At 40.2% G+C, this 121,896-nt stretch overlaps 6 protein-coding genes and 1 long non-coding RNA gene across 12 annotated transcripts; 4 read left to right on the top strand and 3 right to left on the bottom strand.

Moving 5' to 3' along the window:
* Window positions 1–594: 594 nt before the first annotated feature.
* On the bottom strand, window positions 595–23,075 carry dnmt3bb.1 (DNA (cytosine-5-)-methyltransferase 3 beta, duplicate b.1). 2 transcript variants are annotated; one of them, XM_086068386.1, is made up of 22 exons: window positions 22,945–23,075; window positions 18,133–18,235; window positions 12,768–12,912; window positions 12,328–12,410; window positions 12,105–12,224; window positions 10,262–10,402; window positions 10,038–10,196; window positions 9,859–9,966; window positions 8,492–8,633; window positions 8,283–8,405; window positions 7,816–7,860; window positions 7,667–7,746; window positions 7,300–7,412; window positions 6,663–6,846; window positions 5,595–5,679; window positions 5,388–5,533; window positions 5,203–5,293; window positions 3,483–3,631; window positions 3,049–3,134; window positions 2,889–2,958; window positions 2,665–2,783; window positions 595–2,542 (listed from the first exon to the last, which is right to left on the bottom strand). In XM_086068386.1, exons 1-22 carry the CDS (start codon window positions 22,950–22,952, stop codon window positions 2,401–2,403), a joined length of 2,442 nt encoding a protein of 813 aa, XP_085924512.1. In that variant the 5' UTR covers window positions 22,953–23,075; the 3' UTR covers window positions 595–2,400. The 2 variants fall into 2 exon arrangements, with proteins under 2 accessions (XP_085924512.1, XP_085924513.1); XM_086068387.1 differs by having other exon boundaries at window positions 3,483–3,628.
* A 1,542-nt stretch (window positions 23,076–24,617) lies between these two features.
* On the top strand, window positions 24,618–31,639 carry commd7 (COMM domain containing 7). Of its 3 annotated transcripts, none has more exons than XM_086069891.1 (10): window positions 24,618–24,784; window positions 24,918–24,971; window positions 26,305–26,407; window positions 28,702–28,758; window positions 28,826–28,863; window positions 28,963–29,053; window positions 29,479–29,528; window positions 29,633–29,681; window positions 29,799–29,879; window positions 31,515–31,639. In XM_086069891.1, exons 1-9 carry the CDS (start codon window positions 24,704–24,706, stop codon window positions 29,873–29,875), a joined length of 600 nt encoding a protein of 199 aa, XP_085926017.1. In that variant the 5' UTR covers window positions 24,618–24,703; the 3' UTR covers window positions 29,876–29,879; window positions 31,515–31,639. The 3 variants fall into 3 exon arrangements, with proteins under 3 accessions (XP_085926017.1, XP_085926016.1, XP_085926015.1); XM_086069890.1 differs by lacking the exon at window positions 31,515–31,639 and adding an exon at window positions 29,958–30,025; XM_086069889.1 differs by lacking the exon at window positions 31,515–31,639 and having other exon boundaries at window positions 29,799–30,025.
* On the bottom strand, window positions 29,793–31,526 carry LOC147179917 (uncharacterized). The gene is made up of 2 exons (XR_015094208.1): window positions 31,257–31,526; window positions 29,793–30,696 (listed from the first exon to the last, which is right to left on the bottom strand). It is a non-coding gene; the product is annotated as an uncharacterized LOC147179917 (long non-coding RNA).
* LOC147179915 (nucleolar protein 4-like) lies at window positions 31,516–79,787 on the top strand. 3 transcript variants are annotated; one of them, XM_086069884.1, is made up of 9 exons: window positions 31,516–31,650; window positions 33,023–33,121; window positions 51,997–52,150; window positions 71,634–72,055; window positions 72,683–72,874; window positions 72,954–73,142; window positions 74,319–74,432; window positions 74,711–74,942; window positions 75,099–79,787. In XM_086069884.1, exons 2-9 carry the CDS (start codon window positions 33,074–33,076, stop codon window positions 75,320–75,322), a joined length of 1,575 nt encoding a protein of 524 aa, XP_085926010.1. In that variant the 5' UTR covers window positions 31,516–31,650; window positions 33,023–33,073; the 3' UTR covers window positions 75,323–79,787. The 3 variants fall into 3 exon arrangements, with proteins under 3 accessions (XP_085926010.1, XP_085926009.1, XP_085926011.1); XM_086069883.1 differs by having other exon boundaries at window positions 31,529–31,674; XM_086069885.1 differs by lacking the exons at window positions 31,516–31,650; window positions 33,023–33,121 and adding an exon at window positions 36,968–37,191.
* Window positions 79,788–82,649: 2,862 nt separating this feature from the next.
* On the top strand, window positions 82,650–94,942 carry srms (src-related kinase lacking C-terminal regulatory tyrosine and N-terminal myristylation sites). Its single transcript, XM_086069887.1, has 8 exons — window positions 82,650–83,388; window positions 84,501–84,622; window positions 85,685–85,851; window positions 87,290–87,437; window positions 88,679–88,837; window positions 90,054–90,235; window positions 91,392–91,548; window positions 92,827–94,942. Exons 1-8 carry the CDS (start codon window positions 83,015–83,017, stop codon window positions 93,024–93,026), a joined length of 1,509 nt encoding a protein of 502 aa, XP_085926013.1. The 5' UTR covers window positions 82,650–83,014; the 3' UTR covers window positions 93,027–94,942.
* A 1,633-nt stretch (window positions 94,943–96,575) lies between these two features.
* ptk6b (PTK6 protein tyrosine kinase 6b) lies at window positions 96,576–102,199 on the top strand. Its single transcript, XM_086069888.1, has 8 exons — window positions 96,576–96,946; window positions 97,340–97,458; window positions 97,557–97,726; window positions 98,837–98,996; window positions 99,113–99,274; window positions 100,224–100,405; window positions 101,449–101,602; window positions 101,682–102,199. The coding sequence occupies exons 1-8, from the start codon at window positions 96,591–96,593 to the stop codon at window positions 101,936–101,938; spliced, it is 1,560 nt and encodes a 519-aa protein (XP_085926014.1). The 5' UTR covers window positions 96,576–96,590; the 3' UTR covers window positions 101,939–102,199.
* A 4,289-nt stretch (window positions 102,200–106,488) lies between these two features.
* Window positions 106,489–113,047, bottom strand: urp2 (urotensin II-related peptide). The gene is made up of 5 exons (XM_086069727.1): window positions 112,927–113,047; window positions 111,074–111,382; window positions 108,549–108,583; window positions 108,110–108,254; window positions 106,489–106,838 (listed from the first exon to the last, which is right to left on the bottom strand). The coding sequence occupies exons 1-5, from the start codon at window positions 113,024–113,026 to the stop codon at window positions 106,807–106,809; spliced, it is 621 nt and encodes a 206-aa protein (XP_085925853.1). The 5' UTR covers window positions 113,027–113,047; the 3' UTR covers window positions 106,489–106,806.
* Window positions 113,048–121,896: the final 8,849 nt, after the last annotated feature.

The raw sequence follows: 121,896 nt of genomic DNA, 5'->3' as shown, positions 1-121,896 counted from the left end.
TACAATTAGATATAAAACAGTTGATAACAAAAAATATAGGGAGTCGTAGAGTTTGAGTGGTTTAGTACATTTCCTTCACAGTAGTACTGAGATTCAGGGTTTGAATCCTTCCTGTGTGGCGTTGGCATATTCTCCCTGTGTTTTCTCCAAATACTTCTGCTCTTTCCCCACATTCCCAAAACATGAATGTTAGTTTCAAAGACTCTAATTGTCCTTAGGTGTGAATGTAAGTGTGACTGGTAATTTGTCTGCAAATGCCTTGCGACTGGCTGGGGACCAACCCTGCCTTTCACCATGGCTGGATTTGCCATTAGACAAACACGGGTAATTGCCTGGGGTCATGAGATTACCAGGGGACACCTAACTTTTCATGAAAACTTTTATTTTTTAAAGCAATTATTTCTTTAGTATTTTGTTTACATGCTTAAATGACTAGCTATGCCCCTGGCTTTTACCCAAAGTTAGGCAAATATAGAATCCAGCCCACCCATGACACAAATGAGGCTAAGTGATGCAGAAAACGTATGTTACGTTTGGCTAGGACTTATTCACCAATCTATTTAAAATGAGAAAAGGACGAGACTCAGTTTTAAATCAGCTTGAGCTGCCTTTTATTAAGTACAAATACAAACAAAAACAGTGCTTTGACTAACAGTTTAAACGAATCACTGTATTTAAAAAAAAGTATAAAAAATTAGCTAACTTGTTTCGATAACTTGCTTATAAAATGAAAAACCCTTATCAACTGTGGTTTTGTTTTATGAAATGATCAGAAAAGCTACAAGACACGGTAACTATAGATTAATATGCTCTAAAATTGGTGTCAGTATTAAAACAAAAACACTCACACTCCACTAGAGCAGGTTGAAACATAACAACAGAAACAATCTTATAAGTGAAACATATAAACAGTTCTCTTTTGGTCCCTAAAAGGCATAAGAAAAAAACAAAACATACACAATTGAAAACTTGAATACTTTTGTGTTTTCATTGTAAAAACAATGTTCCACACGTTCCAGTGATTAAACACAACAGAAACACGAGAGATGTCTTTGAGGTAATATAAGTTTGATTTTGGTGGTAGCCACAAAAAACAATTAAAAACAAAACAAAAAGAAAAGAAAAACGGAAAACCTTATGATACTTGGAACTATGAAACTGAGAGTACTGCAGTACTAAAAGATTAAGCACGGCAACATCGTCAGTGCTTGTTGGCACAGAATACTGCATGTTTTTGTCAACAACGTTACAGTAAACAGATCTGCTTCAAGATACTTCCCAAACAGTCAGGAATCCTCCAAAAATAATGAGAAAAAAAAGACACCCAATGTTTTGTTTGCATTGTCTTATTTTCAAGTATTGTTATCATGTATGGACTTTTCAGGGAGACGGGCTAACTGTTTAACACAATAAACATATAATAAAATAAAACACGTCCATATTTAAACTTTTAACTTTTTTGTGGGTGTGGGGGGGGGGGGGGGGTGGTAAGCTTGTCTCCTCTAAGCAAAGAACAAAAAGTAAATCAAAGAAGCACAGCCCCAAAAAAAGGAGAAAAAAAAAAGATTAGCTTTGAGCCAACTGTCTTCCGTTGCTACGAAAGCTTCCTACACGCAGTTCTTCTCGCAAAAAACTCTTTCCATATTCTCACTATCAACTATAAAAAGTGAAACAAAGGCATACTGGCCAAAGAAAAAGGGACGGTGACCAACATGGTACATCCAGACTAAAAAGGACATTGAAAGACTATTTAGCTTATAAAATTTCCTGGTGTCTAATTGCTGGTGATGATGAATGTGCTGCGATAGGTCGTGCCCATCTGCTTGCTGGGTGTTCTCAATTTCTTGGTTATGACTGTTTGTTTAAGGCACAGTCTAGTAGCGGAATGAAATATAATTTTGCTGGTCACCGGTTGCGTCTATCTATGTTACAGTATTTCCCGGTAATGGGTGACATCTATGTGCTGGTGAGGGCACTGTCTATTTGCTGTATAGTGTACACTTGGATCAATGTGTTGTGACGGGTGGTGTCTACTTGCTGGTATTTAGTAGCAGTTTACAGTATTTGCTAGCGACAAGTTTTCGCTTGTTGTTGGTGAGGGCTTTGTCTATTTCTTGGTTGTCTTAATCAGGATGATGTTATAATGCACTGTGTGTCTATGTGCTGTGATTGGTTGTGGTGGTTTGCTGGTGACAAGTGGTGTCTGTCTATTGACTAGTGGCAGTGACATCTATTTGCTTCAATCCACCAAATATATGTCTTATTTGCTGGTTTGAAGTGGTGACAGGTCGTGTCTATTTCCTGGTGAGAGGTGGTATATGCTGGGTCTGGCCTTGATGTGATGATGACCATTTGCTGGAGTATTTTTTTGTGTTTGTGTGTGTTGGTTAAGGGTGCTGTCTAATCGCAGGCAAAGAAGTCCTTAAGGGGTGCGAAAAGATGCCTGATGACAGGGACACTCCAGGACCGGCCTAGGAGTTTCTGCCGAGCACCTCGACCCATGTTGGACACATCTGTGTAGTGGACTGGGAAGCCGAAGATCCTGAAAGAGGTTTTGTCAAGGATAGAAACTTAAATTGTGCTTCCCTGAAAGCGCAAAGACTGCGAAGATTAGTATGCAAGGATGTAAATAAAGCTAACATCTAATAGTGTGTGTGTGTTTACCTCTCCAGCTCAGTACACCATAAGATGTCCTCTTTTCCATTCATCAAGACTGGGAAGTGTTGGTCCTTCCCCTGTTTGATGGAGTTGGAGCGCGTGGTGATGGTGCGCACCTTCCCAAACTGAAAAAGTAGACGACATAATGTTTGATAAAAAAAAAAAAAAGGAAAAGAAGAAAAAAATGTCTTTTTTTTTTTTAAGGGTCCAAAACCACTTGATTCACTCACCTTTGCAACTCGTCCATGTTCCAGACAGTCCTGGAGCTCCAGCTTGTCCATCCCAGAAGCACACAGTGGTCTGGAATGGAAAACACTCATGTCATTGTTTATATTTTATTGCAGTATATATTTAGCCCATAGGGGGGGTGTTTGGAACCTTGTTTCGCACCTGTTCATTCCCGGCAGGTTACCCCAAAAGTATCGAGCCCGGTGGGCCGCAGAGACCTCGATGGCATCAATCATTACGGGGTTACACTGCAACAAATGCACACATTATCGTTCTAACGAACGTCTCTAGATGATTATTTGGTTTGAACGACACAACGTGTTGGCAATGGTGACTAGTGGTGTCTTTTAGCTGGGTTTAGGCTTTATTTGTAGCTAACGTGGTATCAATATATTTGTAATAGTCCGTGTATTTGCTGCTGGTGGTGGTGGTGTCCATTTCATGGTGACAGGACAGAAGACTTTTTGGGGAAAGAAAAAAATTTGCCTCGAAAGGAGTGTTTACCAGTGCTGGCAATGTGTTAACTAAACTAAACTATATGACAAAATGTCAACAGTGGAAAAAAGTATATGTTTGGAGGCCAGCTAAGCTCTCACCTCAAGATATCGTGAGATGTCCCGCTTGTCGTTGACACCCATGGCGACCACGTTCTCGAACATCCAGAAGAATGGACGGTTCTCTCCTTCTTTGGGTTTGGCCTCGCTTAGCAGACGGTAAAATTCAAAGAACAGCCTCCCTGTACCTTCTGGAGCGACAAAACCCTCATGAAAACCCAGCTCAATGCCACTACGCTGTCTATGCACTATATTGTTAAGACATTTCATTTAATGTAAAGTGAATGCTCTTAAAAATTGACAATATTATTTTCTATGCAGCGCCACTAGTATAAATATTAGAGCTGTCAAACGATGACATTTTAAAATCAGATTAATCACATCTTAGAATTTTGATTAATCACGATTAATCGCTTAATAAAAGGGCTTTTTTATCCACATTTTTTCCCCCGCCAAATTTGAAGAGCACCGGTTATTTGTTAATTATTTTTAAGATTTAATGTTATGAGGAGGTCTTCAACATTTTTTGATCCACTGCAAACGCTCATCCTCCTCTTTTTTCTAATCAGTTAATTACTTGCATAATTTAAAATGGAAAAAAATGACCCCGATATTTTGACATGAACAAATATTCTAAATGTGATCCACAAACATTCATTAAATGCTTTACTTTAATGCATGACATTTTAAAGTTTATTGCTCAAACCCAACCTGTGTTACCTTACACATAGCCATCCGCTGCCACGCTAAAGGCTAATCTATGGTCAAAATTAATAGTGCGATTGATCTGCGTTAATTCATGATTAATGCGATACATTTTTGTGATTAATTAATCAATTAACGCTTTAACTTTGACAGCACTAATAAATATGTTATTTTGTTTAATATTGTGTTAGGGGAATATGAGTTAAGTAGCAAAATCCAGCCGTTTTTATCCATCTCAGGGGGCGGCCATTTTGCCACTTGCTGTCGACTGAAGATGACATCAGGTCAGCTGTGATTGGTCGCTGCCTGAGTAACTTTGGTGTCATCTTCAGTCAACAGCAAGTGGCAAAATGGCTGCCCCATGAGACGGATAAAAACGGCTAGCTTTTGCTTCATAACTCATATTCCACAGATGTAATATTAATCAGAATGTCATGTTTTATATTATTGTCATGAAATGTTTACAGTTTTCAGTTAAAATTTACAGGTCAGCATTTTCACTTTTTTGGGGTGTAAATGGGGCTATCTGTTAAATCACCTGACAGAGTCAAAATAAAACCAAAAATATGTCTTTGCTTTTAACCCTAATAGTCTACTTTGCTGTTACAATGTGTCCGTATACGCTAACATTTTATTTATTACTGAATGTAACGTGTCAAGATCCGGTCCTCGAGGGCCTGAGCATTATTTGTTATTTAGGCTGGTGGCATGCTAGCTAATGCTACAGACTAATTTAACAACTGAATACATTTGTTTATGTAACATGTACATTCTGTTTGTGTTTTTCTTTGTTGTTACAAACTACAGTAAATACAGTTAATAAATGCAATAGGAATACCAATATGTGTTCTTTTGAGCCACTGAAGACATACAACCACCTTTTAGGAAGATCCTTTGCTTTGCCGCCCTTTTGTGGCATCTATAAACTATTACAAATCTATTTTAGAGGCATGTCAATTGTTCGTGGATTTTTGCTGTTTGTGTCATGTTTATGCTCTACAGCAGGGGTTCGCTGTACCTCGAATCCACAATATTGGCATCAGATTTCTTGACTTACCAAAGAGGCCTTTCCTGGCTGGGTTAACAATAGACAAGTCGTTACATGGACTTCCTCCTATCACCAGATCAAATGGCCCCCATTCCTGAATCTGAGGAAAAGTAGCAGCAGCACCGTGTCAAAAAGATGTTGGAACAATTTTAAAGAAGTCCCAACATTGCGACTGTCAACATTTTGACCCTCACGTTTTTCCTGGTGATGTTCCGGACGTCGTGGACATATTCGATTTTTCCTTCATGTCGAACCACGCCGACAGAGATGGAATCCTCGCACACCTCGGACGCCACATACTGGTCCACCTTAAAACCCAGATCTCTCAGGACCAGGTAACCTGCGAGCACAAACACACAACTGATGTAAACACTTGACGATGTTTTCTTTGTAGCACTTACCGGTGGCGATGCCGTCAAACAGCGAGAGGACTCGGACTGGCCGCCTCTGCTCTGCTGGGACTGCCGGGTAAATCTTTGGTGTCTCCTGGACGGACAGTCAGCAAGTTAATAAATCACCCTACTTATAAATGGAAAATTTTATATGGAAACTTGATACATTTTCCATTTTAATGAATGGAAATCCCACTCATTCTTTCTAGCCTTTCAAAAATTATTTTTTTGTTTAATTAAAATGTTTGTTTTTTTTATAAATAAAAAAGCTCCCTATAATATTGTACTTTATAAAAACACACAGTAATCACATAATAAATAGAATGTACTGTAAACGAACGATTTTGACACGTTTTCTTCGATTCTGTGGACATTGTGCTGCTCCTTGCGGTGTGCACATCTTAGCCAGCTGGGGCAGTATAATACCGACATATTGATGGATATAGACTCCTCGGTAAGTCGCAGTAATTTTAGATCATTTGTAGATGATCAGGAAAATATGCCTGAGTATTGTTATATTATCTGTCTACAAGTCTTGCTTCATTTGTGTTCAAATATCCGTTACTTAACTCATTCACTCCCAGCCATTTTCACTGAAGCAACCCCCTTCACTCCCAGCTGTTTTACTGGATTTTGACTGATTTTGCAACACCCACAGAATATTGTATACTTTGCAACATGGCCCTGGTTGATCTCTTATACTCTGCTGACACCTGCAGGCCATTTTTTGCAATAACTACCATTTATTCAAGCATTATCCTCAGCTCTGAGGCTGCATCAAAGCCTTCTGTATGCTCTAGCATAAAAAAACATAAATACGTCTTTGGGAGCATGGAAATATTTAAAATAGAACATTTTTATACGTTTTGGGGAGCAAATGAGTTAAAGAGTTACAGTATAATACTGCAACATCAATGCTGTACATTAGCCCTTCTTTGGCATCTTGCATTACTTGTCAGCATTAATGCTTAATGGATTTTCCTAAGACAAAAAATATGAAGTTATTTGAAATACATGCGCAATTGTCTTTATGTTCAGTACAGTTTATATGCCGGTACAAGACGTAATTCAACTCACAAACTCCTGTCCGTTGTCGTTGCCAAAGAACTCCTGCAGTTTGACGCTCCAGTCGTGGCGCCGCTTGAGGACGCCGTACGTCAGCAGCGGCTGGCACATGTAGCAGCGCCAAGGGTCCAGGAAGCGCGCATTGTTCGATGCACCGTGATGAACCAGGATGTCGAGACAGTCCACACAGAAACACCTGCACAGTGTATGCACGTGTGGGCATTTGTATTGTTCTGTTTGCATGTGGATACAAAAAGTCTACACACCCCTGCTAAAATACAATTTTTGTTGTGACATATATAAAAAAATAATTTCCCAAACTTTTTCCACAATTGAGAAAAAGTAAGGAAAAGTAAACAACAGAGATAATGTGGTTGTGTGCACCTCTAATGACGGGAATGTGGCTGCATTCAGAATAAACCAATTGTTTTGTACATTGAGGGTGTTTTTGTTTTATTTGTTACTTCCCGTTTATTTAAATAACGTTACCTTTGCCTTGTGTTAGCTGTACAAAAAGAATAAATTAAAATGGTGGATAAAATTGTCGGGCTAATTAATTGGTCGAGCCCTAATTGCTACTTTGTGTGTATATGTATGTCGGCCTATGTGTGCCTGTACATATTGTTGTGTGCGTGTGTGCATGTGTAACCTGCAGCAATTGGCATTGCCGCACAGCAGAACCTCTCGGCCGCCGCTGCAGACGGTGCAGTAGGACTGGTAGCCGTCATCGTCATACATGTAGGACGTCTCCAAGTACACATCCTAGACAGGAGTAGACTACTATGTTAGCTTCGCTTGCTAGCAAGCTAGCATCCGGTTACGACCAGCTTTTTGTAAACAAAGGACATTGATTGGCATCGTGTTCAACTGACTGTAGCACATTTGAGTTCATCAATGCTGCTTGACAATGGGAACTGAGTGAGGATGTAAACTACTACAGTATGGTAGCTTCCCATGCTAGTCTGACTGCTATCGTGCGTTTTGTGCGGTCGCTGTTGCATTTGTTAAATTCTTACCTTGCATGTTTGGCACAGGCCTCCTTCAAAAAGCGGGTGGAAGGTTGCTGCTCTCATCTTGCCACACGAGAGACAGAACTCTGACGCACACACACAACCGCTCAATGAGCACCCAACCATACAGTATAGAAAGTGTGTAAACGGTTTACCTTCTATACTTCTTTTATTCTTCAGGACTTCATTAACCATTTGTTCTGAAAGAAGCACAAACACGATGATTAGACTGTCAAATGCGTAGCTGCACCAGGGTTATAATAGTTTTTATTTTAAGTTCAGTTAGTTTTCATAGCAAGTTTGTTAGTTTTTATTTGTTTATATTCCCCCCCCAAAATGCTTTGTTTTATAATTAGCTAGTCCCTCTATGATTATGTTAACTAGGTCTGAATTTCCATCACGTCTATTTTTTTAATCAGCAAGCCAGCGATCCGTCTCCCTGGGAAGCAATTTAGCTCACGTAACACCTTCAGACTACAATTAAAATCATTATACAAGCCATTTTTTCAGTTTTTCAATTAATCTGCCTTCATCAAATTATCAAAAAGCTTAATTTACTGCAATAAGAGCTTCAAACACCTGTAAGTATGTATGATGGTGAAAAGGTATAATTTAACCTTACCTCTGCTGTACGACTCCTCAGGCCCAACCTTGTTCTTGGACACGTTCAGTCTGGGCTGCTTAGCACGGGGAGGATACTCTGGCAGTGACACGTCCAAGACCTGCATGCCCAGCGCGGCACTGTCTGCGCACACACACACACACACACACACACACACAGTCAAGACACCAGCACGTTATGGAATATGTAGCCAATTAGTATCTGCTCACCGGCGCCGTGTGTGGGTTTGAGTCCATCTTGGCCTTTGGGCAGGAAGCCTCCTTGTGCCCAGTCCATTAAGGGCTTAATTTGCTCGTCGGGGTTGTCCGACTCACAGGGGGGGAAATTCTTCTCGGCCCGGATGCTGGCCATCTGGATTGTAAGGAAACGACACAGTACAAATACAATCATCTCAACAATTTGCTGCTAGTAACTCTACTAGTGCTACCACACTACTTAGCAAGTTAGCACGCCGCTCCGTTCGCTACTCTTCTTGAAAAACTGCGAACAATGTTTTGTAAATATGCCACAAAGTATGATTTTCCAAACACTTGAACATAATTTTAAACTCATCTTAAAACATTACCCTACAAAAACACGATAATGTGGCAGTGAAAACAATGACAAACAGAAAGTCTGTGCTCAACAGAGAAGCAGAAAGCGAGTTTGACTTTCCGTTCACTACCACAGCTTCTGCTATGACCTTCCATGCGTATCCATTTTTTAGGTTGTCCAAATCAAAAGGGTGTGCCGTGTCATATATTATCCACCTCTATTATAAATCTCTCCTCGTCCATGTTCGCTGCAGTGAATTAAGCGTTAAGCATTATGACCGGCGAGTATTTTATTCTCAAAAGTAACCAGATTATTTTATTTTAAAACTGCATCGGTCTTCCTGTCTCGCTCAATGTGTTCTGTGCTAGTTTGCTTGTTTCTACCAAGTACTGTCTCAAATGTTCTCCCATTTTGATACTGTAAATGTAAAGGATTGTATGCCAAGAAACGTTTCTTGGGACGAGTAATATGGCGGCCTCGCGGTTTTGAAAAGTCTTGTCTTATCGGGCATCCAGTAATATATACAGATCAGTGGAGTTAGCTCGTTGTCGCTAAGAAGCAGCTTGGCTCCACTTTTACTTTTTTCCTATTGTTGAAGCAAGTAAGTGACTTTTAAGACACTAGTATTGCTTGTGAAATGTAGATATTGTGTGAACTAAATGGTACTTAGTGTTTGTTTACCTTAAATGGTAATTGCTAGTGCACTAATGCTAATCAGGCATGCTAACCATTTAGCATAGGCTAATTGTGTTTGTGTTTATTCTATATATATATATATATATGTATGTAGCCATTCAATTCAATTCACGTTGAACCTTAGTAGACTAACAAAAAAAATAAAAAAAATATATATATATAATGATAATAATAATAATAATAATTTTTTAAATTACAATTATAGGGGGGTTTATGCGATAGAATAATCAATAGTGACAGAACTAATTAACCTGCATTTTTTAAAATGTGTGATGAAGATGGCGTACCAAAAGAAAGAACACACAAAAACGGGCAGATTCCTGTATAGAGATGGGAGGCTGTTTACCTCCAGAGCTTGGAAGATGGCCCTGCGATAGGACACCAATTTAGTGTAAGATGCCTGATTGAAGAACTTGGCAAAGGCAGTGATGGAATCCAGCTTGTCGGCGGAGACCTGCCACGACACAAAGATGGTCAATCGGCTCATGTCAGGCCCCATGCAGGCTCGTAGCTTGTGCTCCTCACCTCAGAGAACTTCCCATCCCCGAACCACTGCAGCCACCTCATGCCGTGGTTGGCCTGCCGTTTCCCGGTAGCACGCCAGGTCACCACCATGCCGGGCCACCAGGAGAAGCCCTTGATCTTCCCCCACACCAGCTCACCAACGCTGAAGCCCTTGTTGTCCTGCAGAGGTGGCAAAACGACTCACAGGCTTGTTCAGGTCAAAGTAGACGTACTGATTCAATTACGTTGTATTCAATGTGGGCGTCGCAACTGGACGCGGCGGTGCCGCTGCTTCGGGCTGAGTCTTTGGAGTCGTGCTCCAGCAACTCCAGACGCGGCACCTCAGGGACGCCCTGGGACGAGACCGCCTGAGAAGATCTGCCACACTGACGAAGGAAGATAGGAGTGAGAAGTTGGACTCACAAGACCATCAAACACTCCAACACCAACAACCGCGCATATAGACCCAAATGAACTGAATTATTGTAGAACAAGCTTGTGCAAAATATGTTCATACACGGCTGGCACTGTTCTTTAATCTGGCCCAAGTTGATTTTAATACATTTATTTACGTAACCCCTTCAGACCCATAAATGGTTCCAGTGGATAGGACATATTTGCCTGTTAAACCAATAAAACGCATCATTTGGATGATGTCAACACTTCTGGGTCATGATTGGATCCTAGCTAACCAATCACAATCGCAAGTTGATTTGCATGATGTTCATATTAAAAATGTTACATTTAAGCTTGGTAAGTTTACAACACCATCCATCCATCCATCCATTTTCTGTACCGCTTGTCCTCACAAGGGTCGCGGGGGTTGCTGGAGCCTATCCCAGCTGGCTTCGGGCAGTAGGCGGGGTACACCCTGTACTGGTTGCCAGCCAATCGCAGGGCAAAAGTTTACAACACGTTACAGCCATATTATCCTGGCGTCCACTTGACATGAGATAACCCCATGTTGTTCTTATGTGGGAAAAGTATGATTAGGGCCACGTAAATTTGCCACTTTATAAAGTAGCGAATTAGCGAGAGAGAGAAACTCGAGTTTATGAAGTGGCAAATTTGCCACTTAATAAAGTGGCAAATTTGCGAAGAAAAAGCTTACGAGAAATACACATAGCATACTATTCGACTGTTTGTGCCAATACTTTTCGGTCAGGTTTCCAAATAGATAGTAATTGCTTTCGTATAGATTAACCATATCATGTTAAGCATTCGCTCTTTGAACCGTTGTGTACGGCCACTGGCCAGCGACAAAGACACCTCACTCTGCAAAGGTCCACAACCTGGCGATCAAGCATTTACGTTAATTTGTTAAAATGTATATTTACTTGTACATTTATCTTTCCAGAATTATTATTTACACATTCATATATTTTGGTATTTTTTTGTACCAGTATCTAAGTGTCGAATCTGCTGCTCTCCGTCATTCACTTGCATTTACCTAAAGTATGCTAGCATCTGATTGGTTAGTGTTAGTCAGCTGATTCATTCAGGAAGTGTTGTCGCTCTAGCTGCCGTGTAGGACGAGTAAAGTTTAAATTTAAGAATTAATCTGTGTCCATCCTGCCTTTTCATTTTATAAAGTGTCCCATTAACCACCAACGAATCTTCACATGATTAGACTATCGCTACGCTACGTGTATTTCTTGCAAGTTTCTGCGTTTTTTTGTCGCAAATCTGCCACTTTATAAAGTCGCAAATTTGCGAAGTTTTTTTCTCTGAATAATGCCCTGCTCTCTAAAAATATATATATTTATACATGGCCCCCAATACACCATTGTAGAAAAAAATCAAAATCAGTAATAAATAAATAAATAATTGGCAAACAGAAAAAATGCCGGTCTAAAGGGGTTAAATTGTTGTATTTGTAGATAATACAATGAAAAAGACATGTAAAATGAAAAATGTTATGTATACACTAAGCGACTATACACACATACATACACACACGTATGCTCTCATTGGCTGATACTGTAAATCCACACGTAGACATTTTTTATTCTTAAATGTTATTGCTCTTTTGATTTCCACATCGCAGCAGTAATAGCCGATTCTATCTACAATATTTTGTATTTTCACCATGGTGGCGACGGGATCGTGTTTGCGTGTCTGTCTGCGAGGTTTGGCCTGCGGCGTCGCACCGGCCTGGAAGATGGTTCGGGTGCGCGGGCTGTCTCTCAAAGTCTTTTGAGTGCTGTTCTGAACACACACACACACACACACACACACACACACACACTGGTTAAAATGGATCCAGCATTAGTTAACGCAGATTTGAGCCGTCCGCTTACGCCCGCCGTACTTTACTATACGGGTCCCAGGTACCATTCTCGCCATTGGACCTCTTCCTGGTTTTGTCCGTTCTTTCCAGACACACGTTATCGTCTGGAAATGGAGGAAATGAAAGAATAAAACACGACTTACATTTAATTTGGATACATTATCAAATATAAATGATAAAATAATTAAAAAATCATTGCAAAATCAATGCATATAAAGTATAATTAAATTACAGTTACTGGTACATTAAAACAGAGTTCATTATTAAAAGTATATCAAACTGAAAGTAAAATAAATACATTTAATAATACAGTGTAATAATTTTTTTAATCAATAAAACGTGAATTAAATAATGTCACTAAAAATTGATTTCCACAACATGCATTTAATTAAATAATATATTAAAAATGATCATATGTAAATACATACAAAATAAATACATGAACATATATTTGATCCTACCCCGAGGTGACGAGGCACCCCCGTTCTGTTTGGGGCTGAAGGGGGACGGAGGCTCGGCACCTGCCAGCGGGCTGCTCTCACTCGTCAGCTCCACGCCGCTGTCGTTCTCCAACAGGCCTTTGGGCGGTGGTGGGCTCACCTCCGCCTTGGGTGCAGCAAAAAATACACACGTATCAAAAAATAGTCGATATTTTAAAGATATATGTTTTTAGAATTTAACGTGAACTGCAGAAAGAATAGTCAGCAGCATTGTATATAGTAAAATGAATTACACATGAATCAATACACGATATTGGGATAAACATGCGATGCTGTTGAATATTGTGATATTGATATTATTGCGCTATTTAAAATGTACCTAAAATAAATGACATTTTGATCGTCTAATGAAAGAATGCATTTTTTCATAAATAAGCAGGCTGAATGTATTATTAGCTAATTAATTGCAATAACTCACCATTTTTTTATTTTATTTAATTAATGTATTTATTTTTATAAATATATTTTATTCAATACCCATACTGCAAAGGCCATTAATGAGATGATGATGTTTGAGATTTTCAAAAAAATTATGTGAATCATTATTGTAACTAACATTTATCGCTGCATATGCCGACTATCCTTGCTACTGTTCACAATCACAATTGTTTATACAGTGTAAGAACCGCATGTATTGTTATCCATCACTTGTTTTATTAGTTTTTCATTATATACTTTCGACATGAAGTTGTTACGGTATAATTGGTAGGGGTAAAATAGTCAAGGCATAAACAAGTTTTAGCTTGAAGAATGGCACGGTAGGGAAAAGCTGCGAGTCAGGAATGCGATCTGCGGAAGCAGAGCAGAACTATTTTTGTTTGGCTGCACGTGTGATCACCCTCTTGATCATCAGAAGGTCGAGTGCTACACTAAAGTGGATACATTTTTGGTGTGTTTGATGTATGAAAAAGCGTGTAGGAGACATTCTTTAGGAACACCTCAGGGAATATTTGAGCAGACACTTTCAAATCTGCTTGGGACAGCTCGACAGTAGCACAGGTGCTCGGTTGATATTTTGTTATATAATAAACATGTCAATTGTTAGCATTGTATCCGCTGTAATTACAAATACTAGCTGACTACAGGGCAAGGTAAAGTAAAAAAAAATCGATATTATCGATCTGCCTTGGCTCAGGCTGCTATCTTGCCATGTGTTAGCTTAGCACACCAATTGTTAGCATATGATCAATTCCCAATCAAAATTGTATCTGCCATCAAGACACAACATGAAACTTCTATTTCCTTCGTTCACTGATATCCACCCAAAAAAAGGAGGTAATTTGACGGAAGCTGTCACCAAACATCTGCAGACATGTCAGACGACAACACTATTTGCGACAAAGGCCACACTGTAGAGATAGACCGATTATTAGTAGTCAAGGACGCCGATAACCGATATTTGGAGCCGATATTCATTTTCACTAAAAGGGAACATTTTGGCATCAAAATTTGTAAAAATACAAACTCCAGACAACTTTTAGGGTTCGTAAAATATTGGAGAGTTAAAAAAAATAAAATCTTAGTCAATAGACATCTTTGTTTGAAAAAATCTTAACAAAAAGTTCTGGGATAAGAATTAAAATTTTACTTATCTTAGTTTTAATTTCAAACAAAAACAGAAGGTGCAAAGAGTTCCCAGGGTCAGCAGCATCTCAGAAAATTTAAAACAATTTGAATTTAAATTTGTTCCCTGAAGTTAACAAGTTTTTTTTTTTTATGAATCTATTATTGATTCTTCAAAATGGCCGATGCTGATATTCGTCAAAATGCTGAACATCGGCACCAATAATCGGTCTATCCCTACCGCACTGCAAGTGAGACGCAGGAGTCTGAACTTGTGGAGCGCCGTGTCTGAAGGTTTTCCAAGACGGTCATGTGATTAAATACTTGCAGCTTAGGAGCTCTTGTCGAGGAATCAATCAAGGTAGCTGAAAATATGCTAATTGCAAATGGTAACATGCAGGGGCACAGGTGGGATTTTGGAACATGTTTTATTTATATTGGAAATGGATCATTAAATGTCGGCCAGTAAGCACATCGCTTTAAGTTCTGGCTTCCCAAGTGAAATCTAAGGACATGCAGCTCAAAAGGTGACCTTCGTATCTCTCTGTTATATCTAAGTTAGCATCAATGCATGGGTAGCAATGAGCACATGGAAAAAAATTGTATACACTACAAACTATAATTCCGAGTTTCTTGCCAAAACACTAAATAAAATCACATTCTTGTGCGCACCAAACATTCAGTCGTAGGAGGAAGTTGAAGCTGGAATTGCCAGCAAGCATGCCGGGCGAGCGGCATTGTGTAAATAGTTGCAAAGGGTTACGTTTTTATTGTTAATGTTAGATGTGACTTCCCTTGTAGCAGTAGCAGTCTTGTGTTCATCCACCCATTTTATTGAATTATTGTTCAATTACCGTTTAATTTAATTTAGCACTCTCTAACTAAGTGTAGATATTTGTATACATTTTTGGTCAGAAACCACCGACCATTGTAATCACAAGTTGAAGTGAAGCCCCCCTTCACCGAAAATGCCTTTGAGCTCAAATCTTGGCATTATGTGCTCGCACCTATGGCTTTCGCTGTATATTTAACGACAATATGCATTAAGTTCTTCTGTGGCGAAAGTGCCATCTGCGCCCATGGTAACACATCTTGTGACTGCAAATGGAGGGACACTCCCGGATGTACATTGTATACTGTTCATTACTCACTAAATGTTAGGGATATTCAACATTTCAGGATGGACCTAAAATGCACTACAACCTTTAATTGTACCTGCATGAATCAACACATTCATAAGAATTGATGTTGTAAGCGGAAAACAAACAGGAGCAGATGGTGAAAGGAAGGAAGCAGACCCCGACTGACACCCCCTCCCGATAGTGATTTATGAGCGTGAAAAAGAGGAACAAGCGCTAAACGGCTACCACAATATTTTACTGTGTGATGTTTTGCAGTGAAAGGATCCAAGGTGAGTGAGGAGACATTAGCGAGACAGCCTTTCAACTACGCACCTCATAAGACAACACAGCAACTGTTAGCATGTTAGCATTTCAACGATTGTTTGTCATTAGAAATAGATTATTACTGTATATCAAATGGCCATCTTTTTGAGATGTAAAATCCGTGGCGCTTTCAATACTCAGGTTGCTAGCTTGCTACATTGTATGTTAGCATAGCAAATGTTAGCATTTCACTGAGCCTCATTTGAAGCAGTAACTTAATCCAGGGAAAAATGTAAATCTTATCGGTCTTAGTATTTTTGTCATTCAAGTTGTTTTCTTGCTGTAATTTTAAACTACCGATACACACAGCGCTGCTAACTATTCTTGCTACTATTCATATTCATAGGAGGGTTGATACAGTGGTCCCCAACTACCAGTCTGCGGCCTGGTACCGGTCTGCGGGCCATTAGTTACCGAGCGGCAATAGGTGACGTAACAGCTGGGTGATTATAATTGCAAGTCGTGATGTAGCAGCTGTGGGAATATTTACTTAAACAGATGCGGCGGAATTGTGCATGACAGCAGCCAATCGGAATTCAGCTTTTTCCTTCTGCACTTTGGTTTGCAAGTTGAGGAAGCAAATGCAAAGTATTAGTGATAGCAAGAAGTAAACAATGAGCAAACGTGCAGCTAAACGTGCATCGGATGGGCATTCATGACTTGGCGTTATTTTCCAAAGAGGAAGTTATTTTGACAAGGGAAGTTCCTCACCACTGCTTGTATGGCGGTATCGCCAAATCAGCATGGAGTAAATGACACCATTGTGCAAGGTGTGGTTTCAAAAATAGGCAGCACAACAATCCTGTTGAATTATTTGAACCACCAAAATAATGAAGCAGAAAGCATAGAAATGTGAGTGGAGTTAGCACAGCCTGGCACGTAGCATTAGAAGTTTAGCTGCTACCAACTAGCCATGCAGCTACCGGACCAAAGCAATCAATCTTTTGATCATGCACGGTTGCAAGTAGCATTGATGTGAACGCCACATGCAGGACTATGACACAAATATTGTAATGTGTATACTTTAAGGTATGTGTTAGTTTCGGGGGGTAAGGAAAGACCCAAATGCTGGAAACAGGGAGGCGAGGCAGGCTTGCAGGAGGTTGAAAAAAAAAAGGGATTTTATTTCCCAAGGAACAAACGAAGAGGCAAACAAGGGACGTGGAAAAACTACTGCTAACCAAAAGACCAGATACAAAGTCCAACAAAACTCACTAGAATAACCAGGTCAAGGACAGAACGAATGGCAGACTCAGAAACTCAAACAAACACGTACGAGCAAACAATGAACCAACAAGAACTGAACAAATGTCAAGAGACTAAGGCCCCGTCCACACGAAAGCCAGTTTCAATGTATCCTCACAAGTTTCTTACCGTCTTGGAGCTTGAAACTGATCACTTTTGAAACCGGGCTCCAGAGTGGAAAGATTTCAAAACGCGCCCCGACACCTGATGACGACGCATTGTCGCAGATTGATGACGTATGCGCCAATTCTCGGTGACTGCGCGCAAACGGTCAGCAACAATGGCGAATAGCCATGTCGTAGTCGTTTTGCGCAGCCTCCTTAGCTTGCTTATGCAGCAAAATATTTTGCTTCTTTATTCCCACGTTCAACAAGCGGCGTTGTACTTGAATCACCCGCCATTGTCACTTCTCCTGTGTTCGTCTTTTTCCTGTTGTTTTGATACATGCAAAGCCATGTTTGCACTGTAGATTGCAATAAAGTTAGGGAAAAAGAGTGTTCGTCTCCTTCGCTAATTCTTCTTCTACGCTTTCCGTCAACTCCCTGTGGCTGCGCTACAGCGCCACTCCAGACTTGGCGTATACATTACAGCCGTTAAACGTCCTCAGCGTCTTCTTTTGGACACACGCAAGTCTTGAAATGCGTACGACATTTGTTTGAGGGACGAAGCCGGCTTTGCTTCTGTCTGGACGGGGCCTAAATACACTAACACTGATTGACAAGATGAGACACACCTGGGCAAGACACAAGTGGCAGGGGGGCACTGATTGGTCGAGACACGAGGAAGGTCAGGCAAACAGGCGGATCACATAAAGCTTGACGAGACAAGGGACGGACACAGGGACAACAGAAACAAAACCGATGACACAGACAAAAGACAAACCAAACCCAAACCACAACAGTGTGTTTATTATTCCTATTAATATTTATTGTGTTATTTTATATTGTTTTACATTTGTTGTACTGTTGAGTAAAAAAAAAAAAAGAAAAGAAAAGGAAAAAGCACAGCCCTCTTACCCCCCGCATAAACTTGTCCGTGGGGACAACTGCTTGGTGGTCAGGTGGCAGACTTACCATGGTGGCCATGTTGTTGTTGGTCTCCATGGCGATGGCAGAGTATTGATCAGAGGGCATTGCTGTTGCCGTAGCCGATGGTGGTGACGACCCCTTCTCAAACCTGTCAATCAAGCAATTTGAGTCATTTATTTTTGTCTTTACTTCATAAACTATATTTTTTTTTTTACTTCAAGGTGGAATTAAGTATATTTATTTTCACTTCTCTTTTTCTGGCAAAGAAACACAATAAAACACCAGCAAATCATTGCTGCTTCATCTTGTTTAACAAACGTAATCTTTAAATATAAATCTTTCAATATAAAAAATACTATTCTCATCATATTTCGCATATTACGAATGGGCATTTTAGTCATGTTTATATTTAACTGTGGAAAAACCACGCTAGTTTTAGTGGCTGTGGTTTGTCCTTTTAGCATTAGTAAAAGTGACCCAATGACTTGGAAGAAATACAAAAAACAAGTACTGACAAGTCAAAATGAACACGAACACGCCACCGTGTGTTCGAGCCACATTCTTCTTTGCATTGTATGAGGATTAATTGCGTTCAGCCTTCATGCACATGAGCAGCGTGTGTCAACACTTGACTGTATGTGTGTGAGTGTGCATTTGTGTGTGTGTGTTCTTGTTTTTGTTGCACAGTGGGGCCAACATTTCAGGATTTCACAGAGTTGTGGGGCCCACCCGTCCATGTGGGGCCATTTTGCTGAGACCCACAAGTTTAGACCTCTTTTTGAGAGTCAAGACATGGTTTTAGAGTTTAGGTTTGAATTGGATTATGGTTGAGGTTAGGGTAAGGAATAGGGGTAGGCAATCATTTTTGATGGTTGGGGTTAGGTGAAGGGGCTAGGAAATGCATTATGTCAATGAGATGGCCCCACAAAGATTGTAAAACAAACATGTGTGTGTGTGTGTGTGCGTGCCATTGGATCTCCGGAGCCCTCAGCTCCATTGAAAACACCCATCGCAAACACACACTACAAGAGGGAAAGATTCACTAGCGATGAAACTCGATGGACTCTGTTATTCGCTGAAAATCTCCTCTATTCACTGTTCTGTGCTTTTCTTTTGTACTTAGGAGCCATCTTGTGGAATTTGTCATATTGTGGGTTTTTTTTCACCTGCATTTGACACGCCGTTTTGTTGTGACGTCATTTTGCGTTATTTAGGCTAGCATGCTAGCTAATACTATTGATGTGTCTCATGTGAAGGTGGTTCATGACTTGTGTACATGTTAATGCTATGCGTGATGTTGATGTTTTTTATGGCAGGATAATACCTCTCTTTCTTCCAGACCGAATACGAGTATAAGTACTTACATTTCAGTACTCGCTGAATACGGAGTAGTTATACTTCATAATGCTGTTACTTGAAATTGTGAGGAATGTGTTTTATTTAAAGGGGAAGTCAACTTTAAACATTACTTGACAATAATATGTTAAACGTGACATTCTGATTAATATTACATTTGTGGTATATGAGTTATGGAGCAAAACACAGCCATTTTTATTCATCTCAGGGGGCGGCCATTTTTCCACTTGCTGTCGACTGAAGTTGACATCACAGTTACTCAGGTCTCAATCACAGCTCACCTGTTTTCTGAAGATGAGCTGCGATTGGATGTTACCTGAGACCTGAGCAACTGTGACGTCATTTTCAGTCAACAGCAAGTGGCAAAATGGCCGCCTTGATATTGATAAAAACTGCTGTATTTTACTGCTTAACTCATATTCCATCAACGCCATATTAACCAAAATACCAAATTAACACAAGTGGGGCTGCATAGAACATATTATTGTCGAGAAATTTTTTTTGGGGGGTGGGGGGGGATTACTTCCTCTTTAATCAAATACTGTTCAAATGCACATTTCTTGAACAAAATAATTTTTGGAGTAACAACTAGGGTTGTGCATCTCTCCAACTAAAGACGATTCAATAAGTAACTCAAAGCATAATTTGCCCTGAGCTGATAAACTGCTGTCATCCATGTTTACATTTAAGTTAGCGTAAATGTACAGATGTGCAGTATTGATGCGTTTTAAACTGTCGGAGGGGCCGAGGAAGTTTGGAGGACAGAACTAGAGGGGCCCATCAAGGGTTGAGGGCATCAAGAAAAGGGGGGGTCCGTATCAAAGCCTGCTGGCTGGAGATTATGGAGTGGATTGTTCACTTCCTAAACGTGTGTGTGTGTGTCAGGGGGCCCTCGGGTTCTCGCTGGGGGCCACATTCATTCATTGTCAGCCGTGTACTTTGGGATCACTTTATGCTCGGTCAACTCCACAAATTGGCAGACATTCATCAGGCAGGAGTGTCACGTGACTCTGCTAAGTAAGAACCTACTTCCTTCCTTTGTGTCACATGGGGGAGAAGCCCCACCCCCTTTTCAAAATCTCAAAGCTCCTTTTTTTTACACAGTTGACAAAAAAAAAGTTGAAGTGTATTTGTATTTGGCCATGAGTCCACAGATCCGCTACGCCACTGGTTGTCAAAACTTTTAGTGTCACCATTTTTTTTTTTTAATATTCTCTAAGTACCAACAAAATGACCACCGTTTATATAGTATTAGTAGTATACATACAGTAGTGGGCCTAATTCTCCTCTCTAACACAAACTGCCCTTCTGTCGTCCCTCACTACATCCATCAACCTTCTCTTAGGTCTTCCTCTCGTTCTCTTTCTGAATGTGTTCAAACCATCTAAATTGGCTCTCCCTAACTTCTTCCGCAAAACATCTGACCTTGGCTGTCCCTCTGATGAGCTCATTTCTAATCTTACCCATCCCAGGGACTCAACCTCAACATCTTTATTTCCACTACCTCCATCTCTGCTTCCTGTCATTTCTTCAGTCATGGTCAACTTCCCCCTTTCATCCTAGCAGAGACTCTTGTGTCACATAACACCCCTGACACCTTCCTCCACCCGTTCCAACCTGCTTGGATCTGTTTCTTCACCTCTTTACCACACTCACCGTTGCTCTGGACTGTTGACCCCAAATACTTAAAAGTCCTCCCTCCTTCCTCTCTATCTCTTCTCCCCCCTCTCTTTCGCACACATACATTGTCTCACTTCTGCGCATGCCTGGACCTGCCTGCAGATCACTAATGTTATCTGCAAACCTCATGGGGATTCTAGCCGAACCTCATGTGTCAGCCTATCCACAACTATTACAAAGAGAAAGGGGCTCAGAGCTGATCCCTGATGGAGTCCCACCTCCAAATTCAACTTCTCAAATTCAAATTCAACACCCACAGAACTGCCTTCGTACATGTCCTGTATTAGGCCACGCTAAGTCTTCAATAACACGACAAAGTCTGAAAATGTGTTGCTAATTCCCTAGACAGGTTGGAAAATTTGCTCAATATAGCTAAAATTTCACAAAGTTGGCAACACTTCACTTGGTTGCCCCTGTTTTGCTGTCGTCATCATGGTAACAAAAGCCATACTTGCATTAGCGTGGGACAGAACCATTCTCCCCAAAACGAACAATTACAGGATGTTAAGTGTCCTGTAATTCTTTATTCTTTGTTGATTTGACCAACAATACAGTGTAGGGCAGCTTATATTACGAAAATGAAATTGGGGGTAAATAGCTTCAAAAGTCCAAAACATAAAAACACCAGAAGTCCTATCATTATTAAATATACCATTAAGAAGTAATAATGGTGTTTTTGCCATTCATGACTTCACGGACCCCCCAAGTTTTGCTTCCCCCACATTTTCAGATTAATTTATACTTATACCAAGCACGCTTTGAGGCACTTTTCTTAGCATTAACATGCATCAACTTCCACAGAAATAATAAACACATTCTACTTTACAGTTAATCTGAAAATAAATGCTCCTTGATTTGTGAAAACATCAATGATCCTTAATAAATCAACATTTGAAAAGTCACACAAATGAACTTATCATCATAAAATGAGCTTTCAAACTGAATGACTCGGTTTGTCTAATGCAGTCCTGTAGGATGATAATGTTAGATGCCAGAAGGGGGGGGCCCCGTACTCAGATCATAGGGGGGGATGGATAGAATAAAGTGCAATTGCACATCCACTACAGTAAGTGGCAGTGGTGCTCTCATTGTTAGAAAGTGGCAAGGAGTATTAGCTTCTCTGCAGTGGCAGACTTACACAATATTTTTTAGACAATAATACTATTTAAAGTTGCAGTGGAGAGTTGGGGGTGCGCAAAATATTTTCTTCTTCCTGATGGGGCGTCACAAATAATAGAGACGCAGTCGTCTAATGCCAACTGTCTCACACTCTTTTCCAATGAAGACTTGATATTTGTGGTTTTGAAGTGCATACATTGGGTCAAGAGAGAGAGAGATATATCACCATAACACTTATTTTGCAACAAATAAGAACCATGTCTTAGAATCTGTGACTTTGTGAATCTTGTACTGTCCTCATTTCTTCTTATTATTATTATTACTACGTGAACATAACTAAATCAGATAGTCTACGAAGTAAACCAACTGGACCCGGGACCCATCTAGTTTCTGTTTCAAACGTGGCCACTCGAGCACATAAGTTTGCTCACCCGTGTTCTACTGCGGACAATTCAGCCACATACAGCACAGCACAATCATCGTGAAAAAGCTTCCCCAGGTTGCACCGTCAAGTTTTCGGACAAACACTCAATTCATTCCGTCGGCAGGCCAGAAAAGTTTCGACGCATACACGTGTGTGCCCCGCAGCTGCTGTAATGCATGCGACACGCCACACTGTCGTAACGCGTCAATTACAGTACAGCAGACAGGTGGACATTAACATGTGTAGGCTTATTTGAAGGGGGGGGGGGGTAAACTTACATAAGCATCCAGGAAGAAGACTTGCTTTTTTTCCCGCCGTGCAATTGCTCCACAAGTGGACGTTGTTGTGCACGAGTTGATCACGCACTGGGAACGAACGTGCTGCTGCAGATCCGCACGGTCTCGCTTTGAATAAACCCCCGCCCCCACTTCTCTGCAGCCTCCTCTATGGCAGGCGGGGCATCCTCTCTCCTCTCTTGCTGGAAAAGCCAGCCCGCAGGTGAACCTCTGGCCTCAGGTTACACCAGGTGTGGCATAACTTTTGTGCTTAAGCGGACAGATGGGACAGGAAGTAGATGAAGTTAAAAAAACAAAAGGACTTAAAATATGTACGGTATGTATAATAACAAATGATCAGATTATAATGTGTAACACACATGTGTGCATACAATATTATTATTATATATTATATAATGCCCAGTAGTTTCCCCCATAAACGCACATATACCTGTACATTTAATCACGGTGTTACAGGTAATGCTGTAGTGCTGTTTTAGTGTAGTGGCGCACGGGGCACCAGTGAGTCCCCAGAGATGTCTAAAAATGTATTGTTGATATTTCTTTACTACCTTATTGAATTGTTGTTATTATATGAATCAATCAAAATTATCAATATGACCAGTGTGTTCATACAGAGGATGAATCAATAATTGCTATTGATAGCACATTAAATTAAAGGTAATTTGAGAAAAGTGCGTCAAAAACTGGTAGACCCATCCATCAGGACCCAAGAAGCAGCTGACAGCCTGCCATTTTAAAAAGTATGGTTACCCCTGTGCCATTTGATATTATACAATGTGTGTGAGTTTTCATAGATTAATTTCTTAAAAGAGCGAAAAGGGGTGTTCCGAATATCCTTTTTGAATGTTTTTTTATATCTTTTGTTTTAGTGATTAATTACTGTAATGAATTGTTGCAGTCATATCTCCAAAACTAAGCACAATATTGTTGTTAAGTCATAGTTTCGCAGATTTTGTTATTTATATGTATATCTTTTGGAGTAAAATAAACCTAATTCCCCCCCACAAACTACTGACAACTCCGCTTGAAATGAATGTATTTATTTGAAAAGGGGCACTTCACTGCCAGCCAATTTTGAATATTTAAAAATGTTCATTACCCACACGATATTGTGTTATATATATATATACAACCAGTGAAGTTGTTTCCAAGTTTGAAATTTACCAATTTACAGTGGAGCATAATGAGATGCTCCCCCACCCGTCCCTGTTGGGAAAAAAAAATTCAATTGACAACAACTATACTTGTCAGCGAATGTGCACAAAGACAAGCTAATTTTCATCGACAGGCCCTTGGGCAAATGTAAAATCCAGCCTTAAATGAGAGTCATTAAAATCACACATCAATTTACAACAATGCTGTATGTATACAATAATATTAAAAAAATACGTTTCTTGTAGCCGACAAATTTATCTCACTTAATGAGAGCAAATTTGGCCCGACTTCAATCACTGTTTGATTTATTTTCTCTTGTTTGTTGTTGAAGACATTTATCTCCAATTCAAGTCACAAATTACGAATTCGACGTTGTCATTTGGTCCTTTATTTTTTTTCCGTTCCAGAGCTTTGCATCGTTAAGATTGTGTTGACCCATCGAATATGTCAACCACGTTGACGTACGATAAAAGCGCAAAATACAGTCTATGTGGGCAGTGGCTAACCCGGAAGTGAACCAGAAAAGCTTCTTCAGTCTTTTCCGGGTTTGCGACGAAGTTTTAAAATAAAGTGTCTTGAAAAGATGCCGCTTCACTTCACTAAAGATGCTTTACCACATTCTGTCAGCGGCGACTTCCACAACCTCAACAAATTCAACGACCAGGTAAACGCGCTTGTAATTTTAGCAGACGTCTGGGTCCTTTAGCTAAAGCTAGCGGATGATGTCAAATCACAAGACTCCTTCCAAAGCTTGTCAAATGTTGATCGATTTGTCACAAACGTTTGTTGATTTACAGCAATTTCTTCGACTGGTGGAAATTCTCTTCCAGTTTTTGTTAGAGCCTAAAGAGGTAATTACGCACGCACCTACACACCCGATTTTCTGTATTGATAGTTGTTAAATACTGAGGACATTTTGTTACACTTACACGAATAATATTCAGTATGTACAAGTGTATTATAAGATTTATTATACACCTTTCAAGGAATCCAAGGATGCTGAGAAAGGGCTAGCGCATTTAGCGGCAGCGGCATGTGTCGTGGCTCAGCACGTCACTTCCGCTTATGCCGCGGCATCTGCCTCTGCCTTTCCCTCGGGAGATGCCGCGACTCCATTCAACTTGGTGCCGCTGCCATTACTCATTCCACGGCATCGCGTGTTTATAAACTAATTATTTTTTCGTTCGTATGTGTTAACGAGCTGCGTGTTTTTTTGTGTTTTGTCAATTTACTAAACACTTTCTTATTTTCACAGACTTGCACTGGGTGGGTTGACTGTGTGCTCCCTAGCGCAAGTCCGTGAAAATAAAAAAAGTGTTTAGTAAATAGAAAAAAACCAAGCAGTTCGTAAACACATAAGAACGAAAAATTAATCCGTTTATAAACGCAAACGCGGTTGCTGATGTCGTGGCATAAGCGAAAGTGACGTAACTGATGCTGCGGCGTAAGCGGAAGTGACGTCGCTGATGCCACGGCACATGCTGCTGCCGCTAAATCGCTAACCCTTACTGGAGGATGGTTGTGGTTCTCAAACACCTTACTTCAAAGTACTACCTAAAAAAAAATACACAAGTCTCCCAAGTACCACCATAATGACCAACAATGTGTGACGTAAGAGGCTTAAGCATTCATCAAAACGAGGCAGGGGTTAAATCCACACATACGTCACATTGACCCGGAAGCTATTGAGCTAAAATGCCTATTTTTTTAAATGTATGAAAATGTATCAAAACTATTGAGAGGTGCGAAATGGAAAAAACAAGAGGCGGGCGCAGTACTATGATCCCACACTGATTTTGAGTAAATAGGTCACATGATCTGGAAGCTATTGAGCTAGAATGCTAATTTTTACGTATAAAAATTCCTAGAAAATATTGAGAGAAAAAATAAAGTGCTTCACAATAAAAAAATGATCAAAATGATATCAGGATTAATTATATTACTCAAAGAATCCAAAACCTACAGTGTGTGAAATATCTATTGATATGCATAATATTTAAAACTAGAAGGGGAATTAAAGCCATTAAAATTATAAAAGATGTTCATCCCATCAACAAATGTGTTCACTTATTTCGATGTGTTACAGTCAAGTTTTGTACATATGTGGATAATAGTTATAGAATATTTGTACAATATTATTAATACTCGTGTAGTAGATAATTGTGTATGTGTGCATGCGTCTAGACAGAGATGTTGATGCAGCAGCTGAGCGACTTTGCAAGTGAGCACAGGATGAGTGCGGGCCCGCTCAAGAACCTCATGAAGAGTGTCATCTTCGTGCCACAGGGTGACCTTGACACACACACACACACACACACACACACACACACACACACACACACACACACACACACACACACACACACACACACACACACACACACACACACACACACACACACACACACACACACACACACACACACACACACACACAATAAATAAGCAGAACCAGGTTCAAAGGTCAAACACAATTCATCCCGAGATGATGCTAGCCATCCAACAAAAGAGTGAAAATAAAAAACAAACATTTAAAACAATTACAGAAACACTTTTTAAAGGGTAACTCAACACTAAATCAACATTTTTTTTAGCTGATAAACTGTATAAACTGGTGTCTACTAATGCTGTACATGTCATAGTCATTATTTTTACATTTTAGTGCATGTTTGTTGAAAGCGTGAATTTGAGGTAAAAATCGTCTTGTTTGATACCATCTTAAGGTTAAACACTGAGATAAACACAGTTTGGCTGTTTGTCTTCTCATTACACTAGAAGTGGCCGACAACGTCACTTGTGGACTATGACGTAGTCGCCCCCGCCACCCACCGGCTCAGTCTCGTACGCTCCTCCTTAAACGCCTTTTTAGCAGTTGCTGCTGTCAATCACAGCCAGACCACGCTCATCCCTCTTCCCATTCGCAACACCCCCTTTGAGCGCCGATTTCAAATCTTAGTGAGCCAGGGGTGGAGCAAGAGTCTGATTTCCTGTTAAGTTCCCATATTCTTTAAAAAAATTCAACTTTTCCCACCAAAACTCAAGACTGTTCTCATTACATATACAACTTTTTATCTTATAATTAAAATAATAATAATATTAATTATATTGTTCTAATTTAAACTATCCACCTTTTTTTCTTGAAAATATACTGTACAGCTTTATTCTTGCAATGGAATGACTTGAATATACATTTTTTCAAAGAGCTGTATACATTGAGTTGAGTAATATTCAAACGTAAATGTCAAAAATATAACTATTCTAATAATGTTTTGAGTTTCTTCTTAAACTTCTTTCCCGAAAAAAATACACAATACTCATAACGCTCGACTTTAATCTAAAAACATACACAACTTTTTATCTCGAAAATATACTTTTTTTTTTTTTTATCTTTAAAAATGGTGTTATGACTTCAGTCTTGAAAATTCAAATATTTTTATTTTGAAAATATTTGACTGATCCTAAAGCCTGGTACACACATAAAGACAATTGGGCTGTTTTTGTCCCGATTTTGCCCCAAGGATGTCAAATGCCAGACAATCTTATGTCTTATAAGATTGTCTTATAAGATTATCTTTATGTGTGAGCTGTGTTAATTAAGAGTGGATTTGTTTTGTAATTGGATCCAAAACCAGTCGGGGGGGCCGACAATCTTAAATAATGAACGTGTTCAATATTTACGATGAAAATGACTCCGCAGACTGTGATGTAAACGGAATGTAGCTGTTTGTGCCATTTTTCAAAATGTCCATGTTCTTAATTCAAAAATAAGTGCAGGTCTCAGCAGGGCTTCAATGCATTTGACTCACCAATTGTTTGCTCAGGCGATGAGGTCAGGAACCGGGTTATAGATGTTGGGTAGTTTGAGGAGTTGATTCATGAACAAAAAGAATCCTTTCATCTTGAAATATTGCAGAATCTCATAAATAATGCTAATAACGCTCGAAAAACCTTAACAAGCCGAGAGGCCTGCCTATAGCTTGTTTCCCCTCTCACACACACACATACACACATGACCAGAGCTAAGGCAGCCATCTTGCTTTTTAAGCAATTATTTGAAAACATTTATTTCCTTGCAGACATTAACACTTTACACTGCTCCCGTCGCCTGTCCCCTTCGGAAACATTCGGCAATCATTGGCGCACACCCGGAATTGCCCGGCGGGTCATCTTCGTGTTTGTGAAGTCACGTGTCATCACGCAAGAGCTTTTCTACGGAGGACTGGATTCTTGACCAGCGGTGGAAGAAAATCTTTATATGTGTGGGGAGCTATGATGAGATTATGTGAGCACCCCACACACAATATGTTAAATGCCGATTTATTTATTTATTTTTTATCTTTATGTTTGGGGTCTAAATAAAAAAAATCCTTGTGTGTGTGTGTACCCTTAATTTTCCTAATATTATGACTTTAATCTAGAAAATATACTACTTTACTCTCGGAAAGTTACATTTAAAAAAATAAAATATTTTCAGTGTGGCCTTAATATTCATTAGCAATATCTTAACTTGAATGTAACACAAACATAAAATTATGTTATGGTAATAAAAAAATTAAAAAGCGTGTCTTGTCTCCTATTCAGGTGCGATAAAGAGGAACCTGATGGCTGAGCAGCTGAAAGAAGATCTGCAGACTTTAGGTACGTATGAAATAATGCTGTAATCCATTTCATTGTGCATTTTTTTTATTTTCTTATGCTGCTGCAGGACTTCACGAGGACAAGGCTACTCACTTCTCGCAACAGGTCTCAAATGTTTCTCCTCTTCTCAAAGACGTACTGGATTGTCACATATTCCTTCCTCCATTTTGGGCCCTGCGCCTTAACGCCTGTCGTACCATACAGTGGGCAGAACATCGTGCGACGCTGTGCAGACTGGCCGCGCGGCAGACGCTGACTGTCAACCGCCTGGTGGACATGGAATGGAAGTTTGGCGGTGAGAATAATCGGAATAATAATAGAGATGTTAATTATAGTATAAACGTTTAAAAAAAATAGTGTGTATATTAAATTAATTATATAAGTAATGTAAAAATAAATACAATGGACCACCACACAGATTCGCATATTTGCTGATTTGTATTTTTTCCTCCCAATTTTTTTATTTTTTTTTGCTGTCAATCAGGATCTCGACCGTGTTTTTCTCACGTCTGTTTGACACGTCTTCCATAAGGGTAGAAAAAAAATAGAGGAAGTTGAAAGTACAGTGACAAAATCAAAGACATGCAGTGTGATGGATGATTTAATGCCTGTTGTACAATATATTTTACATTATTTTCTTTGACTTGACGTGTTTTCTTTCTTTTCATCAATCAAATTTCAGTTAAAGTGTTTCACTGTTTAACATCTGTGACTCCACAGTGACTGTCGGCACCAGCGAGATCCGCCAGATGAGCAACATCTTTGTACAGGTACGTTTTTATTGGAACGTTTTGAGCTCAAAATAACATACGGTAGTTTTATTTAAGCATTGTGCTTGTATCTCAAATGGTTTCTTTGTCTTCCTCGTGTGCAGCTCAAGCTCGTTGTCCAGAAGGGACATTCCACGGAAAACCTCTACATGGGTGAGGAATTGTGCCTGTTGGGGAAGTTAAAAAAACATGTGGCCGGTACGGGGGAGTGCATCGTAGATAGTTCAAATGTTGTTGATGTTTGATTACTTTTTTCTTTGGACATTTCAGAGCTGACACTCCCCCAGTTTTACAACTTCCTGCACGAGATGGAGAGAGCCAAAGCCAGCATGGACTCGTTTAGCTGAGTGGGTGTGTTTGCGTGTTTGCAGTCTTTCGTCTTTTTCTGTTATGTATCTATGTCTTATGGTTTTTTTTTTTTTTTTTTAGCTCAGCTTCCACTTTGTAAAAGCCATGACACATTTCAATCTAATAATAAAGATGCGCCACAAAGACAATGACCATCCATCCATCCATTCGTTATCTGGACCGCTTATCCTCACTAGGGTCACGGGTTTGCTGGAGCAGGCCAAATCGCATGGCACAAATAGACAAACCAACCACTTACACTCATACACAGTAAATTCTGTGGAGTACATTTTTAAAGTGGGACTAAATAGACTCAGTTTTAGAGTAATATTTACACTTGGGAGAGAGTAAAATAAAGAAGGGGGGGGGTGAATAAAAGTCACACAAGGGTTGAAGAAACGAACTCATGACCTTCACCTTGGGAGGCAGCCAATCTACTCCCTGAGACATTCTGCGCGTGCAAATTAATGAGCACTAAGGTTTTCCCCTCCCGTTAAGAGAAGTCAACAAAGTGCACGTGCTTGTCCAGTCGTGGCAACGAGCTGCACGGTGCAGGATCAGGACCAGGACAGGGGCCGGACCTTCCGGCAGTGGTGCCGCGGAGTGCGGCAAGGCGAAGACGGTGACGCGTGTCATGTACGACAACATCGTGCACGCTCTGTTGCACAGCGATCAAAAACGAGCATAAGAACGGCAAGTTCAAGGTGTGGATTAAGTCCAAAGGCTTCCAGGTCATGACGACGGTGGGGCTGGAAGCGCCGATGTCAAATTAGTCCTGTTCGTGCCCGTCACGACGACAGTGGCTCGGCTTCCTCTTCCACTGCAAAGTAATAGTAAAAATAGTATCAAATTATGTGAAACATGACCTTTTATGGTTATACAAATATTTGTCATTGTCTAAAGAAAGGTAGTTTATTTTATTTAATTTATTTATTTTTTCAATAAACTTCCCCCACCACCACCATTGTTTTGAAATTGTGGATGATGAACTCATCTTTTGCATCATTTTATTCACAAATAATTCTATATTTTGAAAAAGCTTTTATTAATTTGTTTTGTTTAATTCATCTATTTATTTAGCTTCCCCAATACTGGTTCTCCAGGGCCAGAATCCTTGTTTCCGTCCACCAGCACACCTGATTCAGGATTTTCAGGCTTCCGAAGAGCTTGCTGATGAGCTGATTCTATGAGTCAGGTGTTTTGGAGAACGGAAACATCAAAAATCTGCAGGACTCCGGCGCTTGAGGACCAGGATTGGGGAAGCCTGATACATGATGTCAAAACTCATCTTTTGCTCTGCAAATAATGTGAAAAACAGAATCTAAAAAGCAGAAGTCAACATATAATAAACTATAATGAAAACTCCAAAATGATTATAACCTTGATCCCATGGTGTTACTGTGGCAAAGATCAGACAAGTTCGTCCCTACGTAGTTTCAAGCACGTCAAAAGACGCCATTTCTTGGGTGAAGCAAGCATTAAGTCACGTCTTTTAGAAGTTTTTGCAAGTCTCCCATCTCTGGCAAAAACATAAATTTACAGTACTTAGTGTAAACTATTATGTTTTCAATGCTACAAAATGTTTTGCTATGTCTTGCTAGTTGCTACATGGCAGCTAAATGAAGGTTGCGTGTCCAGTGTGCAGATGTGGTGTCCCTGAAGCGAGCGGCAATGGTGGAAGATTTCTATGACATAATCTATGCCATGCATGTGAAGACAGTCAGACTAACCAAGCAAAGCTCCCTGGCACGTTGGCCAGAAGACCGATGACGCTGTAAGTGTTCCTTCCCACTTGGGGGTAAGTATAAAACAGATAAATGCATATAACAGAGATGCTTAATTTAATATAACAGCAACATAAATACTATTTAGCGTTAGCATTGAGCTAGCGGAATGTGGTTGTTTAAAAGTGTATTTAGCTTCATTTTATGTTTAGTTTTAGGGTAAACTTCAACTGGGGGTGACAATAAACACCTAGAAGTTTATTTTGTGATTTTGTGTTTGGCTCTTCGCCAAAGTGATGCTTATTGACATTTCCGAGCTTACATCACAAGTTAAAACGGCGGTCAACTTGGTGAAATGAAGCTCTCTAGCATTGGATTTTTGGATTGTTGTAATTTGATTTGTGATGCTTATTTTGATTTAAAAAATTAGATGACATTTGACTACTGTAACAATCTGCTTGATTTGTATGCTAGTCACAGACTACAGTCAAAAGCAATGCAATACACAAATGTTTGTTTTCACCATATAAAGGAAGCATTTGCATTGCATTGCATTACGGAGATGTCAGAACTGGCCAGATGCATCTCAAGTGTGCACTTGAAAGTAGAACAAATACAAAAAAACGCTCATATTTAGAAAAATTCTCAAGTTGGGCCACTCAAATCTCAAGGCATCACTGTACTCTTGTTTTTAAAAAAGCTACAAGCAAGGATTCCATTTAAAGGAGATGTATTTATTTTCTCCCAATTTTTTTTTTTTTAAATGGCCATTAGGAAGTAAAGATGGAGCATTTTTTAAACATTCAATGGGTATTTGGAGAATTTAATAATTTAAATGCATTATATTTATACACAGTGAACATAGAAACATTTTGTTTTGTCAAATGTAGACATTCATGCAAATTGAAGAGATGGTGCAATCAATATTTTGAACCAAAGGTGGTCCTGTGTCATGGAAATGTTCCACTGCTCACCCTGCCCTTGTTAATCACATATAAAAATAAAATATTTCACTTTTGTACTAAACACTTCTTTTTTTTTGTTTAACACAGAAGACAAAGGTACTGACACTGCCCTCTGCTGGCCACACTGGGTTACCACAAAAAATATGTATTTTTCCTTATTTGGTCTCAATGCAACATTTTCCCTCCATCAATTTTTAATACCACATATCCGCAAGGGTAAGGGATGGCCTTGAGCCTAAACCAACTCAATTTTAGGTAAGAGTTATACCCTGGACTGGTCGCTGGTCAATATCAGGGCTAGACAAATACTCAGCCGAGGTTCAAACCCCAAACCTCCAAACCTGTCAGACAGATGTGCTAAGTACACTAACATCATGATGCCCTGCCTTCAATTTTTTATTATTATTTTGAAATTATTAATTGTTTGTATTTGGACATTTTTAATTTTTTAATGCAGATAGCGGAGACGTAGGCCTTCCTGCCCCGAGAGGCCGTTACGCGCTTCCTGATGGGCTGTGGCAGAAGAGGATGCACGCCATTGCACACTGCTCTGAAGGTAAAGAGTAACACACGCACACACACACACACACAGAGTCAAGATCAAGAATACATAAAGTAGTTCATAAAATAGATGCCATAGTAATAGATGGTTCTTGGATACTGCGGGTAGATGAATAGAATAGAAAGATGCACAAATGAAGAACAGGAGATAGATTTATATGTTCAACCTTGAAATCATCACTTTTCGCATTCAATGATCCACAGAGATGACCCTTTTTAATATTTGACATATTTTTCAATATGCTTTGTGTCCTCTTCCCTTACAACGCAATTTGCCTTCCCATTCTCCCATCCTACACAGCCGCCCCTCCCACAAATGGTGCACAGCCAGCCCCTCATTAAGCAATCCACCTTATTAACAGCTTCACACAAAGAACACTGGCCAGGAAGCATGCCCGTATTTAGAAGGGGAGGGGTGGGGTTAAGTCACACAAACAGGACCACCGCAAACATGACACAACTCTGCGCGTGTGTGTGTGTGGACCCCAGCAGGGGCGTGAGGCAATTAACGAGATTACACACGCACGCACACACAATTTCGACGGTGACATGACTGCTAAAGTTCAATGGTGAATTATTAAATGCAATTAATCAGCATGGAACAGGACCAATTTAATAACCGTGTATGTGTGGGAGGGGGGTGGCTGTATGTTTTGTATGCTAGCAAGGAAAAATGCATAAGATGTGTGTGTATGTAGTCATTCCTTCACATGTCGGAGTTCACTTTTTGCGGTCTCGCTGTATCCAAAGCATGTACAGTCATGTGAGCACACGGTAACTCGCTTCTATGATCATTGAAAAGCATATAGGCCGATACAAACATTGCAACCAAGACCACCTAGTGAGCTTTGTTAGTAGCATAATGTTAGCATTTGGAGCTAAGAAGACCCTAGCATTATTTGAGAGATAATCCAAGTACTGGTCTCATCGTTGAGGAGGCAAAGGTGGGGATTCTTGACACATTTGAATTCTACAGCCTTCATGTTTGTGTTATGGTGTTAGCATTTTAAGCTAGCGTCCGTTTTGCATTGTTTTACAAATCCAATAATACAAGTACATTTACCTTAACAGGCAATGTTGCTGACTGAATCAAATAGCTTCTGTATTTGGAGGCTGGGTGTTTGTAGCATAGAGTTAGCATTTTGTGCTAACAGCAATGCAGCATATTTACTGAAACAGGAAAGCACAATATGAAAGTTTGATGATCATTTTGAGTAGTCTCCATTAACTAATTTACTGCCATTGACGGCTATTGACGTAAAAAAATTCATTTGAACTATTTCTATTAGTTTAAATTTTTTTCCACTTTTGTTAACAAGAGTATGAAAACCTAGAAATGTTTTTTTATTGTTCATTTAGAACAGATATAAAATGTATGATTAATCGTGAGTTAACTATTGAAATCATGCGATTAATTACAATAAGAAATTGTAATCGCCTGACACGATTAAAAGAAAAGAAAAGATTATTAAAAATTAGGAGCGTCAGGCGATTACATTTTTTTATCTTACTTAATTGCATGACTTCACGAGTTAACTCACGATTAATCACAAATTTTATATCTGTTTTAAATGTATAATAAAAAAAATCTAGGTTTTCATACTCTTGTTAACAAAAGTGGGAAATATGTTAAACTAATAGAAATAGTTAAAATGAATATTTGACATCTGTAACGTCAATGGCAGTGAATGAGTTAAAAAGGGGGTACGTTCAAAATTGTTTCTGTAACCATGGAAACCAAGCCTGCAAGGTCTGCCACTCAACTGCCTATGTGTAGATAATGGGTAATGTAACTGACTGCTTCCAATTAAGTCCTACATCTGAGAGTCAAGTTGATTAGCGAGACACACACATTCATATGCACGTTCAACACACTCATATGCAGCACACTACAGCATAGGCAGACACATATTTACACTTTGCTACATTATTGCTATATATTGTACGAATAGGCACACACACACTCAAAACACATACACACGTATAGTGTGTATGCAGACTGGCCGGACAATTCTTTAGGTATGGCAACTAATAAGATCCAATACAAAAGATAATCATGGTAACTTCTGACTAGGGCTGGTCCACGTGGCTTTGGAATCAAATTCCCCATTCATTTTCTTTCCCAAAATCTGATTTCATATATATATATATATTTTTCCCCCTTCATTAAAAAAAAGCGAATTATATTTTTTCAGAACTTGGAGAAAGTGGACCTTTAAACACAACCCTTAATGTATTTACAAATATTTGACAATTTGCCATCATTAAATTAACAATATTGAGACAACAAAACTGTCACTAAACATAAGAAATAAAAGGCGTGAATCATGAAACGGTGTTGCCTACACTTACATTTGCTGTTGTTTACAACTAGACAGTGATCCATTTGTTTTGGTTTGGTAAGAAACGATTTGGGATGTGCGCACAGCTTCATCATTTAGAGCACATCCTAAGCCGTCTTCCTCATCCCTCCCTGCATCCCAATTCAATAAGGGGAGGAAATGAGCTGCTATGCTTCCTGTGTGTGTATGAGTATGTGTGTGTGCACGCGCACGCAAGCTTGGTCTGTTGCACAATGGAAAGATTTGAGAACAAGTGTTCTGAATTACAACCATGGTGATAGGATAGGACGAATTAAACGTGTATCTTAGGGCACCACTGTACTGTGTTTCTAAAGTCTTATTGAGCCAATGCATTACAATATGCAACCACCTGAAAAATATTGGACAAATTGTAACAATGCACTAACAACAAAAATGTCCCAAATAGTTTATGGCACAGATTCAAATAGATAAAGTAGCATTTTTGTAATATATATATTTTTTTAATGAATAAAAAAATCGTGGATCATTTAAATAAATTGGATTGGAATTCACTGGCCTACTAATTGTCCACCAAATCTGGAGACGATCCGAATATGGATTGATTTGTGAAGCCAGTGTCAAACTCAAATCATTTGAAGCCAACAGAAGACAGTCACTCACGAGCAGCCATGAACTTCCTTACGTGGCCGACAGGTGGCAGCGTTGTCCTGTAATGAGTGGTAATGAGTGGCACACGCGACATCACACGTGGATGTCCCTCGACAGTAATGAAAACACTGCCACATAATGAAATACAATCGTAATTATTAGGTAATTTTTGAAGTCACGCGCTTTTAATTATTAATTGCCGTGTAAAAAGAAGCTCAGAACGATTAAAAAAATAATAATAATTGTTTTCTTACTGTGCTTTATGCTGTGTTTTCACTGAAGTGCACTGTTTGCATTAATGTGGCCACAAACAAAATGGAGCGACTTTTGCAACCCCTTCAGCATATATATTTTTTGCAAAAATGTGACTCATGACTTATTTCACTTATTGGTTTATGTACATTAAAAACAAATCCCCAAGAGGAATAACCTATTTTCACATTATCTGTAAAGAAAACAAAACCGTATTTCTGTTATGTTTGTTTTGTGGGAGCTGATGCTGAGGAAAAACATGCTCGCAAACAAGTTTCATATATGTTTAGTATCAGGAGAAGTAAACAAAATCCCAGAAAGTAATAATAATAATAATAATAATAATAATAATAGACAGAAACTGGTTTCAAATTACGTCACTGTCATTTTTGTTTGTATAAGCAAATAGAAAAAAATGGTTAAAATGTGGGAAATCAGATTTTTGTGAAACGGGTAAGAAAATGGATGGATGGATGTTTTTTTATATTTTTTTTTATTAAAGATCTGCTTTATTTTAAGCCTGCATGGCCCAGCCCTAGAAAAATACAGTCGCCCTTTCTCCTTCTCGCTCGCTTGCGGTGTCGTCACCCCTTTGACCACGCCCCCATCCCGCGACAGCTCCGCCGAGTCTTGGGGGTCGTGCGCGCGCGCCGCTGCATCCTCCCTCCTCGCTCAGGCAGCACGTTCACGAGTAGATCAGAGACGTAATAACAATCATAATAATGCATAATCACAATTACTGTTATTGTTAATATTAAATACTGGAGAAATTGAAGAGGGCGCGTGAGGAACAAGACGACGAACGTCCGCCTTCTCCTTTCTTCGTTGTAACGGAGTGAAGGTAAGCGCTACTCTTCATCTTCCTTACCTTCGCGCTCATCATCGTCACCTGTAATGTTGCCTTCACTTGTTTGGTTCGATCACGCGGCGACGTTTTTTTATTATTATTATGTTGTGTGCATATGTGTGTGCGCGCGTGCATGCGCGCCCGTGCGTCACCCACATCCCAGCTGACGGTCACTGCGGCTCCTTATTGTGCACCATCACTGCTACACATTGTTATGTGTGTGTGTATGCGTGCGCGCGCGCGTGCGGCGGTGCCTGGTGCACATTGACCACCGTCCACGTGCACGTGGCGCGGGACAATTGTCAACTCGACCTGTCCATCTGTTGTATAGCTGGCTAGCCATGTCATCTATTTATGTGTTCTAGCTCTATATGAGTATGAGTATGTACTGTAGGCTACTGATTGCGTGGATCAGTGTTAAATGTCTATCTGTCTATCTGTCTATCTATCTATCTATCTATCTATCTATCTATCTATCTATCTATCTATCTATCTATCTATCTATCTATCTATCTATCTATCTATCTATCATGACCCCCAAATTTCACTCAATAGTCCTCCAGGAAAGTTGAAAAAAAACTGCGCTACTGATACTAGTTTTGACTGATCAACTTGAAATTCAACGGATATGTTTATCATAGCATAAAAGTCTGAAAAACCCATGCCCCGAATCGTAGGGAAAGTCGGCCATTTTGGGGGAATTCTATGACTCGTACGTTTGTCCGACATTTCTCCAAATGAGCCCCTTTGCAAAGCAGAAATCCTTGACAGATGGGTGATGCTAATTAGCCTAACTTGCCTGACTTTGCTGTCTGATGTTAAAGCATCCGGTCAGAGTTTGATGATCATTTCAAGGATTGGCCACAAAAAAAAAGAAAAGGATGTGAGGGCCTATTCATTACTTGCTACAAGCTTCAATTATTATTGTGTTGTTCACGTTGCTGTGTCGAGTCTGCGACAGCAAGGAGGAGTTGCAGAGGTGATTTTGTTTTTGTGTTGCGAGTGAGCGTCTGGGTGGGCCTCGTTGAGATAAGGAGCATAAAGTTCAGGGTTCAAGGATTTAATGGGCCCTTCAGCAGTATTTCATGGGGTCATCAGTGCTTTAAGGGGAATGCCATGGAAAATTGACTTTTTTAATACAATGGTCCCTTGAGATGCAAGTTGAATTTTTTTCTGTGACCATGCTCGTAACTTTTAACACTAGTATCACAAATCATTTTCCCCCATTGAAATAAATGGAGATGCCATTAATCCGTCTGAGCCCCCCCCCCCCCCCCCCATAAAATATGTGGGTTTCTGCTTTTAGCAAGGAAAACGGTGCTCTTAATATTGCACTTATAAATGCATAGATTAAAAGAGTAAATAACAATTACATAGAAATTGAATAGTTTGTGCATCATGATTTAATGCTGCAATTCAATTTGTTGTGCAGCTTCCTCTCGTATGGCCGCCTTGACCGCCGGGAAGCAGCAGTGATAGTAGCTATAATAAAGGGTGACACACACAAAAAGGGAACTTTTTAACAATCCAATAAAACCAAGAGTGATGGAAGATTTATTTTTTTATTCATAGTAATTGAAACCTTAAAACAAGCCATTTAAGAAAAAATATTGGAATTTTTATTTTATTTTAATTACGTCCTGTAGATGACATCCTTCTGTACGAATCCACTGAAATGTGCGGTTGAGATTCCTCGTTGACCACTTGGATAGCTGGGATTCCATCATTGTTTGATTGTAAATGGCATGTTTTAAGGTTTCAATTACTATGAACAAATATTTGTCTTCCATCACGCTTAGTTTTGTTTGATTGTTAAAAAGTTCCCGTTTTTTTGTGTCACCCTGTACTTCTCTGACTCAGTAAGATGATGTAATTTTCAAATTATTTGTTTTCGAACATTTTTTTTTAGCTCTTATTTAGTAAGGATAAGCGGTTCATATCGTGGATGGATAGATAATTTTTATTCACAATTCATTTGAACTTAATCATTATTTAAGCACTGTACTTGTTGCTTGACTTTCAGCTTAGTCTACAATTTCTTTATTTCCCCATACTGATTCTTGAACTGCGTTTAAAGTTGCAGTGACTTAGAATATACTTTTTGGAAATAAAGCCTAGCTATTGATGAACACTTGGGTCAAGTGTATTTTAATGTTGGTGATGATGGTGGTACTTTAGAGGTAACAGGTTTTTAGATGTTACTTGATGTAAAACAACACTGCAGAACAACTGTTAGCCTGTTAGCATGTAAGCGATCCTCTTATCTGACCACAGGGAGAATCAAAAAAGCTTTCTTTACTCATGTTGCTGTCAAGTTAGCATGTTAGCGTTGTAGCATTTCTCGTTGTAAACAGTAAGCAACCATAGAGCAAAATGTAGAATCTGTCTCAGTCTGCCTCAGCTACTTTCTCCACTCAAGTTGTTATTTTGCTGTATGCTAGCATGTTAGCATTTGGGCCACTCTCTTTCACAGTTGTACCTGACTACAGAACACAAAATTCATCCTTATCCATTTCCTGTATTCAGGATATATGTTAGCATAAACTGGCCACAGGGATTTTTCAATTTAGCAATTGACAATTCCGAACTGACGTCACAAGTCAAAATGGCTGTCAACTCGGTGAAAGCTCTCCTCTCATTGAAAAGCATTGGACTTTGTATCGTTGTAATTTGATTAATGAGGATTATTTTGATTGTGAAATGTGATAAAATGTCGTTTGACTACTATAACAGTCTGCCTGTTTTGTATGCTAGTCACAAGCAAAAGCAATACAATATGCCGATTGTTGTCAATGTGTAAAGGAAGCATTTGTATTGCAGAACTTGCAGAAATGAAATGATGAAGAGATGTCAATACTGTTCGTTTACTGTGCTATAAACCTGACAAAGGTGCCGCTCAAATACATTTGCTCATGAATGACTATGAAATTAAATATTTTTGTCTCTTCATGCGGCAAGACTTTATTGCAAGTCTTGCTCACCTTGTAGAACCATTTTAACTTTGTCCTCAATGCAATGGAATTTCTTCCAATCCAGTGTTATTGCAGCGCCTTTGTTTGTTCTGAAGTGAACTTGCAGCTCTCAGGAGTCAAAGTGTGACAAACGTGTGCCGAGTCCAACCCTCCCAAGCGCTCACGTGTTTTATCTCCTTTGTTCAACACCAAAACTCTTTAAAATCAAACATTAACGCTTTTGTTAACAGCACAACAAGTCAATCAATTACTGTATCTCCATAAATCAAGTTGGCATTGTTGTGGAGAAATATTTCAAATGTTGAAGGATGAGTCAGGGTCTGGTTAATGTGGTCTGAAAATAATACGTGCTAATTTTTCCCCCCTTACAATGTTTTCTGATTTTGATGACTATTTTCTCCCCTTCACTTATTGAAAAAGCAAGTAACATTATTCAAAGCCAGTTTTGTTGTTGTTTTTTCTCGATTCTGGGATTTGCTTTATTTCTCCTGACACCAGACAAGCTTTGAAACAGTTGTTGCAAAATGATCACGACGTGAATACACTTCAGTTGTATTAACGTGCAAGTTCAGTACATTTGGCTTTAATCTTTAAGAACTGTTTGTTTTTAAACGTGTAGGTACAACTTTTATTTACAATTTATTTGTACTCTTATCCATTTCCCCTAAGCCAAGTATACACTTAAAAAAAAAATCTATTTGAGTGCGATGTTAATGTTTATTTTGTGTTGTGTTGATTGTGTTAAATATGTTTGGTAGAGATTTCAATATAAACATTTAGTGTAAAAATGTAGCGGAAAGTGTTTTAAATGCTACAAGATGTTTTGATACATGTGAACATGTTAAGTGTTATATAAACGGATGGCTGTCATGCACAACATTGACAGCTTTACGAGGAACGTTCACTTTGTTTTGTCTTGTACAGCACTTAGCCTGTCCAACCTCAAAACCCTTTAAGTGACTCGGACCACGCTTCACTTTGGGTTTCTCACTATACTTTCACATTGTGCTGGAACACGTTTGCTGTGCAACAGGGAACTTTTTCTATACTCCCTCTCTGTATTAATGTTTATTGGGAAAGTCAGTCAGACCGAAAAAAAGGCTTGAGAGGGGACAAAGAAAATACAGAATAGAGGAAAAACAACAGAGAGCAGTGTTATAAAAAAAAAGAAGAAGCAAGAGGCATCAATAATGTGACATAGTATAGTTGGATTGTATCTGTATTGTTTTCAGAAAACATGGTCCAGGAATGTGACACGCGAGCCCAAAGCTGAACTTGTGCAAAACCATTTAAAAATGCTGTATGCATTAAATCAAACCTTTCCTGCAGTGTGCAAGGAATAAATAAAGATAGTTCACTCATAACTGCTTTTTTCGCTGGAGATTGTTGAATGCTGTGATCTAATCAAGAAGTTACATGTTGGTGCGGTTGTTAAAAAAAAATGGCGTCAAGTGATCGCTGTACGAAATGCCTGCAGCTGAACTGCGCAGCTTTTTAAAAAATAGTGCGTGCAACTAGCGCAGTGCTTCTCAAATGGGGGAGATGTATTTACAACAATGTTATAGAGAAATTATACAATCGCATTGGGGGTGATATTTTATTCTTTCTGGAGGGGGGTGGGGCGGCGTAACAAAAAATAATTGAGAAGCACCGAACTTGCGTGAAAAGATGCATCCATCTTTTTTATTATATGGTCGCTTCCAATTAAGCTGGACATCACACTCTATCTGTAAACTACCCGGTCGCCGCAAAATAAACAAAAACGTTTATTAAACATGTTACCATTGAACTTTAAAGGGAAATAATTGAACTTTTGGTTTTGGTTTCTAAAGTAGGATAATATCACGCTTTTTATTTTATTTATCGTTGCAGATACCTGGTGGTCTCAAAAACAAATATAACAGATTTTTTTCTGCCAATGTACTGTCTTATTATGGACAGCGTGGAACTCGATTAAGTGGATTTTTGTGGAATTTCATTACGACAGTTTATTGGTTTTTGAATCTGTTCTTGTTTGCATGGGGGAGCACAATACTCAGAAACATGTAATTTATCCTAGCATTATACATGCAATATTGGAAACAGTCAAACCTGGTGATTGATTTTATAGAGTAAAAAATATTGAGTCTCAAACTGGCTCATTATCCACAACTCGGGGCGGACCACCTTTTTTTAGATCTACATATGTTCTGGGATGGCAGTGCTTCCACCCTGTGAGAAATAGGATGGGACAGGAGAAGACAGCAGCAGTGAGCCAGGCAGTGTTACATCTGTTGAGGATGGGCCACGAAAAGTAGCAAATAGGACAGGACAGAGAAGGATGTGACAGGACAGGAAGTCTCAATCCCTTTCACCCCAGGCAAAAAGAACCATGGTGGCCTTTAAATAATTGACATGAAATAAATAATCAGCAAGCCTGCTAGCAGGGAGTCACATCAGGATGATTCCCGAATCCCGATGCCTCTTTGTAATATCTACGAGTGTTTCCATTTTTGTTGTTGATGTGGACCGATATCATCCATCTGTGAGGGCCCTTTACGAGCCACCAGCAGCTCGGGGCCCTATGTAGGGCATTTCAGTAGTCCAGTGTATAAAGCAGCACTGTTTTGTTATTGATATGGGCTAATGTCAGTCATCTCGTCAATTGTGGTGGCTCTGAGGACAGGATGGTAGTGGTAAGACAGGTAGTTCTCCGCCCTTTGAGGAAGGGACTTAATGAGTGGCAAATAGGACAGGACAGTATAGAATGGGTAGTGAGCCAGGCAATGGTGGGAATGGCCACGAATTTGAGTCGAAAATGGAGGACAGTCTAAGGGTAGCGCAGTCGATGTTATCTATGTGGCTAGCAGCTAGCGGCGGCTGTTTGACTCGAGCTCGGTGGGCCATTGAACTTTGTCAGGTGTAATCCAATCCTATGCTGGAAAGGCTTAATAGTGGTCAGGCCGATTTGCGACTGACTGGATTAAGGCGGACTGAGCGTGTTGGCCACTCGGCTAATCTCTGACATGCAAAACGCGGCGACAAACCTAGCGTCCGTGAGTGTGACGCCAAATGTTTTATGGAGGCTCTCCTGTTGATTCAGCGACTTATAGCACGCCACTCCTTGACGGTCGAGTTAATCAGTAGCTGAAGGCAGCAAGTACAGAGGACATTTTGAGGACCGAACGCCCCAAAAGTTGGAGTGAAATATTGGCAAAGCGTCATCAACGTCATCATCTCACGCCAGCTGTCAGCGCGCCTCACTTGATCACATTTCAGCCCATCCACACCGTTGTTGTTGTTGTTTACACAAGGAATGTGATTGGCTAAAAAGGTGCACTTGTATGCGTTTTCATGCGGACAGAGTAGCGTTACCGCAATCAGGTAACAATATTGTTCTGTATCGTGTCATTGTCTTTTATGCTACAGTATCAATACAACTGGATCAAATATTTTCAAAAATGAACACTGACAATTTGTTTCTGCTTCTCTTCCAATGCAGCTAGTTGACTTTGCCATTACAATTTGCCTGTATTCCCGAACATTTATTATTGTGTGTAAATCTCAAAAAGTGCTAGTGTTACATATTTGTGTGCCTACGTCAGTTTGTGCTAGCTAGGCTAGTATGCTAGCTAATACTGTTGATGAGAATCATGTACAGGCGGTTTGTGTCGAAAATGTAACTACTAAATACAGGAAAAAAGTATGTTTGCATCTGTTTCCATTTGGCAGCAATTAGCATTAGAATATAGCTAACTTTCATCATTATTCACAAATCTGAATCTGAATTGAAACACGGGGTCTTGTTCACGAGTGAGGGCAGGATGGAGTGGGAGATCGACAGGCGGATTGGTGCTGCGTCTGCAGTGATGCGGACTCAGGGTCGAGCCGCTACTCCTCCGCGTTGAGAGGAGCCAGCTCAGGTGGCTCGGGCATCTGGTTCGGATGCCTCCTGGACGCCTCCCTGGAGAAGTGTTCCGGGCATGTCCCACCGGCGAGAGGCCCCGGGGACGACCCAGGACACGCTGGAGAGATTATGTCTTTCGGCTGGCCCGGGAACGCCTTGGGATCCCGCCGGAGGAGCTGGTTGAAGTGCCCCCACGACCCGACCTCGGATAAGCGGTAGAAGATGGATGGATGGATGGATAAATTAAAATACTGGGGAAAATAGCTTTTTTTGCAACATGGCCCTGGTTGATCTCGTATCCTCTGCTGCCACCTGCTGGCCGTTTTTTGTAATAACTACCATTGCTTTAAGCGACCTGGGTGTCTTGTAGCATCTATATGTTGTGACAAACCCTTTTTGGGGGATGGGTGTAATTTTTTTGCAGATTTTCGGTATTTGCGGCATAGTTCGGCCCCTGTTGTGAACACCTGCTATTCACAGGGATTCACTGTACAGCGTTGATATAAATGGAAAAAGTATTGATGCCACGATTTATCATCGCCTACATTTCGTTGTGAATGGGATCAAATATGAATATTGTGATGCAATGTATCCCTACCGCATTCACTATATGAAAAGTCGATGCAGCATTATAGTTTACGCCATAAAAAACTGGATCAAATATTGATATTGTGATGTATCGAATATGATACGAATACTATATATTGAGACAATAGGTTAAAAAATTGATATCGCAGTATATCATTTTCGCTTAAAGCTGCTCTTATATTGCACTATAGTTTGAATCTGCTCTGTGTAACAATTTGACCCAAAATATCTTTACAATAACCTTTTTATTTGACCATTTATGACTGAAACATCTTCTAATGAGTAGATTAACACCTTAGCTGTTCACAATGGGTACTCCTGCAAGCCTCTGGCCAATAGTTTTCAGACTGGATTTGGGTTTGAATTTCCCACGCTCTTATCTGCGGATGTGACGTCATGTGCGTGTCGTATACGTCAAGGGAAAATGCAGTTTTATTTTGTGGCCACAGGTGGCAGTAGTGATTCAAAATTACAATTTCTGCTAAATTACAATAGTGTTATACTGTAACTATCAAATATTGATATTGTGATGTAGCTGTAATGTTTCAAAGATTGCACGCACGCACACACACACACACAGACCATCAGTCAACTGCACAATTCTTTCTCATGGTTTTCTCAGCGATCAATAGTCTTCAGTGCATCTCCCTTGACCGCAACCCCTCGTAACCTCTGCAGTGTGTGTGCGTGTGTGTCTTGTAGTCAATTGTGTAGCCAATTAGCAGCCTGAAGCAAGGCACATTTAGGAAAAGACACAATAACAACAATATAGGGACCGGAAGTTCACCAGCTTGTGGATGTCAACCTTTAAAGTAAATGCAAAATCTTTATAATAATACAATATAATCAAGGGCCACATTCGATTTTTAACACAGACAAATGAGCGAGGTCATTTGTAGAGGAACTTAAAAAAAAATGTATATACATTTTTATATTTTAACATTAAAAAATATTCCCATGATGAGTGATTTCAAACGGTAGACACAACCTGTTTTTCATTGATGGAAGTTACTTTTATTGGATGAATTTTATACAGAATAAAAAAAAAAGAGCTTTCTTTCAAGGTGTCAGCATATCCCAACTGGCCGACTACACATCCGCTGGATCAGGCATTTTCAAATTTACAGTGTGCTTGATCTTTTTTTATGGATTTCAGTGACATTCACAAGTTTCTAGTGAAGTACTTGTGTAAAGGATTTCTAGCCAGCCCGGAATGTCAGCGAATCACGCCTCTGGTGTTAGCCTGTTCCATCCCAGGATATGCGGTTCGGTGTGTCAGAAGTCTGGACGGGAGAATCCGCATCGATAAAAAGTGCACAAGTCCAAACATGTAAAAAACAAAAAGCACAAATGGGAAAATATAGCAAATAGCACTGAATCATCTTGGTTGTAATTGCTGGTTGCCAAGGTAACATGACGACTCCATGACAAAGAGGCTGTATGTGCTGCTTGGAGGCCAGGATGCTGGGAGTTGTCAGGATGAGAGGATGCAGGCATGGGGGAAGGGGAAGGGAGGTAAAAGGGGGTGGGGTGGTAATGGTAAAGGGGAGTGGGGGTGGGATGGGAGTGCTGATGTTGATGCCAGCTTGAGGGTCCAGCAGCTCTGCACCATGGCAACAAAGACGGACACACTACCCCCCCCCCCCCATAAGATCATAAACATTCATTCATAAATTGGCACAAACACTTTCAACCCTCTCAATAAATATCCATATATCAGCGATTCAGCATTTATCGTAGTTCTGCTATTGTTGGATCACATCGTTACTGTATGTGCTATGCTGATATTGTGCTGTATCGTATTGTTATGACTTACTGCTGCAGTTTTGGTACAGCTGCACTCTAAAAAGAGAATTGTTGAACCGATTTAAGATTACAATTTGTATTGTTGATCAACGTAAAAAAAAAATGCTTCAATTGGTAACACACGACTGAATCAAGTTAATCCAAAGGGAATATATGAAGTTTAATTAATTATGAGTTCATTAAACTTAATATATCCACTTGAATTAAGTTAATCCAAAGGTAATCCAATGTGGATATATTAAGTTTAATGAACTCATAATTAATTAACTCATTCACTGCCATTTAATTCATAAAAAAAAATTTTTTAGGGGCAACAGGCGATTACATTTTTTAATCGTTACGATTCTTTTTTTTAATCGTAATAAAGTTTTAATTGTAATCAATTGCATGACTTCAGTAGTTAACTCACAATTAATCACAAATTTTATATATAGGTTTTCATACTCTTATTAATAGAAATAGTTAAAATGAATTTTTGACGTTTATAGCCGTCAATGGCAGTGAATGAGTTGTTAAATTTTATATATTCACTTTGGATTAACTTAATTCAATCGTGTGTTACCAATTGAAGCAATTTTTTTTAAGTTGGTCAACAATTTGTCATTTTAAATTGATTCAATAATTCTCCTTTTAGAGTGTAGATCAATAATACAATATGTTGAAACACGGAATTCTGGCTAATATTGCGTTTGTGGAATGTGAACAAAGCAGCAAAATCCATCTCAGGGTTCGGCCATTTTGCCACTAGCTGTCGACTGAAAATGACATCACAGTTACCGTATACAGAGCTGCGGGAACGACCAACCGTGACTTGCCTGTTTTCTGAGTTTGGTCATGTGACATTCGCAAGCTGAGCCTTGATTGGTCGTTACCTAAACCCTGGTTAACTCTGATGTCATTTTCAGTCTGCAAAATGGCCGCCCCCTTAGCTGGATAAGATCGGCTGGATATTTCTGCTTAAGTCATATTCCACAAATGCATTATTAATCAGAAGACTATATTATTGTAAAGAAGGCTATTTAAAAAAAAAAAGTTGAACTATTGTATTGATACAACCTGATCGGATTTTGATGCTGTGACATATTTTTGTTATATACGCTACAGCATAAAAACATCCATCCATCTAACCATGAACCACTAATCCTAACTGGATCAAATATAGACATAGTGCTAATGCGAAAGTATTGCTGCAATGGGACAAATATCAAATCCAAATGTATCAATATCACTTATGCTGCAATGTTGCTCCATGTGGTTCAAACATCAATTTTGTAATTTGTTGTTGTCGCTTGCACTACAAGTGTCAACGCAAGTGGACTTGTATCAAAATCAATATTTGATCCAGATGTCTTAATGTTGTAGAATAGGTGATCACGATCCAATTTACACACATGATCGATATTAGATCCATTTGTATCGGTGCTGCAGTGTAAATGATAACGATGCATCACAATGTCAACATTTGATCCAGCTGTATAAATACTCAAGCACGAGCAATAAACAATACACGATGACGTTTTGGATGTTTTGCCCCGTTTTGGTGGGGATGTCATGTTGAGTAGATGAGCACTCGGAGACAAAGATCCTTCCGTTTGTCCGCAAGCTAACTTGATTAGCTTTGCTTTGTCCATCCGGCTGCTGCTCTGCTACGGACACACATGCGCTCATACACACACACGCCTTGCAATATCTGCTATAGTATGTTTGTGTGTGCTGTAGAACACTCTTCAATACACAGAATCTGTGTGTGAGTCCGTGCATGTGAGCGTGTGCACTGATAGGCCGGCCCCCCCGGTGTAGAGAGCAAATGGATGCTAATGTGGTGAATTGTCTGAAAAGCTTTGCACTGAATCCCTTTTGCCGGCCAATCACAGCACAGGACAGAAGCGCTTCTATGAATTTCAGTGATACAATTAAGCATTTCAGCCAAAATGTTAATGTTGTGCTGCTAACGTGTTAGGCCGAGAAATCCAGTGGGGCCTTGAGGTACAAGTTTAGTTTGTCACGACTCAAAAATGCTCATATCCAAAATCATTTCCCATTGACATGAACAAAAATACCAATAATTTGTTTTAGTCCCCCCCCCCCCCCAAAAAAAGTCATGTGTATTATAATGAGGAAAAATATTATATTGTGCTTTATAAAAATATAGGTAGTGACATTAAAAAAAAAAATATATATATATATATATATATATATAAAAAAAAATTTGTCTGCATTAACTCATTCACTGCCATTGACAGCTACAGACATAAAACAAATATTTGAACTATTTCTTATTAGTTTAACATGTTTTTATGTATGTATGAAAGTATGAAAAGCTAGATTTTTTTTGTACATTTAGTACAGATATAAAATTTGTGATTAATCGTCAGTTAACTCGTGAAGTCACGCGATTAATTACGATTACAAATTTTTATTGCCCGATGTCCCTAATTTTTAATAATCTTTTTCTTTTTAATATATATTTAATTTCTTTAAATAATCTTTATATATATATAAAAGGAAAGGATTATTAAAAATTAGGGGCGTCAGGCGATTACAATTTTTAATCGTAATTAATTGCATGACTTTACTAGTTAACTCACAATTAATCACAGATTTTATATCTATTCTAATACAATAAATAAAAAAATCTAGGTTTTCATACTCTTGTTAACAAAAGTAGGAAAACAATTTGAACTAATAGAAATAGTTCAAATTAATTTTTGACGTCTATAGCCGTCAATGGCAGTGAATGAGTTAATAAATGTGGCCATTCTGCTGTCATGTGTGTGACATTCTCACATTAAGTCTGTTGTTCTTCCAGGCTTCACGTTTAGGCAATAACTGAGACCTTACAAATAGGTAGGATAGGATATTTATTGTGTCTAAGGTTAGCTCTGTTAGAAAGCATATAAAAGTAGATGAGGCTTTTTCGCTTCCCTTCTCAGAGATACCGAGACAAATGTACTGTGTCACGTGTGTGACTCACAAACACACAAGAGAGAATGTCTCACACATGATGGGAGAATGGCAATGACCATTCTGCTGGCCACCTGACAACTGTATAAGACAGATATACTGTTATTTGAGACCCCTCAAGTCCCCTCAGCTTAACCGTACGGCCCTTAAATGAGTTGTTCTTTGCAGAGGATAAAGAATATATGACAGAGTACTGTTATATTGTCTGCCTACATGTGTGCTGCAATGTTTATGTTCAGTCTGTTCATTAAAAGGTAATAGCACTGCCAAATAGTGGCTATTTAGCGTTAGCATCTAGCGGACTGTGAAGCTCAATTATATGGGTGTTAAATACACGAAGTGTAAATATTTTGTTTTGTTAAGTCTGACAGTAAACCTCAACTGGGAGTGGCAATAAACATCCATCCATCCATCCATTTTCTGTACCGCTTGTCCTCACAAGGGTCGTGGGGGTTGCTGGAGCCTATCCCAGCTGGCTTCGGGCAGTAGGCGGGGTGGCAATAAACAGTTTTAGTCTTTTTATTTTTTTTTTAAGAATTGTTCACTACTTGCCTCAATGCTGCTTATTAACTCTTTGACTGCCAGACGTTTTCAGAAAAGGGATGCCGCCAGTGCCAGCCGATTTAAGCATTTTGACTGATCTTTCAAGGTCCACAGAAAATGTTCTGTTTGGACTATGGAAACACACGTACTACCAAATGAAAGATTGGACTTTCATCTTTCATCAGAAAGTTTGTTTCTACCTTATTCCGTTCTTTAGTAATCAACAATAGAAAATGGTTAGTTTGACCCAATTTCGCCTGTTTTGGACCAAAATATGGAGAAATCAAGCTTTTAGTGAAACGATATTATTTCATGCATTCTAGTGAATTTTACACTTCTTTTTGTCCATGAATGATGCCACAAACACCTAAATAGTGCTTTACTTCTATAAAACACTACCACCAAGAATGAAAAAGTGTTTTTTGATAGCAAAATACGTTTATTTACATTCAACAGTGTAACAATTTGACAACAATTTGGCAAACTATTTACAAATGTGTGCAACTGTGGTGCTATTTACAAATATGTGGATGTTTCAACGACAGTTTTTCTTTTTGTAACACTCTCCTGCGTGCAAAGAGACGCAACAGCATTTGCACAACAGATTGCCTCTTCGCGTGCGCCACTTTCTTGCAGGCCGTTTTTTTCCGGGGAATAGCAAGTATATACTGCAGTGTGTCATCAAGTCTAATATCAGGATCATGCTACGGTTTCGTTACGTCTCGCTTCCCCGTGTCCTTCAGTTGCTATACCGGGTGGTAAGAGATGTTCTGATCCATTTTATCCACTCCATTCATGGTGGCATCGTAGTCCAGAAACAGTGTCTTCTCCGTGATCAGACTTTACCCGCTCCTCCGATGAATATGCATTGGACTCGGGGTACTCTTCATTGTCCGATCGAATGTCCGCTTGTGCAGCTCCGCGTTTTCCGGCGTTAGCAGCGCTAGCCGGTGAGGCCTTATGACGAGAGAATAACGGCCGCGTCAATGCTTCCAACTCCGGCGTCAACCTCGGGAGTGACCATCATCATCATCATCAATGTGCATTGGTCGATGCTTTTCGACTACTCTCCATCGTCCGATCGAATGTCCGCTTGTGCAGAAGTACCCGGCCGGCTATTGTGCGCGTTTTCCGGCCTTAGCAGCGCTAGCAGCGCTAGCCGCGCTTAGCCGGTGAGGCTTACTACGTGATCGTAAACACGTCCAGGCTTCCAACTTTGGCGTCAAACTCGGAGTCATCATCATCATCATCATCAATCTGCATTGGTCGATGCCAACTCTCCATCGCCCGATCGAATGTCCGCTTGTGCAGAAGTACCCGGCCGGCTATTGTGCGCGTTTTCCGGCCTTAGCAGCGCTAGCCGCGCTAGCCGCGCTTAGCCGGTGAGGCTTACTACGTGATAGTAACAGTCGCGCCAAAGCTTCCAACTTTGGCGTAGAGCTCGGAGTCATCATCATCGTTGACATCAATGCGCTTTTTAGTATTGATTGATGCTTTCCGTCTTTGAAAAAAATGCTCAAGCTGAGCTGCTTGTAACCGGTTGCTTGGTCAAGCCATTGTGGCTTGGATCAGCCATTGTCTCCTCAACACTCTAGCTCCGCCTCACGTCTTCTACTGACGCCCACGGTGGGCGGCCCATCCAACCTTGTGCAAAGAGAGTCATCGCTGCCCTCTAGGGGCCAAAACGAGTCTTTGACTAATCATATCTGCCTGATACTTTCAGCACAGCTGCCCAAGGCTTTCCTGCACCCGTTTTTGGAAAAAAAAAAAAAAAAACATAGGGGACGTCTTTTAACGTCCTCAGCGCCCTTCCCTAGGTTTATGCTAAACGTTTTATAACGTTTATGGCAGTCAAAGAGTTAAGCAAAAATTGGCTAAACGACGACTTGTAACTTGAGAAATCCGTAATTTGTTCACTTGTGTCACAAGGCATCACTGTATATAGAAGTTATAGAAGTAGTTAACTTCCTCAAAGACAAACTACATGTGCGGCTTTACGACTCATTGTAACCACTTCCTGTTTTGTGCGCGTGGGCCCAGGATGACGTGTCAGTGAGCAGAGAGGACGAGGCCGACATGAGCGAGCCCTCGTGGCTGGCAGCCGACCCGGGAGCCACGACGCAGCTTAGCCTGGCCGGCCGAACGGAGACCATGCGCCACAGTCCGAACATCGCCGGCAACAGGGAGGACGACGGTAGGAGTCGACGTTCACGCTGCTTTGAATACACCCGGGTGCCGTTAATTCAGGCCTAGCTAGTTGGCTGCCTAAACAGGCGGCTGCAGACATCAAACCAGGAGATTTTGTGCTCATGATGATATCAAGAGCAGTGACTCTTAACTCATTCACTCCCAGCCATTTTCACTGAAGCAACCCCCTTCACTCCCTGGCTGTTTTACTGGATTTTGACTGATTTTGCAAGGCCCACAGAATGTTCTGTTCAATTGCTATAAAAACATGGAACCTTCCAAAATAAAGACCTTTCATCAGAAAAAAAACAACTGTTTACCTTTTGCAGCAATTCACATTAGAATTTAGCTCAGTCTCATCATTATTCACAAATCAGTTTAAAACTGTGGGGGAAATAGCTTGTTGCGACATAGCCCTGGTTGATCTCTTATACTCTGCTGCCACCTGCTGGCCGTTTTTGTAATAACTTCCATTGCTTCAACTGGTCTCTTCAGTTCAGAGGCTGCAGCGTAAAAAAAAAACACGTAAGAAAAACATACAAATACGTTTTTGAGACCATGGCAGTATTAAAATAAAACGTTTTTATATGTTTTTGGGAGCAAATTAGTTAATATGTAAATTAGCTCTTAATTTGGTCATTTAATATTGAATATATGTGGATTTGGGGAAAATAATAAAGAGTAGCGTATTTCCTGACTGATATGAACATTTTGAAGTTGGAATGGTTTGAATTGGTTAAGAAATATTTTCGGAGGTAAAAATATTGGATAAAAAGTCTACACACCCCTGTTGAAATACCAAATGTTTTGAATGAAGTAGAAATAAACACCTGAGAGGCTGAGACCCTCATGTAATTGGGCATGCAACCGTGTTCAGAATTAACCACTCATATTGAAACTCAGGTTAAATGGGAGTCAGTCCACAGCTGTCACCTTTTAAAGTGTTTTATTTTTTTTATTTATTTTTTTAATTTTATTTTTATTTATTTTTTATTTTTTTATTTTTTATAAAGTGCTTCTGATTAAACCCAAACAAACTTCAGCTATTCGAGTACCGGTAGGCTTTTTCTGTCATTTGTAATGAAGCCTGAAGTTTTTGTGCTTAATGCTGACTGTTATTTTGAGCTGTTTATAGCTGTTGTTTTGCTGATGATCAGTGCTGTTTGTTCCAAATGATGGCCAACAAGTTCAACCTTCTTTTCACAGTTTTGCATAAACATTTGAAAGTTCCCAAATGCATGTGGGAAAATCTATTATTTCCTGTAACACTGAATCAAAAAAACAAAAACAATCAAATAGAAAAGCTTATAGAAAAATGGTAATTAGTCTTTTTATGAGTTAGCGTCCTCACACTTAGGTGCATTATTTTGAATTTCAAACAAATAAATAGCTAACTTCAAACAACAGCTTGAGTGTTGTGGGAGGAGCTTAGTGGTGCCTGTGAATATTTAATGATCTCGTTTGTCACTATTTGTCAACAACTTTTCACGCATTCAATATTAATGACTGCTGACATTATTATTTGCACACATCATTAGCACCATTTAGCAACAAATCTGCTCATGTCTTCTACACACTTTGTTTGCTTGGATTTAGTCTGCTAACTTCCTGTAGGCGTACGTACCTGTCAGCTACCTCTGGAGTCTCACAGGCCAAAAAGGCCCGACAGTACTCCTTCTTCAGCTTGACGGCATCCCTTACCTGCGGGTTCGAGTATTGCCGCCACAACAGGCACCAACCACCTTATGGCCACAGCTCTGATCAGCCGCCTCAACAAATTGGAGGCGCGAAACATAGCCCACTCTGACTCAATTGTCCCCGCCTCCCCCGGGACAAGGAAGAAGTTCTGCCGGAAATGGGTGTTGAAACTCTTTCTGACAGGGGATTCTGCCAGACGTTCCCAGCAAACCCTCGCAATGCGTTGGGGTCTGCCAGGTCGGACCAGCATCTTACCCCGCCATCGGAGCCAACACACCACCAGGTGGTGATGAGTTGACAGCTCCGCCCCTCTCTTAACCCGAATGTCCAACACATGCGGCCGCAACTCCGATGACACGACTACAAAGGCGAATATCAAACTGCGGCCTAGGGTGTCCTGGTGCCAAGTGCACAAATGGACACCCTTGTGTTTGAACAATGGACAGTCCGGGGCAAGCACAGAAGTCCAATAACAGAACACCGCTCGGGTTCTGGTTTGGGGGCCGTTCCTCCTAATCACGCCCGTTCAGGTCTCACTGTCATTGCCCACGCGAGCATTAAATTCCCCCAGCAGAACAAAGGAAGTCCCCAGAGGGAGCGCTTTACAGCACCCCCTCCTAGGACTCCAGAAAGGGTGAGTACTCTGAGCTGCTGTTCTGTGCATAAGCACAAACAACAGTCAGGACCCGTCCCCCCCACCCGAAGGCGGTGGGAGGCTACCCTCTCGTCCACTGGGGTAAACCTCAACGTACAGGCACTTAGCCGGGGGGTAATAAGTATGCCCATACCTACTCTGCGCCTCTCACCGTGGGCAACTTCAGAGTGGAAGAGAGTCCAACCCCTCTCGAGAGGATTGGTACCAGAACCCAAGCTGTGTGTGGAGGCGAGTCCGACTATATCTAGTCCGAAATTCTCGGCCCCGCACACCACTTTGGGCTCCTGCCTGTCACGGTTGGAGTTGGAGGACCCAAATGCAGGGAGGCAGGAGAACCAACAAAGATGTGAAAAGACCAAAAATCAAAGTAACAACAAAACACCAGTGGTGACAGCGACAATGATCCAACCCAGACAGAGGGGAGACCGAAGACTATATACACACACACTAACGACACAACAAGACACACCTGGGGCAAGACACAGGTGGCTGAGGGCACGGATTGGTTGACACGAGTAAGGGCAGGATTACACTCAACAAGACCAAGGGAGACACACAACCAAAAACAGAAACCAAACATGACCGAAAACTGGAACTGGTGGCGGGCGCAGCACGTGCGCCGCCGCAAACTGGAACTGGTGGCGGGCGCAGCACGTGCGCCGCCGGAAACGGGAACTGGTACTTGCCTCTTGCTCTGCTGGGTCCGTTTCTAGTTTGATCATTCTGTCACGGTTGGGGTTGGAGGATCCAAATGCATGAAGGCAGGAGAACCACGGGAGGGAAGCATGTACTACTGAACACAATTTATTTAACAAAAAACACTAACAGGGGAACTGCGTAAAACTCTAAATAAACAAACCCAACAAAGTTCTGAAAAGACCAAAAATCAAAGTAACAATAAAACACAAGAGTGGTGACAGCGACAATGATCCAACCCAGACAGAGGGGAGACAGGAGACTACATACACACACACTAACGACACAACAAGACACACCTGGGGCAAGACACAGGTGGCTGAGGGCACACAACCAAAAACACACAACCAAAAACAGAAACCAAACATGACACTTCCATGCCAGAGAGGTGACATTCCATGTTCCCAAAGCTAGCTTCAGTAGCCGGGGGTCGAACCGCCAAGGTTCCCGCCTTTGGCTGCCGCCCAGCTCACTGCGCCCCCGACTCCTTTGGCCCCTCCCACAGGTGGTGAGCCCATGGGAAGACTTTCAATACCGTCATAAAAAAAACAAAAAACGTCAAAAATACTTAATTAATATTAGTAATAGTTAACTAATATTACTTTAACAGTTTAAATTTACAGCCACATTACCGCTCAGACGGAGCGAGAAAATGACCAGTCGGCACAGCTCGGTTAAGCGGTCCCCTAAAAAGAAAAGAAAAAATACAATTTGGCAGCAAATGTCGATGAGGCCTGTATGCAAAATCTGCATGAGGACTGTAAGGGTGTGAGATGGAATATACTTCGTATCTCCGGGACTTATCTGAGAAACAATATCCCCCGCTTACTGCTGCAAAGAGATGAGTGTGTCGTCGAGTCCACAATTGATTTACCAGGTACTATTAACTCCATATGGCCACAAAGCGCTTTTATTTATACCAAAAAAATCAGTAAGTGATTTCGTTTTTCGTCCATGGACACACATCAACCCAAGACCGCGGCGCGCAGGGGAGTAGGCTAACACTCGGGTGGGGGCCGCGTGCGTATGTCGCGTAGATGTCGAGTGTGCGCCCACAGCGGGGTCCCCCGGTCCGGTCCAGTAAACCGAGAAACAGTTTGTAAGTGTGTAGGACCGCTAGAAGTTTGTGCGGGTTCGCGGGGAACAGTTTATACTACGGTTTTGCTATCTGAGCTTGGCTCAAAAGGAGCGCATGCACGTCAGCTGCACATTTCAGCCAAATACGTGCTGTCATGGAGTGACAGGCGTTCAAATGCGCTCCGTCACACAAAAGATTGTTATAAATGCAACCGGAGCGCACAGTGAACAGATCTGTGAGCATTAACTTCTAAAACGCTATTACGGTATACCCTACTATACAGTATGTATTGAATGTGGTTATGGTATGATGGGGAACATATACAGGTAGAGATGGAAGAAACAACGGGGATATAGAAACATGGAGAACATTGAAGAAAAATCCTCCAACCGACAAGTTGGTGAAGCTCCATGATGTGGAACATTGAAAAGACAAGTTTCAGTTTCATTTCATCCTTTCCCAGAATCAGTTTTCCATGCGGAACCACAAATGTTCCGCTCCGAATTGATGTCCGTTTGGCATCCGGCGCTCCTGACCGGCAGATGTTTCATGCGGAGTAATCCGGATCACGACTTCCATTACCAGGGAGATTCAAATGTGGAATTGGAGCAGCGGCCGCGATTGGACAGCGGGACGGTGGATCCTCTTAATCCTCGGCTCTCATTGACCTGCAGCATCTTCTCACGCTGACGACATACAGCGGTGCCTTGAGATATGAGTGCAATTCCTTTCGCGACCTTGCGCGTAACTCAAAACGCACGTATCACATTTCCCATTGATGTGAATGGAAATGCTGTTAATCTGTTCCAGGCTCCACAAAAATGCAACGATAAATGTTTGTTTTCTGATAAGTCAAATAGAAGTCCGTAATATTTTAAATCTCGTAATTCTATCATTTAATAGATTGTAAAGACTGAAAGAGTTTATGCATCGTGATTATTCATTGTGGCCCCTTCTGGCGAGTAAAATATGGCCACTAGGCGGCGGTATAATGCACTCATACGAAGATGAGTTTCTCAGCCATTTAGCTGCAGTCATTTTTGGCAGATTGGTTGAATGATTAATTGTACAGTAGATTATAAAATACAAAAATACAGATTTTTTTTAGCTGACATTAATAAAATTGTGTGTTTCTATTATTAGATAGTTGGTTAATCAACCCTAACTATATAACTATAAGTGACAAAAAATACTATTACCATTAACTAGATTTTATTTTTATATTTCTCTCTCCAAGCTCCCGTACAGACGACCTGGTCCATCTGTCCATTTAAAAATCAAATGCTGGCCCCGTTGTCGACATTTTCACTACCATCCCAACCAGATCAACTAAAACTCAACCACATCTGTCATACGAGCTCCACGAGCACTAAATGTCATTGACAAAACCTTTGGGCGAAATTATTGGGACACCTGCGGTCTTCTCTGCTTGCAATGCCAGTCCGCTGACCTCATATTGACTTCCTGTGGACATTCTTCTTCATTGCATATAATAAGTGTGAGTGCATATGCGTGTGTGCTGCAGTGCAGGGAAGTGGACAGCGCCGTCAAAGACCTCCTCCCCCCTGCCACTTCCATACAGCGGTGGGATTGAGGAGAGGATGAGGATGAGGAGGGTCAGGATGAAGGGCGTCCATTAAAAAGGGAAAAGTGGATAGGATGGGTTTGGGGGTGCTTTTGTTTCAGGCAGCACGTGTTTGATGAAATCCTTTGAAACTTGAAGAAGCACAACGTAAATGTGGGCTAAGATAAGAAATGTGTGGAATTGAGTGTACCACTTTACTGCGACCAGCGGAGGCGCTGTTGATTCACTCTTCACTAGATTGTTAATGGACAACGTGAAATTAAGCTAGGCTAAGCTAAAATAAGTTATGCTACATCCAGTGTTGTCTAATTATACTATGGATTTTTTAATTGTTTAGCTCCTTGAGTTGCTTTTTAAAGTATTAAAGGTTCTATATAAATATTTTTTTATTTTATCTTATTTTATTTTATACATTCCTCATGGTAAGACACAATAACACACACAGTTACATGGGAATGCACCTTCCAGCATGCACTACGACTTCACACTTAAATTACTTTTAGAGGCAGTTTCCCTTCCTCGCTAGGTGCTGCTGTTTTGATTAGCAAGGGGTTGTCAGCATTCATTTTGTGATAGGAAAATGGGAGGTACTTTTAACTATGTGCAAAGGTTGCGGTAATAAATGTAACTCAAGTTAGATTTGAGTCAGTTTATGTTTTTTGTTCTGGGGACGCAAAAAAACAGTCAGTACTGTGGGCAGTCTAAGGCACACCTGTGCACTAATCATGGTGTCTCATCAGCATCTTGATATAGCACACTTGTGAGGTGGGATGAATTATCTCGGCAAAGGAGAAGTGCTCACTATCACAGATTTAGACTGGTTTGTTAACAATATTTGAGAGAAATGGTGAAATTGTGCATGTGGAAAAAGTTTTAGATCTTTGAGTTCATTTGGTAAAAAATGGGAGCAAAAATAGAAGTGAAACCAGGTTTCAACTTGTTCACAGCTGGATTTAACATGTTTCATCAAAATGTCATTTGACTATGTTTTGCTATTAAAAAAAAAAAAAAAAACGAACATCTGTTTCACATTGGCAAGCAATGATCAACATTTTATCCTGTTATGGACCAAACCAGTAACTGTTCTCGTCTGCTGTAAAACAAGCATGTACGTCGTGCGGTCTATCTCAGTGGTGTCAAAGTCCGGTCCTCGAGGGCCCGAGTCCTGCATGTTTTAGAGGTTTCCCACGTTCAACACAGCTGATTCATATTTAAGCTCATCAGCAAGCTCTGCAGGAGCCTGATAATTATCCTGATCATTGAATCAGGTGTGCTGGAGTAGAGTAGAGACACCTTGAGAACATGCAGGACTGAGGCCCTCGAGGACCGGATCTTGACACATGTGGTCTATGTGAACATGTGTCCATCAGTGTAGTATCCATTTTTAATTTACTGGCACATTGATCGGCAGCATTGCAGTGATTTGTTCTGTAGGAACTCCACGGCGTGTAATGTGCTATTCTATACCAAGATGTACTCACACACCGTCGTCAAGGAAACCTCTCCTCCATCTCTAGTGAGACACATCCTTTAAGTGATAATGTACTCACTGTGCTGCTTTTTTTTTTTTTTATTCCCTTGGTCATCCTTTTTCAGCAAAGAACCCAGAGAAGTGAAGGAGCAGCTTAAAAAAAAAAAGCAAAGAATATTCCTCACTTTTACAGTATCATCCATGACTCCATTTTGATGTTTGAATGGTGTTAATTGGGAAACGAGAAATTTTGAAGGATTATTCCAACTTGTACAATAGCTCAGTTGCTATGCTAACAAAAGCAAGACAGCAACCTGAGTAGTGGAAGTGCTAACTCAGGATGATAAGGCATTTTACGATACAAATCTTTTTTAATATAGCGTTTACATCTTGCCCTATTCAGTGGCTGCTTTTAATGATAATGGATGACAGGCTAGCTAACATGTTTACAGTTAAATGCTTACAACAGGATAGCAACCTGAGTAGTGAAAGCGCTATTTCAGATTGATAAAGCTTTTACATCTTGTATATCTACTATTTTTGGAAAAAAATTATAAAATGCCAACAGCTGTATGCTAACATATAGCAAAATAGTGTTCTGCATAGAGAAAAGGATGAAAGATTGATAAGAGTTTTACATCTTTCAGTGACTGCTTTTAATAAGAATTGCTGACAGGCTAACATGCTAACTGCTAAATGCAGCCTGAGTAGTGAAAGCGCTATGGCAGATTGCTAAAGCCTCGACATCTCACCTCTGTATTTAAATATTGTAACGAACTAAGTGTGTTGCGTGTTCCGGTTAAGGATGCGATACCGATAAACTAATAATTTATAAAGTATCGATGTCGATAACCGTTAAGTTAACCGATGATTGTTTGCAAAATTAACTTGAATACAAATATACTTTTGAGTCCTACTATAAGTCTAACATGTACAAATACATTGAAACATTGTGTTAAGCACCATGAAGCAGAATTTTATTAATATCGCTGCTTCAAAGACAAGACTGATCTGAATATATAACTGGATAACCGATAGCCCATACATGCCCGTGCAAGCCGTTGAAGCGACAGGGCGGCCATCTTGCTCCTCTTATTTCACGAGCAGACTACTGTATAAACTATATGGTATACATACAGATTAGACATATTACAGCTCATAGGCAGTTGGTATAGGGCCGGGGGCGGGGGTTTGGGGAGGGTTAGTTACTATTTTTTAGCAAGTTCAAAAATAAATTAATTATTAGATTTGGCAGACTAGGCATCTTTTGTTGAATTACAGTTAGAATTCTTTAATAAAATATATACAAGTTTCCTCCTGTAAAAAAATAAGCATATAATTTATACATGTATTTAAGTTGTAAAATATCTGAAGTCCTCTTGTTTTTGTTTAACAAATTTAAAATATAAATCATGCTGTTTCTACAAAGTACTGTCCCAAATGTTCTCCAATTCCAATACTGTAAATGTATAGGATCGTATGCCGAGAAATGTTTCTTGGGAGGAGCAATATGGCCGCCTCACGGCTTCAAAAGTCTTGGCCTATCGTCTATCCGTCATATATTCAGATCAGTGGGCGACTGCCATGCCGCCATGATGCATCTTCTGTGAACACGAGGTCGCATGCATTATGATGTCACAAATATGTGACACTTCCATAGGAGAGGGGGAGAGATTGAGGAGTTGGGCACAACTTGAGCCACAAACAGACCGACCGACGTGGCACGTCTATTATTATCGGCAGATTTATTTATTATCTGGTTTATCTGTATGATGTCAAATTGGTTGATAATTGCGATAATGATAATCTGTTTGACCTCAAATTGGTCGATAATTGACGATAATTATCGGCCACTGATATTGTGCATCCCTAGTTCCGATGTTGCCATTTCTGTTTAGCACTCTTATGTCCGACTCTTAGTAAACGCAACACAGGTCTCGCGGGAGAGGAGGGACGTTACGTGCGGGTTGGTTGCGTGTGTTTTTTCTGCTAGCCCCTCGTGAGTTGTATTCTGTTTTCCGGCGTGGGCTACGACCAACACTAGCGTTTGTTAAGATAAATAAAAGGGTGACATCCCAACCCACATTTGCTGGTGGCGTTCTTGCAAGACGTTACAATATTATTTTTGGAAATTGATAAAATGCCTACAATTGTATGCTAAATTGCTAACATATAGCAAGATAGCATTCTGATGAGAAAGGGGTAAAACATATTCTTTAGGCTTTTACATCGTGCCATATTCAGTGACGGCTTTTTATGAGAATTGATGACAGGCTAACATGCTATCAGCTAAATGCTAACAAAGTATATTTAGCAGGATAGCAACCTTAGTAGTGAAAGCGCTATGGCAGATTGCTAAAGCTTTTACATCTTGCCCTGTGTTGACATGGGGTATATGCCACAGATGAGGTGGGACTTCCGACTTCCCGGTTTTCAGCTTTGTTTCCGTTTCCTGTTTGCGATGTGTGGGCCGCGTCCCAATTCTTGCGCTTCCGCCTTTGTGCCCCTCGGTTGCGCGTTCCTGTCGACGGGTGCGAGTGTGTAGTGTGTCTGTCTCAGTTGTCCAGAGAGTTGAGACGCCTTGCAGTTGGGGGGCGCTGGGGTGGGGGTGCGAGTGTTGGAACGCCGCCACTAGGGGCGGGAAACGACGCTGATGTGTGGAACCCGGAAGTCGGGAGTCCGTGGCATCTACCCAATACTATTTTTGAAAATTGGCAAAATGCAACAGTTGTTTACTAAGTTGCTAACATATAGCAAGATAGCATTCTGAGTAAAGAAAAGGGTAAAACCACAGTATATGAATGGACTAACAATGCCGCTTACTCGCCATAGCGAGAAGTGAAGCCACCGGCGGCCATCTTACGTTGCCACTCGCCAAGCTCACCTAACTCAATACGTTGATTTCTCACCGGCGTTTTCACATTATTTTCTGTCTCAGTGACGGAAATGCTACAGTGTGCGGCGTACGGTCGTGTGAGAGAAGCGGTAAGAATGCCATTATAAATGTTCTCTTATCTACATCATGTTGTCCGAGCCATAAAAATGAAATGAAAGTAAATCCCATCAATGAAAAATTCATTGCGAAATGTAAACCTGACCTCTGTAAGTCAGGATTGACGATACTGACATACTCTGAATGGTCGATGTTGTTTGAGAGGCTGTTATTATTACTCGCATTAAATGTACATGTCTCAATAGATATCATTTTGTTTGTTTTTGTCACAGTATAGTTGTGTACTCTATATGTAGTGCAGTGTGCACTCCAAGAGTTGACGGGAAGTGCTCTGTGATTGATTGGTCAGGCCTGAGGGTAGTCGGATGAGCTGTTGTGTTCAAGGTCCAAAGATGTGTGGGTGGATGTAGGATTTTTGTGCGCGTGTGCGCGCGTGGGAGTGGTATGGCGAGGCGAGGTCGAGGAGGAGATCAGCTCCACAGTCTGGGTCTTTGTCTCCCTTGCTTACAGTGTGTGTGTGTGGTGTGTACAGGCAATATGTTTTTTTTCTTTCACCTCTCAAGGCCACAAATGACACAGCCGCAAGCTGCACAAATGCACACACAACACCCAAACTGTAGACGGTAGACACACATATTATACAAAGTGTGTGTCTGTGTTCGGAGGCCAAGAGTGGGAGTGAATGATGCCAGACAAAAGTCGGGCAATATTGGTAGTTGACTCAGTGTGATGTTTGTTTCTCACGAAGTCCCGCCTCCCAGCACGCGGTGACTGCGCCGCCATTGGCTGACCTCTGTGACCGTTGAGTCGAGGCATCATTGGACAAAGCAGATGTCAGTTAGTATAGCAACGCTGCCCCGATGTTGATGACGTGTGTCCATGTTGCTGGTGTCTTCATGTTGTCCTCTTGTGGCTGTCTGTCACAATCTTGCTGACAGGCCCCCGCAAAACCTACCGTGTTGCAAGATTGCTCGCACGTTGCCGTGTTGCTGCCGTCTTGGCGGCATGTTGCTGGCTGCTACATCATTTTCACTGGTCGGTTGCTATAAAACTGTCTGTTGGCAAAACGTTGCATGATGTTTCCACATGGCTGTCATATGTCTTGTGTAGCGTGCCTGATAGGGATGTAACGATAATGGCGATATCACGATATTAAAACGGCCCCAATATCGTCATCGCGTCGCGCTACTAAGAGCGGCACATCTGTTAAAAAAGGCCAGGTTGATTTCCATGTGATTTCCATCTGTGCGGTTCCAGCTCCCTCTGGTGGTTAGTCTATTAGTGCAGTTTAATTTTAAGGAGGCATATTTTGGCCACCTACGTTTCAGACCCACGCTAATGGTCAGATGAAGGGGAACGTAACACGTTTGACTTACCCCACAAATTGACTTGATTCACAATGTGTGTGTGTGCAGTAAGTGACCCATGTTATTTGTGATTTTAGATCGTTACAGTATCATTTGAACTGTATGAATAATTACGACCTCAGCTGACTGGCCAAGCCTATTTCTTTGTCGCTGCTATGTGCAAAAACACAATATTGAGCTTTTTTCCCCCCCAATATATTTTTACAATATCGTGAGTGAGCTTTTTCTTCTTTATCTATATATTAGGGGTGTCAGGTGATTAAATTTTATCGTAATTAATCGCATAACTTCAATAGTTAACTCACGATTAATCGCAAATTGTTTTAAATGTACAATAAAATGTTTTCATACTCTTGCTAACATAAAAGTGGGAAAATGTTTAGCTAAAAGAAATATGGCTGCATCTTTTAGTCATTGATACAGTAATTTTATAATAATTAATAAAATTGAGTTAGAATTTAAAAAATATACTGAACTGTAAAAAACGAGTGTAATATTGATTTGTTTTTAGGTCATTTTTTCTGCCACTAGATGGCATAATTGCACTTGTAAGACGGTGACAGCTCAGTGCATTTTTCTTATCATATTAAGAGCTATCCAACCTTTAACATGAAATAACTTGTGAAATTCTGCACATTTCTTAAATTTTTAAATACAACTTGACCCCAGTCTCCACAAATAGAGGCATTATTATTACATTTATTACTGCTAAATTTTAACGTGGACGTGTCTACTGCGTTGTCTGGATTTCCCCCTGTACAGGCTTTCCAAGTAAGTGACGATCATTAATCGAGCGTTAAAAAAATTAGCAATGTTAAAGGAGCTTTGGGCGCATACTGATACCAGGTAACGGTATCAGGAGTGATATCAGCCACCAATAATCTAAGCAAAGAAAATCTGGCATGGAGTAAGTCCTCCTCAGCAGTAGTTGGCGCTATACTGCGGCAGTTTAACGCCTCCGCGACTCATCTGCCTCAGAAAGTTTTGTACACGATTGTTTTTTCATTATGTTGGGTGAAAGGGGCATCACCTGTCAATCTTTTGGCCAGAAAGTCATTGAGCATATGGCACTTTATCTGGATATGTTACACACACACACAGACACACGCACCCCAACACACACATACACACTTGCTGTGTGTAAAGTAGGTCAGGAGGGCAGTGGCAAGCATCACTGTTGCAAGCAGCTTAGGCCACCCACTAAGACACGCACGCTCGCTCACTCACACTCACACACAGTGTAGGAATTTTGCCACTAAGGGCTTTCTGTATTTTCATCGAGCGTAAAAGCTGCCGCATCTTGATTTTTGTGCAGGTGCAAGCCTCCTTAAGCATGTTTGGGAATTTTGCAGACAACACTGTAGCATCTTTTACATGCTGTTTTACCGTAGACTAAACCTCACCTGTTTTCCGGGCGTGGTCATGTGACGTTCACAAACTGAGCCATGATTGGTCGTTACCTGAGCACACGTCCACCGCAAGTGGCAAAATGTGTTTTTAAAGGTATTAATTGTACGTGAACCATAATGGAAGTAATTGAATTAATTATAGACAAAATATGAACTTCTTACTGCTAAAAATGGCTAAATGAGGGAAGTTTCTCTTTAAAAGGAACAAGAGGAGCCGCTTCCATTTGGACGGGAAGCATGAAGCATGAAGGCTCAGGTGCATTACAATATTTTTGGTTATATTATTAGACTTACTGTCAATAATGGCTTTTATTTTGTGCTTGAGGCGGCGTACTTGCAGCCGCTCATGTTCTCATGGTGACACGGTATGTTCTCATGTATGGATTCATCTTGTGTTATGTTGTCATGTCATGGCAGCATGTCGTCATGGTCTCGCATTGTCACAGTCACATGGTATCATGTTCTCATGTCATGGCAGCCTGTTATCGTGTCGCAGTGTAACGTTGTCCCAGCGGCCCATTGTTATGATATCATGTTTTCACGTGCTTGGCTGCATGTTGTTGGGTTGTCTTGTGTTCACGTTGTGAAGTTGTATTATGAAATTATTTATTTATTAATAAAATACAATCAAAACAAAAAGGCTTTATATTATACACTGCACTTACTGTAATTCAAAGTCTGTGGACTGGTAAACAGTACCTGTATTTGATTTGAGGATAGTTGTTTAAAAAAAAAAAATTATTAGGGGGGTCAAGCGATTACAAATCGTAATTAATCGCATGACTTCAATAGTTAACTCACGATTAATCACAAATTTTATATCTGTTCTAAGTGTACAATATAATGTAAAATAAAATATTATTGTCTTTAGTAAGTTTACTTACTCTTGTTAACATAAAAGAGGAAAAAGTTGTTAAATTAATATAAATATGGCTGCATCTTTTAGTCATTGATACAGTCATTTCATAAGAATTTATAAAATTTAATCGAAATAAAAAATATGTACTGTACTGAAAAAAATTGAGTGTAATATTGATTTGTTTTGAAGTAATTTTTCTGCCACTAGATGGCATAATTGCATTTGTAAGACATTGGTGACAGCTCAGTGCATTTTTCTTGTCATATTAAGAGTTATCTAATCTTTAACATGAAATAACTTGTTAAATTATGTACATTTTTAAAACTTTAAAATACAACTTGACCCCAGTCTCCACAAATATTTGCATTATTATTGCATTTATTACTGCTAAATTTGCTGCATTGCAACTTTCCCCCAGTACAGGCTTTCCGAGGAAAGGGCGGTCATTAATCGCGCGTTAAAAAATTTGCGGCGTTTAAGGAACTTTAAATTAACTCAAAATTTTGACATTCCTATTTTAGATATATTTGTTGAATACTACACTTACCGTGGTGTTTTTTTTTTTTTTTTTAAATCTTGCACACAAGAAATATAAAAATAAAAAATAAAAAATAAATTTAATACACTAAAACTAATAAAAACTAAACAAAATTTTCAGGAAAAACTAAAGCTAAAAAAAGTTACAGAGCGCCTCAAGTGACAATGGAGTGGGTGGGGGTTGGGTGGGAATATGTTTGGATGAAAAACGTATTCATCCTAACGAAAAACTTTATTTTCCTAACGAGCAAGTTTCTCATCATAATGAGAAACAAACGAAAATATTTTCTAATTTTAATCTAAATGTCGTTATCGTGTTTCTTGTGCTTGCATGAGAAATTGTGTCATGCAATCAAGAAAGTTTAGTGAGAAAGTGAAAAAAATGTATAACAAAAAGTTTTTTTTGTCCTAATGAGAAGCATATTTAATTTCTTCCCCTCCATGTCAGTTTAGAGGCTACGTAAAAGCTAACAAATAATAAGATCTGAAAACTAATTAAAACAAACTAAATAAAAACAATTACAAATCCAAATGAAATAAAAACTAACTATAAGGAAATGTTCAACCCTGCATAGAGAGATCCAATGGACAGAACAAACTTAACTAAACATTCATGTTTTGTGATGTGGGCGGAATATGAAATGTTACAATGAAAACATGACTTGTGTCTGTCAAGCCAACTGTAAGCGTCTTTGTTAGTTACGTCCCCATCCCACACCTTTGCCCTATTGACCGTGAGTGTGGGCGGGTGAGGGAGTGAGAACTGGAGTAGTTTGGTTGCCATGGCGATGCCAGGTGCTAGGCAAGGCAGTCTGGGAGGCACTCAGGGTGTGGCGCTGCAGAGCTCATGCTGCGTCTTAGCAGGATAATCCGTTGTATTCCTGCGTTGGCGTTTCGTGGGTGGGTGGGTGAATAGGGGGGGGGGGGCATGCCTTCCCTGTCCCCGTCTCCCAGGATGTGGTGAGGAAAAGGCTGAGAGGAAGGGGAGCAGTGAAGGAATTAGCATCTGTTAACACTCTCAGGGGGGCCGAGGGGAGGAGGGGTGAAGCCGCAAATGAACCATGATGGACGGATGACCCAATCGAGCATCCCCCCCATCATCATCCATTCATCCTTGCATCCATCCTTCTCTCCCTCATTCCTTTATTATTATTACTGGGAATCCTATCATCCATCCCCACGTTGCTCCTCTCTTTCATTTCTCAATTCATCCTTTTGTTTTTCTCATTTTCTCCATCCATCTTTCTATCCCTGTGTTCATCCCTCTCCCTCCCTCTCTCATCCCTTCATTTCCCACTTTACTGTATCCCCGCCTTCTTGCCTCGAACATTCTCCTCTCTCCCCCCCCCCCCCCCCCCCGAACCAGGATTCCCCGTTTAGTGTGGTGATGCGTTGAAAAGGAGGGTGGATGGGGGCCGATATGTTGAAGAGTGCGTGATCTGTCATCCCAAGTTCAACCATCTCCTCGGCGCAAAGACACTCGCATCCGCACGGAGGTCACGGAGGCGTCAGTATGACGCCGTGACGCACACACATGCACACTGGCGTGTTCAGGGGGCGAGGTCATATGATGCGCCTAGCGCTCAATCATACAGAGCGTCCTATTCACACACACACACACACACAACACTCCAGTTGTAAATCACAATGTGTGTGTGTGTGTAACAAAGTGGGGGTTTCCAGACGAAAACATCTTTTGTCACGTGTTGCATGTGACAGTTCATCTTACAGTTAACACTCGCCTATTCGTGGTTTGCTATTCACCAATTTGCTTATTTATTTATTTATTATTTTAGTTGTCTGTCAATATGTGTCTTACAACTGGCTGGCGACGATTCTGTAACTTATAACTCCTAGCAACTCTTGTTTTTTGTTGTTGTTGTTGTTGTTGTTTTAACTATTGTACTTTAATTCCTGCTTGTGCTAGTAAGAATTTCATATCTCTTCTGGAGCCCGAATTGTTGCTGTCATGAAACCTTTATTGACAGATCACGTTGTGTCATGCTTGGTTGTTAGGACCGCTGTTACGGAGTAAAACGAGCTGGACGTGCTTAAATACCGCATGTCAAGCGTGAAGCTGCACTGGCGCCACCTCCTGGTCATGAGGTGTCATTTCATTATGCATGAGCAGAAATCCTTCCGTCGTTCCTTTGTCCTCCTTTTTAAAATGGAAACCATGTGACACCCAGGAAGTTGATTTGGACGGCAGGGGGGTTGTTTTGCATTTCCCTATCAGTCAGTCCTTCATCTTTTAAGCCAATCAGATTGTAGCTGTTATCGGTCAAAGGAATAGCGTGTATAAAATAATGTAAATACTTGTACAGAATATTATATATGCCCATGCTTACATTCCGCACACACACACACGCGCGCACACACACACACACACACACACACACACACACACACACACACACACACACACACACACACACACACACACACACACACACACACACACACACACACACACACACACACACTGTATATACATCTTAGTCCAATGCTATTATATACTCGTAGCACATACCTCCTTCACTGTTAGTTAAATTGCAAATGAAAGAAAAATGACATGACAGGTGGTGGATTGCATTGACGTCATAGCAACTCAGTTGTTAAAAAATAAATGAATACAAAAAAAAAATGATTATCCCAGTGATCTCAGTGACCATTTTCTTTCTTGTCTCATTACATCTGTAAAAGGTTTGGCGGAAATTGGCTTTGTATTATAGTGTAATAACTACTTGACTAATTTACATGGAAAAACAAATTCTATGAAAAAGGTACATAATCAAATCAAACCTTGTGGTGGATCAAGACTTTTGAACAGTATTGTAAGCAGATATTTAAAAAAAAGTTGGTATTATATGGAATTTGTGTGTACGTATATATATATAGTATATATGTACTGTATAAATGTACATATATATAATTTGCATATATACAATTACAGTATGTAATGTACAGTATATATGTAAATAACCATATGCACACCTATACTGTGAATATACTTCTCCACCCTTCCCCCATCATCATAATCATCATCGTCATTCCCCCCCCCTCCAAAGCTACCCCTCCCACCCCGCATGACCTCTTTCTCTTGCTAGCTCCTTGCCCTCCAGCCCCGTCACCCCCCGAGCTGTCTCTTCGACGTCCTTCGTCTCCATCTTTCTTTTCCACTTCCTGCATCCCTCCATTCTGTGTCCTTGCAAAATACGCCGCTGTCAAATATCAAATCATGATGTGCTCGTCGTCTGATGAAAACCAAGACAGTGTTTTTTGTTGTTTTTTTGCGCCGATCATGTGGCAATATTTTTGTCCAATATTTAGTTTATAAGAATTGCTAGGACACAACTTTCGTCCAATCAGTAGTACCAGTATTAGTAAGAGTAGTACGACTACTAATGAGTAGTTATGTTAGTAACATAACTGGTGCTGTTAAGAGTACTGGTAAGAAAGAGCGCTATAGTTCTAGTAACAGTCTTAGCAACAGTACTACTAGTAAGAGTACTAGTATTATGAGAACATGACTATAGAAATAGGAATAGTACTTGAAGCAGTACAAGCAATTGTAGCAGTACAATTAGTAGTTCGATTACTGATAAAAGTACTACTAACAGTATTAGTGACAGTCCTAATTAAGAGTTGCAAATACTAGTCTGAATACTTCTAACATTACTGGTTATTATTTGTACTATTATTAAGAGTACTAGCAGTAATAGTAACAGGGCTAATAAGAGAACTTGTTCAAAGTACTACTACTTCTCAGATTGTAACGTAATCCTCACCGCAGTATATTTCTTTCAGCAGCCCATCCATCATCCCTTCATCCATCCCTTGCCAGCCTTCATTCATCCACCACATTCCATCCATCCATCATGAAATGTTTATGGCCATTAAAGTGCATGATGATGATGATAGAAGGAAAAGGAGGGTGCGGAATTAGTGGAGGGATGCGGTGGAATGTTGATGCTGTTGTGGAATCGGAGAGCACATAAAATTATGTAAGATAAATATTCATGTTCTCTGCACTGTACTCTAGTGCTTGGGCCATTCGTTTCTACATGCTGATGTAATACTGCCACCTGCTGGACGTTCTGTGAACTTGTCTCATTGCACATGTTTTTAATTAACTTTATTTACAGCACCCAAAACTATGTTAAATTCAGGTGCAATGTCTTAAAGGGGAAGTCAACCTTAAACATTTCTTGACAATAATATGTTATATGGGACCTCACTAGCCTAAACATGATATATTACATTTGTAGAATATGCAATTATGCAGCAAAATCCAGACTTAAAAAAAAAATCTGAAGATGACATCACAGGGCTCAGGAAATAACCAATCACAGCTCACCTGTTTTCTGAAGCCGAGCTGTGATTGGTTCTTACCCTTAGACCTGAGCAACTGTGATGTCATTTTTACTTGACAGTAAGTGGCAAAATGGCCGCCTTCTGATACTGATAAAAACTGCTGGATTTTGCTTCTTAACTCATATTCCACTAATGCAATATTAACTAACCAGAATACCGTATTTAGACTAGTGGGGCAAGAATTGTTTTTGGTGTTGACTTCTCCTTTAACTCATTTGCTCCCAAAAATTTATAAAAACACTCATTTCAAGTATTGCCATGGTCCCAAAAACGTATTTATATGTTGTTTACGTTTTTGAATGCTATAGCATACAAAAGGCTTTAATGCAGCCTCTGACCTGAAAAGCAATAGTAGTAATTACAAAAACAGCCACCAGGTGGCAGCAAACTAAAGAGATCAACCAGGGCCATGTTGCAAATGCTCTTTTCCCCAGTGTTTGGAACAAGTTTGTGAATAATGATGAAACTTAGCTATATTCTAATGCTAATTGCTGCAAAACGGAACCAGATACAAATATACTTTTATTTCCTAATGGAAGAACAGACTCTATTCTTTCGTTTGGTAGGTTCCATGTTTCTATAGCAATTGAACACAATATTCTGTGGGCCTTGCAAGATCAGTCAAAATCCAGTAAAACAGCCATGAGTAAAGGGGGTTGCTTCAGTTAAAATGGCTGGAAGTGAGTTAAGTAGATTATCCACTTAATATATTACATACATATGTGTTACAAATAATAATAAAGATGAACGAATAATGGTTGGTTAGAAACTTTTTCCTTAACAAATCCTTCCCTCTCTGTCATTCCAGACGATTCATCGTCCGAGAGCGGCAGCGGCCTTCCCACACTCACCCCTCCGTCCTCCTCCTCGGCCGCCGTCGCCAGGGAAGCCGAGGTTGTCAACGGCAATTGCGGCCCCGCCCCTCTTGACTTCAGCACGCCCACGTCCTGGTCCTCGTCCTCGGAGGACCAGCAGCCCGTGAACCTGAGCGAGCCCACCCCTCAGATGCCGTCGCTGGGCTCCTCCCACCTGCCCGTCACCGTGTCGGTGGCGGCAGCGGCCCTGCTCGGCGCCCTGCATCCCAACGTGCCCGAAGAGCTACGCAGGAAGTACCCGCTGGCCGCCAAACCTCCACTGGCTCCTCATTCCGCCCTGCCCGTGCCGCACATCCCGCACACACATGCCTTGCACGCTGGCGAGCTGCGGCTGGATCGAGACTATGGCGGCAAGGTGAGCGGACTGTAGAATGGCGTTTTCCAAGCGTTATTGAGCCATGGCACATATTTTACATTAGGCAAGGAATTTTCAAAGGTGAAAAAGACTACCGTGTAAGTGGAAGTCAACCTTCAACATTTCTTGACAATAATATGTTATATGTGACCTCACTAGTCTAAACATGACGTTCTGATTAATATGACATTTTTGGAATATGAGTTATGAAGCACAATGCAACTATTTTCATCCATCTCAGGGAGCGGCCATTTTGCCACTGCGCTGTCGACTGAAGATGACGTCACGGTTGCTCAGGGCTCAGGCAACAACCAATCACAGTTTACCTGATTTCTGAAGCTGCCCTGTGATTGGTTGTTGAGACCTGAGCAACATTGATGTCATTTTCAGTCGACAGCAAGTGGCAAAATGGCCGCCCCCTGAGATGGATAAAAATGGCTGGAATTTGCTGCTCATATTCTACCTACGCAATATCAACCAGAATACCATATTTAGACTAGTGCGGCTCCATAGAACATATTATTGTCAAAACCTTTTGGGGGGTTGACTTCTCCTTTAGAAATTATTTAAAAACCCATAATCAAAGGTATGGGGGGAAAAAACAAGCATGTGCATGTGTGTGCTTAGTCCCCCGTGTACAGTTCTGGTGGCAGCTACGACAGCATCAAGATGGAGACGAGCGCCGAGGACCTCAGCGCTGGCCGCCTCGGAGGCCCCGCCGCTCCCGACGATGACGACGACGATCACGACGATCACGACGACAGCGACAAGATCAACGACACGGAGGGCATGGACCCGGAGCGGCTGAAGGCCTTCAATGTGAGTGGGCGTGGCTACGAGCCCCCTCCGTGACACGGACTTAGCCAATAATGCCGGCGTCTGTGTTGTGCACCTCCAGATGTTTGTGCGTCTGTTTGTGGACGAGAACTTAGACCGGATGGTTCCCATCTCCAAACAGCCCAAAGAGAAGATCCAGGCCATCATTGAGTCCTGCAGCAGACAATTCCCAGAATTCCAAGAACGTGCACGCAAGCGCATTCGCACCTACCTCAAATCCTGCCGACGCATGAAGAAAAACGGCTTGGAGGTACTGCATCCTGACTAAGGCCCATTCTGATATTTGGTAGAATAAAATCCAAATCAACAATTAATCGACCTGTTAAAAAAAAAACCCAATGAATAAAATAACTTTTTTTGTCTTTTAACCATAAAATTTAGGTCAAAATGGAATAACACAATTTTTGCATTGATTTGACCAAATATGTTGTATTCATTTAACCCTAAAAGTTGGGTCAGAACTGATTAACCCAATTTTTTGGGTTCAAATCGAACCAAGTAGGAGTCGATCCTATTTAAATTCAAACTGGGTTATTGTTTTGTGTGTCTGGATGAATGACTTGACTTTAGTGTGCATGTTTAGACTAGAGGGAACATATCGTGCAGGATTTCACTTGACTTCCTTTTAAAGTAATACAATTGGGTCAAAACAATGCAAAAAATATTATTTAAATTGTTTTTAATCCAACTTTACACATAATAAAAAATGCATGTCCTGACCAATCACATTTTCAAATACCTATTTTCAAATGAGCAAAAAATATTTTTTGCATATCAGCATTCCAAAATAAGATTAATATTTTCATTTTTTATTATTCGAGCATCCAAATTTTTTTTAAAGGCTTTTTTAAAAACTCACATTTGTACTTAAGTATTTGCTTAAATACTACATTAAGAAGAACTACTTGAATACCAAGGATTGTTGCTCCGTTTGTAATTCACCTTCTGCGAGTCACAATTCACAATAATGAGACAACTTACGTACTCTGAAGTTCACTTTTGTGAGGCGCTTATGACTCCATACAGGGATCCTAGCATGTAAAAGTGGCAACATAAGATGGCTGCCCTCTGGCTTCAGGTACAAGACAAAATGGCCTCCCCCTGTGATGGCTACAAACAAGTGGATTTTTCTGCTTAATTCATATTCCACAAACTCAATATTAACTCGAGTAGTGTGTTTAGACTAGTGGGGGGTGCACAGACCATATTATTGTAAAGATTTTTTTTTTTGATTTGACTTCCTTTTAATTCTTACAACAATAAAAATATGAATCACAGACAGAATATTTGACCGTTTTTGCAACAGAATTGGCAAAAATCGCCATCATCTTATGTTGTAATGTGCTAATATGAGAGAAAAGAAATACTGCACTCATTAACAAGTATTGCAAGTAAATTCAGCTCATAAACATCGTTTGCCCCACAGACCCGGCCCACTCCGCCTCACCTCACCTCCGCCATGGCGGAGAACATCCTGGCCGCCGCCTGCGAGAGCGAATCGCGCAACGCTGCCAAGAGGATGCGCCTGGATGCCTATCACGTGAGTCACCGCTATTTTATTGATATTTAATCTATATCGTTTATTTTATATTTTGTGTTTTGCAAGTGCCTCTCACCAACCAATCAGAGGATGGAAAAATGCTGACATCGTTGGCCCTGTGAGGAAAAGCTCGAAATCTGATTGGTTATTTGAAAGAAAAAAAAAGATCTGAAAAAAATTGAGAAACCCGACTATATCTCAATTTCTCAAACGCAAAAATGTTTTTTCTTGATGTTAGCAAAAGAAGCCAAGATTAACTTTGTGTTCGGTGTTTCCAGGATGAGCAGATTTCGCTGGACAAACCTTCCAGTGGTAGCGGCGGCCCGAGGGAGCCAGCGTCACTCGTTCCCTCCGCCTACTCGCTGGCCGCGTCCGCCTTCTCCAACCAGGAGCCGCAGGTCTACATCAACGGTGCTGGCCTCAGCTACGGTTACCGTGGATACCTGGGCCTGGGCGGCGCCGTGCAGCATCCCGTTTCCCTGACGACCGGCACCGCCGCTCAGAGCAACGGTGAGGATTGCGGGAAGCGACGCTGTACGATTCATTGCTAAAATTGATTATTAAAACAGGGTGATTTATTTTTAAATAAAGATTTGTATTTATGTAAATTACAGATGCCTGGTTTTTGTCAAGGTCTATGAATTGATGAATTTTCCCCCTCATCAGGTCCCACAGACCTCAGCATGAAGTCGCTCTCATCCGCCAACATGGCCGCCGCCGCCGCCAACCACTGTCTGGGCGGGCGGGGTGGCGGGGGCGGGGCCTCGGCCCAACTCAGCCAACCGGAGATCGCGGCCGTGCGTCAACTGATCGCTGGTTACCGGGAGTCGGCGGCCTTCCTGCTGCGCTCCGCCGACGAGCTGGAGAACCTCATCCTGCAGCAGAACTGAAGTGCACACACACACACACGCACGCACACATTTAGCCTTCTCCGAAAATGTCTGGGAGAAAATGTGTGAAAAGTGTGAAATCCTTGTAACGTGAGGAGGTAATCCCGCTCTACTCACAATCAGCGCGAGCCTCCGATGAAGAGCAACTTTGCCGCCCGTACCCTCCACGTGTTCCGACACCCTTCGGCTTGTACATAGAAGCACTTTTCCCGCTAACCTTCCCGCTACTTCATATGCACCTCGAACGCCTGTTGACCAGAGCAGGAAATACCTCAATCATCCTCTTCCTGCCCCGCTGCTGTAAATACTCAGCCGAAGATGCGGAGGATGAAGATGTGTGTGTGTGTTTGCGCGCTAAATGCTAACGACTACTTCTTTATTACCTCCCACGCTAATGTGGTCGTCACGTCTCTTCGGACCTCCTCCGTCTCTTCTCGATGGACCTAAAGCTCCTGCTCGTCCTCGCTGGCGTCCTCCGTAAGAAGAGGAGAGCACTGGGATATTGCTGCTAAAACGAGAGGCGGCGCTTCTGCCATCCACACGCGCGAGACCTCACAAACGGCGACGACGACGATGGACCACCAAAAGCTTTTTTTGTGTTACATGTGTTTTTTGGACTGTTCCGCCAACTTGGCAACAAGTCACAACGTCTACATTACTGGCTGCTGGGCTAGTGTTTGCTGTCTCGTTCAGCCAATGAGCAGCCCCGGTTTGTTGCCAGACGAACGCTAGCTTAGATTAAAGTTGTATTCTTTTATTTAAAAACAGGAAACTTTAAGTTAAGTCTGACATTCTTTGTTTTACATTACAGCTAGTCAACAAGCTGACTACGGCACTGGATGACGCTAACTTCTTTCATCAAACATACTAGGGTCAATTAGCGCGGCCTGGATCAGTCACTGAGCAGCCTCGATTTGATGCGAAGAGAATGTTAGCTCACCTTAAAGTTGTATTATTTTCTTAAAAAACAGCTAACATTAATTCAAGTTCGACAATTTCACAGCTAGTCAACAAGTTGACTACATCAGTGGATATCCTAATGTGTTTCATCTTATTAAGTTCGATTAGTTTGGTCTGGATCAGTCAGTGAGCAACCTCAAATCTGTTGCGAGGAGAACGTTAGCCTAGCTTAAGTCGTACTGTTTTTTGTAAGAACTGTAAACATTAAGTCCGACATGGACTTTGTGCTCACATTGTACAGGCTGTCAACAAGTTGACTTCGTCACCAGATGTCGCTAACATCTTTCATCTTACATACGAAATCGGATTAGCACGGTCTGGAACTTGTCACAAGGATAAAGTTAACTCGGCTGTACAAAGTCATTAAGTCGATGGTGTCATCGGTCCAAGCTTAGCATAACATCATATTCTTTTATCGAAACCATCATTGACTCTCATTTTTAAATACATGTAACAGCCCATAATACCTTCATTTGGATATTCACCATCAGGTAACGCTAAGATAAGCTAACTGACGCTAACAAATCATCAAACAAAGCGGACGACTTGTGTTTACAATTGAGCTTTTTATTGTTTTCCCACAAAAAAAAAGACAAATTATTTCCATCATAGGCGTGCTGCCTTTGTACTTAGTTCGCATATTATTCATCAGGACTTTGAGTACATAGATTTAGTTGTCGTGAGGCGAAAGTTAGCTTAGCATAAAATCATCCAACCATTATCCGAACCGCCGTTTGTGTTTGCTATTGAATTTTTTGCGCGAAAACAACATTGAAAAAATTTACAAGCTGACGCTCGGAGAGAGAGAGTTTTAAAAGGCGACTTGTTGCCGACTGTGATGTGTTTATTTAGTGGTGGAAAGGAGGCAGGCGGTGCAATTAGCACTTGTTTTTTATTTTTTATTTTTTAATGCAATGCAGCTGATAATCACAATGTTCCCTCAGCGCTATAGGCGGTCTCACACTGCGAGGGGCTACAATTGCGAGAGCAATGAGAGTTAATGTGACGCCGTGGCTTTGTGGAACATTCCCGATTTGAACTGTGAAGAATTTTTTTTTTTTTTTTTTGTTTGACAAAATATGCAAAAGAAAAAGCAAGGGGGTGGGGCATGTTGGGAGCGATGATATCACATGATTCATGTGTCACTGTGCTACAATCAGGTTCTAAAGGTTCCAAGCCAGGTGTTGTGTGTCTCATATGGCATGATCTGTTCTTTAATTATTAATATAATTATTATTATTTGTGACATTAATTAAATAATTTAATTATTTACTTTTTTGGGGGGTATTTGGTATTTTGTTTTTAATTCATGTATGTAATTAAATAATTAGTTAATTCATTTATTGGCAATAATGTATCAATTTAAAACACCTACATGTAATATTTATTTTATAAAACAATTTGTAGAGTTTTAAATTAGTTAAACAATACAAATCAAATCAAAATGTATTATTTTTTATTATAACAGATTTTACGTACACATTTTAGCTGGTTTAATTTTAACCTCATGTATGCATGACCTGGCCCACCAATCAATTTTCTAAATCAAATGTGGCCCTTGAGCATAAACGTTTGTCCACCCCTGTGCTAAGCATTTGTTAGTTCAGTAAATAGAACCAGAACATTGTTAGTCTCAATCCACAAAGGCAAATGTTTAAAAAAAAAAAACAACAACAAAAAACAAGCAAAGGACAATCTTTGCCAATTTGTAATTTGCTGTTTTTACTCAAAAACCTCCGCCTCCTGACGCCAGATTGTTTTTTATTTTTCCAAAATCAATTTTGTGATTTAAAAAATATATATATATATATATATATATTTATTTTTCATTTTTTAATACAATGTTCAATAGTGTTTGCCTCAAGTATCCATTCCGAAAATGTTGCCCAGCTGCCATCAAACGTGAAGGAGGGAAACAACATCTTACTTGAGGTACTTTAGCTTATTTTGTCAAATAAGTCCATCTCGGACCTAACGATGGAAGAGTACGGTTGAGCTGAGCAACGATGCTAGTCGAGCAATCGCACACTTTGAGAACAAATGTCAACACAAGAAGTATGAATTTGTTGTTTTTATTTTTGTATAGGGGAACACGGTGGACAAGTTGTTAGCACATCTGTCTCAACAGTCGAGGGGTTCTGGGTTTGAATCTCAGCTCCGGATTTTTTCTGAGAGTTTGTGCTTGCGTGGGTTTTCTCCAGGTACTCCGACTTACTCTCACATTCCCAAAACATGCATGCTAGGTTCATTGAATAATTGAAAATGTCCACAGGTGTAAATGTGAGTTGAAATGCTTGTTTGTCTAAATGGGCCCTGCGATTGGCTGATGACCAGTCCAGACATGACATCTGTGACAGTACACATCGTACAGCTAGTCAACCGTCTCGCTAAATGTCATCTCAGATTAATTATAGACTCTAAATTGCAAAGGTGTAAATGATTGTCATTTGTCGATATGTGCCCTGTGATTGACTGGCGACCAGTCCAGGGAGTAACAAGTCTCTCGCCCAAAGTCAGTTTAGATTCCAGGTCACTGAGGACACATATACACAAGACAGCTACAGAACTTATTAATGACGGTGTATTACAAGTTAGCATCAATGTTATTTTTATTTATTTATGTGGTGGTTTTTGTCTTCTGGATTATGATCTGGATCTCTCGCTCGGCCTCGTGTCACTCAGTGGAAGTGTGATGTTTACATGTACAGAACTTTCTGCCCCGTTGTTCCCTCATACACGGTGATCTTTCACCCTCCGACCCCAACAACACCCCCTAGCTCCAACAAGGGAAATGGAAAGACCAACATTGGAAAATAGCAAGTTAACTTTGAGACATGTTTTCAATTGAAGTAATTCATTTTTCTTCACTTTTTTATTTATTTAATTTTTAATTTTTTCCAAACGGCTTCCCAACACTTAGCCATGTGTGACTGGATGGTAAGAGTGCACACGCATCACACTTGCCTGAATTAGAGATGCTAACTGTTTGCTATCATTTAGCCGTAGGTTCCCGACAAGATAACAGTTGTGTAAGTGATGCTAATTGCTGTTAGCATTTAGCCATAGGTTTCTAAAGATATGCTAATTATTTGTTAGCATTTCTCCATGTGTGACTAATGCTGCATTTCAGGAAGGTGGGAAGTCGGAATTATCCTACTCATATTGTACAATATTTATATAAAATTGTTCCAGGCAAATATAAACAACAAAGATGGTTGATGCCGATATATATATTTTTTGTTCTGGGTCACCTCCAGCAAACCTGCTTTCATATTTTCCCTTACTTATATAAATCAAGGAATATTTTATATTAGTATAACAGACATTTCACCGAATAACTTTATTCAAGGTCGCTGTATATTTTCATGCAGTCAGTCCAAGTTATGTGTTACGTCGAATAACTAATTTAATGTAAAACATAGACTATAGCTACATAAATATATGTTTGTAGTAATCTGGTAGTTTATGTTTTGCCATTCACGCTCTGTGTCTCCATGGGGGGGGGGGGGGGGGGGGGGGGGTCATCCATCCTTGTCAAATGACATCTGATTGAAGCCGGTCGGTGAATTCGAGTTCCCCCTCCTCCACCACCACAAATTTTGCGCCTTGGACCTCTGAGTTTAAAGTGCAGTTTTACTGGTTGGAAGTCAGAAAACGCAGACATCCCACTTTTCTGGAACGCAGCATAAGTGATGCTAACAATTTGCTAACCTCTAGTTGTGTGTCTATTAGGGATGCTAAAAGCTTTCTAGCTTTTAGCCATGCGTGACTAAGGGTTGCATACTACTTCTTAGCATTTAGTGATAGCTCACTGAAGAGATTCGTATTTTAGTGTTACTAAGAGAGGCTAACAGGTCCGTAGCATCTTACGTGCCTCAATTAGGGATGCTAACTGCTTGCTAACCTTTAGCCATAAATTACAGAAGTGGTGCCAATCATTTGTTTGTGACTAAGTGATGCTAACTGCTGTTGGCATTTAACCACAGGATACTGAAGAGATCCTTTTATTTGTTAGCATTTGGCCTCGTTTGACTAAGTTACTTTAGAGGGGAACTAAACCCAAGATGTCAAAACTTTGTTACATTACAAATGTGCAAATCTTCTTTAACTGACACTGTTTGGTTACATTTATTAAGTATTTATTCAAAAATATATGGTCGATTTTTAACTTGATATGCCCCCCCCCTTTTTTTTTATTTTTTTAAGTATTACAGTGACAGTTTGCATTAGCAGCTAGAGGCTAGTAGCTAGCGCTGGCCAGCGACTTCCACAGTTTGCACGCCCACTTAGCCTTTGCGAGCACCGAGTGTCCAGTAGGCTTGCAACACCTGACGGATTTTTTTTTCAAAGGCATAACTTACCTTTGATGCTAACAGCCTGACACCATTGCAGCACTTACCGATCCATTCCCAATTCAGATTTTTTGGTAAATCCGATCTTTTTTTTGTCAAATGTGCTAAATTAGCAGGCAAAACGTGACTGGTTTCAATATCACTTCCGGTCTGCGATTGATGGCGATTTCATTAAACATGGCATCCTCCTGAAGTTGATTAATTATTCTCTTTAATTCCCATTTCATGAACACAATCATAGTACCATGTTTTGGCTAGTCCTGTTACAACCGATGTATTTTTGCTGAAGTTTTTTTTTTCTTCCTCACAGGTCGCTAGCATCCAGCTATGCATTAGTTAGGGATTCTAACTGCTTGTTAGCATTTAGCCATAGGCAACTGAGGGAATGCTAATAATTCAATATTTATTGACTTGTGACTAAAGGATGCTAACAGGTTGCTAGGATCTAGCCATGTATACATTAGGGATTCTAAATGCTTTTTAGCATTAAGCCATAGTAATAGTTTGTTAGCATTGCTCCATGTGTGCTAATAGTTGCTAACATATTGCTATTATCTACCTGTTCATCATGTATGGATGCGAACAGAGCCAGTTGGTGAAGAAATGAAACTGGGCTTGAATTGAAAACCAAGAAAAGGGTCCTGCTATCATCATTTTTTTATTATTATTATTATTTTGGGGTGTTGGGGGGCTCAGTTATGTACACACTCATACACACACACACAAGCACACACCAATCGGTGTGAGAGAATGAAAAGCCATTGAGACCCACTTTGGGGGTCTATTAGTATATTTAGCGATCGAGAAGGCTGCAGACGACACGTCAACCTCAGGAAACAAAAACAACACAACACGGTTTTGTACAAACTCTCATTTGCTGCCCTCTTTGATACCATTTTCTATTTATTGTCTTTCTTATTCCATACAACGGTGGACCTACTGTGTTCATAGATGTAAATGAGACTTTATGTTGTGTTTTGTCAAAGAGAACATATCATGTCAACAATCGAATGGTGACTTTTTTTTTCCAATGTGCTGTCACTGCGGACATTTTGTGTGTGTTTTTTCTTCCTTCGGACCTCCAGAAATGTACAACACAAAGCTAAATATACTAATGATAATAAAAACGGTGTCCTAACCAGCTCAGAACCTGTGTCTTTTAAAACAAAAAAACTGTAATAATCTTGAGACTCTTGGTACATAAAGTATTATTTATTAGGAACGTACAAGGGCCACAGAAAAGAAAGTCAAATTCACAGAAATAAAGTGGGAATGTTAAGGGAATAAATATCTTGAAATGATACATTTGCGAGAATTATCTCTGTTTTGTCATGCACGTTTCACGAGACGAATGTAATGTGGAAAGAAAAGTTGGTAAGAAATAATTTGATTTTAAATGCAAAAAGTGGAAATGTTAAGAGAAAAATTAAACAATAATTAAATCTTACATGCATGGCAATGTGTAATAGGCTACTATGAGACAGAGTCCCCATTTTATGTTTAGAAAGTTGTAATATGAGGAAAATAATCATGTTTTAAGAAAAAAAGAAGAATACAATAAAGTTGTTACGCTTAATGGACTATTCGGACCACAGCAGAATAAAATGTACATAAAAGTTGTGTTTATGTATGTAAATTAGATTAACAGTATATCAAAAAATGTAGGGTTGAGATATGAGAGTAGGCGTTTGGCAAATACTTTATAAATATAAAAAAGAAGAAGAAAAAATGTCGACGGGGGTGTGCCTAATATGAAAGTATGTAGTTGCATCCTTGACTAAGGATGACTGATTAGTTTGTGTCTGTTATACTGGCCAAGGTGGGCACACCAGAATATGGCGTATGGGTAGCCTAAGATGAAATGGATTACAGTAACGACATTTCCATTATGATTTGAGACACGCGTGTTAACGTGTATCTCAAGGCACTTTTTGTTACTCGTAAGTGCACGTGACCTGATGGCGAAAAGGGCCATTGCTCATTGTTTGTACTTTGTAGGGTGCGCGCCCACACGAGCCCGCGCCCGCGGGAGCCAAACAATACATACTTTATAGAACGCGCGTTCACGCCGTTTTCCCCACGAATTCACCTTCTTTCCGCCCGAATCGTGTCAGCAGGTCCGGAACCGAGCCCGAAGCCGCCACCTCGGATGTCTTCCGCCGCTTCCGCATTCCCGCGGCGGCGGCCCGCGTCCATGCGCCCAACAGGGACAAAAACCGGTCGGTCCGGCTTATCTGGAGCCTACCGCTGCTCGCCCGGAACAATGCTTCATCGCGGCCGCGCAGGAGAGCAGCACCGCGGCGCGGCTGCTTCCGTGCTGCTTCTGTGCTGTGGCGGCTCGCGCTCGGCGCTCGCAGGACGCTTGTGAGAACCGGAGGTCATGGAGGGCTGCTGCCGCTCCTGCATGCCATGTTGCAAGCGCTTCTGGGACTGCATCTGGCCCGACTTCCGCTACCCCAGCGTGTCGAACCATGGGATCGCCAACCGGGCCGCGGAGGTCACCGAGATCCGGACGGTGTCGGGCGACATCCGCGTGCCGTCGCCGAAGAAGAGGCCGGTCCAACTGTACGCCGCGCTCTTCGACTTCGAGGCCCGCAGTGAGGACGAGCTGACGGTCCGGGAGGGCGACAAGCTTTCCGTGCTGGAGCAGCGAGGCAACTACGTGCTGGCCAAGAAACTGACCGGGTCCCTGGATTCCGGACTCATCCCCGCCAGCTATGTGGCGGTTCTCCAGGACGAGTTCGCCAAACATAAGTGAGTTGGGGCGGTCTGATTTCGGGTCGGTTAACCTTGTCGACTTGCTTCACTTCAACGTGGGGGGCAGATTTTGTGGCTGATCTCAGGTCTGTTGTCAGCCTGCTTCGCACCTGCTCCTTTGTGATCCATTTGGGTTAACACACAAGAACCAACATGAATCACACACAGTCAATCAAAAGCGGACACACAGCTCTGGATAAAATATCAGTCTTGTTAGCTATGTTTGAGTAAAATGAACATATTTGATTCTATGAACGACTGACAATATCAGTCAGTATTCCCAAAATGGTCAAACAAAACAAAAAACGTGTTCTTTTTGGTCTTTTGTTTTCTTTCAAGCAAAATGTTTAACTCCCAAGTAGCACACAACTTGCTGTTGACAGATCTGAGGCCTAAACAAAACAAAGGTTTCCATATGTTAGTTACTTCTTTGCTGATGTGCACTGCTTGCACTAATAACATTGCTGGCTTGTCATACTGTAAATCAGAAATCATATTTTTGTTGTCAGGCCATATCGCCCAAACGGATGTCGAGCTGAACCGGTTTAACGCACAAAGAAAACTTCCATTACTACAGCTTGTCTGTGGGCCGTGGCGTTAGAAATATTCATATTTCATATTCTGCTCCTTAACATGTCAATCTGGCATCATCTGTAAAAGATGCTGGTCCAAGTACACAGGCGAATGCCCCAATTTGTCCCATGTCGCGCTTGACACAGATAACCGCGACAAAAAAAGGTGACATTTTTGAATGGAACAGTCGTTAATTGTTGTTAGTTTCATTGAAACCTGAGTGACATGCCCACGCTGATGACTGTACACAAAAACACACGCACTTGATTCCCAGGCAGAAGCAAACGATCCCACAGCCACCATGTTGAACTGAGCCGACCGACCAGTTTATTGTTTACGTTCTTCTTCTTGTGTTTGTATGTGTGGCTAAATGTCATTTCTTTATCCGCAACCTCCTCGCTCCACGTTAGCTCCTGCTGTTGCGGATACGAGGAGTGAAAAGGGGACCGAATTTTTGAAGAAATGAGATGCTGGTTATTTGTGGTCCATACTTAAGTTGGCACTAACTAAAGTGGGCGTGTACCGTGTGTGTGCAGGTGGTACTATGGCAACATCAACCGCGTCAAAGCTGAGAAGCTGCTGTTGGCACCCCAAAACAAAGATGGCTGCTTCCTGGTGCGAATCAGCGAGAGTCACAGTGATGAGTACACCATCTCAGGTGTGTGTAACAAAGTTTGTGCATTCACTTGAGAGAAAAAAACCAACTCCTGTTTTTCTGACATTTTTTGGGGGAGCTTTATTTTTTTGAGTATATTTTTATTATTTTCTTTTATTCTGAATATATTTTTCTGTTTTACTGAATATTTTTTTTCTGTCAAAAAAATATTCTGAAAAACAGGCTGAAAAAAATTATTCCAAAAAACAGAACACCAGCTCTGTTTTTCAAAATAATTTATTTTTTTGTTTTTTGGAATATATATATATATTTTTTATAATTTCCCCCCCACGTGCTTTTCCGAGTAATTTTTCCTCCTGTTTTTCTGAATATTTTTTTTCAGCCTGTTTTTCTGAATAATTTTTGGCAGAATTTTTTTTTCAGTAAAACAAAACAAAAAATTCAGAAAAACAGAACATTAAAAAAAGTACTAAAAAAAAAAACCTCCCCCAAAAAATATTCAGAAAAACAGGAGTTGTTTTTTTTCAAGTGAATGCCATACGCTTCTGTAAAAATTATTCAGAAAAACAGAAAAATATATAGTATATAATACAGTAAGGGTGTGAAAGTCATTTTTGTGGTAGGCCACATCGTAATTATGGCTTCCCTTTGAGGGCCGTTATGTGTCGTTGTATGTTACCTGAAACTAAATAAATGTTAAATCTTCTAATCATATATACACAACAAATTGATGGATTACTAATTTTGAAATCCAGAATAATAGTTTGTTCAAGTTACTGTTAAAGGGGTAACAAAAAAAAACAAAAAACATGTTACATACATTTCAATGTTATTAGTTACAGTAATAGTACATTTTGAAATTTTGGTACAAATTTTGTCAAGGATCAGGGAAGTGGTGGGCCGGGGTTGGCCCCTGGGCCTTGCGTTTCACACCTTTGATATACAGAAAACTATCTATATATACCAAAACTGTTTTTTGGTGCACCATAGGAGTTTTCTATGCTCCCTCATTGCTTTTATATATTTTGATGGATATTTCAAAATACAAATACAAAAATCCTCTTATGTGGACATTTTTGGTGTCTCCTCGTGTGCCTGTTGCAGCTCGTAGCGAGGGGAAGGTGTTCCATTTCCGCATCCAGCGCTCCATCATCGGCGCCTATTTTGTGTCTGACAAGATCTCCTTCGGGACGCTGGGCGAGCTGGTCTCGTATTACCAGAAGAACTCTCGCAGTTTGGGCGTGCTGCTGGCGGAACCTTGTGTTCAGCAGGTAAAGCTTCATACAGTCGAATATTAATATACATACATAAATGCTTAAATTTGGTTGAGCTGTTATCAGATGACCACGTACAGTAGCTCACTTGATCTCATCACTGATGTCCTATACTTCTTGTTACTTTTTTTCTTTTAAATACAGTCCATTAATTTTTCTCCAAAGATTACTTTTTGTTAAAATGCAACTTTATTCTTTTATGGTTTTGATTTTTTTTCTTTAGAAAAAGATTGCAACATTTTGCCAAAACTTACTATTCTCTTAGGAATGGTTTTTTTGTGTGTGTCATAAAGTACAACTCCTCACATTTAAACCTTTTTTTTTCACAATCTTTTCTCCCAAAAAACTCACATTTCCACTTTTTTTTGAGCCACAATATTAAAAAAAGAAAGAAAAAAGGTAAAAAAATAAAATAAAACCACTCTTTTCTTGTACCATTTTTTTGGGGTGTTGTAACTTAAAAAAAGAAGTTTTTTTTCACAGAACTATGTTTTTTTAAATCATAAAAATCAACTAAAACTATTCCAACATTTTCCAATTTAATATATGTATATTCCACATTTTTTCTTGAAAACAAATATGACTCATGATTTAATTTGTGTTTATTTCATTTCATTTGTGTAAATTTCCATTTACATTTCAAACCTGATTATTTTTAGTTCTTTTTTTTTTTTGGTAAATATGGTAGGATAATGATGATAATAGTAACGCTAATATAATAAACATATCAGTGTTGGGCAGAACAAAATCATTACTTTTCAAGAGACACCAAAACTGTACTTTTGTTCAATCATTATAACATTGCACTGTCAAAGGGAACAATCAGTTTTCAATAATTTGTTAAAAAAAAAAAAAACACCCGCACATGTGGACTGACCGAAAATGTGAAATGTGCTAAATTTTGAAGTTATTTTGGAGATAAATATTACAACATAGCAATAATAATTTCACAGGATTAAAATGGTCAAATTTATTTATTTATATGTGCTTGCTAATGTTAACAAGAAAGCACAGTGTGACATTCATTTCAATGATTCTCTATGTTTGTGTTTTCTTTGTCCCGTTGACAAATGTTATTTAACAGTTGATGGTCATTTATCATTTCAGTCCTTTGTCATTCATTTTCATACGAATCTTTGTGTTTACTTTCACATTGTGTTGACGTGTCAAATGTCAAACGCTTTCACTTGTCGATCATGTTTGTGGCACACCAACAATAAAAATAAAAAAAATCTCAAAGTCGTCTGTCTCGTCTTCTTCATCAGCGGCAAACAAACAAATGCTTTGTCGTCTTGCTTGTCCTCATCAACAGCGGTGAGGACATTCGAGCGTGTCCTTGAGGGTTCTTGAGAGAAGCGGCAGCATGTTGACACGCACGCGCACACACACACGCGCGCGCATGTGGCGTGCACTTACCCGCTTGTGCTCTGTGCAGCGGGAGCTTTACGACATGGAGCCTTGGGAGAGGCCTCGTGAGGAGTTCAAGCTGCACCGCAAGTTGGGCGAAGGCCATTTTGGAGAAGTGTGGGAGGCCGTGTGGACCGCCCAGAACAAGCGAGTGGCCATTAAGATGCTCAAACAAGGTATGACACCGCACTCATTCACACTCGGCAAACAACGTTTGTTTACGTATCTTACCTTGCAGGGGGCGGAGCTTTGACCGAAACCGAATTGGCAGCATTACGTTTTTAAAGTGGAAGTCAACCTTAAATATTTTTTGACAATAATATGCGACCTCACTAGTCTAAACATGACATTCTGATTATTATTGCATTTGTGGAATATGAGTTATGAAGCAAAATCCAGCAGTTTTTATCCATCTCAGGGCGGCGGCCATTTTGCCACTTGCTGTCGATTTGAAGATGACATCGGTAGTCAGGTTTCCGTCCAAATGTTTTGAAATTTAGATGCAAATTTTGTGAAAATGCGCCCGTTTCCATCCGCTCTTCTTTTGCGAATATGCGCCGCGAGATGACGCCGTAGTGGCGGAACTTTGGGACAATGGGGAGTTCCAGGTGGGAATGTTGGTTTTGACGGATTGAACGGACGTAGTTTGTCTCGTTGGCTTCCCTCCCGCATGTAAGCGAAGTGTGTCGTTACATTAAGAGCTGATGTTAATAAAGCCATCTAAAATTGCGATCATGTTTTTTTTTTCTTAAATTAATTATAAAAAGAATCGTGTTTCTTCGTCTCCCCAAACATATCTTACTTTATCATCCGCCATTTATTGTGACTACAAACGTGCGCGTAGTATCGGTTAAAACGTGCGACGTATATCCGGTCTTGTCGTTGCTTATTCGCAAAACCTGTTTCCATTTTCCTTTTTTCAATATGCTTCAAAAACCATCCCGTCCAAGCGTAAATAAAAAAGTGCGAATTTTGGGCCTTTTTTCGAATTTCTGCCGTTTTACATTCAGTTTCTTTTTCGCAATTCTTAAAATAACAATAGGTGGATGGAAACCCACCCAATGCTGATAAGGCGATGACCAATCACAGCTCACCTTTTTTCTGAAGCTGCGCTGTGATTGGTTGTTACCTGCGACCTGAGAAACAGTGATGTCATTTTTACTTGACAGCAAGTGAGAAAATGGCCGCCCCCTGGATAAAAACGGCTGGATTTTGCTTCATAACTCCTATTCCACAAATGTAATATTAATCAGAATGTCATGTTTACACTAGTGAGGTCACATATAACATATTATTGTCAATATATTTTTTTTTAGGTTGACTTTAGAATATCTGTCTGTATCGTGTCTTTGAACCTGGTCTGGATCATATGAACCAAGCGTTGACTGTCAAAATGTGTCTTGTTGATGATTGTCAGAGGACACCAAACAGGACGAGTTTGTGAAGGAGGTTCAGGCGCTGAAGAGTCTCCACCATCCCAAGCTGATCCAGCTGCTGGCCATGTGCTCCCGAGGAGAACCCGTCTACATCGTCACCGAGCTGATGAGCAAAGGAAGTCTCAAGTCATACCTGGCCTGTGAGTACATCCATAGGGAAAAAAAAAAAAAAAAAAAGTCGTTCCAGCGTTCAGCATTCATTTTGCCTCTTCACGCCTTTCTGGCCACTCAAGTCACAAACAAGGAAGCGGCGGGAAACAAGCAAATTGACAAATAGGAAATATAAATGTTCGATTCAAATGATCAATAAAAGTGAGAGATAATGAATGAGAGAAGGTTGAATCGACTAAGGTGTTGTCATCAGGTTATATTAGTTTTGGATTTGTTATTATAGTGGGTTTATATTACGGCTGGTTCTCTTGTGGTTATTTTACGATCAGAAATTAGAGGGGGGAAAAATCAGTTTTAAGGAAATATGCTATATTGTGAATGGGTCTTTCTTTAAAATTATTTGTCATTGTTTTTTTGTTTTTTTTTTGTTATTTAATTTAACTCGAGGTATCGGTGAGTACTCAAATTGAGTACTCATGCTGGTATTAGTTTGAAAAAAAAAGTGGCATTGATTGAACATCTCTTATTTCATTTTATTTTACCTTTTTTGTTTTGAATTTAATTTTAGGTTTGTTAATTAATTAGGTTTTATTTTCCAATAATGTTTTTATTGAGTTTAGTTTTGATAAATGTTGGGTTTTAGTTCTCTATATTGTGTAAAAAGGTGAACTACATTTCCCAAGTGACTGTACAACATAATAATTCCAGTAATAATGAAAAAAAAAAAAATTTACAACCCCCCCGAAAGTTCATGAGCTTATTTGTTTATGGAATTAATGGACGGAGATTAAAACTGAACACATTTTCACTATAATTGTAGTTCGGTTTAGTTTTTATAAAATGTAAATTGCAGTTTCAGTTGCTTTATTTCCTTAATGGGAATTTTAGTTTTTGTTATTTCATTAACTATGATAATAATAACCTCGGATGTTGTCATCGTCAAAGAGAGTTGGTGTGTGGGCGGGGTTATGCAAATTAGCCACTTACTTACAATGAAGCAAAAATCTGAACACATTTTCAGAAGAAGATAAATAAATTACTCGCTTGTTTATTTTCACGCTTGATTGGTCGTCAGGCTTGAATTTTTTTTTTTTTAAAGTCACTTTACTTAACGCCATTTGTCCCCTTTCAAACATTGTTGATCAACATTGTCCTAACTTTGGCTTAAAAATGATCTCACATTTCATCACTGATTTCAGTACAGCTTCCAATGAAAACTGTGTGTGTGTGTGTGTGTGTGTGTAGCTGCTGAAGGCCAGGTGCTGACCTCAGCTCACCTGATCTACATGGGCAGTCAGGTGGCCGAGGGCATGGCCTACCTGGAAGACAGGAACATCGTCCACAGAGACTTGGCGGCGAGGAACATCCTGGTAGCAGAGGACCTGGTCTGCAAGGTGGCAGACTTCGGACTGGCTCGTATAATCAAGGTGTGTCCCTGTGTGCGTCCGTGTGTGTGTGAGACAAACACGAAATGTCAATTGACTCGAGGTGTAATATTTGAAAATATTTAATTTCTTGGTACAATCAACCCTCGTATATATATATATTTTTTGGGTGTGCAAAATCTACCTACTCATGTCTGTATCGCATATTTTATTTGAAAATGTTATGAATCAGTTGTCAGTTGTCTATTATTGATTGTGAGTATTCACAACCTGTAAAAATACCAATTGCTACTTTCCTATTAGCTACTAAGTTCAATTTCTGGCTCAGTGATACATGGATACTCTTATTTTATAAGTGCATATATCGCAAACAAGTCTTTACATTAACTCATTCACTGCCATTGACGGCTACAGACGTCAAAAATTCATTTGAACTATTTCTATTAACAAGAGTATGAAAACGTAAAAAAAAAAGTCATGCGATTAATTACAATAAAAAAATTTATCGCCTGACGTGATTAAGAAAAAGAAAAGATTATTAAAAAAAAATGTTCATCGTAATTAATTGCATGACTTCACGAGTTAACTCACAATTAATCACAAATTTTATATCCGTTCTAAATGTACAAAAAAAAATCTAGTTTTTTATACTCTTGTTAACAAAAGTGGAAAAAAATGTAAACTAATAAAAATAGTTAAAATGAATATTTGACGTCTATATCAATGGCAGTGAATGAGTTAAGTTGGGCACTCAGTGTAACTTATTGTATATACATTACCAGCTGATCAGCTGTTGACGTCGACCACTGCCATTAGCGTTTCAAACCTATTTCGGCTTTATCTTGAAAAATTTGCCACACTCAGTTTAAGTTTGCTGTCAAACTAAATGTGAAAAAAGAGAATTATACATGAATTCAAAACAACCACTTGCTTAAGCCGTAGTCTGCTAGCTTAATGCTAACGTTTAGCATCTCTGTGGCAGTGTTATAACCCTTTAAATGGTGGACATTTGAACATAGTGCAGAAACACATGTAGACAAACAATATAAAAGTACTCTATCATATATTCTTTATCCTCTGCGAAGAACAAGTCCAAACACAGTGTCCGCCCAGTTGTGACATCGGAGTCTTTCTTCATTTGGTGTGTTGTCGCTTCCTGTCTGTCTTGTGGAATGTTGACTCCTGCTGCCTTTTCCAGGACAGCGTGTACACGGCCAGCCGGAGCACCAAGATACCTGTGCGGTGGACGGCACCCGAGGCCGCCATTCACCAGAAGTTCTCCGTCAAGTCTGACGTGTGGTCCTTCGGCGTTCTGCTCTACGAGATGATGTCGCGCGGGAAAATGCCCTACGAAGGTAGCGTTTTTGGGATTCGGGGAATTTTACCGGCATACACACATCGACGAAATACCCTAGCTTGTGAAAATATAATTTGAGCAACAAAATAAGATGGATGTTATTAAATAATACATTTGCACATTATGTGTACTCATTTTTCATTTATGTCATACAAATAGGTAGGAGTGTCAGGTGATTTAAAATATTTAATCGTAATTAATCGCATGGCTTCAATAGTTAACTCGTGATTAATCGCTAATTTTATATCTGTTCTAAATGTACAATAATAGAAGTTTTCATACACTTGTTAACATAAAAGTGAGACAAAAAAGTTAAACTAATAAAAATATGGCTGCATCTTTTAATTTCATAATAAGTATGATATTGATTAGTGTTGGTCTTTTTTCTGCCACCAGATGGCTTAGTTGCATTTGCAAGACATTGGTGACAGTAGGCATTTTTCTTTGTATCAAATTTTTAACATGAAGTAACTTGTGAAATTCTGCACATTTTAAAAATAGTAAAATGCAAACAAATATACGCATTATTATTAGATTTATAACTGCTAAAATTTGATGTGGACGTGTCTGCTGCGTTGCAACTGGAATTTCACCAGTACAGGATTTACAAGTAAGGGGCGGTCATTAATCGCTCATTAAAAAAAAAATGGTGGCGTTAAAGGAACTTTAAATTAACTCAAAATTAACACACTAATTTTGACCTTCCTAATAATTAGTAAATAATAAGTAAATAATAAATTAATAAAATAATTTCCTCTTGGGGGGCCTCAACATGCCAAAAAAATCAACTGTTTTGAAAATGTGCATATTTTAGGGGACCTCGATATGACCCCTGAAAACTCCGTCAGTCATGTCCTGTAAGTTTAGGAGAAACAAAAATGAGGCCCCAGCACCAGTTTAACCAGTCACCGTGAAGTCTTGATTCTTGTCTGTCAAAATGGGACGTACAAAAAAAGTCTCAAGGTGAAACTGAACAGGAAGTCAGCCATTTTGGGCCAATTCCAAGCTCGTGTTCAAGGGCTGTAATTATCAGTGTGTTATTTGGACTCCCTCTAGTGGTTAACTTTATGTCACAATGGCTTCAACTTTGTTTTTTTAACAGTACATTTATATACAAAGTAGAATTCAGCTGTATTTAACTTTTATGCACAACGGTTTATTTCGGTTTCGTGTTTTACAATGCAATACAATTTATTTAAGTTCATTTTCAAAGCCTTAAAATGCTTCCTGAGCCAATGTCTCACGAGATTCTCCCCTTCCTTATCTGACCTTTCAGGCAAAAACAACAAGCAGGTGTTGGACCTGCTGTCGTCCGGCGCTCGCCTGGCGTGTCCGAGCAGATGCCCTCACAACATCTACCGCATCATGATGGACTGCTGGGCGGCCGAGCCTTCCAAGAGGCCTTCCTTCCACGCTTTGCACAGCCAGCTGGACTCCATTTACGCTCGGATCTACTTCAAGACCATCGAGGTGTGATCGTGTGGCGGCGGCGCCGACGACATCGCCGCTGTAGATGCTGGCAAAAACTGTCATAAAGGAAGCTGGGTTGGATTTTTTTTTCCCTGGCGATGACTTTCCTCAATGATGACTGCAGGCCACAAGGAGGCGCTGTGTGCAATAATGATGTGCTGGCTTGTGAGTAGCCACATTAGCTACCTGACATAAGCTAATCTTTTTGTCCCAATGAAACCTCCAGTCATGTTCCTAAAGGAAGACGGAACGTTGGTGATTCATCAACGGAGATGGGATACCCTTTTGGTCATTAGCTTTAGCATTAGCATTTGTTTAGAACAAACTTGAGCCGCTAAACGTTTTTAGGCTTGCATGGTTACTAAAGCACTGTGCATTGACTATGGGTGGGCAAAGTATGGCTCAGTTCCTTTAATTTTTTTAATCTGGCCCAAGGAAAATCTTGGGATGATTTACCTTTTTTTTTCGCAAAAATGCATTGATTTCTATAAAAAAAAAACAATATCAAAACCACAATTATAATTAGTAATTTATGCCCTTAAGATGTTTACAGATGCCTATATTCACAGTTTGAGATGTAAATATGCCACAAATGATGGTCCAAAAACATATAAAATGTCTTTATTTGAAACTCATTTTAGGAAATTGCTCTTAACTCTTTCACTGCCATTGACGACAATAGACGTCAATTTTTTTAAAATTATTTTTCCACTTTTGTTAACAAGAGTATGAAATCCTAAAAAAAAAAAGGAATTGTACATTTAGAACAGATATAAAATTTGTGATTAATCTTGAGTTAACTATTGAAGTCATGCGATTAATTACAATTAAAACATTTAATCGCCTAATGCCGCTAATTAAAAAAAGAAGAAGAAAAGATTATTAAAAATTAGGGGCGTCAGACAATTAAATGTTTTAATTGTAATTAATTGCATGACTTTAATAGTTAACTAACGAATAATCACAAATGTTATATCTGTTCTAAATATACAATAAAAAAATTCTAGGTTTTCATACTCTTGTTAACAAAAGTGGGAAAAAAATGTGGAACTAATAGAAATAGTTCAAATTAATTTATTACGTCTATAGCCGTTAATGGCAGTGAATGAGTTAAAAATAAATCACTTACCGATGATTTGATTCCCATTTTTAACAGCTAAAAATACTCACGCGACTTTCTGCTAAACTTAACTTCTCCAAAACGTACACAAATGTTCAAATAATTAACATCACATCACTTCAACACACTTACTTGAAAGCTGTTACCACTTTCCGAAAAACCAGGGCTTTGGTGCCATCTGGTGGCATCTTAGGGCAATAAAGAAGGAACACAAAAGCCGCCATAGGTGAGTTTTTAGGCTAATAACTGAACATAGGTGCCACAGGGAAAAAATGTAAATAGGTGATTTTATGTATGGTTTAATTGATTACATTCTTGGTGAATTATAATTTATTTATAGATGATAGGAGTAAAATCGAGAATGAATGCTATTATTAATATTGAAGTTTTTAAAAATGTATTGCTTATCAAATGGCCCATCCCATTTGTCTTTTTTTTTTTCCAAATGAAGCGTCCCTTGAGCACAAAAGTTTGCCCACCCCTGGTCTCCTCCGCTTGACTGGTTAGCACACTTACCGTAGCATAACTTCCCGCACTCGACCGGCGTGGCCAAACACTTGCTAGCCGAGCGCAAAGTATTACGTTGACTCAGTCTTCCAGCGGCCTCCGGAGGGGCAGCCATGTTTACACGGCCGTCGCCACGATGAGCGCGGCGAAGTTTTATTTTGACAGGGTAAGATGCGACGCAATGCGAGACAACAATGCAACTTTGCTACTTTTGTGACCTTTACAATCTTGAGCCATAAAAAATGTCAATGGAGTGATGTGTTATCACAAACAATAAAATCTTTTCACTCTTTCACCGCGACTTACTTTTGTATGCTATTTTTAGTACAAGCTGTTTACAGGAAGCCGCTGTGATTTTGAAAAGAGATTTGTCATTTAGAGGATGGAATGTTCTGTTGAGTAATAAGTCGGACTTTGGAACACCTTTCTTACTCATACTTTTGTTGTTCTATATTTATATGTTGACTTTTCAATGTTTGCATTTCTTTAATTTAATTAAATTTAATTAATTAATTTTTTTCCCCAATGACATCACAGTACCAAAGTAATCAGAAAACGATGTCACCTGTTTTTGGGGATTGGTCATGTGACGACATTTTCAGTCTACAGCTAATGGCAAAATGGCCGCCCCCTGACATGGATAAATACAGGATTATTTTGCCGCATAATTCATATTCTACAAATTAGTTTGGTTTTAGGTCTCATTTGTCCTATCATGGCCCGTGACGCTCCATTGTGTTCTTTTTGTCTACACGGGTGTCAAACCCGAGGCCCAGGGGTCAGATCTGGCCTGCGGAAGCAAATGCGTCAACTTCCATGGTTGTTGCTCAAATCTCTAAATAACAATAACAGATATTGATAACTATTTCCATTGTAAACCCATTTTTATAGTCATTTGAACAATAGTTTAGCAAACTACAGTATTATCCTCAACGTCTGATTTCAGAAGTAGTTATTCTTATAAGTATATGTAATATGAGAAGATTAATCATGTGTATGATTTCATAGTCATAATGGCCCTCTGCGGTAAATCGTAAAAATATTGTAGCCTGTGACAAAACTGAGTTTCACACCCCCGAAGCCCTATTATGTCCCGTAATCTCCCATTTTCCCATAGTTGTCTTTTGTTATTGTGTCGCACTGCGTTGCAATTTGACAAACTATTATATCTAAACTAAACTTTATATCTCATCATGTCCCATAATATCCCATAATGATCCCTTTTTATTTCTTCAAGTGCCGTAATGTCCAATTTTGCTCGAAGGTGTCCCGTAATGCCCCTATTGTGTTTCATGTTGATATTGTGCCTTAGTCTCCGATAATTTCCTACCTCCACTGTCACAATTAGACCTCATAGGTCTCATCAGGTCCCCTCATATATCATTTTTGTGTCTCATCATGTCCAATCATGAATCCATTCTTGTCCCATCGTGTCATTTTGTCCCCCAGTGAACAATATTGCATCTTATCCTGTCCCCGATTATGTCCCATTTTGATTTATTTGTTCAAAAGGGGACAGTGGACATTAATAGACATTTCAATTGTTACGAAAAATAGTATTCCAGTCATAAGGCTTATTTCCATATAGAGATTGTCCGATGTTGTGTCTCAGCATGTCACATGATAATCCCATCATGCTCAAGTTCATCCCAGCATGTCCCATGACGTCCACTTTGTCCCCTAGCGTCCCATGTTGTCCCACCATTCCTCCTCCTATTTCCCATCATTTCAGATCGCGTGCCTTTATGTCGCATTTTGTCTGGTAATGTGTTGCTTTGGCCTCCCGTATAATGACCTTGATTGCACAAGGAACTCGTGTCTTCGCGGCACACGCTGCTCGAGTCCCCAAGCAACATTCTCAGAAATCCAGCAGCGTCACTACCGGTCCAACAGGTACTGCCAAGCATTATGATCAAGGACGGCTACTTCTTTGGCAGTCAGTCATGGATGAATGCATGCGCAGTGCATGTCCGGCTCTGTGGCAGAAGCTCTATGGGGACAAAAAGACAAAAGGGGACGATGGCATGACGGCCCCCAACCCGGAACTGCTATCACAACCTCAACAAGGGCCACCGGCCAACGAGGAGGAGAACGGAAGCACGTATGAGGCTTTATGGGACTTTCAGGGCCGGAACCCAAATGAGATGACGTTCCAGAAGGGAGACCAGTTCAAGGTCCAGAGCTGTAGCGACGACTGGTGGACCGTGTCCAGGCTGGACCAGACCGGAAGCAGACTTAACAGCGGCATCGTGCCCGGAAACTACCTGCAGAAAACTGAGACCAGTACGCAGGTGGAACCGTGAGTTTACAGTACAACACTTACACAGTGTTCCTAATTATTATGCAAATGATGTTTTTCTCTTATTTTTTATAAATAATCTATGCAAATGAAACTCGGCACACAATTTCAAGTCAACTGTTGGAGAATCATTTGAATGTTTTTTTTTTTTAAACAAACCTTCCTATGATAGCATAGCAGTACTTTATTTTTTTCCTCAAAATGAAAACATTCCAAATTATTATGCACAGCAGTATTTCAAGACATTTGTCGCTTGCAGAGAGCTTAAAATAATAATTTGGTAAATTCGCAGCATTAAGAAGTTGAATTTGCAGAAATGAAAAGCTATTCGTCAAGTAACATCAAACCTCTGGGGTCACAAATTCTGACTGTGTGTACGTGGGCGCTTGTCAGATGGAACTTTGGGACCATGAACCGTTCCGACGCCCAAAGTCTCCTCATGGCACCGGGAAACAGACCGGGAGCGTTCCTCGTCCGATCCAGTGAGAACCATGTTGGTTATGTCCTCTCAGGCAAGAAGACCACGTCATGGCACCAGTTGGTCAAAACCGATATCGTTCATGTCATTTGTAAAGGAAGCCCGTCTGCGTGTTCACGTGCCTGTCTACAGTGCGTTCCAGCTGTCGGGTGAAACACTTCAAGATCTCTCAAACGTCGGAAGGGCTCTTCGTCCTGGATAGCATCCAGCAGTTTACATCGCTGAGCCACTTGGTGGCGCACTATTGCAACAACCGCCTCCGTCTCAGCAACGAGGACACGTTGGGCGAGCCATGCAGGCCGGTAAGTCGCTCGGACCTGCATGATTGCACGCACACGTTCATATTTTAATGGAAAGATCATTTCAAGAAAAGCAGACGAGAAGATCTGGAGAGTGAGAGAGGGGGAGTGTGAGAGAGAGGGGGAGAGAGTTGGGGGGAGAGAAAGACAGAGAGGGGGGATAGTTAGGGGGAGAGAGAGTTAGGGGGTGAGTTAGGGAGAGAGAGAGAGAGAGAGAGAGAGAGAGAGAGAGAGAGAGAGAGAGAGAGAGAGAGAGAGAGAGAGAGAGAGAGAGAGAGAGAGAGAGAGGGAGGGGAGAAGGGTGAGGGGAGATCAAGTTAGGGGGAGAAAGAGAGAGAGGGGGGAGAGGGGGAAAGAGAGGGGGGCGGGGGAGGGAGAGGGGGGAATAGAGAGTTGGGGGGTGAGAAGGGGGAGGGGAGATAGAGTTAGGGGGAGAGAGAGAGAGGGGTAGAGGGGGAGGAGAGGGGGTAGAGGGGGGAGGAGAAGGGGGAGACGGGGAGAGGAAGGGGGGAGGGAGAGAGTTAGGGAGAGAGAAAGAGAGAGAGGGGGGGAGCGGGGGGAAGACGGGGCGGAGGAGGGAGAGGGTTGGGGAGAGAGGGTGGGGGGAGAGAGAGTTGGGGAGAGAGGGAGGAAGAGAAGGGGTGAGGGAAGGAGAGTTGGGGGGGAGACAGGTGGCGGAGGGGCGAGAGAGGGGGAGGGAGAGAGAGAGAGTTGGGGAAAGAGGGAGGAAGAGAGGGAGAGAGTTATGGGGAGAGAGGGGGGAGAAGGGGGAGGGAATAAAGAGTTAGGGGAGAGAAAAAGGGAGGGGTAGAGGGGGAAAGAGAGAGGAGGTGGAGGGGGGAGAGGGGAGCGGGAGTGAGTTAGGTGAAGAGTTAGGGGGAGAGAGAGTTAGAGGGGGAGGGGGAGAGTTAGCGAGAGAGGGAGAGTGAGTTAGGGGGAGAGAGAGAGACAGCGAGAGTGTGAGGCAGGGGGAGGTTAGAGAGGGAGTGTGGGAGAGACAGAGCATGCTCATAATAACAAAATTTAAAAAACAGCTTTTACTGCGCAGGGAAGTCTATTCCTAAATCTGAGTTTACCTGCCTCACTAGTGTGTGTGTGTGTGTGTTTCTTCAGAAAGAACCCCTGTCGGAAGTCCACTTCCCAGATGACGAGTGGGAGCTACCCAAGGAGGAGTTCACCCTGGAGGACAAGTTGGGAAGCGGCTACTTTGCGGACGTCTACCGAGGATGCTGGAAGTCGAGCATTCGCGTGGCCGTCAAGATCATCAAGAATGGTATTCTCGCTCCCGCCTTCTCGCTCCCGCCTTCTCGCTCCCGCCTTCACGCTCCCGCCTTGGCCCACCCGCTCGCGAGTTCTGTGCGGTGACCGTCGCTTTCTGTTTGTCCTCAGACTCGGAGGTGAACCACTTGGAGTTCCAGAGGGAAGTGCAGATCCTGAAGCGCCTGCACCACCGCCACCTCATCTCGCTGTTCGCCGTCTGCACTGCCTCCACGCCATATTACATCATCACCGAGCTGATGGAGAAAGGAAGTCTGCTCAACCTGCTCAGAAGTAAATATGGTTGTTCTTTACCATTCGCAAAAAGTTGAGTCGTCATGGCACATTTGATGGCATCGATTTTTTGGGGGGTTGTTATGAGAGACATGTCCATCCAGTTTAATGTTGATAGGTTGTCATGGACTTTGGACTGGATTTACCCACATTGTGTATTTAAAATAAAAATGGCCGACCTGTTCAATGTTATAATTGTGTTCTTGAGACTTTTCGGTCAAACCAGTGTTGCAAGCTCATTTAAAAAAAAAAACTTTCCAGAGGATGCAACGAGAGGACCAAAAGTCGACTGATTGTCATGGCAACTGACCTTCATTTTGAATTGCCATCAATTCGCAATTCCGAACATCCGGGCATTTCAGAGGAAGGTCATTTGGATTTGGGACGTAAGCTCGGAATTATCAATAGTAGTTCATTTGACACTACGCTAGCTACTACTAGCATTTAACATCTGACTTGCTACACCCAATTACTGTTAGCATTTCGCCATGTAGCATCATGACACTGCTCTGATGTTTTATGAATCCCACTTGAATTCTAGGCAGCATAGGCCTACGACCCACTGTGATACAATTGGCTGCTGCCTAGGTAGGACACGCCCTTCTCCATCCAGGCCGTGATCTGACTTTTGTGAGGCGGCATTACCAATACCACTAACTAAACCTAACCAACATGATTGTTTTTATTTTCTGCAAAAGTGATAGATATTTGGAATGGTCATCTCATTTGATCGGCAACAACCGATCATATTGCAGCCAGCAGAGAAAGCTACTTGAAAATATTAGCAGCTAGCCGCTGACACGTTGCACTCACTATTGCTAGCTACAATTAGCATGTAGCATCTGACACATTACAATAAACTACCGCGAGAAGATTAGCATGTAGCATGTAGCATTCGCATCACGCCACAGTCCTAAACTGCTTTGGTTGTCTTTGCTTTTATGTTGAGGTCCCGAGGGCCAGCAGCAGGATATGATGTCACTGTCGGACATGGCCGGCCAGGTGGCTGATGGGATGTCGTACCTGGAGGAGCACAATTTCGTGCACAGAGACTTGGCGGCCCGGAACGTCCTGGTGGGAGAAGACTACATCTGCAAGGTGGCCGATTTTGGACTGACCCAAGTCATCAAGGTGGGTGGCATTTATGCATGCAAATTGTAAATAGTTTATGTTACAACTGTTACAGATTATTCCTATTTTGTTAAGGAAATCACAGAACGCTACCTTGGATATTCAAATAAAAAATAATCATGATGAGCAGATGAGTCCGACGTTAGCTAACCCCAATTGCAGCTAGCCTTACTAGATTTGGAAGTAAAGGGCAGTAAAAAAAAAAAAAAGTCATAGCTCACATTGCTTGAGCAAAAACGAGCCAAAATATTTTGCAGACGATTGCGATGTACGCGGTGTTCTTTTGCCAGAGGCTCCGTGAAGTAACAAAGCTAATGTCTTGAAGCTAACCCTGATCGCAGCTAGCCTTAATAGATTCATATATAGACTATGCTGAAGATTTTATCCATCAGAATAATGAACATGTGACTTCATTTTTTTTTTCCTGGTGGAGGAAAATGGGAAGAGTCTGTTCGAAGGAGGTTGTTTGGGGAGGGGGGGGGGTCGATCTAATGGAGGCACATTAACTCATTCACTGCCAATGACAACTATAGACGTCAAAAATTCATTTGAACTATTTCTATTAGTTAAACTTTTTTTTTTCATTTTTGATAACAAGAGTATGAAAACCTAGAAAATAATTGTTTTTGTTTATTTAGAACAGATATAAAATTTGTGATTAATCGTGAGTTAACTAGGGAAGTCATGCGATTAATTACGATTTTAATAATCGTTTCTTTTTCTTTTTTTAAACATAAATATATATTTTTTTAATAATCTTTTTTTATTTAAGAAAAGATTATTAAAAATTAGGGACGTCAGGCGATTACAATTTTTAATCGTAATTAATCGCATGACTTCACTAGTTAACTCACGATTAATCACAAATTTTACATTTGTTCTAATACAATAAACAAAAAATCTAGGTTTTCATACTCTTGTTAACAAAAGTGGGAAAAAATGTTTAACTAATAGAAATAGTTAAATAGATTTTTTTTATGCCTATAGCGTCAATGGCATAGAATGAGTTAAGGTGTCAGTCAATGGTGTTTTTGGCCGCCCAGGAGCCCATCTACTTTGCGTACCAGAAAGCCATCCCGCACAAATGGAGCGCGCCAGAGGCCATCAGCCAAAAGAAGTTCTCGGTCAAGTCGGACGTGTGGTCCTTTGGCATTCTGCTCTACGAGATGGTCACCTACGGAGGTGTGCCCTACCCAGGCGAGTGGCTAGCTGAGCTCAGCATGGCGCGTGCTGGTCACTGGCATTTCCCCAGCTTGACGGGCGCTCTTCTTAGCAGGTCTGAGTGGGCAGGAGGCGGACAAGTTGGTCAGCACGAGCTACAGGATGCCGGCGCCTGCCGATTGTCCGCCGTTCCTCTACGAAATCATGTGCAAATGCTGGAACGCCGATCCGGAACTGAGGCCCGACTTCTGGCAGCTGAAGGAGCAAATGTACAGCATCTACGATGGGAGCGTCAAATCCTTGGAAAATATTGACAAACAAGCACCTACAACCACACCGACAGCATCACCTACACCACCTACGGACGATTAAGGGGCTTCAATTAAACGGAACTGACTTTTGGCAAGAGACGCCTGATGAAGCCTAGAACAGGGATCGGAAGTTTAAAGGCTGGAGGGGGGCACTATTTATCATCAGCGCTACTGGGAGGACAACATTTTTATTGAGCCAATGTAAATCACAGTATATTAATATATTTTATTTTTCATAATATATTTCTCTGTTCATGTATACAAGATCCAGCCTTCCATAAAGAAGGGTTTGAGCTAGCAAAAATAAAATAAAATACACATACTCTTAATTATTTTTTTTCCCCCAATGTCATCACAGTGCCAAAGTAATAAGTCGGACTTTGGAACACCTTTCTTACTCGTACTTTTGTTGTTCTATATTTATATGTTGACTTTTCAATGGCTGCATTTCTTTAATTTAATTTAAATTTAATTAATTTAATTTTTTCCCCAATGACATCACAGTGCCAAAGTAATCAGATAACGATGTCATCTGTTTTTGCGGATTGGTCATGTGACGACATTTTCAGTCTACAGCTAATGGCAAAATGGCCGCCCCCTGAAATGGATAAATACAGGATTATTTTGCCGCATAATTCATATTCTACAAATGCCGGAATCAGTATGCTGGAGTTAGCCTAGTGGGGATGCATAGAACATAATTGTCAAGATTTTTTTTTAACTTCCTGTTAAAGTGCAAGAACTAATTTTGTGCATTTTTTTTCACAAAAATCCATTCATTCAAAATGTTACTGTTATTGAGGTACTTGGTGAAAGCGCAACTAAGCCAGGTCTGACATCTAGTGGTGAAAGTTGATACTACAACTACTACTTCAGTGGATCCCCGCTAAAAATATCTGTGTATATATTATTTTTTTCTGTGAAAAAACAAACAAAATAGACTTCCAATATCGACGCCTTTTTAAAAAACGCGCCTAAGTCATTTTTGCAGATTTTTCAGGAAACGAAAAATTTAACCATTTGCATCATGAGGTGATTGATTTAGGCATAAAAAATAAAAATGACTTAGGCAATTATTTTAAGAGGTTGACAATATGCATTTTCCACAAAGAAGAGGAGTTAGCTGTCTCAAAAAACAAACACAATATTATTTCAATATTGACATTAATCCTTGAATAGGTGAATCTGCGGGTGCTGAATCGCAGCGAGGATGTGGGGTCGAGTGTAGTAGAAACAATTATTTTTTGTGTGTGCGCGTGTAGTTGCCCATCCCTGATGTAGAGGCCAGTTAACATAATGTGACTTGGTGAGAGAAGTGGGCAACTCCGAAGCTGGTTGCCATCAATGGCAGGGCACTCGCACTCAAACCTATAGACAGAATCAATGAACATGAAATGATGTTTGGTGAGAGAAGTTGGAACCTGAGTAGAGAGAGGACTTAAAGTTAAGGTTGAAAGTAGATCAGCCATTAGTTTGCGCCAATTACAGTATCCTGTGAGCCACTTGTGACTTTTTATTTTTTAATAAATGCATGAAGTATTATTTTGTTGTAGTTAGCCTTTGGGTTTGTGTATGAAATCGACTTGCTGTTGATATGTTGAAAATAATATGTCGCTGGTCTGGTCAGACAATTTTATATTGGAACTTGGAAAGTTTTTGACGTTGCCTCTTCTTCTTTGTGTTACGGATATTTATGAAAATGTATAATTGTATTTGTACTCCTTGTGTATGTTTTTATTTTGAGTAACACGTTAAGTTATATTTATGTATTTGACCTGGATCATTTAAAAGTCAGGTTGAAAATAATGGAGCCCGGTCATGGTGAAATTACAAAGTACTTGCATTTTTGTTCAAAAATAAAAACTGAGGACCTAAAATGATTTTTTTTGCTCGCCCTTTTCAGTCCAGGAAGCGAAATTATTCTACCTGCTTTTTTGTTGTTGTTGTGAATAACATGGCTCAGCTCAACTGGAGCTCAATGAATGCTAAATGATGATATGCGCAACACCTCCGTGTATTTAACGCACTCGCACGGGCATGTACAGACACACACACTCATCACCGGGGCAACAGTGGCAGTGAAATTCTCTGAATGTAATTAAGCACAGTTTACTCATCCAAACAGCAAACACACTTATCTGTTACCATAGAAACATCCACATGAGGAATGTACAGCTACTACTACGACGCTAAGGCTAATAACGCTATGTAAAGTCACACCACAAATACAGTGATTGTGTAGTTTTTTTGTTGGGGGCAAAAAAATAAAAAATAAATCAGGCTTGGGATATACATCAATTTAACAAGCCTCTCCATCCTTAAAGGTTGTTTGCAATTGGAATTGAGCATCAGACATGCCAGGAGATGTTTGACTACTACAAATCAGACTAATTCCATCTTGTGTAATTTGTTCTTTAGGGAACAGGAATAATAAACTCGGGAAAACTCTCTTTTGTTTATGCTCGCATTTTAAATGAGCTGACCTCCAAGATTGTACACAAGATTCTCACAAATAGTGTTCACCAATCTTGTCTAAATCTGTGTTAGAGAGCACGAGATAATCCATTCAGCTCACATGTTGAGGCAATTTGCAAGTATACGTCTACAAGAGCTCTGTTGCCTGTGAATTGATTCTTCATTTTCGGTACCATCAGCCTAATCATCTCAGTCTATTTGCATTTTTAAAAAATGTGTAAAAGCACAATTACAGCAAAAGTATATATAGCACAAGGACACACAGTTGAACTATTTAAAATTATTTTGTAGTATTGTTAACTGGCGCCCGTTCACCAGAAAGCCAGTTTCAATGTATCCTCACAAGTTTCTTATCGTTTAGGCCGCTCGTCCAGTTTCGGAGCTTGAAACGGATCACTTTTGAAACCGGGCTCCAGAGTGGAAAGATTTCAAAACGCGCCCCGCACGCGTCTGTCTGGACGCCATATGCAGGACACTCCTCCAGTGATGACGCATTGTCGCAGATTGATGACGTATGCGCCCATTCCCGCGTGACTGCGCGCGTACCGTCAGTCTGTCAACAACAATGTTTTTTTGCGCAGCCTCCTTGGCTTGCTCTTACGCTTTTGTAGCAAAAATATTTTGCTTCTTTATTTTCACGTTCAACAAGCGGTGTTGTACTTAAATCTTCTCCCGTGTTCGTCTTTTTCATGTTGTTTCGATACATGCGAAGTCATGTTTGTTCTGTAGATTGCAATAAAGTTAGGAGAAAAAAGTGTTCGTCTTCTTCACCGATTCTTCTTCTACGCTTTCCGTTAGCTCCCTGTGGCTGCGCTACAGCGCCACTCCAGGCTTGGCATATACATTACATCCGTTAAACGTCTTCAGCGTCTTCTTTTGGACACACGCAAGTCTTGAAACGCTTCTGTGTGTACGAGATTTGTTTGAGGAACAAAGCCGCTTGCTTCCGTCTGGACGGGGCCTGAAAGTGTCTTGAGCGGTCGCTGTCATTCAATTTGTGCTTTTTTTTGTGTGTGTTGATCGGGGGCAGACAAAAACAAGTTTTACTTAATTATGTCCCCTTTCATTTCTTTTACTTTAAATTTGAATATTGCCTTATATTGTTTCTTTTTCTTTTTCAAATGAATAAAATAAATATTTGATTTTTTTTTTAAATGGTCCAAATCCTCAGCATTGTCAACAGATTTCTATATTCTCCAATTTCTAGAGCCCTCCATGATATCAACATGTTTCCCTATTTTCCTATTAACTGAATAGTGAATACTAATTAATTCGTTTGTGAATTTTCTGCACTGTCAATTTGAAATAATGTCCTTTTGATTTTTTTTTTATAATAATGGAAATTAAAACTAGCTTTTATCAGATACATTGCTTAATCGGCAAATTGATTGACGGATTCATTTATCATTAAAATAATCATTAGTTGTAGCCTTGTTCAGAGCTGGAAAAAAAAACCTCCCTGGCATTTTGACATGTAGTTCCGCCACTGATGTTTATTGATGATGTTTCAGTTTGCCATCTATATTCGAAATTGATTAATCAACTGTTTTGTCTAAATTGTGGGCCAGTCTCTTGTGGTAAAATGTAGGAATATAATAATGAAAAAGCACTGCATCTGCCCCAAAAGAGGACGGCCCACCGGGCATCTGCCCTGCATGCCATATGGCCAGTCCAGCCCTGGCCTTATTTCAGTCAATTTGGCATCACAGTGGAAGTTCGTTTTCATATGCTGGAATTTTTGTATGATTTGGTTTCTGCCGGCTTGCTCAGGTAAGATCATTTTGTCCCATTATCCCATGAAAGTGTCATTACATTTATTTTGAACTCATCATCAACTGACCCAAATTTTGAGTAATTATCATTCAGCAAAAGTTTAAAGAAGTAGAGAGAAAAAAAAGACAGTAAAACATCAAATCAATTAAAATTGTTGCCGTTGGTTGTTGGCATGTTGGAGAAGGACTTTATTGAAAGAAAGGCATACACATAACAAAGAATGTGCATCTGTCTCTCGGCGGGTAGGGTGGTATTAAACGAGGATTTTTTTTTCTTTCATGTGCTTAGCCTTGAGCACACATCGTTTTCTTTGATCGGTCAGTTTTGTTAATTAACGAGTTGGATGAAAAGGTCTAAGTCGGTGTTGGCGCCGGCGAGGTGGAAGGCCCCAGGCTTGCAGATGTCCAAGCAACAGTTGCCTAGCACGCAGAGGTCAAACACGAGTCCAGAGGATAGGTATGGAAAGTGGTTGGCACGATGGATGGATGGAGAATAGAAAATGAATCGAAATTTGGGATAAGCTCCGAGAGGTAAAGAAATAGTCGTTCACTTTAAAAAAAAAAAAAAGTAACTCGGACAAAGCATGGATGAATTTGATGGATGGATGGATGCATAAAGGAAAGGTGAAGGGAGAGAAAAGAGGCTCACAGGTGGAACGGATTGCAGTGGTGGGGCAGAAGCTCAGTTCTGTGAGCAGTACTTCCAGAAACACACTGTTGAGGAAGAAAGGAAGAAGAACAAATTAGCTTGTAAACAATAGAAGTGACAATAACATTAATTAAAATTCGTTAGCATCCATCACTAGCCTGGAAACCAGACTCATCGCTGGACACAGTCTGCAAATCATTATATGTCAAAGTTCAAAAGGGGATATTGATGGGAACCACACCCGTCGGCATGGGTGGGCGATAGGGGACCGTGCCGCCCACCAAGATGATTGTGCCCCTCCCCATTTGACGCATGGATCTCTAAAAATAATTTTTTTTTATTATTATTATATTTTTCATAGTAGCTAATTTTGTGTTTTAAAATACTAATGTTGAATTGTTTATCACTAAGACATTAAAACTATTGTAACAAACTAAGTGTGTTGCGTGTTCCGGATGTTGCCCATTCTGTTTCACACATGTCCGAGTAGCAGTAAACACAGACAGGCTGTCTGTGTTGTTCACTTAATTTGCTGACGTGTATAGCACCACATCAATATATACGGTTTGCATATTCTAACTGACTTCAAAATTCATGGAGGTTCACGGTTTTGTTATTTAATATTCCCATCACGACATAAAACATGTTCCATCCACCTTAATTAACACACAATGTACTGCAATTACGCTACGTTGCATTCGCCATTGGGTGGCGCTGCGCTACAACTTTGGTGTTCAACTGGGGGTCATGCGTTTCCGGTGGTGACGAAATGGCCAACAGCCGTTTTAGTTAAAACAGCGAAATATACTAAAAAATACAAATAATGCTACTTAACGTTAGTTTGAGTAAAGATTATGGTTAGTGTTATAGTTATGCTTAGGCTTAGAAAATATACGGTAAAAAGTGAAGACGGAATTGGAGGTCACGTGTTTCCGGTCTGCAGCTAGACCTTTCTCAGACATTTGACGCACCTACAAAATGGCGTGACCCGTATGTAATTCAGACACAGCCTAGTATACTGCCTCCTGGTGGCCAAGGCCTAATGTGTTTTATTTTTCACATTCAATTGATTGATTACTTTCTTTCTTTCTTTTTTTTTTTTTTATGTCATTTGCATTATTTTCAAAATGGAAAGACGATTTGCGATAGAGGTTAGTCATGAAATGAATTGAACTCATATATCCCATGGATTTTTACAAATACATTATGTTGTACCTTTGTGTTCTTTTTATTTTTATTGATAGGACGAGATGGAATAAAGCCAGAACAGCGTAGTGATCGTATGCATACACAGACAAAAAAAATCCTTAAGCAAGTTGAAACCTTTGACTGTTACCTCTTTTGTTAGTCTTCTTGGACTGCGGGGGAAGCGACTTCCGGAAGTTGCGGCCGGTAAGGCTTGGCACGAGGACGCCAGCACTCGCACCGGAAGAAGTGCTGACAGCGACTGCTGGGGGGGCCGTGGTCAACATCACCGCAGCCTTATCATAACACAGCAAAGAAAATCAAAAAGGTGGGTTGTACTAATTGTTAACCTGGTTAACCTCTGTCAGTGCCAAACAATCTTAATTTGGAATTGTTTTCATGCCAAACACCATTTGGGTATCTCACAAATGAAAATATTTCATTTTACATTGTAATTTAGTATTATCTTCCTTGTTGATTTCAAGGCTACGTTTTCACACGTTGTAGCATACTCGCATCTTTCCAATGACTATTTTTTATTTGTACATTTTCTGTCCACAGCAGGAAGCGTAATATTAAAAGGGACCTACCATTTTATTTTTTCGTCCTGAATTTCTGGCATTTGCTGAAACGAAAAAACACAAATTTAATGAAAGTTAGTTGATGTCATCGTGCAATTAATTTCATATAATTCCACATTGAACAATTTTATAGCACTTTAGTTTACTATCACCGAGGTCATTATTTAGAAGTTCGTAGTTAACACATTAAATGCCAAGAACGACTTACGAAGTCCATTAGACTCAAAACATTCAGTACCAAAGTCGAATTGTTTCGTTTTATATGTTTTTTCATCAGGAGGGTTTAATATGAGCCAGGTGCACTGGCCATTTAAATTGCAGGAACTTTGAGGAGTGGTAATGAACCAAACTGTCAGCAGAGGGTAGCGATGCACCATTTTTGATCGAAAATCCTTGTTTAGCAACTTTTTACAGTTGGGAGGAAGGCGACTTCACTGTTGTGATGCCACAACACAGTCAACAGACTTTTAGTCGGACAATCTGAAACATACATTTGAACAGGGGACATATTTTATTTTTGTATATCATAGATTATGTGTTATGATAGTTAGCGTAATCTGTGTGTCATACGGCTATTTTAGTTCATGAAAACTAATGAAAAAACGCTAATATTCCAAAAACTATTTCGTCAAGAAAATTAATTCAAACCGAAAATGCTTTTTAAAAAAACAAAAACTAACTGAAACTACATTTAATGTTTACAAAACTAACTATAATTATAGCAAAAATGTCCTTTGTTTTAGTTTTTGGTGCCATTATTAATTTAATGCATGAGCCTTTGGAGATTATTTTAGATGTGATTATAAGTATATTTATTTATTAACCGTCGCTCCTAGGCAACAATTCGTGCTTGACTTTTGGCTCTAACGGCTCAGCTCGCCTGCTTTTTCATTTAACTCAGCTGAAATGCAACGCTAGGTAAGAAATGCGTTACTCTTTTCATTTTATCATAGTATTTATTAAATATTGCACACAAGTAATACACTTAAAAAAACAACAACCCGAAAACTAAACTAACTAAACTAAAACTAAGTTGAAAAAAACAAAAACCTAAAACTAATAAAAACAGAACCACCCCGAAAACCAATTAAAACAAACAAAATTTAAATAACAAAACACAAAATAAAATAAAAACTAACCACTGTTCAGATGTTACAGGTATAGAAAAAAAATATTAGCATAAAATTCACTGTTTGGCTTGATTATGTTTGTTTGCACAAAAAGCTAGACTCTAAACTAAGATAAACCCTAACTTAACGAGGTGTGTCAGAATGGTTCCAAATCCCTCTGGAGTCATACGCACTTTCCCAGCCTTCTCTGTCACGCCTTTATACGCTTTTATACACTCCTGGAAGGATCGTCCACAGCGTATATTAGATATATTCTACGCTTTATACGAAATAAATCATCACAAAAATGTTAAAATTAGTGCGTAAATTGAAAGTTAATTTAAAGTTCCTTTTGATTGATGACCGCCCCTTACTTGGAAAGCATGTACTGGGGGAATTCCAGTCACAACACAGCAAACATGTCTACATCAAAATTTAGCAGTAATAAATTAAATAATAATGCATTTGTGGTTATATTTTACAATTTTAAAAATGTGCAGAATTTCACAAGTTACTTCATATTAATGATGAGATAGCTCTTAACTCATTTGCACCCAAAAACGTTCTATTTTTTAATATGACCATGCTCCCAAAGACATATTTATAAGATTTTTAATTAATTTAAAAAAATGTTTTTTTTATGCTAGAACATACAGAAGACTTTGATGCAGCCTCAGAACTGAGAGAATGGTTGAAGCAATGGTAGTTATTACAAAAACAGCAGAGTATAAGAGATCATCCAGGGCCATGTTGCAACAAAGCTCAATTACCCATCGTTTTAAAAAGATTTGTGAATAATGATGAAACTTACAAATTCTAATGCTAATTGCTGCAAAACGGCAACAAATACAAATATATATTTTTCCCTGATGAAAGAAGAGACTCTAATCTTTTTGTTTTGGCAGCTTCCATGTTTTTATAGCAATAGAACACAATATTCTTTGCAACATCAGGGAGCGAAGGGGGTTGCTTCAGTGAAAATGGCTGGAAGTAAATGAGTTAATATGAAAAGAAAAATGCACTGAGCTGTCACCAATGTCTTGCAAATGCAATTATGCCACCTAGTGGCAGAAAAATTACCTCAACACAAATCAATATCACACGCGTACATGTTTTTAATTTCAGCTGAATTCCTTTGAAATTACTGTATCAATGATGAAAAGAAGCATCCATATTTCTATTAGTTTAAAAATGTTTCCACTTTTATGTTAAAAGAGTCTGAAGAGTTAGAAACAATATTTTATTGTACATTTAGAACAGATATAAAATTAGCGATTAATCATGAGTTAACTATTGAAGTCATGCGATTAATTAGGATTACAAATTTTAACCGCCCCCTAAAAATAATTATTGTCAATATCAATCAAGACAACAGTCCTCAGGGTTCGAATGAAAGAGAGCTAGAGGATGTGTGAGAAGGTTTACCTCTTGGCAGGAAGGTGATCCTTGTGCTCAGCGTACTGTTGAACGTCCGGTGCATCTTCTCAAGGACCGAGATCATCTTAAGTATCTGGACCCGCTTCTCGGAAGCGTCCGTCCCCGCGCGGTGTCTCGTGCCGGTAGTAAACGTCCTGGAGGTGGTCCGGTCTCCTCGCCTCGTCCCTTCCGTCCCGGCCGCTCGGCTGTTGACGCGCCACTGTTTGAAGAACTCGCTTTGAGCAAGGGTAGGAGATCTTGCGGGTGCGGCTGACAGATGAATACGAGTGGGAAGAAGATTCGGAGGTTTCAGCGGATCTAAGGAAATGGGAAAGGGTCAACAAGTCATTGCCAGGGATGATTTTCTGTCTTGTCGATTTTGTTCAAAAATAATAACAACTCTCGCTGCGTCAGTCTATTCTCTGTCAAGCTGCTACTTGCAATCAAGCTAGCTGTTGCTAATCTGCAATCAAGCTAGGCGCCTTGAGATACAAGTTTAATTTGTTCCGGGATCACAAATTCAAAATTAAAAAAAAATTCAAGACCATTCTTTCAGACGCAGATGTTGATGTGTCAGACTGCTGCGGTATAGCGCCATCTAGTGTTAATTTGATCAGACATTTTAAAATTTGGTCTGTTTTTAGTCCAGTTTGTTAGTTTTTAACATAGTTAGTCAAACTCATCCTGTTTTTATTTATTTATTTTGACTATAAATCTAGCATTTTAGTCAGAGAAAACATAATTTTAGTTTTAGTCAACAAAAACTGTAACGTCAGGACAATCATTTAATCCCTGTATATTTTTTTGTCAGCAGATAATGTTGAATATTTCGCATCTTAAACGATTTCACATAAAAATGTTCTCTCACATTTTTCATAAAAAACACAACTTCACACACAATTACAGTATATCAACAAGTGGCTACTGTGGCTCCATGCTATGAGCTAGTAAATTAGCCAGCATTAGTTAGCGGTCGGATTAGCATTATTGTTGGAACTTTATAGTCATTGGATTGTTACGAATTTATAACTAGAATTTACTTTCCTTTTTTTTTTTTAACCTTCCACCATGAATCCACTTCCTGTTTGTGCATGTTGCACTTGCTAGCTGCATACTTGAAAGGGGGCGTGTCACTGTGTCACATGACAGTGTGACACAGTGACAGATTAGCAGAGACAAGATTTGACAAAATCATACAACTTTCATCTGGTTTTTGTTCATGAACTAAAATGCCTCTAGATTTTAGTCCAGTTTTTATTAAGTGAAGGACATTTGCGTCTCCTTTTTACTAGTCGACAAAAATGCACATTGATTTAGTCCTAGTTATTGTTTATTATTAATGAGGATTTAAGTCGAGTCTAGTTTTCATCCGGTGAAAAATGTGTGTTGACAGAAAATATTTTTGTTTAATTTTCGTTTGCGCCAACTACTGCGAAGGAGGACTTACTCAATTTGTTTGTGGCCTGTGGGTGGTATCGGCAGCCTCCGCGAGTATCCGATACCTTCAACTAAGGCCAGTATTGGCTCGATATCAATATCTGGTATTGGTACTCGTCCATCCTTTTTTTCCTATTCATTTAATTTACTAGGATATTTCTTTTCAAGAAAAGAATATTTGGCTCATGTGAGCTAGCAGGGCTCAATAAAACGTTATTATGCAAAATAATTAAATGCAGAGATTGCTATCATAATTTGAGCGACCAGCCTACGTTATGTCAAAGTTGTGATTTTTAAACTGTAAAGAATTGATACAACTGAAGCAAAAATCTGTTTGTTGAATTAAAATCATTGGAAAAGTTTGGTTAAAAAACAACAACATTGATGTTTAGCAATTGTAGCAAGCGGGAAAACAAGTTTGTTACCTCTCTGTGTGGGCGCTGTCCGTACTTGGGCGGTGACAATCAGCATCAAAACAGGAATGAACGGCAATTTTGCAGCTCCGCAAAGCATCTTTGATCTCATTTGTGACTCGGAAATGAAAAAAAAAAAAGATTGAGATTTTGGTTGCTTCTTTGGATTCTTTTGTTTTGTTTTATTTTGGAGACAGTCCATTGGTCATCATCATTTTTTGTGTGTTTTTGATTGGGATTTCCCAGAAAAAAAAAAAATATATCTCAAAAATAATCTTTTAAAAAGAAAAAAGTTAGTGTTTCAACCAAGATTTGGTGTTCGTCTACGCAGCAATTTACTTAAATAATTTCTTGTTGTCTGAATGAATCTTCAATGTCCTTGTTGCTGGTTCATGTTCCGGGGATGCGCCTCTTAAAGAAGAAGGCTTGTCAAGAGTTTGTCGGCGGCTCTCGTCTCCCTGGCCCTCTTGGACAAACTCGCCCTTTTTAAATTCTGCCTTGGGACAACCAAGCGGTAAATCTGCGTCGACCAATCGGCTCATCTTGCTCCGCCTCTTGCTTCTCAATAGATTGGTGACATTTGGGGACTTTGGCAGCCAGCTTTGAGATCCAATATCGTTTTGTAAATGTGTGTTTAGGCTGCATTGTGTGTGTGTGCGTGTGTGTGTGTGTGTGTGTGTGTGTGTGTGGCCTTGCGCTGTAGAAGCAGTGATTAGTTAGTTCTTAATATGTTTGCTCAGGACCACAGTAACAGAAAGACCCTCTGACGCATGAGGATGGACACACACACACACGCACACGCACACAAACACGCACACACACACTACAAATACAGTACATTCAAACTTTTTCAACCCAACTTGTACACAAATGCACCAGGGTTGGTTTTAAACTCGGATGAAAGGTCCCCCCCCCCCACACCCGTCCCCACATCACACACAGAGACTGTAAAAAAAGAAGTGTGATGCACATCAGAGGGCAACTTGTCCAAAAGACACAAAAGACAGGAAAGGATGACTCTTTGTGCTGATTAATGTCACAGATTGGAATTTGAAGCGAGTGACGATCTTGGTTCCCAAAATAAGCATTCACCCCCGGATTTAAAAAAAAAGAAGAAAAAAAAAGATAAATGATTTTGATATATTCTACATACGTATGCACGCGTGTGTGTGTTTGTGTGTGTGTGTGTGTCCGCATGCATGTCAGTTGCTGGGGGAAGAGAATTTTGCTTGTGAACATCCACTCATTCATTCCTTGCACTCTGAAAAGAAATGGAGGTGGGGGCGAGTTTGCGTCAACAGGAAGTGAACAAATACGCTTCTAAAATATGCTACCGAATAAAAACAGGGCCAAAAGACGCATCAGTGAACACAAATTCGATTTGTTACATTCATATTTATATAGCATCACATTTGCAAATGTGGGAAAACGTCTACTCTAATCACCATTCTTCATTTTTTATACAATAGGATATCTATGCAAATATAGAAATCTCATATACTATATTGGATTTGTTTTGTTGTTTTGTTTTTCAAATTTCAGATATGAAATATCCTCAAAATTGTCAAATTCCAGATAGCCTCTTTATTGTTCTTTAGTTGATTATCAATGTATCAAATGTTTGACCAGCAATTGATTAGCTAACCTGTAAAGTTAGCATAGGTCACTATCTTTATGGGTTTACAAATAAAGCAAAACTTGCATATTTATATTTTTCTTTTGCCGATTAAATCAAAAGTATAATCCTTAAACCCAGATGTCTTTATTTTAGGATATCCTTCTAAGATGCATACTGATGGGTTGCCAGGTTGCTAAAAGAAAAAAAAAAGGTGCTAAAATGGGAGCTCCACTTGATCCAATTGCAAACTGAACGAAGCAATTGTGAGTTTCAACATTATTATTATTATTATTATTATTATTATTATTATTATTATTATTATTATTATTATTATTATTATTAGTAGTAGTAGTAGTAGTAGTCGTAGTAGTATCATCTCAGGTTTACCCAACAAAATGCTCCAGCAGGAAATAAGTGCAATAAAACACTAAAGCTAAACTAAACACAAACAAAAATTTTTTTTTCACATTTGCCTAAATAATTATGATTATCCTTTTTACACGCGCGCACGCACGCATAGAAAAGTCAAAGCCGAGACACAGGCCGTACACATTCCCACCACAAGAGGGCAGTCTTGTTCTTTTTCAGACGCAACCTCGGACAACCACAAGCAAAAACATTCATCATCCATCCATGAACTGAACCGCTTATCCTCAAATTGATGTAATTTTGCTAGATTATAGACACACTGCCTTTCTTCAGAATGCATCATATTTTAATTTATGAAATGAACCCTTTGATTTTAAAGAATTTAGAAAAAAACACATAGGCCTACATACTCAATGGCAATTAAAAAACTGAAAAAAGGTTACTGAAGAACTTATTGAACACTTGTAGTTAAAGTAAAAAAAAAAAGTGCAAATGTACTTAACGACCTTTTTTTTTTTTTTTTTAAATGCTGTCAGCATTAAGTAACAAGGACATTTTAACCAAATAAGGAGTAAATAGTACATCAATCTGTTTTCAAATAGGGAGTAAAATGTTAGAAACATAAATACTCAATTTAAGTATACAGACCCCTAAAAACAATCTACTTAAGTACAGTAACAAAGTCATATCAAAAGTATTTGGTCTTTGTTACTCCCCTCCATTGATAGCAAGCAACCACGTTTTATGTGAAATTATGTCTCGATGCATGCTGGCATTCAATTGGGTTGGCAAAAGGGGACATTTCATCCCTATGATTACAATCAAATTGTCTCATCAAAATAATATGTTTTGTCAGAGGGAAAATCATGCGTTTTGGGGGGGAAAAAGAAAGAAAGTATACAAGCCAAAAAAAGAGGAGGGTATGCGATAAGACTCTCAAAGGATGGCAGGCCAAGTGATGGCAAGGAAGAAGAGAGGACCCCGGGGAGACAGAAAAACGGAAGGTCACAAATGAAGAGTGTGTGCGTGCGTTCATGTGTGTGTGTGTGTGTGTGTGTGTGCGTGAGAGAAAGAATGAGACTGAGCGGGTGAGTGATTTGTTTTCAGTGAAAGGTGAGGCCACTTAGCCACGGCGTGGAGCTACCGCGGAATCTATTACAGCGTGTCAAAGGAAACACGAGAAGGGCACGGCCCGTGCGCGAGTGTGCGTGTGTGTGCGAGACAGTGGAGTTGAGGTAAACCCTTTGATATGACGCTTTCCGCATGTGTATTTGTGCGTATTTATTTATACTCTCAGTTTTCCGTCAGTGGCTAAAAAACATTTTATTATCCATCAATCGTGTCGCTATTATGATGCTTCTCGTTTGAGTCTATCCCAGCTGCCTTGGGCAAAAAGGCAAGAGATACCCCGGACTGGTCGCCAGTCAATTGCAGGCATATATTCTTTATCCTCTGCATAGAACCACTCAAACATTTGACTTTGAGGAGATGAAAATGTAATGTGTATTCCCATAGTGGTGTGCAAAAAATACTTTTAAGTTGTAGTGTATGTAACCCAGGGGTTCTCAAAAATTTTGGGTCCGTAGATACCTTACAGAACAGAATTTTGTTTTCCTAGGGCCCCTGTATAATATTCTTGCCACATTTTTACAACATAACATAACATAACATAACAATAATACAATGTTAAGAGATGGGGAAAAAAGGGGATGGAAATAAGAAACAGGATAAAAAGTAGGGATGTAACAATAACCGCAACAACCGCGATATCGCGATATTAAAATTGCCACAATATCGTCGTCGTCATGATACGATATTTAAAGCGCAACATCTCCATCATAAAACGTGACTTTTCACCTGCTTTAGTCAAATACAGCATTATGAACTACATAGACTATGAAACTTTACGCTGCTGAGACAGTAGTAACATACACTGTGCATTGTTTACAAAGTAATTCAAGATGGCGGAGGGAGGCGACCATACTGGCATAGTGGCATGGATATAGCAGAAAACTCAGAGGTTGATATATATATATATATATATATATATATATGGAATTATGAGTTTTTTTTTATTATTGCCAACATCACCACGATATCGTGATAATTATCATATTGCGAGGTTCATATCGTGATAATATAATATAGTATTGTGATTTTTGGATACCGTTACATCCCGAATAAAAAGTCAAACTTTCACAAGAATCGTTGTATTTTATTCACGATAAAGACATAATAATTGCAAGACATATGCAGATGAAAGACATATTTTAACAAGAATTTCAAAAATACAATCTTATTTGCCCAAAAATTAGGACTATATTCATAGAAATTATGCCTTTTCACCTCACCACAAAATGCACTTTATTTCTGTAATAATAAACCAGATCATATCAGAGCTAATTGTCTGAAAACCAATTGGTTTATTTTATTGTTATTGCCAGTTGCCATATAGAGAAATGCCTTTTTAAAATATTATGACATTATAAATTATTAGTAATTATTTTTTGGGGCCCTGTTTACACGTAGCCGGGGTTTTTGCAAACGGGGGATATTTTTTCTGCGGTTTTACGTCGTCGCTCAACACATGTCACTTAAACACATATTCAAGTTGTTAAAAAAGAAGAAAAAGCCAGCGCCGTGGATTTGCTTCCCCACCCGGGAGACCATGTTTGTATGTGTGTGTGTTTGGATGAGTAATGGAAAGAAGAAAAAAAGTTGTTAAATAAAAAAAAGACAAGTGAAGCTTTTTAACATTTTGTATTTATCCTCTTTGTTTTCCTCTATGCTCCGTCAAGTATTTTTTCAAAAAAAACAAAAAAACAAAATTTAAAAGAGTCTTGCGTACGCTGACAGTCTGCGCTTGTGTGATGTATGGTGTAAGTGACTCGAGGCTTGGCATGCATCTCATTGTCGGCCCAATTTGTGGAAGTGACGTCGCCAGATGGAGGCGTACTCTGATTGGATAGGATCTGGGGAACTGTTGCCACCTTATGGTCTGGCATTGTTATGAATGTACTCAAAAACACATTCATTCATTCCCTCTGCTCCGGCTCACCTGCTCCCAATTTTAATGCAACACACACACACACACACACACACACACACACACACACACACACACACACACACACACACACACACACACACACACACACACACACACACACACACACACACACACACACACACACACACACACACACACACACACACACACACACACACACACACACACACACACACACACACACACACACACACACACACACTTACTTGTATATACACTGCGTGGGGTCACATTCAAGGTGTAGGGGTAGAGTTAGCCAGTCGGCGAGCTGGCGAACTCAGTAACAGGGTTAGCTTTCACTAAGAACGCTGGAGTGACGACCGGGGCCTTTCCTCGCTGGGCCTGGGGTTCGGGGGTGCCGCCCATCCCCCGGCGCCTCCATCTGCCCTTCTGCCCCCGGTGTGCCGTCCCTCCACGCGGCGGGAGGTGGGGTGGGCGCGGGTGCCCTCTCTGCTCCGCTGTCCAGCCCCTCTTCGGCACCGATGCCTGGGTATGGGGGGTCCCCGGGGTTTGGGGTTTGGGAGTCGGGGGCTGGGTTGTGGTGGATGGCGGGAGCTGTTGGCCGGTGGGGTGCCTGGCGGGCCTGCCGTGCCCCGTCCTGCTGCGTTGGGTTGGGGTCACGGGCCGTGTTGGGGTGGGGGGTGCCCCTGGCTCCTGGGTTTGCTCTCTGGCCGGTGGCCCCTGCGGGGCCCGGGGGTTGTCCCTTAGCGCTGCCGTGGCTTGAGGTGTTGTGCTTGCTCAGTCCTGGCCGGGGTCGACGGCTCCCCTCTTTGGTGGAGGTTTTCATGCATGCCAGATCCACCACACCAGCATCGAAATTCAAACACAATCTGCTTCCTCCCCTGGTCGTTGAATCGGTGGAGGCTGATGTCTGTGGATCTCACTCTGCTTCATCTATCCTTCTTTCCTTTCCTCAGTCTCTCCTTTGGTCTCTTGAGGTCTCCCTAATTTGTTGGAATTTTGATGTTTTTGGGGTTGGTGAAAGACTCTGGTTGGTAACCCGGTGGGTAGTAGGTAATGTCTGGTCGGTGCTGGATTTCACTTTCCTTTCTTTTCTTTGATCCTTCCTCGGGTCTCCTGACAACCTCACGACTCGAGCTGGATTCTGAAGTATTCGGTTTAGTTGAACGGTATGGGATTTTTAATAGGTTTTAGGTGAACTAATGAATACACATTCACACACACGCAAATGCACGTACACATACTCACCCACATACAAAAATAAATAAAAATAAAATAAAAAAAAGAGCGCAATGATGATGACATGTCAAATTGGTAAAATTACCGAATGAACAATACTGAGCTCTCCAGAAAAAAACAAACAAAAAAAACCCCACACATTCATGCGGTTTGCTGTGGATGTTTTCTTCTCTACAAACATGGCGGTATGGACACTTTTTTTTTTTCTACACCAGGAGGAAGGAAATACGTTTTTAAAAATACCCTGCTACGTGTGTCCATGGCCTAAGGCCCCATTTTGAGAACCACTGATCTAACCTACTGTACAAAAAAAATGACTACGGTTTTGCCATTGAAGTCAAGCATTGAATCAGTTGTAAATATTAAGTTTCAGGGATGACAATTAGTCACTTGGCGTTCATATGCTAGCGTCAAGGGGACTCGAGCCTTTCTGATAAAAGTGGTCCCAATAAGTAGAATACAGAAGAAGACAGCAGGAGGAGGAGGAGGAGACGATGTTGCTAGATGGATGTGAAAACAAGTGAGCAGGCTGACAGTCAGGGGAGCCATTGATCCTCTTCAATACTCCCTCCATCCAATCCTTCTTTCCATTGGCAGAAGACAGATAGTGTTTAGGTGGCCTGTATTGGATTTATGAGTTAATGGTCCGACCAGGATGAGACAGATGAAGAAATAGGGAAGAGGGAAAAGTTAAAGGACGAGGAGGAAGGAAAACATGTACAACAACCTGAAAAGTGGAACTTCGTTTGTGTAGGAAGGCCGCCCATATTTAGTATTGTATGCTTTCATGTAACCAAGAAAAGTGTGTCGTGTTTCTCACAAAAATCCTGTGATCAGTTTTGCAGATCATTCGTAGACGAGGTCGCACTCCGCATTGATATTCATAAGCATGATACTCGAACATGGCTATCCATCAAGTGCGTAATTGTGATCAATAGTGACATATATAGCGTTAGCACTACAATGCTAGCATGAGGTCTGTAAACAAACCAACGTTAGTGTTAACATGATTTATTTTTAAGGGCTCTATTTTAGTGACTGGCGTAAATCCTGGATAGTGCGGGGCAGGTTAAAACCGATTTGGGTAATTTAGGAAGATTAAAAAAAATATATAATTTAAAATTATAATACAATGATTCTTTGCAGAGGGGGGGAATCAGTGATTATCTTTATCATGTAGCTCTAAAAACATGATGAGGTCAACCAAGGTCACCAGTGTCATTTGGGGGAGAGTGATCGGGATGTCTTCGATTTGACTTACTCCGCGTAATGGTAAATGGTCATACAGTGTGTGTGTGTAGGATTATAGTAGCAGTGGCCGCTGACTTTAATGAAAACGAGTTGGATTATTAATAGTATTAAGGTGAAGCATGTCAAGTGTAGATGTGTCCTCCCTACAGGTCATTCCAGAGAGCCAGTGCCTTCCATTTGGAGTGTGCAATATAAAGTCATTTCTTAAAAAATAAATCTGATTATATCTTCTAATGTTTGTTAAGATAGACAGTAGCAAAATCAGTTTGCCACGCCATTTTGTTTTCAGTAATAAATGCCACTAAAGTGGATAAAACAACAACGTAATTCTATTTGAGGCCTATTATAACCATTAAGCGTAAAAATAAAAGCTCTCAAGGTTTCTTTTCTTCAATGTTTGTGAGGTTCATAAACTATAAACATCGAAAAGGCCAGAATTCTCGAACCTCCCCAACCCCCCAACGTCATCCACAGCTTCTTCTTATGATCTACCCTTTTTTAGCCATCCATGTAGGAAAATTAAAAATGTAGATTTAATCGGAGTGGTGGGCAGGGGTTGGGCTTGTAATGTGATCAGGATGACAGGGGATCAATGATGACCGTCTCACGCACACGCATGCACGCTCGCGAGCGCTGACGTATGTCTCGGAAGGGAAGGATGTCGAAATGGGATGGACATCGGCCGCATGGCGTCTTCTTCAAATTGCTCATTTTGAAAACTTTTCCACTGCTTCTGCTGCAACCATGCGTTCCACCCGTAATCAATTTAGTTCTGAGCAAACATTTACAACTTTATCAGAACAGTAAATCTCACAGTGATGAAAGAGTGTGTGGAATTTTGAACCTCAAACTTTGACCTCTGGGGGACTGATGTAGGAGTGCTCCCACTCCACATCTCACTGCAATTTAATCATTAACAGGCACGTATTACACCTGCATAACATTGTAGTGGCGCAACGGATCACAAAAATCAGATCACGGATTTGAGTCACGGATCGGGATCGTTTTTCGGATCAGCAAAAAAAGAAAAAGAAACAAAGATAAATAGTACTTTGTCGTCATTTGTTTTGAAAACGCTTTTTCCCAATAAATACAAATAAATAAATTCACAATGTCTAATATAGCCATTTATATTATAAAAAATGTTGGGTCAAAAATAACCCAACTATGGGTTAAAGATGGACCGATCCTCTACTTTGAGTCAAGAAATGGATCTTTTAGTGTAAAACAACTCATAACTAAAGGTCAGATACTTTAGTTGGGTCAAAAAATTGGGTCATTTTTCAACAACCCAGAATCGGTCCATTTTTTATCCATAACTGGGTTACTTTTGACTGTTTTTAGAGTGTACGATTTAGTTTAATTTATTTTGTAAAACACTTAAGGATTTAGGAACACAACTTTAAGTGCAATATGTAGGAGAAGTATTCTTATTTTATACATGGTCCATGTGTAAAAAAAAAACGTGTGTTCC

This window comes from Leptonotus elevatus, chromosome 2 (genome assembly GCF_054856555.1).
Source record: "Leptonotus elevatus isolate MCC_2025b chromosome 2, RoL_Lele_1.0, whole genome shotgun sequence".
NCBI classification, from domain to species: Eukaryota; Metazoa; Chordata; class Actinopteri; order Syngnathiformes; family Syngnathidae; genus Leptonotus; species Leptonotus elevatus.
The sequence above is the reverse complement of the archived record's forward strand: the minus strand, read 5'-3'. Positions and strand labels throughout refer to the sequence as shown.

Coding starts and splice junctions, on each gene's coding strand:
- srms (XM_086069887.1), top strand. CDS start 83,015: ATGGAGGGCTGCTGCCGCTCCTGCATGCCATGTTGCAAGCGCTTCTGG. Junction 84,623..85,684: donor TGATGAGTACACCATCTCAG/GTGTGTGTAACA, acceptor TGCCTGTTGCAG/CTCGTAGCGAGGGGAAGGTG. Junction 85,852..87,289: donor CGGAACCTTGTGTTCAGCAG/GTAAAGCTTCAT, acceptor TGCTCTGTGCAG/CGGGAGCTTTACGACATGGA.
- dnmt3bb.1 (XM_086068386.1), bottom strand. Junction 10,197..10,261: donor ACGCCCACATTGAATACAAC/GTAATTGAATCA, acceptor CCACCTCTGCAG/GACAACAAGGGCTTCAGCGT. Junction 5,294..5,387: donor GGAACATCACCAGGAAAAAC/GTGAGGGTCAAA, acceptor ACTTTTCCTCAG/ATTCAGGAATGGGGGCCATT.
- LOC147179915 (XM_086069884.1), top strand. CDS start 33,074: ATGGGCTGTGGCAGAAGAGGATGCACGCCATTGCACACTGCTCTGAAG. Junction 52,151..71,633: donor CGGCAACAGGGAGGACGACG/GTAGGAGTCGAC, acceptor CTGTCATTCCAG/ACGATTCATCGTCCGAGAGC. Junction 72,056..72,682: donor ATCGAGACTATGGCGGCAAG/GTGAGCGGACTG, acceptor GTGTGTGCTTAG/TCCCCCGTGTACAGTTCTGG.
- urp2 (XM_086069727.1), bottom strand. CDS start 113,026: ATGAGATCAAAGATGCTTTGCGGAGCTGCAAAATTGCCGTTCATTCCT. Junction 108,584..111,073: donor GATCACCTTCCTGCCAAGAG/GTAAACCTTCTC, acceptor TTTTCGTTTCAG/CAAATGCCAGAAATTCAGGA. Junction 108,255..108,548: donor CAGGACGAAAAAATAAAATG/GTAGGTCCCTTT, acceptor TGTTATGATAAG/GCTGCGGTGATGTTGACCAC.
- commd7 (XM_086069891.1), top strand. CDS start 24,704: ATGCCGCTTCACTTCACTAAAGATGCTTTACCACATTCTGTCAGCGGC. Junction 24,785..24,917: donor TCAACAAATTCAACGACCAG/GTAAACGCGCTT, acceptor GTTGATTTACAG/CAATTTCTTCGACTGGTGGA. Junction 26,408..28,701: donor TGTCATCTTCGTGCCACAGG/GTGACCTTGACA, acceptor TCTCCTATTCAG/GTGCGATAAAGAGGAACCTG.
- ptk6b (XM_086069888.1), top strand. CDS start 96,591: ATGGATGAATGCATGCGCAGTGCATGTCCGGCTCTGTGGCAGAAGCTC. Junction 96,947..97,339: donor ACCAGTACGCAGGTGGAACC/GTGAGTTTACAG, acceptor GGCGCTTGTCAG/ATGGAACTTTGGGACCATGA. Junction 98,997..99,112: donor CGTCAAGATCATCAAGAATG/GTATTCTCGCTC, acceptor GTTTGTCCTCAG/ACTCGGAGGTGAACCACTTG.